Here is a 110,470-nt window from a genome sequence, read left to right on the forward strand (position 1 = left end):
AGAGAAACCCAAAATCCGAAATATAGAAACTTTATACTGGTCACGGTGACTATGTTGGTGCCTTCCTGACCACGGTTTAAGGACTAATAGTACTAATTTCAAAACTATAAGAACTAAAAACGATCAAAGTTTCGAATAAGAACTAAAATCAAAATCGTGTGATACTGAAAAGATGAAAAACATATTTAACCCTTTAAAATATTTAACTCTGTTAAAAATTGTTTTTGTTAATATATTCTTTAATTTTTTATGATTTCATTTGTTTATAAAATCATAAATGAAATACTTATTTTATCTAAAATTATTTAATAAATCATTGATTACTTAAAAAGATAATAATAAAAACATTAATAAAAAGATAAAAATAAACAAAATTAAAACATAATAATGTGAATGATACCTCAAGAGGATTAAAAGAATTTTCATTTGAATTGTATTTTTATTTTTTTATTTTATTTTATTTTTCATAAATTGACCAACCAGATCAATTGGTATTAGGTGTTGTGTCAGGCTTTACATTGGTCCAATAAAAATTTAAAAGAACAGCATAACAAAGTGAACTAAAAGTAACAACAAAAGTAAAACATAAGATAAAATGTGGTGGTAGAAACATAGAGTTGGCTCGCAGAGGATAATTATTAGATAGATTTATTTGGGAAACCTATGGTTGATTCCAGAAACTTGGGTTGGGTTGGGGGCAAAGGATAAGATTGATGTATGCTATTTATGAACAGTAAGTGACTGTACATATTTCTGTAAAAAATTTGACTATACATAATAATGTGAAGTGGATTATACTATGTGTAGTCATACTCTTCCCAGTAGCAATTGTTTCAATATTAGCTGGCTGGCTATGCTTAAATATTCTATGATTCCTCTATTCCAAATCAGTGCAAACTAGGTGAATTTCTTGACATTTTAGAATTCATTGCCACCTAACATTCAATGGGTGATTCTTTGCTCTGAATTTTTAATATAATATACGCAAGTAATTCAGTTTATTTTTAGTATAATAAAAAAGAGTTACAATTTTTATATAAAAATATTAATTTCATTATTTCTATTTATAATGTGAGAGTTGTTACTTATATTGGATAATGCTTTGCATTTATGCATGCCCAACCTTATGACATGATTATACAACCAAGAAAGGATGTGATTGTTATCTATGTTATTCTATAGGAGGATGATGCTCTTCATGTTCTGTCTGCCCAAGTTTTCTGATGTTAATCTAGTTGCTGCCTCACACCTTTTATTATTTATTTTTTGTTTTGTTTTCTGAATTTAAGATCTCAATGGTTTTATTTTTTTCAAAATGAATTGTATATTTACTTTAATTTTTATTTAATAAACACATGTGAAAATTAAAATTATTAAAATTACTAAAAACTAAATACCTACTCAATCATATTATCTATAATGAAATTTAAACAAAATTAGTAAAATTAAAATTATTATTACATTAATATAACTTTTTAATTATATTAAAAAAGAAATATATTAATAATTATTATATTGAATTGACTATTTATCTTCTAATATATAATAAGACTCTTTTTAGATAACTCTTTTGTAAAATAAATTGGTAATTTCTAATACATCTTGATTTTTAAATAAGTTAAATGAGATTTCTATATAAAATTTAAACAGAGTTTTTCTCTCTGATGTGATTTTTTATTACTGTACTTTCTTTTAATTTGTTATAAGTTTGTGCAAAGTTGTTCATATTATAAAGGTAAAATAATTGTAAAAGAATAATTATATATATATATATATATATATATATATATATACTAAAAATAAAGTAAAAACTAAAAGAAGGTAATATTAAATGAACCGTATAATTTTTTTTATCTGTTTTCTTACAAAATTACATTTGTAGTGAGTGAACTTCTTAAATATTACATGGAAAACCAATTCTAATCATTAATAAAGATAAAAAAAAATATTAGCTAATCTTTTCTCATGATAAATTTGATCTGTTCATGGTTATGAAGCTAGTTTGAAATGAAAAGAATTTAAATAAAATAACTCTAAGTAATTAAAATAAATGAAACCATGCAATAAGAGTATTAAAGGAAGTGTCACTCAAGTTTAGAAAAGTAAAATCAGAGTTCTGCAGAAGTTGAAGAACTTACAGTTAAATCTTCTGGGTGGTTTCCATATATTCAATAGATTACTACTATAGCTGTGACACAGTTAAACTGGCACATGTTTTGTGCTTGTGCCTTTATTTAGAAAAACAGCCTATATATATATATATATATATATATATATATATATATATATATATATATACTTCACAGACATAGTTTCATAAGTTTCATACAGAGGAAACAACTAACTGAAAAAACAAAAACCTTAATGCAAAAGGTTGTATCAATTAGTCTATTTCGGGATAAGGATATTTTGTTGCATGTATTATTGCTGGTTCAAACGAGAGGCTATGCTTAAGAACACAGCCTCTTCGCAGGGAATGGTGAGACCACCCATGGGATGGCAAAAACCAAACTTCTCTTCAGCTTGTCTGAGCAATTCTTGAAATAAAGGCTCGTTCAAGAACAACACTGGTATCAAGAACCTCTTCATTTTCTCTCCAACATACACAGCAAGATACCCTTTTGGGACTTCTGCATCCTTGCAAGAGAATGTTTGGCTTCCACTAAATGATGATCGTCTTATACCTGGTAAGCGAAAACCCATTGTTTTCTGTTTCTGAGCTCACTGATGTGCAGAATGATATCAAACAAGTATAGTATTATGCTTATTTCTTATGCTTCAGCATTAGAATGATCTGTGCTGTTTGTCAATCAAATGAAGGGTATATATAGGTGTAGGAAATCCTATATTTACCGTGTAATTGGTGGTGAATGAATTATGATAAACGTGTTCAGTGGGAGACAATGTTCATCATAACAAGGTGTTGGGATGAAAAATTTCGTGACAGATGACATGAGATATGAGAAAATATGTCCACTTCTTAGAAAGTAAGCATAGGAAAGAGACATGTAATGGCGTTCTTCACATGTTTCAAAAAGTATGTTACTGAAGGCATAAAATATTTTGTACACTTGTAATATGTATGGCTAGCACTTCAGATACTTATTTTACTGTCTCTGAAATATAGACCACACAATATTCCATATATAAAATGTTAAATAAATAAATGTTGAGATTGTAAATCAAGGAGAATGACATTTCTAATGAATACTATTTACTTAATTCAACATTTACGGGAAAGTTCCATTTGACTATGCTGTTACCTACTCTCTACACATTATATGGTTTTGTATAGAAATGAAATGCTATAATTATGGAAACTTGTGAAGCGTGATTACTGTTGTGGCTTTGAAGTAGTTAATGTTTGAATATTGACTATGGCTGCTAGGAACTTGAAATAAAGACTACTGATGAAGGCTGATTCAAAATCAGAAGCTTCTGCTTTCTGACAACTAGCTATATTTTGACGACAAGTCCATGTGAAGGGCATGGGGAGTCCTTGTGATTTTAGTTTCAAGTCTTCATCATCACCCAAACTCTTGTATAAAGGTGATTTCATAAGCTCAGGTCAAACATTATCATCACTTTGTTTTCTGATTTTTCATATTGAGCTTGAGCTAATTGTGTCTGCAATGAATGCTCAGTCTAAGGTTCTAAAACTGTTTAATTTTATATTTTCAATATTTAATGATATTCATATTAGAATTTGAGAATTTAACTTTTGAAAACTTGTATAACACATATTCATGTAATATCTTTATGTTTTCATGCTTCTTCTCAAGTTCAAAACAATTTGGTGGGATTATATGGCATGGAAAGTGCAACGGAGATACTCAACTCTAATAGTTCAGTGCTAAAATTTGAGAACGTTGTTTATTACTAAACCCCTTTCATCACACGTTGATGATAGTTGAACATTCATTGGTTGGAGTTTCTAAAAAAGTTTGGGTATTATACACCTAGTCCTAAAAATAAGGACATGCTCATCAACTTTCTGCAAGTTCTAGTAAATTCTTCACTTGTCTTTGGGTTTCTAGAAAAGATATTAGATTCATATATTTCCAAAGTTAGTAGGGAAGCATGTGTTAGTGTTCTATAGAAATAAAACAGGTTAGTTGTTGATGTAATTAGGGTTTGTTTTTTTGAGATGATTTACTGTATAAAGAAATTCTAAAAATAAAATATGATAATCAAATTTAATGCATATTGTTGTCATATTTTTCTCTTAAAATAATTTCCTTCTAAAACTACCACTCTAATTTTTTTATTCATTTACTATTTTTTTTCTATACTCAAGCTGCATAATAATTTTACTCAAAATATCGCATCATTTAACACCTAATAAAATTAAATCTTAGCGCTCTCAACCATATATAATTTAGTTTTAATATATCAAAATGAAAACATGTTCACTCCATTCAAAAAATTTATATACTATAAATTCAAATTATCTATTTACATCTCTATATTTGGCATGAAGTTTGTGTGTCTTCGAGCTCGCACAGTACTATTCAACTTATTAGTTGAATAATTTTTTCACAAAACACGCAATTCACATTAATGATTATTATTATATCATCTACTATTATAGTTATAATAATAATAATAATAATATTATTATTATTAATAACAAGAGGGAGAGTACTTATTAGAGGGTATGTATAGAATCAGAGAAAAGAAAACTAGTAACCAAATAAAAATAAATAAATTTGTTATCTTATTTAATAACCACCCATAGGATGATAGAAACCAAATTCCTCCTCAGCATGACTAAGCAATTATTAAAATAAAGGCGCTCATTCAAGAAAGATACAGGAATCTATTCGTTTTCTCTCCAACATATCTGTTATCTTGCAAGATGATGGTTGGATTGAGCTAAATGGATTACTTGACAATTCTTAGTGAGAGACTGTTAAATTAGATTGTCGATCTTGAAGGTTTTTGTGATGGTCGACTTGAGATATTACAATAAACGCTACTCCTTTCGAGGTGTATTGCCTATGAAGAATCCTGAAATTGGGTGTTTCACATGTTTCATATAGGAGGGAACCTCTTTAAATGGCACAGTCCTAAACTAGCACCTATATCACCTAAGATATGTCTCTTTATAAATTTGGCACATCTTTTCTTATATTACTATGAAAAAAATATGAAGCAATTCCATGTAGTAAGCCCCTATAATCATGACAATTCAAGGGTTGTGCAATGCTGACTTAGAACCTCTCGAAAAGATATGTTTGAATCTTTGAGTATATAAGCTCAATTGCTCTTCTTGTACTTACTTCATCGAGCACGATGGAAACCTTTGAATACATGGTCTTAGTTAATCATTCGTTAATTAAGCAATAAATTAAGAACTAGAGATTTATTTGAAGAAATTTTGGTAACCTCTATGATATACAATGGGTTGTAGATCTGACATTGATTAGGAATAATATTGCTTAAGAAAGGCCATAATTCTGGAAACATGTCTGCACACGAAAGGTTTAGTGTGCTGTTCCTTTTGTCGAGTCCACTCTTGGTAGTATTAAATGTTTGAATGTTGAGTGGCTGCTAGGAGAGCTTGAAACCGAAGGCAGCCATTGCTTTGCTTAAATATTGTGAAATGGCTCTATTCAGAATCAGACCACGTTTTTTTCTCACAACTATCTATACTTTCTATCGACAAGTTCATGTGAGATGGCTACCCAACCCAACTCTTCGAACTATTCTTTTATTTCACTGATTTCTATTCAATGGATTTTCAATTCTACAATGGTATATTTTAGTGCTCTATTACATAAATATTGTATATTTTGCTTTCTATCTTACATTATTTCTCACTGGACCATAGAAATTTAAAGCAGAAAACTAGTCCTAATTGGACAAAGTATCGTAAACCTGACTCTATTAGTTGATTTGTTCACTATCTGTTTTGACTAGTTAATTCCATGTCCATATTATGTCTCTAAATGAAAGGGAATTTGCTTATTTGTCCAGTCACACTTTGCTAGTAGTAAATGCATTTTGTCATTTGAACACAAGGGTATTTATGATGATTCAAGGAATGCTAGCTGGCTGATGGAATACCTGAACTCATTGGTCACTGCTGGTTTCATATTCTAAGACCACTCTTTTCAATTCAAAATATATAGAATGTGCTTTCTCACTACTATTTTGAGGCGACAAACCGTGTGAAGTGAACAGGAAGTCCTTGTGAGTATCTTTTTCACTGTCAGCTCTTTCAAAGCTTCACAAATAACATTTATTGTTCACTAGGACATTATTCTATGGTTGGATCAATTATTATACCCTTTGTCCATTTTGACTTCAATATGTTCAGGTAAAGACGTGTTAAAAATTTTCACGTAAGTTTTATTCCCCGGTAGCTGTCCAGTTATTTGCACTTAAGCACCTAAATATCTGCTATTAGTTTCTGCCAGCTTTGTTAGAAGACTTGTTCTGCAGTTAAAACGGTTTTCTAACACTGTATATGCAACACATTGTAACTTAATAAGGTTTTGTGCTTCTGAAAGAGAAAAACATGTAAGAAACATATGTTCTTGAATTTTTCATTCTAATAAACAATCTTTGCAACAATTTCCTAAGAAGAGAATGAAACAAATTCTTTACAAGTCTTAAAAGAAGCCTGCTGTACACAATCTCACTAATCTGTGTCAGTCCTCTCTATACTTTGAGCTTTAGAGCCCATTCAAGCTAGATATAACATGCAAAAAAACATCTTCTGTGCAAGGAATTGTAAGACCACCCATCGGATTATTGTATCCAAATTCTTCCTCTGCTTGACTCAGCAAGTCTTGAAATGAAGGTTGGTTCAAGTATGACATGGGGATCACAAACCGTTTCATTCTCTCTCCTACATACACTGCAAAATACCCCTTTGCCATGTTTACAGCTTTTGAAGATGATTGGCTACCAGTAAATGAAGCCCTTCTAATTGCAGGGAAACGGAAACCCATTTCAAATGTCTCAAAGAGCAAGCTAAAATTCACAAATACTACAAGAATGTAGCTAAGTTTTGCGGTGAGTTTGCAAATGAGTTGAGTTGGTTGTGAAGAAAGACAATATATTTATACATTTTAGGTTTTCTTCAAATTTGTGTCCTGGAGAAATGATAAAAAGATGGGGTCCATGAGATGAGAGATCAAATGGTGATGTCTCACATGCCTCTATGAATTATGAACAAGTTCATTAAGAGTGAAAACCACAACTTCAGAATCAATGGCTTATACAGGACTCCAACCAACGTTAAATAAAATATGTTTAGGTCTAACGTTTGTTCAATTTTACTGTCTTTGTAGACATGCAGCAGACATGTCACGTGTTTTCTTCATACTGACAATGCAACTCAATTCTAAGATATAGATTGCTGATAAAACCTCTCTTGGTGACGCGTTCTACGGTAGTTGATAAGAATGGATCATAATTATTAGGATCCAGCATGGAATCTTTATCCAGAGCTCAATCACTGTTTGTTTGACATGCAAATTTTATGTACATAAAATCAAAGCAGAATGGTACATGATTGGAACCACAAGGCTTAAATATACACTACTGTCCTTAATAAAACTAGTCTTTTCATGAAAGTCTGGCAACAACTGTACTTTAATTTTCTATTAATTTTAATCTCAATAATATGTAATAACTTGTACTGATAATGGTTGTTTCATTTGTTTTTGCATGAAAGAATTGATTAGCTAATAGCAATTTAATTCATGAACGACTATGAAAGACCCGATGGTTTTTCCTAACACAGCTAACTTCAATTTTGAGGTCCAGATGAAGAAATGACAGTCAATTTCTGCAGTGTATCATATTTATAAGATAATCATACGGTTGATGAACGGGCTAATCTGAATGAGCACTTGATTTCATCCTATGGAAATATACTTTATTATTGTGATCAACATAAACTACTATATCACTTGTTTGCCCAGAAGCATCACTATGATGTTATTGATTGAGGCTGAATTTTAGGTGCAGATAGAATGAGAAGAACCACAAATTTAAGAGGATATTTTTTTTATGGTGCAGAGTAAACAACGGACGAAAGATGATAGAAAAGTCTACCCAGTGGCTAAGGCTGTCTCAGATAAATTAGGGTTCTCAGTTTTGCTCGTGGACAATATGACACTGCCAATATAACCACTATATTAGGTCAGGTATTGTCAGTATCTTTATGCTCTCAAATTATAAGCAAGTTTATACGCGTATAAGATTTAAATTGAATATACAATATAAAAGTACTTAAAATATTTAAATTGAATGAGATCTAACAGAAGCAAAAATATGATAACCATCTCTTTTCATTACTTTCTGGTTAAAATCTTTCCACTCTTAGTGGAAGAGGTAAAGAAAACAAAAATGAAAAATCCTCCTGTACAATTTTTCTCTCATCTACTCTAGTAAGTCTCCTTTAGCATGAACTATAGCCCATTGAAGCTAGAAGTGACATTCAGGAACACATCCTCCGTACAAGGAATTGTGAGACCACCCGTTGGATGAGAATATCCAAATTCTTCTTCTGATTGACTCAGTAGATCCTGAAAAGTAGGCTGGTTCAAGAATGATATAGGAATCACAAACCGCCTTTTGTTATCTCCAACATAGACTGCAAAAAAACCTTTTGGGATTTCAGCTCCCTTGGATGCTCGTTTAATACCAGGTAAACGGAAACCCATGATGTCTTTTTGATTCAAACTCCGAAGTAAGAACGATGATAGAAAACTTGTAGAGAAAAGTATATCGTAATTCTTGGGAGAGAAATTGGGTTGTGTTGTTGTGATGAAGTGGTTAGTATATATATATATAGATGAAGTAAGGTTTGGTGGGTACTATTTGTTGTTATAATGAAGGTGTGGATGGGCCATTTGATGTGTTAAGGTGGGATACAAAGAAACAAGGGTTCAAAAGAGATCACATGGTATTGTCTTAGAGGCCTTAGTCAAGGATGGTGATTGCTTGTCAGATTGATCAATTCAACTGGGTCCAATATTCTTAAGGTTGTGCTGACATGAGGACCACTTCAAGATGAACATGTTGGAGAACCTATCACTTCTGTAATATATCGTATTTTCTGCATTTTAACTGTTTCGATCATGCCTCCAAAAGAGTGTCTATCAAGTCGCATTATATCAGATGTCAAAAGAAATAAATTCAATTTAAGTGTTGTACATGGAAACAAGATGATTATACGAAAATGTTGGTGTCAAAATGAAAGAAAATTAAGAGAATGTTTCAAAATTTAAATCACAATATATAGAATTATTTTACAACAGTTAAAAAAAGAAAATTTTAAGTTTAATTTAATTTTATAAAATCGAAGTTTACACTCACTCATATCTTAAATTAAACTTATCTTCAATCAATATAAAAACTTCATTTTAAAATAATTCTTTTATAATAAATAATTATTTGTATTAAAACAGCTCTACATAAGCCCCAATATGAAGAAATTAAGCCCCAATATGAAGAAAATAAGCCCCAATAATTACCTCACATTTATTAGAGTTGAGTCTCTCACTGAACTTGTGAGAATCAAATTTTCCAAGAATTTGTTCAGAACTGAGATGCCATACATATTCCAAGTGTACAAAATATTTCTATCCATACATATTACAAGTGTACAGAATATTCTATGCCTTCTGGGGCATACTTTTGAAATATGTGGAGTAATAAATATTTTAAAAATACTTTATTAATAATGTAAATATAATCTAAGTATTTTTTAATTTAATACACTAATATATATATATATATATATATATATATATATATATATGAAAAAGCGTGTCTACACTTGGATTTTAAACTAGTTCCTGATATAAACAATTTATTAAATCTTTTATTCAGAGCTAGCATAAGTATGTAAGCATTTTTTAAATATCTATAAATAATAAATTTTCAAAATTAGTAATTAAAAGAATAAAATTATATAAACAAAAAAGTATATATAGTTACAGATAAAATAAATTTTAGTTATTAAAATAAAAAATATTTTAAGTAATATTGTGTAAAAAATACTGTAAAAAATTATTTAAATTTGAAAAATAGTTAAAGAATAAATAATTATTTTATAATGAATAAATATTTGTATTAAAAAACAATTGCTTTTCAAGGTCGCTACAGCTTTGCCTTTTCCAGCAGCAGCAAGCCTTTGCCTTTTCCATGAGTCATTTTGCAGTCACCACAAAATTCTAAACCTTGATGCATAATTTTCACTTGATCAAAGCTGTCATAGAGCTCACATTTTATCCAAATATATTTTGCAATGCAATTTGCCCATCAATGTACATGTATGAATGCAGAGATAAATTTTCCAAAGGAAAATGAACATGCACGTCTGAATACGAAAATCAGGGTTTGATAATTTCCAAATCAGTTTTTCACTAAAGGGATTGCTTCAAAACTTCAGCACAATTTGTGAAAAACAATGATCATCATCTAGATTCGTAAAGAGAGTTCATTTCGTGGTAATGGATCACATGTTCTGCTTGAGCGAACCCTGAATGAGAAAGACGTGATTTGAAGATGATGAAGCCATGGGTTCTGATACTACTATTGTGGAGGTTCAATATACACATATCTCTATATGTATAAAATATTGTCCGTTTTGGTTAAGCTCTCTCGGATTTATTTTTGGTATTACTCTAAAATGTTTTTTATTGACGAAGTTATCTATGTGTATATAAACTCATGTTCAACTCTTTCTTTCATCTTATGTGCCACTTTGTTTTTACCCTAACAAAACAACCTCGATGAGTTCAATTGCAAACGAGGGTTTGAAAACTTGAATGCAGTTAACTAAAGGATGGGGTTTAGAAGTTGAGAGGGTGAACAGATTTGTTAATTTGTTTTTCATATTAAAATAGATACATTGATTAAATTAATGTAATATTTTAGTTAAATCAATATAATTATTTATATTTATATAAAACAATATATCAATTTGAATATAAATACTACATAATCATTAAAAAAATCTTATAAAATCTTCACAAATATCACCGATCTTCTCGTAATACGAAGAATCAATCCAATAATAATTTGGGTGGTGCTCCCTCCACCACCACACCTTTCTCCCTCCACCTCCCCAATTTTTTTTAATTCCAATTATATCCTTAAATTAAATTTTTTTATTTTTATTATTTTAATTTATTCCAAACCTAGTTCTCCTACTTTACTCCCTGCACTCAATCTTTCCATCTCTCAATTTCGTTTAACAATTTGTCTTCTGTTTTACTTTACAACTCCATTTGTCTTCTCCGTTTCACTTCTCCTCATACGATTCTTTCTTCTTCATTTTCCTTACATTATTAAAATACATTAAAAATATATTAAAAAATAATAAATCAAAACATTTAAATTAAATTATTAAAATATTTCCAAAATAAAGAATAAACTAATAAAATAAATCCTAAAATTAAAAACGTAACTCGGAGTCCGTTTAAGGAAAGAACTGATGTCAACATCTGTTTATGGAAAGAACGGATGTCAACATCCGTTTAAGGAAAGAATGGATGTCAACATCCGTTTAAGGAAAAAAACGGATGTCAACATCCGTTTAAGGAAAAAACGGATGTCGACATCCGTTTTTTCCTTAAACGGATGTTGACATTCGTTTTTTTCCTTAAACGGATGTTGACATCCGTTCTTTCATTAAACGGATGTTGACATCCGTTGAAGGATGTCACCGTTTAAAAGTTAGGTTTTTTATTTTAGGGTTTTATTTGAAGGTTTATTCGAAAACACACCTTAAGGAAGCAACACACGCACTGCACCACTCCACACACTGCACCACGAGAGCGACACTGCATCACGAGAGCGACACTGCACCACGAGAGGGAGACTACTTGATAATTCTTTCTACTACCACCAACCTTTACAACTTGTAGTATCTCACTGCGACAACAGAAAGAGATGAAAAAAAATAATGTTAAAATAAAAGAAAAATATTTTACTCATGTAGGAGGAACTAAAATAGGTTATTAGTGGAATAGGTTGTGAATGGGTAAAATTAAAAAAATTAACCCTAAAAATAAAATTTTATTTAAGGATAAAATAGTAAAGGGGAAGTGGAGGAAGAAAGGTGTGGTGGTGGAGGGAGCAACACCCTAATAATTTTACCATAAAAATGACAATTTTAATTCTGAACCCAAACAAACAAATTCCAGAAAACCAAAAGCAAGAATAAGAATTAAGCATGATAGTCCAGACTATAGATGATAAATATAATATCCATCTCTTATTCCTAAATATTTCCATATTTAATGCCAAATTATAAAAAAAAAATCCACATCTCAATATTTGATATTAATATTCTTCTTATATGGCTGTATTAAAAAGGTAAAGTGTTATTTTATTCTTTCTCTGATCTTTAATTTTTGAAACTACAATACTTTGGCCACCAAATAAAACAACTATTTACCACTTTATTTCAATATACAGCAGTAAATATTAATAGTTTAGTTTAAAATATGGAAAAAGATATTAAAATATTAATATAGTTAATTGTTTAAACGTCTCATCTTGGCGGGAAGCAACGTCTCATTTTAGCGGGAAACAAAGTTGCGTACGCAATAAAAACACTTTTTCCGCGAAAACAAAGCCTGTGTACATTGTAATTTTTCATTTCACTGTCACAAATCAATAATCATCAAACACCATGAAGAAACGCAATCTCCAAAGCTCCAAGGTCCAATCGCCAAACCCCGTTCAGTTCAGCTCCAAGACGCCGGAGAAACTGTCGCAACGGAACCGCACCTGCGGCGTCGCGCTCTCCGTCGCAGATATAAAAGAAGTAGGCAAGGGTTTGCAGAATCGGAAGCGACATTGTGAAACGACGTCGTCACCGCCGCCAAGCAAGAGTGTGAGGAGGCAGATCTTACAGTGGTCTTCTCCGAGTAAATCCAAGAGTACTAACGATGATCCCTACAAGCTTCCCGAAAAGTGTACATTTTAATTTTTTTAAATTCCGATAATTTAAAAATATACATGTTGATTATAGTTGCGAGTTTCATGGTTTGTTTGCAGATATGAAATTTTGGATCAGTTCTTTGATCGCTTGGACACTTTAATTTCAATGTTTCGTCTGAAAGGGAAGACGCCGTCTTTTATGGAAATCAGTCATAGAATTGAATCTTTAACAGACAGGTACCGATCGATTAGGTTTTTTTTCTTTTAATCAATAGCAATGTTTGATCTTTTATCTGTACATGAAATGCTAGATTAAGCTTTGTGTTTCTGTACTCCGTGGTCAGATCTCAATCCCACCCATACACTCCAAAAAATATTACATGTGAAGATACTAATTTCTTATATAATCACTTGGTATTCTCTTACTGAGTGTACTAACCTAATTTGAGTATTCTAAAATCAATAACAAATGCTATCTCACCCACCGGAAGAAGGTCATACTTTAAATGTTTTGATCTAGGTCTCATCCTGCACTATCTTTACGGGAGTAGTGTTCAATAAGGGAATTGTGTATTTCTTTTTTGTTTATGAGGTTTACTCACGGCCATCTAGCGCAGTTGAAATTTATATTGCCTGATGCTATTGTTCTGAAGAAGTTTCTAGTGCATGATGAACGGACCAGTTGTATGAAGCAGGATATTCACATTTCTTTAGCTCCTGAGGCGGTAGAGTCTGATGTGAAGATGCCTCCTCAACGTGGGAGAGTGTCATTGAGGAAGTTGTTTTACGCACGACTTAGAGAATTTTGGGAATCTCATCCTGAGGTGGGTCACATTAATTCCATCTAGAATAGCTGTTTAATAAGATTTACTGTCAAGCATTTCGTATTACTGATTCAATTTTGCCTTGATTTTATTCCTCTGAGCATTACTCTATGGCTGTCTAGTTTTGTTCATGATTGTGATGGTTATCATGCAAAATTACTATAGGTGTGCAATCCTATGACATGCGAATGGAAAAGTCCTGTGCTCCGTTGGGAAAATCACGGTTCATAAATTTGGATATTTTTCAATGAATCAGTCTAATTTTTGCAATGAGCAACTTTTATCTCAATCAGAATAATTTCTTTTGAGTGAATCCAGATTATTTTTTAATAATGGGCAATTACTACCTCAATCAGAATAATTACTTTGTAATATCTCAATCAGAATTATTATGCATTTTATTTGGTCTGAAATATACTTTTATGTGTAGGGTGATGAAATTCCAGAAGGAACTTTACCGGAGCCATTCAATCGCCCAAAGAATGTCAATATTTTAGACACGTCGGAAACTCGTCTCCCAACAAAATTATCACTCTGCATGCGCTATAATGACATTGTCAATAATGTAGAGTCTGCTAGCATAGATGCAAATATGTCTGCACCTGTAGAGACATCAATTGAATTGCCTAATGAGCGTCTGGCAGCAGCTTCTCACATTGCCCCATTCTTTAGAGCAAGATTTTCTTTGAAACTTCAACAAAATTTAGCAGATACTGTACAGCAAATTTCTCAAGTAGATTCAGTACAACCCTCCCCAGCTGAGTGGGCTTCACAAGCAGCTAGCAGTGAAAATTATTCAAGAATATGTGCCTCTCTGGAATCATCCAGTGCTCCAGCTCCCACTTCTACTCCAAGCAAAACCGTCGACTACACAGAAAACGAAGATGCTTCTTCTCTCGAGAGGATTGATGCCATGTCAACTCCCGCTAAACTTGTTTCTACTCCAATTAGGTTGATGAGTGCCACACCTGCCTTGCGTTCACCCGAAAGATATCTTATGAGTCCTGATGACCACCCAACCAATTCTTTGAACAAGTTAGCTAGGCGGCCAACTCGCTCAAGATCATTGAGATTTGACAGCCCAGTGAAGAATGAGGAGGTTGTGAATGAAGACAATGCCGGTGGATTACCAATTGATGATGATGTTTTTGACATCCTCCCAGGAAAACTTGTCCAATCGGTATGCCTTTTCTTTTAACAATGTGCTACTTTTATTTATTTGTTTATTTGGTATTATTGGATCCTATGGTTTTAAATTTCTTATTGAAGAGTGTCTATTAAGTCAGTTTATCAGATGTCAAAGAATTTTTTTTTAATTCAATTAAAGTGTTGTACATGGAAGCATGATGATTATAGAAAAATGTGGGTGTCAAAATGAAAGAAAATTGAGAGAATGTTTCAAAATTTAAATTTAAATCAGGGATATAGAATCATTCTTTTCTGTGGCTCCAGAATTAGCTAGTGTTCATGCCTTATATTATATTTTCATGCATAATGTAATTTGTGCTCAGTCACAAATAAGCACGTACTTTTTTATTCTTCCTCTTGACTTTCCTCTAAACTTGAATGTTCAATTTGGCTTTGATTGATTAATTTCTTCAACTCAAACTACAATTAAAAAGAAGTATAGATTAAAAAAATTAATTCAAAATGAAACATAATATTATTGTTGTGAACACATAGAATATCTCTTGTTATAATTCTGTTAATCTTCTTGGAACATTTATGGTCGTTTTGTTCTGATTAATTCATGTACTAAGAACAACAGAATATAATTTCAAACAAAAAATTCTATTTTAATTATATTATTTTGGCTTAAATAAAATTTAGGTCCCCAATACATGATTAATTTTGTTGAGTACCCAATAAAATTGTAAGTCTTCATTGTTTCCTAAGTCAGTTCTATCTATTGGTTTAAGAAGTTGAACACCAAAGGCTAACAGTAGCAACGTGAAATAAGATGGGATATGCTCTGGTTAAATTTAGTGCATAATTCAATACCTACATCTTTTTCTAGACAATAGACATATTGACAACGATACTCAATCCTAGCATATATTGCTGACACCCTCGTGTCGACAAATTAAAAGGTAGTTGATAACAATGGATCAGAATATTAGGTGCCATGGAACCTTTATCAAGAGTTTGATCACTGGTCACTGACCTAAAGATTTTATTTGTAAGATCAGAGCTCATTAGTACATAATCTGTCGACAATTTGAATTGTTAATTTAGTTGGTTATTTATTTTTAAGCTGCATGATTTTAGTTTTTTCAAGAAAAGTCTAGCAACAACTTCCCTTCCATTTTCCACTAAACATTATACAAAAATTGTAACTTCGGGTGTTCATCATTTTCATTTCGTGTCAGAATAATTTGCTAAAAGAACTTTAATTTACGAACAAACTAGATTTCAGCGTCTTGTGTTTTAGGCAAAATATTAAAGGAGAACAAGCGAACTTGAACAATCTTTAACAAAAGTTATTTTTATTTCTCAATCGGTGATTTTGTTTTTTTAGTTCAGAACTTCAATTTTGAAGTCCAGATCAATTATGAGAATCAATTAATACTTTTCCAGTAAATTACTTTGGTAGAGGCTTATCTGTCACTTGTTGGCCCCAAAAACAACTAACAAACCATGTGATGATTCTGATTGATTGGGACAGTGCATATAACAATGACACTTAGGAAAGGAGGCTAAATTTTAGGTGCAGAAAGAATGGTAAGAGCCACAAAATTAAAAAGATATTCGTTCCCCAAGGCTTAGAAAACCAGGAATAAGATTAACCACATATTATAGAAGAATCTGGCTAAAGGCTAAGGTTGGTTGAGGATTGATATGTTAGTTTTGCGCATGAACCACATATTATTATAGAAGAATTAATGCTCTTAAATCAGATGCTAATACAGATTAACTTAGAATTCAATAATTAAATGAGATATAACAAAAATTAATGTTGTAATAATCTCTTTTATTAACTATATCATTGACACCTCCACTATCCACTCTGGAATGGCAAAGGGAAAAAAATAGTATGTACTATAAAAGATCCAGTCTTGAAGAATAACTGTAGTACGCAATATATTAAAATTGGCGCAAGGTTTAGGTTTGTCCTTGCATGTATTAAAAGATTAGTTTACAGGATAGCAAAAGGATGTTGTACAAAATTGCCTCAACTATGTTGTTAGGATTAGGATCTTTAGTAGCGTGAACTATAATCTGTTCAAGCGAGAAGCTATATCCAAGAACATATCTTCCTTTCAGGGAATCGTGAGATCACCCAAAGGATGATACTAATCGAATTCCTCTTCCGCTTGGCTCAGCAATTCTTGAAATAAAGGCTCCTTCAAGAAGGACACTGGAATCAAGAACCGCTTCGATTTTACTCCGATATACACTGCAAGATAGCCTCTTGGAACTTCCAGCACCTTGCAAGAAGATTCTTTGCTTTCACTAAATGATTATTGTCTAATATCCGGTAAGCGAAAACCCATTGTTTTAATGATTGCTTCACCTGCTGATGGAAAAAATGATTTCTATGTAGTAGATTGAAGCAGTCACCTTTAGTTCTAATGCTTCAGTACGAGAATGATTTATGTTGCTTATGAAACCAGTGAAGGGTATATATAGAGGGTGTAAAGTTTTTCCCTAACTTATTGGATGGTAAAAATGCGCTTTGGTGGGAGACAAGTTCCTTAAATATCACATTTTATTGTCTTGAAGGCTTTCAATGGAGGATTACATAATGACACACAATTACACGCCCCACCATTTAGAATATAGGCCTACCAAAGGATCCGGTGATGACCTACTGCTTCACTTGTTTCAGACAACTCTAAAACATATCAAATCTTTTGTTCTTTCATAGGGAAACTGATAGTTGTTGGTACTTGAAATTCCACCTATAAAAGATGAAATTTACTTTGAAGCTGTTACATGATTGTGATTGGAGACAACTTTTCTAATGGCATTATCCTGACTTTTTTTTTTCATTTTTCTATTAGATTTGTCGTAGTATTCTCAAAGTGTTATTGTCTCGCCACATAGCTTCACCATTGACTAATCACCAATGTACAAACACGTGCCAGAGTGGTTAATATATCTTAAAATAATATATAATAGGTTATATCAACATTTAAATTCATGGTACAAATTCTTAAATTAAAAGAAATTAAATATAGTTTATTCAGTTAACGGGACGTTAAATTTTAAAAATTTGGATGTATTTATTTGAAGTTAGTAATTTCAAGTAGTTAACTATATAGAAGAAAAAACTCAAACTATCCATTTTTACAATTTCATAAATTCAAAAAATATTTTGCATTTACTTTTGCTGGCTCATGAATGTATCACTTGTTATGATATAATCCTCTTGGTTGACAAATGGAAGGGCTTCCTGCTGGACTGTCTTGAAAAAACTGCAATTACGCAAAACTAGTGATGAGTAATCTAGTCAATGATTCAATATTTAAAATTAGCGATAGTGTACAATTCTGCTCTGATCTTGCAGGTATAAAATATACAGGTCATAACGACTAATGATCAAGCTATTAATGTTGTTCTGAGTATATTGTCTTAAGATTTTCTTTGAAGATGACAGAATAATTAGTCGAACTCTAATTCATGAGCGGTACCAAACTAGCTTTAGGGTCTTCCTAGGAAATATTTAATGAATAAGTTAATGGAGAACACGAAAGGTTATGTGTACTGTAACTTCTGTTAATGATAGTAAGCTAACATGAGGTAAATAATATTTTTAAATTAATCATACAGTTAATAAAGGTTCAAATAAGTAGGTGAAAAGAGATATTGATGGACGGGACATGGATAGGAAAGAAGGAAACAAGCCGTGGATGAAAAATCAGTTGCTGCTATATTCAATTTATTTGGATCAGGATTTTTCTACTTTTCATTTATCAATGTTGTGAACTGTAAATTACTTTACAGAGGATCACCACTACAGTTTGTCCCAGAAGCAACAAACAGGTCATGTGATAATGCTGATTGATTGGGACAATGCAAAGCAATGACCTTTGAAATTGAGATTGATTTTAAGGTGTATGTAGAATGGGTAGAACCACTAGATTAGGAAGATATTTGATCTATTGTACCAAGAAAAATCCAGGAATCGGGTGAACCAAATAATTTAGAAGAATCTAGCAAATAGCAGGTTCAGGAAAGATATATGTCGATGTTCCAAGTTTTGCTCATGAACATATATAGGTAATTAATACAATAGTTCTGCAATTATGACAGTTTATTAGATTATACATCAATAACTCAAATAATAGAATTCAAAAAAGATATAACAAAAGTTAAAATGTTGAATAAATCTCTTTTCATTACTTTCTGGTTAACATCTTTCCGCTCCTTGTGGAAAAGGTAAAGAACAAAAATGAAAAATTAAAAGAAATTTCCCCCTGTACAATTTTTTTTTCCTAATCTACTCTGGTAAGTCTTCTCTAGCATGAGTTATAGCCCATTCAAGCGAGAAGTGACATTCAGGAACACATCCTCCTTACAAGGAATTGTGAGACCACCCGTTGGATGAGAATATCCAAATTCTTCTTCTGATTGACTCAGTAAATCCTGAAAAGTAGGTTGGTTCAAGTATGATATAGGAATCAGAAACCGCCTCATGTTATCTCCAACATAGACTGCAAGAAAACCTTTTGGTGGGATTTCAGCCCCCTTAGATGCTCGTTTAATAACAGGTAAACGGAAACCCATTGTGTTGTTTCAGTTGACAGAAAACTGATGTAGAAGAAGGAATGCACAAACTTTGATTCTTTCGAGAGAAGTTGAGTTGTGTTGCTTGTGAATATAAGTGGCTAATAATATATACATATAGACGACTCAGGTTTTGTGGATAATATTTGGCGCAAAAGTTAGAAGTGGACGAGCCCTTTGATGTGTTCATGTGTAGGAGACAAACAGACACGGGTCATAAGAGATGACATGATAGTTTTAGAGACTACAGAGAAACTCAGACGTGTGCCCTACATTTCTTGGAGATGTGCCAACATGATGACTACTTCAAAAATGAAAGGGACGTTACATGTTGGAGAACCTATCAATTATGTAGCCATGGTAAACTGTAATTTGTAATTGCATAGTTTAGACAAAGCTTCAGACAATCACCAAATGAAAATTATATGGAAGTATTCTTATAGATATTGTTTCTAATTTGTGTAGTTGTCCTCTATAATGCTACTCAGTTCACTTTTTCAATAATTTCATTTATTCTTTAACATGTTACCGTTAAAAGATTTGAAGCCTTTAAACATGAGACATCCTAATTAATTATGTTAATGTTATTTATATAAAATTAATTATTCATATTATTTTACAGTTAAAGTTTTCCTTTTTTTATCTTTTTAAAATTTTACTTAAAATACTTGCTTTTACAAAGGGAAATAAAAAGTTTTATTGTCTAGTGCTTCTAAGGGGAGACTAGCAGGTGATTGTGATAACATTTCAATAAGTAAAACATGTGATACCATACCCTTCTATGAATGGTATACTGTGCTTGTTGTCTAGGGTTTCCTTTCATTGCATGCTTTATTGCAATAACTTTGATGACAAGTCCATATGAAGAGCACAAGTCCTTTTTGAATAGTCTCTTTCAAACATTAATAAGTGACTAAAGATATGTTGTTATAATATGTGATCAGTGATTTTTCTTTTTCATTTCATTTCTTTTCATATATGTGAAATTGGATATATGTGTGTATATATATAATTTGAAGGTAATTTAAGAAAAAATATTTATTATATATGCTAACAAGAATATTAAATTAATTAATATGAGCATAATTATACAGCGGTATACTAAATTTGCACTAATACATATAACACCAACTCCAGAATGACACAGGCTTGTGTTTCTGCATGCACATATATATTTGAGTTAACAAAGGGAGAAAATTTATAATTTACAGAGAATTCAGTTAGGTCTCAGAATGTTTTTCCCCCGTTTGAGAGAAATGGACAAAAGTATGATGAAAAAATCAAGAAAAGAAAAGAAAAGCCTGCTGTACAAAGTTGTCTCAACTATCTGTTGTAGGATTAGAATCCTTTGCCACAAGAATTATAGTTTTTTTCAAGCGAGAAGCTGTATCTAAAAACTCATTCCCTGCAGGGACTTGTGAGACCACCCATTAGATGTGAGTAACCGAACTCCTCTTCAGCATGGCTAAGCAATTCTTAAAAGAAAGGCTAGTTCAAGAATGGCACGGGAATCAAGAATCTCTTCATTTTCTTTCCAATACACTGCAAGATACCCTTTTGCGACTTCCACTACTTTGTAAAAAGACAACGAAGATCTTTTAATACCTGAATGAATGCAAAAACCCATTGCTTTTTTGCTTCTTTGCACTATAAATGAATGACTGAATGTTTCAAAGAAGTAGAAGAAGAAAGCAGTGAAATTGAATTCTGATCCTTACGTGTGAGAATAAATTATGTTGCTTATGATCCGAGTGAAAGCGTACATAGAGAGTGGGATTGTGAATGAGTTGTCTGATGAGAGATTTAACAGTAGGCAGGGTTCATTAAAGATCACACGGTGTTGCCTTGAAGGCTTTCATTGAGGGTTACATAATATGTGCGAATTACATGTCCCACCATTTGAAGTATGAGCCTAAGAAAGAGAGTTGTCATGACTTGCTTCACTTGTTTCAGACACATCTAAACATATCAAATGTGTTCTTGCTTTTGCAATGGTACTTGAAATTCAAAATATAAACCTAGAAATGTACTTGGAAGCTGTTACATCATTATGTTTGGAGGTACCCTCTTTAAATGACCCTATTCTAACTATTACTTGTAAAAGACGAACAGGGACTGTGGTTGTGAAATGTACCATAGTATATTTTTCTGGACCTTTAAAAGCTTGCACAGAAGGGTTTGCATTTTGCAAGCCAATATTTTGGAATATGGAACTTTGATGATGTCGGTTGCATAAGATAGGGGCAAAAAAATATTAGTTCCAGTAGTCTTTGCGAGGTTGAGGGTGACAGGTATAAAGAAAGACGTTATATTAGCATGGTATATTTCGTAATTAAAGAACATCTTACTTTTTTTTTTATCAATAAAGAATAAATGAATAGATTATTCTAGCCCTTTAACAAAAAATGTAAATGTTAGTATCTACATAAGATGTGCAAAGATCTAAAAAGAGAAGCTGCTTAAAATAAAAGCTTCCCTAATTACAAGTAATTTATCATTTGTTGACAATTTATTCTAACCTAATATTTGTCCCTTCGGAATGGTCTTCGTTCTCCATAGCGTTTTTAAAATGCACTACACATTTCCAAGCCTAAGTTTTGTTGTGTAGGTTTAATATATACACATATACATAGATCTCCGTACTGGTAAAATATTTTATATGTATATAAACTTATGTTTATTTCTTATTTTATCAGACGTGGGATTTGTTTGTACCGAACATGTTTTTCTGTAAAAATGTTATAGGTTTGACTTTACCATGAAAACTCTATTATCATCTTCCTTCCAAACCCAGGTATCTGGGCTTCCTTTCTTCAACGTGTGGCCATTTATACATTGAAAAAGTGATAGCTCCTGAGATTGTTCCCAATCACACCTAGTTCTCCTTCATGTTAGATTCCACATCCAGGTCTTGTCCTCCCAATCCCTACCACCCTTAAAGTTCTATCTTTACAGTTAGAGATCATGTAAAGCCTAAGAAACCCTTACCCATTTATCCTCCCTTCTTACTTTTAGTACATTGTATTTATGTGACTGACATTTTTTTACGTGTTGCGTGAAAGTCTTCAAGGTATCGGCTCAGCCAAAAATTGGCATACTACTACAACATGGCTGAAAATCCAGCGGCAACTAATTGATTTGATCAAATCCAAGAGAAAATTAGACTGCTGCATGGACCTCAAGACTACAATAGGACTACTATTTTTGCCAAGTGCATGAATTCAACACTAAGAAAGAGAAGGAATTTTCAGTTGATCAATAGTACATATGAAAGATGGGATGCATTCTTTGTAAGGGAGAGAGTCACAGCACTGGCGACTCTGCTAAAGTGTAAGCCCTGCTATAAAGTTTTTGTTGACGGAGAAAATAAGGTTAAATCAAAATAAATACTTCATTAGTAGCTTCAACAAAAAATAACCATTTTTTTTTAAATAATTGATACTCGAAACAAAAGTTAATTATATACCAAATACTTATTTGATACAAATTTTTTAAATAAATCCCAATATATACCTCTAAAATAGTCATCATTTAAGCTCGTAGGAAGCAGGAAATTGCAGTTGTAAACATAGCTCTAATACTCCTCCAAAAATGCCATGCATATTTGAATACACGGTTTTTTATTACTGTTTATTTGGGTAGATATGCAACTGAAAAGAGCCAAAATTTGTTTGTTTCTAACAATACAATAAAAACAGTATAACCAAAATAAAAGTTCAGCTGAAAGAAAGCAATATCATAATTTATGTGAAGAAAAAGCCTCTGATAATCTTGTATTCATAGAATTCTGTTACAGTATGTATATCTTTCCGGGAGAACAAAATTGAAAGATGAAAAAAGTATATACATGTTTAAATTTTGTCATTTCTACAGAAACAATTAGTTGATTCTTATTGAGACTTGAGTATGAAATCTGTCTATCGCCTGTGCAAGCGAGAAGTGACTTGAAGGAAGACATCTTCTCTGCAAGGAAGTGTGAGGCCACCCATTGGATGATCAAATCCAAATTCTTGTTCAGCTTGACTCAGCAACTCTTGGAAAGAAGGTTGGTTCAAGTATGATATGGGAACCACAAAACGCTTCTTCTGGTTTTCTCCTACATACACTGCTACACTGCCCTTTGGGATGTTCACACGCCTTTGAAACCCACGGAAGCCGAAACCCATTATGCCTGATTCTTATTTGTTGTGAAAACAGTGATTTCAAAGGAACTGAATAGAAAGTGTTTGATAGAGAACGCTTAGACTTGAATTGCTTGGGACTAACCATGAGCAAATGCATATATATATATATAGCTAAGGAGAAAACTTTGTCATAGATTTGGTACAGAAATTATTCATGAATGGGGTCTGGTTGGAGACATTGGCATAAAGGGTCACATGGTTCTGTGTTAAACATCTTTGTCAAATATCTATAAACATCTCAGATTAATGGCCTCATGATGTTCATGAAGAGGCAAGGGCCAAATGGGGTCTAGTGAGGGACATCAGCATGAAAAATCAGATGATTCTTTCTTAAACGTCTCTACCAAACATCAACAGACAGCCAACACCATTTCCATTTGAAACCTAATGCCAGTCTGAAAATTTTAATGTCATGATTCGAGACATGTCTACAACATCTTAAATGTTCACTGTGTTGATTTGTCTCCCTACCAGAATCCTTCATATAAGGTTTAGAATGTTCATCAGACAAGGAGTTATGGGTGCTATTCATATAATCCTAAAAACCACCTAACGATTCCTCCCAAGACCTCCAGAACAAAGTGAGACACAAAAATCCCAAAGTCATACTTGAATTCTACTTTATTAATTCATCAAGCAATTAGAAATCATAAAAAATGAAATTAAAAAATAATACAAAAAGTATTTAATATTTTAAGAATTTTTTACTTTTAATAATTTATTAAATAACCAAGTTATTAAAAAGTATAAAAAAATAAAATTAAGAATGAAAAAAAATTAAATAAACACGAGTAAAATAAACTAAATATAAAATCATTAAAAAGGAATTTAAACTTTAGACATAATGAACGTTTTAGATTGATGATAATAATTTGTTAGATAATAAATAATAGAGTTGAAATATAATTTTTTTTACAGTAAATCAATCTAAAAACAAATTAAATTAATAAAATAATAACAATCATTTAGACAGACAGTTTTTAACATGAAAGTGTAAACAATTTGTTAGTAAATATATATTACTTTTTTAAATAATATTAATTAAAAATATATATTTTTACGAATTTAATTTTATTAAATAAACAAATAATTAAAATTAAATAAAAAAGTATAAAATTATTAGTATTTTTAATGTAAGTTATTTTTAGTAATTTATTAAATTACTAAATAATTAAAATTTATATAATGATAAAATTAAGAATGAATATATATATATATATATATATATATATATAAGTGTATTTCCTTTTTTAGGAAAAATCAATTTTAATAAACAAAATAAATATAAAGATAACTCCTTCGTAATAGAAAGTGAAATGACTAAGGAACAAACATTTAGAACTTTTGACAACAAGTAATCATAAGCATCTTCTTTTTCTTATATTATAATAAAAAAATAGATAATTGATAATTGATTAAATTAATGTAATATTTTATTTAAATTAATATAATTATTTATTAAATTTATATACATAAATTTTAATATAAATACTACATAATCATTAAAAAAATCTTATAAAACCTCACAAATATCAACAATATTCTCATAATACGAAGAACCAATCCAATAATAACTTTACCACAAAAATTACAATTTTAATTCTGAATCCAAACAAACAAATTCCAGAAAACCGAAAGCAAGAATTATAATTAAGCATGATAGTCCTTGAAATGAAGAACGTGATAAGAACTAACTATATTAATATTTTAATATATTTTTCTATTTTATAAATTAAACTATTAATATTTACTGTTGCATATTAAAATAAAGTGGTAAATAATTGTTTTATTTGATGGTGGCCAAAGTATCGTAGTTCAAAAATTAAAGATCAGTGAAAGAATAAAATAACACTTTACCTTTTTAATACAACCATATAATTAAGAAGAATATTAACATCAAATATTGAGATGTCCATTTCTTTTATAGTTTGGCATTAAATATGGAAATATATAGGAATAAGAGATGGATATTATATTTATCATCTTTTTTAAAAATTAAAATTCATTTCCATTTCCACTTTATTGTTTAAATGTTTTTTTCCCTAGTTTTAAAAGCCTGAGTAGTAGGGGGCAAGCAACGTCTCTTTTTGGCGGGAAGCAACGTCTCTTTTTTGCGGGAAGCAACGTTGCGCACGTAATAAGAGAGTTTTTCTGCGATAACAACGCCTGAGTTTTTCATTTCACTTTCACAAATCACTAATCATCAAGCACCATGAAGAAAAGCAATCTCCGAAGCGCCAAAGTCCAATCGCCAAACCACGTTCAATTAAGTTCCAAGACGCCGGAGAAAATGTCGCAACGGAACCGCAACCGCGGCGTCGCACTCTCCGTCACAGACATAAAAAAAGTTGGCAAGGGTTTGCAGGATCGGAAGGGACGCGGTGAAACGACGTCGGCACGGCCGCAAAGCAAGAATGTGAGGAGGCAGATCTTACAGCGGTCTTCTTCTCCGAGTAAATCCAAGAGTACTGACGATGATCCCTCCAAGCTTCCCGAAAAGTAATTGACATTTTTATTTTTTTAATTCCTGATAATTTAAAAAATGTATACTGATTATAGTTGTGAGTTTCATGGTTTGTTTGCAGATATGAAATTTTGGATCAGTTCTTCGATCGCTTGGACACTTTAATTTCAATGTTCCGTCTGAAAGGGAAAACGCCATCTTTTACGGAAATCAGTTCTAGAATTGAATCTTTAACAGACAGGTAGCGATCGATTAGGTTATTTTTCTTTCAATCAATAGCAATGTTTGATCTTTTATTTGTACATAAAATGCTCGTTAAAGCTTGCTGTTTCTACACTACAAAAATTATTACATGTGAAGATATTAATTTCTTATGTAATAACTTGGTATTGAGTGTACTAACCTAATTTGACTATTCTAAAATCAATAACAAATCCTATCTCACCTTCAGCAAGAAACTCATACTTTAAATGTTTTGATCTAGGTCTCATCCTGCACTATATATACCGGAGTAGTGTTCAATAACGGAATTGTGTATTTTTTTTTTTGTTTGCTTAGGAGGTTTACTCACGGCCATCTAGCGCAGTTGAAATTTATCTTGCCTGATGCTATTGTTCTGAAGAAGTTTCTAGTGCATGATGAACGGACCTGTTGCATGAAGCCGGATATTCACATTTCTTTAGCCCCTGAGGCTGTAGAGTCTGATTCGAAGATGCCCCCTGATCAACGTGGGATAGTGTCGTTGAAGAAGTTGTTTCACGCACGGCTTAGAGAATTTTGGGACTCTCATCCTGAGGTGGGTCACATTAATTCCATCTAGAATAACTGTTTAATAAGATTACTGTCAAGCATTTCGTATTACAGATTATTCAATTTCGCCTTGATTTTTATTTCTCCTTGATTTTTATTTCTCCAAGCATTAGTATCTGGCTGTCTAGTTTTGTTCATGATTGTGATTGTTATTATGCAAAATTACTATAAGTGTGCAATCCTATGATATGCGAATGGAATAGTCCTGTGCTCCGTTGGGAAAATCACGGTTCATAAATTAGTATTATTTTTAATGAATCCAATCTGATTTTTGTAATGAGCAATTACTATCTCAATCAAAATAATTACTTCTGACCGAATCCAGATTATTCTTTTAATAATGGACAATTACTACCTCAATCAGAATTTACTTTGTAATATCTCAATCAGAGTTATTCTATGCATTTTATTTGGTCTGAAATATACTTCTATGTGTAGGGTGATGAAATTCCAGAAGCAACTTTGCCAGAGCCATTCAATGGCCCAAAGAAAGTCAATATTTTAGACAAGTTGGAAACTCGTCTCCCAACAAAATTATCACTCTGCATGCGCTATAATGACATTCTCAATAATGTAGAGTCTGCTAGCATAGATGAAAAGATGTCTACCCCTGTAGAGACATCAATTGAATTGCCTAATGAGCATCTGGCAGCAGCTTCTCACATTGCTCCATCCTTTAGAGCAAGTTTTTCTTTGAAATTTAAACAAGATTTAGCAGATACTGTACAGCAAATTTCTCAAGTAGATTCAGTACAACCCTCCCCTGCTAAGTCGGCTTCACAAGCAAGCAGTGAAAATTGTTCAACAATATGTTCCTCTCTGGAATCATCCAGTGCTCCCGCTCCCACCTCCACTCCAAGGAAAACCGTCGACTACACAGAAAACGAAGATGCTTCTCCCAAGAGGATTGATGCCATGTCAACTCCAGCTAAACTTGTTTCTACTCCAATTAGGTTGATGAGTGCCACACCTGCCTTGCGTTCACCCAAAAGATATCTTATGAGCCCAGATGACCACCCAACCAGTTCTTCGAACAAGTTAGCTAGGCGGCCACCTCGCTCAAGATCATTGAGATTTGACACCCCAGTGAAGAATGATGAGGTTGTGAATGAAGGCAGTGCCGGTGGATTACCAATAGATGATGATATTTTTGAGATCCTCCCAGGAAAACTTATCCAATCGGTATGCATTTTCTTTTAACATTGTGCTACTTTTATTTATTTATTTATTTGGTAATAATGGATCCTGTGGTTTTAAATTTCTTATTGAAAGTGGACTAAATAAACATTGCTATGCCCGTTAGTTCCCTTTTTCTTGTTGTCCCTTGAACTAGAACTAAAGTATTTTTCACCAGTGACTAGGTATGAATGCTGTGTATAATCAGCCTCACTTTTATTAGTTTGCCCACTTATATTAGTTTGCCCATTTATATTAGTTTTCGCAATTAATGCATTTCAATAATATTGGGTCGAATATCTGTTTAGGTTTACTTTGACCCTTTGGATTAATGTGATCAACATTTACTGTGCCTCTTGCAGATTAGAGAAAAGGAAAGAATGGCAATGGAGGAAAGAGACCCAGCTATCACTCAAGCAAAGAAACGGAAAAAAATTATAGCTAACCTCCCTAAGCTCTTTGACATGATTCGCCTCTTGCTTCGACAGCGGAATTGTATTACTAAAATGGAGCTTGTAAGCAAGATAATCTCAAGCCACAGTGATATTGTTGACATAAGTAAGGCACTTTTATGTTGAAAGGATTTCCAATTTTATAGTTTTTCTTTACACTAACTAAAGCTTTTCTGGTTCGTATTTGTAGGTGAAATTGAAGAGCAGCTAGATTTGTTGCAAGAACTAGCACCGGAATGGATTTCTGAGAAGCAGGTCTCTAGTGGGGATTTGCTCTTATTGTGAGTTCCTTTGGTTTAGGCTCTTTCTTTTAACCATTTGTTTGCCTTGCCTTTTCCTTTGTTTTTGACTTTATGGCATATGTCTTTTGTAGCATAAACAAAATGTTGAACCCTGAAACCATTCGAGCATCTCTTGAAGAAGCGGCATAGTTGAGCAAGAAGACAAATTAATTGAAAGTACCTATGCATGTGTGTATTAAGGTCAATGCTGTGTTGAAAAATCCACAGGTGGTCGTCGTGTTTATTTTTTGACTAGCTAGCTTAGGCTTTAGATGTCTAATATATAATATTTTTGGTAGATGAGGCTGTGATTTTGTAAATGGTGAGATCGATGGAAACAAACATTTAATTGTCTAAGATATAATGCATCATAATTTAAGGTGTCATGTTAAAGAACTATGCATCATGTTAAAATAACTGTATAAAAGAATAACTGCACATTAAAATTCCATCATTTTAATATCTATTCTTTTTTAATGTTAATAATAAATTTTGCGGAAAGTATTCAGATAGAAATATTATATATAAAAACCAAGAGTTCTTTAAATAAAATGAAACTAGTAATTAAATAAAGTAAAAAAAATGAATTATCTAAAAAATAAGAATTTAGAAGATTGAACATTCTAAATTAATAGGCTTCTTTATATAATAAAAATAAGCAATAAATAAAAATACAAAATATTCTATAAATTAAAATTTTTAAATAATTTAATTTGATGAAATTAAAATTTACGGTTGGTTTGGTGATATAAGTGAAATTAATACCAATTAATTTAAATATTAAAAGAGAAAATAAAAATAAGCAATAAATAAAAATACAAAATATTCTTAAAATTAAAATTTTTAAATAATTTAATTTGATAAAATTAAAATTTGCGGTTGGTTTGGTGATACAAGCGAAGTTAATACCAATTAATTTAAATATTAAAAGAGAAAATAAAAAATTATATAGAAAAGTAAAGGTTCTTCAAAACAAACATGAAACAAAAGATCAAAGATATTGTATGTGACAAGTTAATGCAGGAATTTTTTAACAAATCAAAACTTAATTAGAACAAAAATACCAATCAGAACAAATTTATTTTCATCCTTATGATTATTTAATTATTACTACTATTAGATTGTATTATTTAGAACAAAATTATTCGCAATTAAATTAATACTGCTGATAAAAAAACTACTATTGTTTCTAAGAAAACATTAATTTCATTTAGTATTTTAATACTGCTGATAAAAAAACTACTATTGTTTCCATTATAATCAGATAAGATTTTACAACTTGTCGTACTTAATTTCCTTAAGATTTTAGAAAAATGTTTCTTTTATACTAAAGACACTAGTTGATAACCTAATTTTAGGACAATTTTGATTATTAAAAAAAGTTAATTTTAACTTTTGTATTTATAAAGAAAAACAGAGATTGAAGAGTAAAATAATAAATAAAGTGTGCATAAAAAAATGTTGGAGGTCAAAGTAACAGTATCCAAGATTTTATTCGGTGTGAAGTTTTGAAATGGCCTAAAGTTGATTAAAGTTCAACTTATGAGATATGAACCTTTTTTTATTTTAGTCTTTTTGCAATTAGTACGTTGAAGACTGTAATCGTACTGATGCAATGAGAGTAAGCTATATAGCAATTTAGTTTGGATGCTAAATTATGTGGACGAAAATATTTCTTATATTTAATTTATTTGAAAAAAGATATTAGTATCACACTAAAAAAAAGAAAAAAAAATGAGAATGTGATTAATAAATCATATATTCTTATAATTAAGAACTCAAAAAAAAAACTTTAATAAAGAAAAAACTCAATTTTTTTTATCAAAATTCATATAATTTTCATCGCAGTACAAGTGTATTATATAATATTTGTAAAATAAATTAGACAATACTCTCTTCATTCTACATTAATTCTTCCACTTTTTTAATTTTTATCATATAAATTATTATTTTTTATATTTAATTAAAAAATTAAAAATATAAAGAAAATTTAAATTACATTAATCCTTGAAGATCATATGACAAATTGAAAGAATAATAAAATTGAGTCTCATGAACATGTTTACATCATGTTAAAAACCCAATATTTTATTCATATTAAAAATTTAAAGCCTGTATTTTATATTTAATTAACCCTATTGAATCATGTCAATCGAACTCTTATCTAACCAAGAAAAAAATGAGTGTTGACAAAAAAATTAGAGGTAAATAATAGGGAAAAGAAAATATAGAAAAAAAAACTAGTAGATAACTTTTAAATTTCGAAAATAAGCAAGGGAAATTGAAAAGTTAGATAAAATGGTTTTGAAAATGATTTCTTACATTATCATAATAACAAAAATAAAAGTTAATTTTTCTGATTATTATTAAAATAAAAAGTGTTATTAAATTTATGAAAAATATATTCTCAAAAAACAATTATAAAAAAGGATACAAAATCTAAAGAATAAGATCATATAATTGATAAAGATAAAATCAGTAATAAAACCTGTCACTAAAAAAGTAATTATCAAACAATTATTAGAAATAATTATCATTATTAATAGATATAGATATTTTATTTTAAAATTTAAGTTCCAAAACAACTCGATACCAATGTATTTGAACTAAATTGAAGTATACTTTTAAATTTTAACTCAGAGATATGTGTATGGAAGACATAACAATAAAGTTCATTAAATAATACATATTTAAAAAACGAGAAACAATTTTAATATTATTTAATCCTTATTTCTAAATTTAGTACATAAGCGGACCATAAGAATATATTTATAAGAAAATGTGCTAAAATATTTATCTATACTAAAAAGGCTATAATATTAGTTATGTTTGGATGGCTATGACATTGGACAGATTTTACAGTGCTCGAGGATTAAAATATAACAAGACGGCAAACATGTACTGGTGCAATGCAAACAATATTTCAATATTAAGCTGCTAACTGCATAATTGAATATAAAACTTTAATCGAATTCAATTATCATAAATACATAATTTAATTTTTAAAAAGATATAAATTTCATTTACTGGTTAAAATCATTAGTGTTTTTATTACAACTATGCAAAATCTGTTTAATCATCAGCATCCTTAATATAATACACAAGAACACGATAACTAGAAAGAAAAGCTGCAACATTGAACAAGCAGCATATAAATGACAGAAAATGAATTTGGTTGATTCTGAGAAACAGTCAATACATATATATATATATAATCAAACTGTATATACAATGAAATACATCTTACGACGTATTTGTGAAACGAGTGAAGTTAGTATATGAAAAGCAGTGAAAAGCAGGGAAATATGTTTCAGGAACGTAATTGAGAGGTGAGAGAGATGAAAGCCTCTTCTTTGCAAGGGATGGTGAGACCTCCCATTGGATGATTGTAGCCAAACTCTTCCTGCGCTCGGTTCAGCAGATCAAGAAACGAAGGATGGTTCAAGTAAGATATTGGAACCACGAACCTCTTCTTTTGAGCCTCTCCCACATACACTGCAACGTGACCCTTTGGAACGTTGGAATGGTTTCTGTCATGCAGATGCTGCTGCCACTTGAATATCCTGTTCGCATGAAGAGCCATAAATATTGGCAGACGAATTCCCATAACTCTGATATCTGATGCCTACAAGAAGATCTTCAAGTGAAGATTTTGGAGTGATTTTGGAGTGAGGGGGACTTCAGTTTCTGTGTATATATATAGTGATGGTTTAGAGTGTTGCAGCAGAGAGTGGGAAGCCATACATTTCCAGAAAGGATGATCAGAGAAAGATGAGTGCAAATTGCTAGTTGGAGAATGCTGCCACAAGATGAAGGGCCCCACTTCATCAAATTCCACAAAACTCTCACATGCCACAACACAAAACTGCTAAGCTCACCACTGTCTTCAAAACAGCGTGCCGTACACTGAAAACAACATACTGAGTTCACAAAAACTTAGGAACACTCGCTGTAATTTATATTAAATGTGCAACATAATCACACATCCGTACTACCACACACACACACACACACACACATATATATATATATATATATATATAAGCTTTTACTCCATTTTGTTCAGAGCTATATATAATATAGTAGAATTGCTCAGCATATCAACGGTCAACAACCACATGATCTTGATAAGTATCTGTGAAATGAAATTATCAACCATCCATGTATATCATATATATTATATTCAAATTGATTATCATAGAAAGTAAACCAAGTTTACTGGGACGCCATACCAGCAAGATTATCAATACTCTAGGAAAAAAATATCATGAGTGAACTTTACAGTAAGAAAAAAAGATATTAATAAAGGAAATTATCAGTATAACAAACTGAAGAGTAACTTTAATATCATTTCTAACTGGAACGTGATTTCTGACCAATTGAAAGTGGAACTGTGAATAAAATATATAATTACAATTTGGCAATGATTAAGAAGTGGAACATATAATTTAAAAGTTGTCCTTTTTCATTAATGATAAGAAAATCAGCATCGATACGTGTGAATATATGCAGAGTGCATGCATGTGGGTGTGGGTCTCTCAATTATGCAGAGAATGGAGAAGAATGATCATAATAATGTTATTGACTGCAAATGAGTTAACAACCAGCAATTATGTCAATGTTAGAACTCAGAAATACCTTCGATCATGAGATTCCTTTTCGATATTAGTTTTCAATCAGAAGCACAACCTTAGGGCAACACTATTCACTTGATAGCATTTCACATTGCATGATGTTTTCGATGGGAAATAGGTACTTCCAGAAATCACGTAACCAGTTCTCTTATATTACTTCTTTTTTTTTTTTGTATTTGAAGGTGAAATTGGAATCTAATTTTCTTGTAAAATTTTGCTACAGTTACCTTTAATATTTAAATATTTCCGGTGATCTCAGATTGTGCAAGCTCCTTAATATCTTGAAAAGTTCATGGAATGTTTTTCTTTGAAGTGGTTGGCTTTTGATATTAACATTGACGTTAGTTTAAGGGAAGATTTATAAAATGAAGAAGAGAATGTCATTATTGATGCAAATCATCAATAATAGAATATTAATAAAATTTATTATAGGAAGTTATTGAGGTTATAATTTGTACTCTATAAACATTGGAGGATCAAATGCCTTTATTTTAAAAATCATTGAAGGATTCATTACAAGTTAATTTGATAAATTAAAATGTAAGAAAAAAATAATGCAAATAAAATTAAAGATTGAACAAAATTTTAAGATTTTCTAAAATAGAGACCAAGATTACTCATTGTTTTTATTTATTTGAAAATAAAAAAGAATACAATCATATTACAGCTTTAAAAAATATCCTGCACATTTGTTTTTTTAAATAGAAAGTATTAGAATCTTCAGTTTTGATTCAATCTTTAATTATACACATTTTACTTCTTTTATCTGAAAATAACACTTTAGGTCATTCTTATAATAAACTCTAACTGAATATCCTTTAATGAAATCCTTTCGTATGAAAGAAAGGAATCTGGAAGTTTGCTCACCTCCAATTTACCAAGTTTTTAAGTTTTTATTAAATTATTTCTTATACTAGAGTCAATTAAAATATATTATTAATAAATAATAATAATAATAAAAATAAATTATAAAAATACTTTATTAAAAATGTAATAAATATAATCCAAATCTTTTTTTTGCTTTCACTCATAAATATTATGATATTTATTTATTTTTTCATTTTAACATAACTTTTTTAAAAATTTCATGTGAATCTAATAAGATAATTCTTATGTTTTCATTTAGCTAAATAAATGTTTTAAAACTAAGTCTTAAAGTAAGTACCAACCAATGTTTCTAAATGAATTGATCTAAACTTAAAAGATAAATTACTAAAATTAAATTTAGAGAGATAAATAACTTAAATAATATTGAAAACAAGACAAAGCAAAATACAATATAATTTTGATTTGTTTGCTTAAAATATAAGCTTATGAATGGTTCAAAAAAGAGATATAAAGGACCAAGATTTTTGGTGCCAACATTGGTTTAAACAATGAATGTTTTGATTGCGTTGTTGATTAAGTTTGGAAAGTCCTTCTATCTCAAGCTAAAATTGTTTGTCTTATAGTTTCTATTTGTAAGTTTGTATATATGTTGTATTTATTTGTGAAGTATCTCGTATATTAAAACAGAAGCAAGATGTATTTATACTCACCAAGTGCTTCTTCAAGAAGTGTATACATACAGACAAACGTATGGTCATCAGGACAATTAGGTAATGTATACTTAGGACACACTTCCCAATGTCTAACTATATTTTTCATCATTTTAAAACTGCATATTTCTCTTTTAAAATATTTATATTCAAATAAATAAACTACAAAGACCAACTTGTCTACCTAGCTACCATTTTCAACTATTTGAACTTTTATAGATTTCGAAAGTTGGATTTAAGAAAAAACAGAAGTTGGTTTTATTGATAAATAAAATAACATGCGATAAAATTCTAATATGTAAAATTATAAAATATTCTATAAAAGATTATTTGAAATATCTTTATCCTAGTACTTTTTTTTTTAAAATTAGAAGTATTAACCGTATTATATAAGTGTTAGATAATATATGACACTTTTAAAAAGACGTCTTATAAATATACAATGAGACACAAAATATTAACATCACTCTTAATTCATCATCATCTAGATTCATAAAAAAATTCATATGGAAAATGAACCTAAGGCTTTGTTTACTTGAATGGATTTGAAAGAGAGTAATTGAGTGAATTTGAGAGGATTTGAAGATAAATTTTGTTGTTGTTTATTTGAGTGAATCTGGAGGTAAATGAGAGTCGATTTGGAAGTAAATTTTTTTAATCTGACATATCAATCAAATCTTACGCTAATTCTCACAAATGTTGCTTCCAAATTCACTCTCATTTACCTTCAAATTTACTCAAATAGACAACAACCCAAATCCATTAAAGTGAACAAAGGGTAAATGAGAAAGAGATGATTTGAAGATGATGAAGAAAATGATTTTCTGTTTGTTGAAAATCCCACATCCACTATAAATAAGATCAATTTATAATATATAAATAGGTGCAACCCTCACATTACAAGCTAGTTTTATGAGAGTTGAGTTAAACTTAAAGTTCACTTGAATATATTGTTTCACGGTTTTGTGAGGATTGAGTTAAGTTTAAAAATTCATTTCTTGACATTGCTTAACTAGACGAATTCAAATGCACTTGAAGGTTTATCAAAAATAAGAATAAGCACGGGAGTCCATAAATATAATCTCGATCTCTTATTCCTGAATATTTCCATATTTAATGAGAAATTATAAAAAACATCAGCATCTCAATATTTGATGTTAATATTCTTATAACTTTTGAACTAGATACTTTGGGCATCATCCAAATAAAACAACTATTTACCACTTTATTTTAATATACGTTATTTTGTCTCATTTTGGCGGGAAGCAAAGTTGCGCAATAAAAAACAGTTTTTCCCCGAAAACAAAGCCTGAGTGCGTGCATAGTAATTTTTCATTTCACTGTCACAAATCACTCATCATCAAACACCATGAAGCTCCAAGGTCCAATCGCCAAACCCCGTTCAGTTCAGTTCCAAGACGCCGGAGGAACTGTTGCAACGGAACCGCACCTGCGGCGTCGCGCTCTCCGTCGCAGATATAAAAGAAGTAGGCAAGGGTTTGCAGGATCGGAAGCGACGTTGTGAAACGGCGTCGTCACCGCCGCCAAGCAAGAGTGTGAGGAGGCAGATCTTGCAGTGGTCTTCTTCTCCGAGTAAATCCAAGAGTACTGACGATGATCCTTACAAGCTTCCGGAAAGGTAATATACATTTTACTTTTTTTAATTTCCGATAATTTAAAAAATATATGTTGATTATTGTTGTGAGTTTCATGGTTTGTTTGCAGGTATGAAATTTTGGATCAGTTCTTGGATCGCTTGAACAGTTAATTTCATTGTTTCGTCTGAAAGGGAAAGACGCCATCTTTTATGGAAATCAGTCATAGAATTGAATCTTTAACAGACAGGTACCCATCCATTAGGTTCTTTTTCTTTTAATCAATAGCAATGTTTGATCTTTTATCTGTACATGAAATGCTAGTTTATGCGTTGTGTTTCTATACTCCATGGTCAGATCTCAAACAAAGCAAAATAAAGTATATTTTTTATTTGTTGGCTTAAAATGTAAGCTTATGAATGGTTCAAAAGAGAGATATAAACAATGAATGTCTTGATTGCGTCGTTGAATGTTGGGATCATAGTTTCTTTGATTAAGTTTGGAGAGTCTTCTATCTCAAGCTAAAATTGTTTGTCTTATTGTTTCTATTTATAGTTCGTATATATGTTGTATTTATTTATGAAGTATCTCGTATCTTAAAACAGAGGCAAGAGGTATTATACTCACCAATTGCTTCTTCAAGAAGTGTATACATACCGTCAAACTTATGGTCTATCAAGACAACAGGTAATGTATACTTCAGGACACAGTTCCCAATGTCTAATTGTATTTTTCATCATTTTAAAACTACACATTTCTCTTTTAAAATATTTATATTCAAATAAATAAACTACAAAGACCAACGTGTCTACCTAGCTACCATTTTCAATTATTTGAAGGAACATAGATTTCGAAAGTTGGATTTAACAAAAATAGAAGTCGGTTTTATTAATAAATAAAATAAAATGCTATAAAATTCTAATCTGAAAAAATAAAAAATATTAGTTATACTAAGAATTTATATTAATAACATTATCTAAATAAGGGTATTTATTAGCTTGGTTATGATTGAATTTTATCAAATCTATAATAATTAGATTGGACATAGTTTTCCTTATGATTTTAAATTTGATCCAACTCAAATATATATATATATATATATATATATATATATATTTTAAATTATATTAACAAATAGAAGTGTTTTAGTTGAAGGACTAGCTAATATATATTTAAATTATATGAAATACAAATATCAATTTTAAATTTAAAAGATAAAAGTTTAATTTACTTTAACATTTAGAAATGATTTAATCTTAAAATCTCTTAGTAATAATAGGAGTATGTTAAATTTTTTCATAGTTATTATTGTATCCGTTTAATATTGTATTAAATAAAGAAGTAAATATTTTAGAAATATAATGTATATTTTAGAAATATGTGGTCGCTGGAAGAGTAATTCTGATCTCATTTTTTTCAATCTGATCCTTAAATCCTAAAACGCTGTTGAAACACAAATATTGACTGTTGGGGGAGGGGAAGGTTGTTCTTTGGAAATAGAGCTTTATATATATATATATATATATATATATATATATATATATATATATATATATATATATATATATATATATATATATATTTTGTATTTGGTATTTGGTATTTTGTTGGGAACCTTTATATTTTGTATTTGGTTCTGAATTTCTTTTTTCAAAAATTTAGTTCTTTAATATAAATATTCATAACCTTTTCTTGAATTTCTTTACTCAATTTTGAACCCTTAATTTTTTAATTACATATAATTTCATTCCATTCCCTTTATTCTTATAAAAGAAAGTCACAAACATCACGCAGTTCCCCTCCCACAATCAATGTATCATGTCAGAGTAAAAAAAAAACATAGATGATTGATTTGAAAATCAAACAAACAAACTATAATTAAAATTAAAAAAATACTTGATATATTGATTAAGAAATGATTATTGTTTTATAGAATGAAAAATAAAATTAAAATTAATTATTATACTTTCTAAATTCTAGTAACTGTGTTGAAAAATAAAAATTTGTAAAGGAGGGAGTAATTGACAGATTTATTATTGTACAACCTAAGATTTAAAAAAGCAGAGATATTTCTTTGGCCTCTTCATGGGTATCCTGAGAAACAGCATGTGACTAAAACTAACTATAACTGTTCAGATAAGATGTACAAAGTTCAACTACCATCACACAATTCAATTACTTTATTTCGTTCGTTATATATCTTTCTCACATTTATATATAGAAGAATTAATTATAAATACATATACTTTTATTTATTTTTTCTTCCATCACAATCCACCCAACATTATTCTATAAGGAAGTGAAGAAATGAAAATCATAAATCACAGTGAAAAGGAAATGAAGTGTTACACCGACGCTTATCTGAAACGGATGAGATGCTGACCACTTCAATATTTGGCCCAAAATCAGGATCTACATTGTGGAATTAGAAAACTCCGACATGTTTCTACTTTCTTCCTCTTTAATTTCATACCTAAAAATATCATTCCTTTATGGACAAGTTTTGAAAGTGTTTGTGTTTTTTTTTTCTTGTTTACATAAAATGCCAAATATAATAGACGTAAAAAGTTTTCTTTATTATAGTGATATATACAAAAGAAAAGAGAAAATTGTTTGAATAAAGTAATATTTTGGAACACCAATTATGAAGTTCAGATTCTTTGTTGAGTTTTTTTGTGTTGTATTCGAGAATTAAAAGTACATTGATGTTGGGATTGAGAATAATCTAAATGTAAATATAGTTTTATATTAGATAAAAATGACAAATTAAATATTATATAAGAAAAAAATAATAATAAATCAATATTTACCTTTTTTTTGTTAAAAATAGTGTCAATTCTTTGTGTGAATTGAGTTGTAATTGCATGTATCTATATTTTTTCTAACAAATTCTCTTACATGAAAAACCTACTAGTGATATTAGAACTAATAGACGCATGAAAGAATCACAGAAAGAAAAACCAACACATATTCAATAATGCCATAGAAGTGACTAATAATGAATAATAACACATATCAAATTATTTTTTAAATATCAATTTATTTATATTCAATATATTCAAAATATAACTTATATTTATCAAATAAACTATTATTAACAAAATTAATTAATAATCACTTAATAGATAAAATCATTAGTGCAAGTAAAGATTTAGACACTGATTATTTTAATAATTATATTTTGGTTCTTTAACGAAAATATATTCACGAGAGGTAAAAGATGTAAGACTTTAAATTTAGTTCATAATTGAAGTATATTTTTTATTTTATCTTTCGATTCTTTCTTCAATCGAAACCTATTTCTATTTATTTTTTAAATATTGTTTTAATTTTTTTTATCCTCACCTTTCTAGCATTTTTCTTTCTAGAATCACTACTATTGCACCCCTATCAATCAATAAATAGAGTCACCAACAAACAAAGTCACCACCACCCTTCTTATTCTCATATTAACTAAAAGGCATTAAAAAAAATACTTTTATTAGGAAGAAAAAATTATGAAACAGAATAAAAACACAAGACGAAAGTACAAACCTCTCACTACTTTCAAAATTGAAAGGAAAAGAAGGCTATAGTGGCAACATAAAGACAATTCGCATTGTCGACGAGGAAGGTAAGGGAAGAGAGTACATGAATGGTAGCGAAAACGATAATCTGATTTGCGTTTGACGAGGAAGAAAGGAGAAGGATGACTCCTATAGTGGAAGAGTGATACACCGACGCTAATGAAAAAACTTTGATAAAGATATAAAATTTGTAATATTTTAACACTAATATACAAATGAGGCTTGATTATTTAAAGAATTAAAACTCATAATTGTGTAAATACTTTTAAAAATACTATTAGTGATATTTTTAAAATTATTTGCTAAACTAGGTTTTTTATTCTTTATAATTATGAAAAAAAAATTCAAAAATGTCATCATATTTTAAAAGCCTTAGTTTTTCTTTAAAAATTTATAATAAACATATTATTTAGTTACATAAACATTAGTGAATATATTATTTAGTTACATAAACTTTACAACACCTAATATGATTATGACATTAATAAAAAGATTGCTATACATGCCTATATTAAATTTGAAAGACTACTTCAATCCACTATTTTAGTATCATATTTACTTTTGTACACATTATTTTCTTATTCACTCAATAATTTAAGTATTATTCACAAATAAACATTATGCACTGATGTACTTATTTCTCGTTATTTTCAACAAATTATTCGTTAACTAGAAAATCGAAATTTTACCTCACTAATATTTCAGTTTAAACACATTCAATTTCTATTAAAAACTATTTTATCATTAGTATAACTTTTAAAATAAACACTTTAAAAATTATTAAATTTATTAGCAGTGTAAAATTGTTACATTATCAATGTGTGAATTTCCTTTTTTACACATTAATTTATAAAAAAATATATTTTAACACCCATAAGTTTTTTACTGTTTATTTGACAATATCATTTTTTATTTTTTACTTTTATTTTTAAAAATACAAAAATTTACTTTTTATAATTATTTTATCCTTATATTATATATGGAATGAATATAAAAGTATCTCAGGTTACCATTAATTTATTGGACTCAAGTTACACACACAAAATGAAGAAAGAATATATAAAATCACATCAAATAAGAACTAAAAGTACGAAGAATTTCATTAGGAGAGAGGAGGAAAAGGGACAAAGCAGGTCTGCTTGGTGGTGGATGAAATAACTTTCCAATTGCTAAAACAAACAGGACCAACATTTTTTGAGCACATGTTGTGTTTGCTCTTTTTCTCTTACATGTTTATATGTGATATATGGTCAAGATTTACATGTATATACTTTGTCCAGGGAGCCACGTGTGGGGTTCACACTTCACACCATTGCTGACTGATACAATAATGACCTTCTTCCTTTCCTTCCTCCTGCTCTTCCACTGCGTTCAAACTCATTAATAAACCAGTCACAGGCCAAAGGGTGTTACCGTATTAGTGTTACTTCTCTTTAGAGGTGAAGGGTAGAATGGCGAGTAAGTCAGGGAGCAGCAAGCGGAAAAATGGTGCGAAGGGACAGATTGTGGATGGTTCAAAGATTATGGAGTTGGTTGGAAATGAACAAGTTTTCAGCAACTTTGTGGACAATAAGTTTGACGAGTTGGATAAGGACAGAGATGGGAAACTCTCCATGAAGGAGCTTGAACCTGCTGTTGCTGACATCGGTGCTGGACTTGGTTTGCCTGCTCAAGGCACTAGTCCTGATTCAGATCACATCTATTATGAGGTCTTCTCTTTTTTCTATTTCTTGCCCAATAATCCCTACTTTTTTTTTTCCTTTTTGGGTTTTTGTCTTCTTTCGAAAATATCTTGGACTGGAGTCTTGGAAATATTGTTGTGTTATGTTGGGTGGGGGTTAAACATGAAAGGAAATATTCATACATGTCTTTATCTGAAAGAAATTACTCATGAATGAAACAATTCTGTCAATTGTTTATGATTCCCACTTAGAAAACAAGTTGTAAGACTCGAATCGGTTGCTTCAAAGTGTCTAACTTGCTACCAAGATTGATGTTGTATGGGGCTGCTTGGCTTTTTTTTTCACTTTTTTGCATTGGCTTACACTTTGGCAGTATTTCGTGTGCAGATTATTATAATTCTGACCATGACAATACTATCATGATGACTAAGAAAAAGTAGTTAATTTATCACCCATAATAAAATACTCACTACCGTCATCTAATTTGTTTGAGTTCCCATGTCTTGTGGTTTTCCCTTTATTAATTTTATTTATATCTGTAGCTGTGCCTCCTTTTCAGAAATGTACCTGTTTAGTGCTTCAGATGTTGATGAGGAAACAGTCTGTGTCTGAACTAGGGATAAAAAAAGTCTTCAGTGACATTTCTTAAAATTATTGTTAATGTGGTGCTTGCTTTCTAGAATAAGTTCTCAAAATTGACTTCTAGCTGGCCCCAGAAGTTTCATAATCCATGAACCATGTTACCTTGGTAGGTCCAGTGGAAATCTTCCTTATCTGCTGCAATTACTTGCCTTACTCTATTTTGCTTTTAATTTTCTCCCTGGAGGCGGAATCTGGTGGCGTATCTAGTGGAAGAAACAGTGTTAAGCTGGCAATGTAGCAGCTAATATATGTTAAACTGTATGTTAAACCAGACTTGATCCTAGACCCTCCTATTGAAGAACTGTAAATTGTTATTTTATACTAGACTTTAGAGAGTCAAAAAGTTAATCTATTGTTGAAGTTTATGATTTGGAGTAGCAAAAAGTTAATCTGTTATTATAGTTAATGATGAACTCCTGGGACCCAACTCAAAATGCTAGTGCCAGCTCCAATGCTCCACATGTGCACAAAAAAGGGTGTTCCTTTAATAGCATGCTTTGGGAAAAAGCAAATACCTTGCCTAATTACTTTGCTAAATATGAAAAAATTTAGAGTACAAGAAAGAAAAGAAGCAATATGATTCTAAACTTATGACGTGATATCAATCAATGTGGATTTACCGGTGGGCTTTTCTGTTGCTTATTTTCCTTCATTTCTATTTGTTATGAAATATGAAGTACTATTATCATGCTAGCACTATATACTGCCCAGCAAAATTTACCCATTGGGCTGTAATTGTTCCCAGAGATTGATTCACTTTTGTGCCACATAGGTAAACCAAGATGTGTATCTGCATTCATTATCTTTATCTGAAGAAGAGTTTGATTTGTCACTACATTTTCATTATAAGTCCTCAAGGTGCTTTCACAATTTCTACATGTACTACCCAAATTTCCATGCTTTAATTTGTAGAAATAATGGAACAATACTACATGAATGGAAAATTCTATTGACTTTTGTATAGGTCTTGAATGAGTTCACCCATGGCAACCAAGAAAAAGTAAGCAAGATGGAGTTCAAAGAAGTTCTCTCAGACATTCTTTTGGGCATGGCTGCTGGACTAAAGCGAGACCCTATTGTTATACTCCGCATGGAAGGGGAAGATCTACTTGAGTTTGTGAATGGTCCAAGTTATGAAGCAGAAATGGCATCCATTTTCTCTCAGATTGAGTCCCCTAGTGGATCACTTCGTGACCATGTAATTGAAGCTTTTGGGAGACTCACTGTTGATCATGGAATTCCTCCCACGTCAGATTCTTGGGTAGATGCTGCAACTACTCTGTCCTTGAATGGTGTTTCTTGAACACAATTAAGTACTTGTTTTTGAAACTAAAGCTTTGTGTATCAAAACTTGATTATTTAGAGATATGTCTCAAAGTTCTTTATTTTCCTTACCCTCCTGACTTACAATTTTTCATCAAGGTTTTCAACAACATTGTGGATCCAGCTCTGTCTCAAGCTGGGCCTGCTTTGGACAAAACTGCTTCTCAGGAGACATTTTTGGAAGAATTTAAGAGAGTGGCATTCAGTGTGGCTGATTTTCTTAAAGAGAAACCTGTCATTGTTGCCCACAGCGAAAACACATTTGATGGACGAGGCGTTAAGAGATTTTTATCCAACAAGTTTGAACTAGAAAGGGTTTATTTCTATTGTGATTCATTGCAATATCTTTCTTGCTTTGAATTTACTCATCCATACATGAAATTCATCGATCTGTCGCATGATGCAGACATTGAACTTGGCTTTAGAGAATCTGTCAAAAGATCGCAATGGAAAAATATCAAAGGACAATCTGCGGGTGGCACTGGATCTGGTGTCTCCATCTGCTGGTTTGCCTCCAGTTGGTGCAATTGAAGAGGTATATTCCAAAATGCATGCAGACAAAATCATCCTCTTTCGTACTTACTTTGGGTTCATCTATTTGGCAGTTGCTTTTACTCTATTGAATTCTGTATGCTGCTAGATAGTGAGTTTTGTTGAAGAACTAAACTTGGCTGAAATTATAGGATAGATTAAGACATTTTCTATTGAAATGTTGGCATGAGTCATTACAATGGTAGTGTTATTAAAGAGATAGACACATTTGTTTATAAATTGACACTGCTGCAGTTTATTTTATTATACTCAATGGAAGCTCAAAAGTTTTAGTTGGCATGAACCAGTGCCACTACTAGTTTTTATTTTTCCTTTTGGGTTATGCCAGCATATCATGACATAGAATGATATCTTATCAATGTTCATTGCATTTTCTTGAGCCAAAGATTAAAAAGCGGCGTGTTTGATTTGACAGATGGATAAAGTTATTGTTGAAGCCTTTAAGATGGTGAATGCCGATGACACAAACACGGTTACAGAAGAAGAATTCAAGAAAAGTTTAACTGAAATATTGGGGGGTATCATGTTGAAGTTAGAGGGCAATCCCATATCTGTTTCTTCAAACTCAGTCGTGCATGAGCCTTTAGGCTCATCTTCTACACTCTTGCAGCCATCTTCTGGTGAGACAGCATAGTTGTCTCAAGTTTATCACCAGTAAAGAAACTAAGTTCAATCATTTTTCTCATTGATGCAAATTATTACTGGGCATAGTCTCTTTTTAAGAGTCACTTTGTATGCTGTATTATTTATGGATATGAAAATGATAGAATTTCATGAAAAAAAAACGAAACCTCTCAATTATCCTTTGCCGGGCGTGTTTATCACTTCAGTTGTAATGTAGATAAACGTCTTGCTGGCCATTGATGGCAACATAAACAGAGACTTAATATAATAACATGACATGTATTTTTCAAAGTAGTCTATCAAACCAGTAGTTGAAAGATTATTGGATGAATAGAATTAAGGAATAGTTGTAAATAAAAAATAATATGAATTATATTTCTAAATAAAGTAATGTATTACTCCCATAGATTAATATTCCAAAATTCATCAATAATTTATTATCACATAAAAATTTGCATGCATTATTTTTTATTGGACTTTTTGTTGTTTTTACGTATATCAACAATAGCAGGCAAAAAGGTTGTGGAAATTTGAATGTGCCGGCAAGAAGATGCCTTAAGTATGCCTTCACAAAAGCATGTATGTATTCATTTTGTAATTTTTTTTTATGAGAAACTGGAGCAAACGGTATATATATCTTTGAATTGGTTTATCACTTGATACCTTAGCCGATAAAAATAGAGTCTGGCTTGTGAAAAGGTAATTATTTGTAAAGCAAGATTGAAAAATTAGATGGTTGAAAGCATGTAATTGTTGAAAGGAAGTGGTAGGGATGGCAAAATTTGGTGGGCCGACTTAAAATTTTCAATTTGTCAATCTAGTTTCGTTTGACCCGTCAAAGTAGTGGGTCAGATGCGAAGTGGGTTAGTCCGGTTTTTTTTTAATAAAAATTAAAATTAAAAAATTGATTTTTATGTATTATATTATTAATTATAATGTAATAATTTAACGTGTAAAAATAATAATTTATATACATCTATATATAATTAAAAAAATTAAAAAGAGTCACAGAAGTGAGTAAACCTGATTCAATTTATTTTTAGTCAAAATAAGGTGCTGACTCATTTTAGGTAATGATGTAGCATTACATAGCTGTTGGGACATAATTGGATAATGGATAGTGTAGATGCGTAAAAATCTATGGTTTCATGACAGTACTTGAGCTAATACAGTTATCAGTTAAGATAAATAGACGAATCACAATCCTTTCTTACATTAAATATATGTCCTTTCACACATTCGGCAACTAACGAACAAAGACAAGAAGCCATGCCTCACGACACAGCAAGGCAATTCAATGAAGTTCGATATATCGTGTTTTATATTTATTTTGAAATGTAAAACATTACATCACAAACATTACTTCACAGACTCAAGACAAGGGACAAACAAAAATTCGTGGTCTACCTACTTCTCAGACATGGAATGAAAATGTTCACTGTAAGTTTGCATCCACTTTCAGGTGGAAAAGTTGGAGACAAAAAGAAAAAGGAAAAAGGATGAGTTTGTGAGGTTAAATTAGATTTAAATTCTATTATCTTAATATACATTGTTTAATTCCCTTTAGTATTTTATTGTAGGTATTCCTTTAAAGGGATCAGGTTTACTTGATTTTCTCCCATGATGTGGTACTAAAGGAAGACAGGTAGCACATCCTAGGAAGGAACAAACAATACATAAAGCTGTCTCATGAGAGATGAAAGGTCCTTTCACAAAGTCTTGGTATTTTTGTTGGATTTATTTATAATCTGCTCAAAATATTATTGTGTAGCTTAGCATATTTAGTATTTAAGTGGAATATATGAATGGTGTCTGTAATGCTGTTCAAATTCAGGATTTGTCTAGTCGTAAAAAGTAGCTGATATTTCCAATGACATCTTGTTTGATATTAGTACTGTATAATAGGAAGCAACACAACGGGTTTCTCTAGATTGATAAACAACATATTAAATAAAGCCACCCAAACCTACCTATTTTCAACGCTAACAAAATGGTGCTCCTTGTTCCTACGCTGAAGTGGATAGTCCTTTTTGCTCTCTTCATTTTTTCAGGCAATGCACTTCTCCTTTATCTGTCGCTTCTCTTCTGTTTTCACTACATGATGCTATGCTCTTGCCTTTATAGCCGCCTTTTCTTCTGATTTGCTCACTTAGCTTTCAATATTCTCTGCAGACTGCTTCGATCCGTTGGATTCGACTGGGAACATTTCCGTAACTTTTGACATTTACCAACGTACAGATGATGGATATCTGGTAAGTACAATTACACAGTTACCTGGAACTTGAGAAATATCATACAAAATTTCCAATCAACTTGGCAATCGATCCACTTTATACTATAGGCCATATATCCGGTGGTTAGCAAATTACACTGAATAGAAGCATTTGAAGCTTATTTTTCTGACACCAACTAGTTGATTAAGTTCTACCGTTTTGTTGCATAGAATATGAAATAATGAAGCGCACGATTAGAATCTTGTTTTGTTGTTGAAATCAGAACTAGAATCGAGCTTGGAATGTGTTGTGCAGGCAAGGGTGACGCTTCAGAACTACCATCAATATAGGCATGTGGAGAAACCAGGGTGGAAGCTAGGGTGGAAATGGGCTAAGAATGAAGTGATATGGTCAATGAGTGGTGCCATAGCAACTGACAGAGGGAATTGCTCGTCTTACAGCGGCTCTCAGATGCCGCATTCCTGCAAGAATGATCCCATCATAGTTGATCTCTCTCCGGAGGTCTCGAACAACAGGTCAGAGCATTGTTGCCGTGGTGGCCTCCTCTCTGCCTGGTCTATTGATCCTTTCAATGCATTCTCTTCATTTGAACTTGAAGTGCGCAACGTGGGAGATAACCCACTTGGACAAGCACCTAACAATCTTACATTGATGGCCCCAGGTCCTGGTTACACTTGTAGCCCCCTTCTTGACACTGATCCCTCAGTGTCCTCAGATTTTGGGGGACTAAGACAAGTTCCTGTTCTCAGTAAGTTAATCTTCTTTTGCCATGTAATATTCTCATTCTCCTGCAACAAATGCTCTTTTCTTAGTCACACACAATCATACATAATCATAATCATAATCATATCAAGCAAGGATTAGATTTAGAGTTTGATTTCCTAACAGACCTGCACAGTAAATGTAAAGAGACTTTTAATGACTACAAAACTCAACAATCTAGTGTGACAATCTGTGATTTGAATTTAGATGACAGTAAATGATTAGTTCCTTAGCACACATTTGAATTTTGCACTTCAGGAACTTGGAAGTCAACATGTGCATACTCCAGTTTCTTAGCAAACGCATTACCGGTATGCTGTGTTTCCCTCTCATCATTTTACAACCCCATCGTCACATCTTGCCGAGATTGCAGTTGCGGATGCAGAGAAGCAGATAAAAGTACAGCGTCTTGCATAAGGTTTATTTCTATTGCTCATGTTTCTGTGGATGCCGTTACTTTCATTCCCTCTCCCTATTCATTTGTGTGCTCATATAACCAGGCCTGATTCCTTGTCACGGTCCAATGAGGACAACACGATTGAAATTGTTGAATGCACCGACCACATGTGCCCCGTTCGAGTCCATTGGCATTTCAAGAACAACTATATGAACCAATGGAGGGTGAAGCTTACAATTTCTAACTACAATTACAACAAAAACTACTCTAACTGGAACTTGCTGGTCCAACATCCTGGTTTCACTCAAAAAACATCAACCTACAGTTTCAACAGCACTAAACTTCCCACCCTCGGAATCCAAGGTACTGTCTTCATCATGATCATACCTTAAATTTGTACTTGAACTATTAGATTTTATGTAGCCCATCATCATTTTCTGAAAGAAATCTTAAATGTGTGGCAGATGGAGTTTCCCTGTTTTGGGGAATAGATTATTACAACAATGAGCTGTTGCATTCTGATAAGGCTAAAGTGGGTATTGTGACAACAGAAATACTATTGGATAAAGATCCAAATTCTTTCACAATAAGTAATGGATGGGCATTTCCTAGAAGAATATATTTCAACGGTGACAACTGCGAAATGCCTTTACCTGACAGTTTTCCCATGCTGCCAAATCGTAGCTCTACTCTTGCCCCTACTTATTGTGGTTTTACTCTCTTGTTTATCCTTTTGTTTCTTCCCCTATTACTCCTTTAGATTTTAACATACCTCATTTCTTCAGAATGTTTTGTTTTTTCTTTACATACATTTATATCAGACTGAAAATAGTAAGTCCATGGGGACCAAAAATTGGAAAACTCCCTTACCATATATTACCAGAAATAAGTGGACATTTTAAATAAATATTCAAAAATAAATAAATAATAAATAATTTAATATCTATTTATAAATAAGTTAAATGTAGATGTCATATCTGTATATATATGAATATCTATTAAATCACATTCATATTTCGTCTCTAGACAGTCACTTCTTTATTTTTTTTATAATAAAATAAAACTAACACCATATTTAGCTTTTAAATACTACTTATATTAATAAATAACGTTTATCTCTTACATTTTTTAATAAAAATAATAATAGCTTCTTTATTTTATTTAAAAATATTATATTGATTAAAGCTTAAATAAAGAATTATAAAATTTTAAAATATAAAATTTAAAGAATATATTCTATAAGAATAGATATTATATTCATAAAATAAAGAAAATAAGTATATCGTATTATTAAAAATAGGGAGAAATGAATATCGCTTATAAAAATATTTAAGAATTATAATAAATATTATTTTGTTAAAAACCTATACGATTAAATATTTAATTTAAATTGTAGGAAATGTTATTCAGTATAAATTTATGGAAGGTAAATGAAATTTCTCCATCGAATGTTATCACCCAATTATTATTTATCCAGCTTTGAATTCATGATTTCATATTTTCTAAATATTTATACTCTTTAACTGATACATAATATTAAAAAAAAAAAGTAGCGTTCCTAACACTACAATTACTCCTATCTTTTGAACTTCTATTATAAGATGTAAAATACCTCGGTTTCTAACACATATACTATAGTTAGTATGTTGTATGATAAATTAAGGACAAAAACTAAAATTAAAATTATAAGACTCAATTATTCGGAAGAAATATGGTTTTAAAGTAGAAGAAATGTGAAATTATCTTTTAAAAAAATGTTTATAAACATATTCAAACTAACTTATTCATTATTTATTTATTTAAACTTCTAACTAAACTTTTTTTTAATTAAGGTTCTCGATTGAATCGTCATCTATTTTACAATCGGACAAGAGAGAAGAAAATGGCAAATGAATTAAAATGTGCCTATACATTTTTTAATATAATAAGTTATTATTTTGTCTATAGTAAATTTTGTATTTTTTTTTAAATGTGAATATTTTACATTCTATTTATTGGAATCAATTGAAGAATAAAAATGTACTACTAATATGATTGAGCAAATATGTTGGTCGTACGAATTGAAAAATAGGAATTTAAGTTGATTTTAACTTTAGCAAATAAGTGTATATTAAGTTTAAAGTCATTTATAATTTTATCTTATTTTTTGTCGAGATTATTGAACATAATTGATTTTATTTATAATGTCAAAAAATTTATTGATTGAATGTATATATATTCGTCTCGTTCTCGTATTTATCTGGTACTCATTTTTATTTTAAATTATTCAAACATATTTAATTTATTAGATAATATAAAAAATTAATATTAACTTTTAATTGGTTTTTTTTTTCGTAACTTATTTTTAAGATATATATATATATATATATCTGATTATTTTTTATAATTATTTAATTTTTATCTAATTATTATTTATTATTTTTATTTTATACATAGCTATTTTTTATTTCTTAACATTTGATATTGAAGAAAAAAATTAATATATTTTGACATGGAATAGTTAATATTATCATGTGTTTTTTTTAGAAAATTTTACTTTTTTTGTAAAGAAAATAGTTAATATTTGGAATATTAGATGGACAAACACAAGGACGGTATAAGCATACCTCTTTCCTACATAGACGAACGTCAAACAAAATTTTCATATCCAATTAATATATAAAAAACAACATTTACTTTGAAAATGAAATAGTTATTACATGTGAATTAAAGTACACAAAATAAAAATATTGATAATAAAATAGTAAAGTATCTAAACAAAAAAAAACATTTTAAACACTTAATAAAAAAATCGTTTAATAAAAAGTTGATTAAATGTATATATATATATATATATATATATATATATATATATATATATATATATATATATATATATATATATATATATATATATATATATATTATATATAAAATAGCAATTGGCCGGTGATAGAAAATAGTGTAATAGCGCGATAATAGGACTAAGAATCAGCAGCAAAAGAAACAGAGGAAGAAGGCATGGCCGGTGAACCCAAACCTCATATCCGACCCTTATCAAACATCGTCATCGTCGTTGGTAACTTACACGCCGCTGTATGTTATGCTTTGTAGTGTTTTTGTTTTGATGGTGTTAATGTTAATGATGTATTCAATGGAATGAACAACAGCTATGGAGACGGAAGCACTTCCCATCGTCAACAGATTCCGGCTCACTCACCACCCTCACTCCTCGTCAGTATCTCTCTCTTCTCTCTCTGTTTACACAATAACTAGTATTAATTATATAATAATTACTTGTTAAAATATTATTAGTTTAGTCATAGCAGTGTTAGTAATCTGTTTTTATTAAATAAATTGTCAATTTATAATTTTAAGGATTATTTTATTAGTTTTATTAATTTTAAAACTAACTTGATTAATGATTAGAATTTCAAGGAAAATTCACTCTTTTGCTATCTCTTTCTTAGTAGTTTATCACACAAGTTTTATTTTATTTTTTATTTTTTATTTTATTTTGGTCAACCTTCAGCGTAAAAGAAATAGAGCATTGATGCTATGCTGCTTACAGATCTTAGAATTTCCATGGTGTAGTTTTTTTAATTAGTTATCTATTTGTTTTTTTACTGAGGAGATTGAAGCAAAGGGGACCTTTGCTTTTCATGTATTTACACATGATTGAAGTGTATTTCAACTCACAATGGTGCAGGTTTCCAGAAAGGGTTCCTTGGGTCCGTTATCTTGGGACATACAAGGATCTTAGTATAAACTTGATTTGGCCTGGAAAAGATCCAGCTACAGGTAAGATGTTTAAAATTATCACTAGTTAATTTCCTATCCGATTCTGTTGGAGATTCTACTTTGATCGTTGATATAATTAAATTGTCACTATTTTTATTTTATGATTTTGTAACCAAGGTATGTTTAAATATAAATTCTAACATTGTATAAGAATCTATTTTAACAGCTGTTTAAATTTATCTTATCATTAGCTATTGGACCGTTATTAAGTATAGTGAGTCCTACAAACTTCACACTTCAGGCACGAAATCATCTGTTAGAGAGCCCACAGTTTTATTAGGTCTGTAAGAATTAATTAGGTTTAAACTCCAATTATAAGAGATTCATGTTCTTCTAAGTATGGGCAAAATTTGTGATGGGTCACCGTTGTTAATTAGGTTAATGCTGTATTGAGTAAAGTGATAAGCTTGGGAGAATGAACGAGTTTCTGTTCCAATCAAAACCATGACCAAACAATAGAAAAAAGAATAACAGGGTTTCTGCGGAGTTTTGTCTAGATTAGACTTTCTTTGTTTCCTCATTGTGTTACATGGGTGGTAGTTTCTTAGAACAACTATAACATGACCCCATCTACATAAAGAGAGAAAGTGGCAATTTTGTTTTGCCTGCTACTTTGATTTGACGAGTCTTGATCCATTACTTTCAGGGGTTGATAGCATAGGCACAATACCATCTGCTCTTGTAACATATGCTGCTATTCAAGCATTACAACCGGACTTGATCATCAATGCAGGCACTACTGGTGGCTTCAAGGTTGGCACTGTCTTCTCTCATGGCAATAGTGTTAGACTAGTCGGATTACTAGTTTTGAACTCCCAAATCTCCATGTTACATTTTTTGCATCTCTTCCTGGGTTAGCTTGTTTTGATCCTCTATCTGTGAAATTATTGACCTATTCATTTTTGCAATAGTTTATCGTAAGATGTGGTACAATGTTTTTCCTTCTTTATCCACACCGGTGGCGAAGTTGATGTAATTGTTTTGAATATGACCCTGTAATCTATGTTAAATACTGTTTCATATATTTTTCTATATCTTTTTTGTGATGAATAAACTTATAACATAAGTGTTTTATGGTAAAAATCAATTAATCTAATGCATTATTTGTAAATGGTCATTGATTCTATGTCTCACAATTTTATGTATAAATTGTTCTGTAATCAAGAAATTGATTGCTAAAATTTATGACTGTGTGGATGGACAATATGACTGTGGCATGTTGATGACAGACTTATTTTCTACCAGCATGTGCAGTTGTTGTACTTCCCACCCCATTGGTGTACATGATTCAAATATTAACTCTCAGTAAATCAAAATCTTATGATGATTATACCAGTTGTTAACATTATTATGATTCAGCTATATGCATGTGTGTGCACATGAACATATTTTTTTAAATAGTGTTTATTGTTGAATGCTTTCAGGCCAAAGGAGCTAGTATTGGGGATATTTTTATTATATCAGATTGTGCTTTTCATGACAGAAGAATCCCAATACCTGTAAGTGTAATTCCTCTTGATAGTTCTCGATTGTTGTTTTTTACACTCTTCTCTGTTTGGAAGTGCAGTTGGCTGTGTCAAGTTTTTATTTAAGAAAGCAATTAATGGAATAATCTATGGTGATGTTAGTGTTTTGGTACTACGTATGTGTTGGGGGAGAAGGTGTGAAGGGTTAAGAAAATACATCCTTTCTCTTGTTTTGGTTTTGTTCTATCTATGTGGGATGCTTGTCTCTGTTCTAACTTGTATTTCTTCTTTATTTCCAATAATATTATTTAAACTAGGAAAAAGAATTATAGTTAAATGATTTCAGCATGATATACCTCTTATGCTTTATTTTACCCATTGATCACAAAGAAAAATTTGAGTAACGGTTGAAAATCTTACATCATCGATTAGAAATAAGATCAATTTCCAAGATTTAAGTAGAGACAATCACCACCTTACAAGCTAATTTGGTAAGGTTCAGTTAGACTTAAACTGGCTTTCTAATAGGACACTAGATCCTATCCTAGTGAAGTTTGTAGAACCTATGGTGTTATTCACTTCTTACCACTCACAAATATTTCATCAGTTATATGAGTTGTACATGCCTTGATTGGAAAGATGTGTGTTGAAAATCCTACGTCTACTAAAGATAAGATCAAATTACAGTATCTATATCTATATATAAAGAGGATATATCTTTTTTGTGTACACAAGTTTTATTTCCATTTTACACTTTATAATATAATTATTAAATGATTTTTTTTAAAATATAATTGTTAATTGATTTTTTAGAAGTAATCGCTATTTTGAAATATTTTGTATAAAACTGTTACATGTTTCTCTTTTTTCTATTTTGTTTCTTTATTATATTGTAATTTCTACCACTAATATTAAGTTATTTATTACTACTCTCATTATTTTTCTCTTATATATTAACTTAATCAATTCACATATATTATTAACTTAAAATACAATACAAATATTTAAAAGATGCGGACACACAGGCGTGATAACGTTTGTGTTTACGCTATAGTATAAATAGAGACAATATTACAAGTTGGTTTCGTAAAGACAATTTAGGCTTAAACTCACTTCTTAATAATAAGTATGATAGCTGACCTATCGATATCATTTGTGCAATTACTATATACCAAATTATGTCAAGTTAGGTTTTAAAGGCTTATAGTGTGTTAGGTAATCAAGAGGATTACGTACTATTTTTCTCTTAAAGTTTTCAATTGTCGGTTAGGAATCTTATGAACAACAGTTTGGCTAGAGACTTAGAGTTACTTATTTCAATAATTATTGGTCGATACTAGTGGACTTTAAATTTTAAAGCTTCTGTTGAGATATTTCATTTGTGAGATGAATGCTAAATAGATGTACAGGTTTATATTTTAATAACCCTTTCTGGGGTTGAGGGGTGAACAAGAACAAAGCTGCTCCGTGCTCACAATGTAGTGAGTAAGAAGTTTTTTCTGTAAACATTAATATATATAGACATGAAATGTCTTGCAGGGTTTTGATCTGTATGGAGTTGGTTTACGTAAAGCCTTTGATACACCGAACCTTACAAAGGAGCTGAATCTAAAGGTGAGTAATATTTGATAAAATGTATACGCTTCTGCTGAAAACAAAACTCTCCATAATCAAAACACAAAATTAACAGCTAATCTTATTCAAAATTCATATTTCCAACCCAAATCCCTCGATATCACAAAATATTGTCATCTGAATCATTTGCCATCTGTTAACCAGATTACCTGGATTGAAGAGATGCAAATGCCATCTTGTGAAGTTTGTGCATTCGAGCACAAAAGTTATCTTCCTATTTTTATGATTGTCTTGGCTTGACACTTTGGAGTTCATTTTGGATTAGATTCTTACTGATAATAATATGCGTATGATTAGACAATCAAGGACTAATTTTGAAGCCAACATATAATAATCTGCGTAAGAGAAATGTTAGGAATGCATTCTTCTATACATTATTTTGAATACACTTTTTTTGTTGACTAAAATTAATTGGAAATCACAAAAATCACAATAAGTTTCAAGCCCCATAAGAGTGTGTTAGAAGATGTATATTAATGAGTGATTTGCTAACACTCGTCATGTGCCAAAAACTGTCTAATCCATTTTTTTTTATTTGCTTCCATCTATGCTGATAAATTGAAGATTTACATGTTTAATTCATTTTCAGTCAGTCTAATATGCAATCAGGGAACGAAGAAAGCAAACCATTTTATGCCAATGCAAAAAAAATTGTCTAGCATCTTCCAAGTTGTTGGCCTTTACTTTGTTCAGGTCATTAATACATTTATCTCTTGCTGTTTATACTTTATGTTTATGTTTCTTCTTGAGGCAAGGTGGTGCAATCTTGGCATAGTTTGAATGGATCCGGTTTTTCCTTTATTACCATTAGTGTAAGATGAGGTTACAAATGCATTGCTGCCTTTGCATTTATCTTGCAAGTGAATAAACAGCTTTAACCTATATAATAATAGTAGTCTTCACACCAGATGAATATCATACTCTGGAGCATGGATATGTTTCATAATCCATTTTACAGTTGAAGATCAAGTACATGAACATGTGCCTTGATTTGCTTCACTATGTATTTGTTGCCCAATTCTATAGTTGTTTTATTACTTATGTAAAACTTGAACTTTAAACGACATTTGCGCATATTTTCAGGTGGGTAGATTGTCTACTGGTGACTCTCTAGACATGGCACTGCAGGATGAATCATTAATCAAGGCAAATGATGCCACAGTTATAGATATGGAGGTAAACTGATTGGGACATTCCACTCATCTATTGGGAATTACACGAATCCACATATCCACAAATAACATGTGTCATTAAATAAATCCCCATTTAAGTATCAGAGGACTGAATAACTAACTAGTAATTGTTCTGATCTTTCAACCGTGTAATATAGGCTTAACTCCCAGTTTCAACATTTTCTTCCAGGGAGCAGCTATTGCTTATGTTGCTGACCTTCTGAAAGTTCCTGCAATTTTTGTAAAAGCTGTAACTAATATCGTTGATGGTGACAAACCGATTGTAGAAGAATTCCTGGAGAATTTGGCAGCAGTAGCTGATGCACTTGACCCTGCTGTTGAACAAGTTGTTAAATTTATTAATGGAAAATCCGTATCTGAACTTTGACAAGCAAATTTCACCTTCCAAGTCCTTGTATATTCAATTATGGTAGGCTCCAGCTAGAACACTATCATTATTGATTTGGAATTTGTTTGAAACTTAAGAAAAATTAAACCCAGTATAAACTGAAGATATTGCAAACCTTCCTCCTTTCTCTCTTTCGTACTATTCTGGCCTTGCTGGCTGTACAAGTTCTCAGTCAAAATTTGTGGCATTCACAGCAAACATGTACACGAACCAAGTTTGGGAAAAATAACAAACTATATAGAGAATAATCATTGCTTCATGACAAACAAAAGTAAAGTTATATTTAATGGAGCTCTGATCAAGCCCAACAAAATCGAAATTATTCAAAAACTTATTTACTATTTAGGTTTAAATTGCAGGATATGATTATATTTATCCAAAATCAGGGAATAACGAACTTTAGTGATATTTGTAAAATAAATTCTTTTTTCTAGAATTAATCCTACTAATATCAACTTGGCCTAAAGTTTTGGATGATTTACATAACATCCTTCACTTTAAATATCATAATGAAATATAATACTTGTAAATATATTATACTGGTATTTTATGTGTTACAATGTATATAATTAAAATTAAAATTTATAAATTCTATATATCGATTACATTATAATAAATTAATACCAATCCTTCAAGAGAGTTATTATAATTAAAAAAATATGCTATAGAAGAAAAATATTCTTCATCAAAATTTGTGAAAAAAATATAAACTAACATTGATTTAAAATAAATAAAAAATTACTTAAATTATATAAGAACTTATACACATTAATTTATGAATAAACTATTTTTAGTTTATGGAAAAGTTAATTTCAATTTTCCTTCTTCTGAAATTCAATAAAATAAAAGTTTATCCACAAACACACATACCTGTTATATCTATTATATATTATATATGAAATGGTAATTATATTAATTGGATAAAACTACTTTGGAACGCACAATAATTATTTTTTAATTAGTTATTATATTAATTGGGCAACAATACTTTGGAACTCAAAAAAATTATTTTTTTATTAGTTAACAATATAAACTATTTATGGCGTGGATCTATTACATTTTCTTATAATTTAGTGAATATATTTTTTAGTCTTTTTGCAAATTTTCAAATATAATTTTTAGTTCCCCCAAAATTTTATATTATTTAACAGTTTACAATAATAATTATATAATAATAATAATATATTATTATTATTATTAGACGTTAATTATAAACACTCTAATCCAGAAATTAAGAAATTAGACAAGTGATCAATAGGTTGAATTTGGCACTACCCAAGTTAAAGAAAAAATGAAAGAGTATTTGAAAAATTTACTGCCAAAGTATAACATATATATATATTATTATATTATTACATGTGGAAACCGAGATAGAGAAAGAAGAGAAAAGTAGTACGAATCTGCAACAAATAGTCATGGCTGCGCTTGGGGACCAATCAGAAGCTCCTCCTCCTCCTCCTGACCAGCAAGCCATGGCTTCCCAGAACAAACCCATTTCTAACATCGTCATCATCATTGGTACTCTACGATCTTATGTTATGTTATCTTCCATTTTGTCTTCTATTTGATCGTCCTATTGTTAAATGTTGTATCAAATGAATAACAGCTATGCAGACGGAGGCACTTCCCATCGTCAACAGGTTCCAGCTCACCGAGGAACCTAATTCTCCGTATGTATCTCTCTTTCTCTCTTTTATTTTCTTAGGTTTTAATTTAAGACTACTTATTCCAATTAGTTAATCACTTCCCCCCCCCCCGGCTAACCTTGCTTGAAATGAAATATTGTATCTTGTTATGTTGTTTACAAATTAATTTTTATTTTCATGCAGCATCTTAGAATTTCTTGGACTAGCTTTTGTTTTTGTTTTTCAATTAATTATTGATTTATTTGTTACTGAGGGTTTGAAATAAAGTGGACCTTTACATTTCACTTATTTACACTGATTGAAGTGTCTGTCTGTGGAATGGTACAGGTTTCCACAAGGAGTTCCCTGGGTCCGTTATCGTGGGACATACAAAAATCTCAATGTAAGCTTGATCTGGCCTGGAAAAGATCCTGTTTTAGGTAAGGATGTTGGTCTTTTTCAATTTGATTGGTTGGAAGAAATGTAATGAGATGGGAATAATGAATGGGTTGCTATGAAGCTTTTCCCAATCCAAACCTCTAGGAACAAATATAAAAACATGATTTCTGCCCGCTTTTATGAAGCCTGGATTTTGTTTCTTGAATATGTTACATGGGCAGTAGTTTGAATGTCTGTCTGTATAACTATAACATGCCTCCATTCCATGTTTTTAAGAAACATAAAGAAAGCGGCAATTTTGTTTTGACTGCTAGTTTTCTTTTTGGCAGAGTTCTGATCTATTTCTTTCAGGGGTTGATAGCGTAGGCACAATATCATCTGCTCTTGTAACATATGCCGCTATACAAACGTTACAACCAGACTTGATCATCAATGCAGGAACTGCTGGTGGCTTCAAGGTAAGCACTTTTTTCCCCTGAGCAATAGCCTTAGGATAGCTGATTTTCTAGTTTTGTACCCCCCAAAAATGGCTGTACCTTAAAAAATGTGCTGTTTGATGTAGCTTTGGTGGTAACCTTAGGGTAGCCTTAGGGTAGCCTTAGGGTACATTGTGCTATTTGCTGGTCTCTTCCTTGTTTAGCTAGCTTTGATCCTCCTTCCTGTGGAATTGTAGTCATATTCATTTTCAACATACGAATTAACTATCTGTTGCAATGTTTTCCCTTTTCTACATGCCCTCTTGGTGTAATTGATATAACTGTTTTATTCATCCTGTAATCTATGTTAAATAATTTTTTTTGTCGTCTAAAAAATATTTTTATAACTTTCAATAAGTGATCAAACAAAGTTAAACTAAAACATTATTTGCAAACAATGATAGCCATTGATTGTGCTTTATAATTTTATATAGAAATTGTTTAGTAATCAAGAAATGGATTAAACTAAAATGTATGATTATTTTAAGTGGCTTGACTGACCATATGATTGCAATCTATTGATGACAAGATTGTGTTTACCTGTCTGTGCAATTGTTTGACATACCACGATTGATGTACATATAACAAATAGTAACTCTTCATACTAAATTAAAATGTTATAACGATAGAGTATGTAGCTAAACATATTATGTTGCAGTCACAGATAAATGGATTTGTATATGCATGAGCATATTTTTCTAAGTAGTGTTCATTACTGGATGCTTTCAGGCCAAAGGAGCTAGTATTGGCGATGTGTTCATTGTATCAGATTGTGCCTTTCACGACAGAAGAATACCCATACCCGTAAGTGTTTTGTTATTCCTCTTGGTAGCTCTTGATTGCTTTGTCTTTGCCCCCTTCTCTACTTGAAGTATGTTTGACCGTGTCAACTTGATATTTAAGACTGCAATGCATATAATATCTATTGTTTTGTTGTGGTGGTGTTTTTTTACTATGTACCGGAGGAAAAATGGGGAAAGAGGATAAGAAAAGTATCATTTATTTAGTTTGGACTTATTTCTATCTTCTTAGGATTTGGTTCATTTTACATGCGCTCTTCTTTAATTCCAATAATGTTCTATCTACCATAAAGCATTATATACTCATCTTGCTCTAGTTCATATTTAACCATCAGAGAAAAACTAGGGAAAGAGTAACGTGGTTGACCTATCAATATCGTTAATTTTGACTTATTAACATATCGGGTTAAATGCTATGTTTTCTTTTACAATTTTCAGTTGTTCCAGTTAAGAATCTTGCATAGAAACTATTGGCCGAGAGTTACCATAACATATTTTAATATTTTTCATTGATAATTGAGAATTAATTTTTAATTCATTGATACTTTGTTTCATGCTTGCAATGTAGTGAGGTAGAAGTTTAGACATCAGCATCTATAATATGTTTGATATCTTTTGCAGGTTTTTGATCTGTACGGTGTTGGTTTACGTAAAGCCGTTGAAGCACCCAACCTTGTAAGGGAGCTTAATCTAAAGGTGAGTGTTATTTGCTAATATGTATTTTGCTCCTGAAAAGAAAACATTTTATTTAAAATTCGCATTGCCAACAATTACCTTGATATCACAAAATGTTGTCATCCCAAATTCTGAGATAGATTTCATTTGTTAACCAGATTACCTAGATTGAAGAACTGCCCTGCTAATTTTTGTGAAGTTTGTACCTTTGATCACACTAATTGTCATGATTTTTAGGATTGTCTTGGCTTGATGGTTTGACTAGGAGTACATTTGAGATTAGTCACTCCTGCTGATATCTTGGATGTAAGATGTATGTTTAGCCTAGTTTATGAATTGGTATGCCTAGTATTTCTTTCTGATAAAGTAGAGATTTACATGTGTTTTCTATCAAACAATGTCAAGCTATGAATAATTAATCATAGATGAATGGAAAATCCATAAAGCCTTTTTTTTATGACAATCTAAGAAATGTTAAGTTTCCAGGTTGTTGACCATTACTTTTGTCTAGTTATTAATGTATTTATCTCTCTGTTATTGCTTATTACCTTTATGTGTTCTTTAGAGGCCAGGCACTACAATTTTGGCATAGTTTTGGAGTTTGGACCCATACCCTATACAGTATACTGAATGGAATATTTGTCTTGAATATTGGTGTATGAGGAGGTTACAAATGTATTGCTGGTTTGCATTGAAAATCTTGCAAATAAATAAATTGCTTTAACTTCGATCATAATAATAGTAGATCACTTGCACACAAAATAAAACATCCTAGACAGAAGAAAGGTGATGTTCCATTTTACAGTTCAAACAGATGAAAAATGTCCTTTGGTTTGTTTCCTGGTGTTATTGTGGTCGGTTCTTTTGTTTAGATAAATTGTGCGGAACTTAAACCCAATTAAAATCTATTCATATTTCAGGTGGCTAAATTGTCAACTGGCGACTCTTTAGATATGTCACAGCAGGATGAATCATCCATCATTGCAAATGATGCCACACTTAAAGATATGGAGGTAACCAGATAAATTCGGTTACTCTAGACTGTGGGATTTTCTGTTAATCTATGAGGAATGGCATGAATCTACATTTTCACAAATCACGCCTTATTACATAAAATAAACCCCCGCTTAAATTGCAGAGAACTGAATGATAACTAATAGTAGTTTTTCCATTGTTGGATATTGGCTTTAACTCCCCGTTTCAACTTTTGCTCCAGGGAGCAGCTATTGCTTATGTTGCTGAACTTCTGAAAGTTCCTGCAGTTTTTGTAAAAGCTGTGACTGATATCATTGATGGTGACAAACCAACTGCAGAAGAATTCCTGCAAAATTTAGCAGCTGTAACTGCTAAACTTGACCTGGCAGTTGAAAAGGTTATCAATTTTATTAATGGAAAGTGCATAGCTGAACTTTGACAACCCAATTTCAGATTGAGTTTTGTTATAAGCAATGTTGCTCGGTGGGCTCCAATTGTACACTACCATCATTGATTGGGAATTTGTGATATTTAAGAAAAAAAAATACAAACTTATAAATTGAAGACATTGCTGCCCCACCTCTTTCCTCTCTTTTGTACCTGTTTCTGTTCTGACCTTGCAGGCTGTCTAAGTTGTCTGGCAAAGATTGTGGCAATCATTGTAAACACGTACGATGATATATACTTCTAAGTGAACCACTTAAAGGAATATGTTTGATTATTGTCTCAAATTTTCCATGATGATGAAATGATTGAGTAGCTTGATTTTAATAATGAAGTGTCCTATTTTATGGTTGCCCTCGTATGTTTGGGATATGAATTTGCCATTATGGCCTATGAATATTCGTTGTTCAGGCCTGAGGCAATCCAAATAGCCTTATTTCTTATACAAACACGTAAGCTCATGAAATTCAGACAGTAAATAAGGACATCGTGTTAAAATATCTGATCTCGTGTTAAGGAATTGATTATAGTTTTAAAATTAATATTGAGACAAAATAACTTTTAGTAGCTTATGAATTGAAAATAGATTTAAAGTTTTACTACAAACGTACCTTTTAAAACAAAATATTTAAACATAAATTACCTAAAATCAAATTTGTAAAAGCTTACCTAAAAGGCTATCTACATGTTTTGTTTAACTTATTTAATCTTATTCTATTTAAATTATTTTAATGCAAGTAAGTTGTTGTTTCTTCCAATTCTAAGCGCTACCAAATTTATATTAAAATTATATTGAATGCAGTACCATAACCATAAGATATTTGGACCATGTTAATTAATGTAACATGAATTTTCATAATTTTTTTGAAGTTCCAAAAGGTTGAAAGTATTAATAAAAAGTTATCAAAATGTGTGTTTTATAAAATTATTGTATCTGATCAAAAGTTATAAACATCTTAAAAATAATACCTCATAGTATAATCTTAGAGTAATGCTAAATTATCTATTTAACTATAACTGTCCAGTCTTCAGACTTAACAAAGACGTTATTCCCTAACTCTTAAGACCACCTTTAAGAAATTATTTTGAGATTTTGCACTATTTTTAAGTGAGTCCCTTAATGTCACGTAATGTACAAGATCTCGTAAGATTCCATGCAATTTTTTCTCTAACAGTATATGTGACTTTAAGATTTTAGGTAACTTGGTGTAGGTCCAACAAATTATTTATATTTACTATTTATTGTTTAAATAAATTTTAATTATCGAAAAATCAAATATCCAATTAAGAATATTAATACTTGGTTCCAATTAATAAATTTAATTATTTGTGCGTAATATAGTTACAAATCTCCGTATTTCTTGTATTGATTTTCATATATATTTGATTGTCCTTCATAACTTCGTATTGTTATTTATCTCTTGTATCTCTATAATTTAAAAACAACACGAGTCTATTTTTTCATTAAAATACAAATATTAAAAGAAATAAGAAATAGTCCATAACAAATCATGCTCTACATGGGCTTTTTTAGAGGAATGCAAAACCTAGTTACAGAGATTTTAGTTTAATATTTTTGCATTCTTGTAAAAAATATTCAAGTAAAACCTTAAAAAATATCATTACCTAAATGTTATGGAAAAAACAATCCCTTCAAAGTTCAAAGAACTTTATGACTACTCCTTCACCCTCATTGGCTCAAGTCAAGCAGTTAACAAAGCTTAACGCAGAAATGTTCTGTCAACAACTGAATTTCAAGACCTAAGCAAATAGACATATCATCATGTGTTATAGCATTTCCAACTACAAATAATGTCCCTTCGGCATAAATATCTAGTTTTCCATTAACATCTAACTTTATAAAGAACCAGATTCTTCCAAGGAGCCAAACTCTTCCAAACTACAAATATTGCTTGCTTTAAGTTCATGTAAATGCAAGTATGCAGTGAAGTGAATCGTGAATCACACCACTCCAGAAGGTAGGCGGAGAACAAGCTGTCCCCCGAAAACACTGCAATAAATTATATATCATAAGGAACAGAATCAAGCTAAAAAAGGTCAAAATAGAAAAGAGACCTATATGATGCACTCAACCAACCTTTGAACATAATAATAACAGAAATCTGCTAAGATAAATGTCTGGACAATTTCTGAAATAAGCACCATTGACGGCCATAATCCATACCCCAAGGCAACCAACAAATGTCCACGACTATCCAACACCTGTTACAAACAAGAAATGGTAACTTGGTAGGAGACTAGCAATTGGCAAATCCCCAAAGCTGCCACTAAAGTACTGTGCTAATAACAGCAAATTAATAACCTGCTAGCAAAGAAATTGTATTGAATTTAAAAGATAAAACATACAAACAATAAAAAGAAATCAGATACAGCCAGAATACATGGTCCTAGAAAACTTAATACATTATAAGAAAGCTGGTTAGTATGCCAATCCAGAAAATGCTCATCTTAGTGATAAGAGACACCAGGACATGCCAGCAAACAAGTGGCAACAGAATTTGAAAATGGCTCATACAGCTGACTGATGCATTCACAAGTTTGGACGAACTAATCATCATACCTGAAGAACCCAATGAGCACAACTCAAGAATCTCGCCACGCCCAGGGCAAATACATAGTGTGCCGTGAATGGCTCAACAATCTGAAAGCATAAAAGGAAATAATAAAGAAGGAAATAGTAGAATTATATAACGTAATAACATGTATGATGCATGTTGTTACATACTTTGGTGTTCTGCATGACTCGCAGTTGGGGCAGTACCGACACAGCTTCAAGATATACACAGAATGCCCAGAAAATCCTGTTCAATAAATGATGTGAAGTTGATGGATGAATAAACAAGGCTAACACAGCACAGGGTATCGCCTGCATTCAATTTCAAAAATAGAACAGGTAATGCACAAGTATATATAACATTTTAAGTTGAGTAAAACAAAAACAATGTAGAAGAAGCTTATAATTTTGAAGTGAAAGGAGTGTGGGGGAGATTACCACATGGTATATAGCAAAATTGTCTTTATCGTTCATGTAACTAGATCTCAATTTAAAACGAATCATGTATATAACCCACACTGTTGTAGCAAAAGTAGCCAAATCAAGAAGGGTGTGTATATCATATTCCATGACAAAACTGCAGTACAGCCTAACAGCTAAAAACAGAGCTGTCAATTCCTGGGATTTGAGTGATAATCCTGCACATCACAAGGAATATATATATGAAAAAAAAAACTGAATAGTGTTTCTTCTTTTCATGCAACAATACAAGCAAATGAAATCAGTCAAACAATGGCATTAATGATCCAATGGGAACGTTCTGAACCAAACAAAAACTCGATGCCATAGGTAGGTAGGTCACATTAAGTTAAATATTAATGCATGGCGCAGAGGAATTCGAAATTTTGAAAAGGAAATTGCAGACATATTAAATAAAAATGTAAAGAAATTGGGATTTAATAATTTTATCTTGAAAGATTACGGGACTAGTCGTTAACAGAAAAAGAAAGGAAATTAAAGAAAGTGGAAAGAAGGGATAAGTAACCGGCACAAGTTTTTTCTTTGATGAGCTTGTAGATGAGAACAGAGATTCCAAGAGAATGAACAGCCTCGGCGGCGACGAAAAGATTGTCGTGGTCGTGAACGATGATGCGAAGAAGGACGAGAGCCGTCATGCCTAACAAGACGGCGATTAAAGCCTTCGCCTTTGGTGGTTGCCGCCGCATCCATGTGATGATTGCGTGGATCGTTTTCTTCCCACCCCTCATGATCCCTTCTTTTTCCCTTTCGCCCTCGCTTTCTCGTTCCTCCGATTCAATTAATTTGTTCAATTGTTTATTATTTGAATTGAATTGTGTTCCTTCCTAATTGAACTGGTTGCATGCGTTTCCTTCCCCAAATTCTGAATTAGGGCACAATTCAATCGACTCCAACGTCAGCTTCAACTTTGAGTCGCTGCAATTCCCCACCCAAACTGCCACCCGTTTTACGATCACAGACATAATATAACACTGTTGCTATTATTTATCTTAATTATTTTAGAATATTACATTTGTAATTCAACGTTTGTGGTACGTTCTTAATGAATACTACCACACGTTCCCTTAAGCTACAAAAGTTAAAATAAGACAATGATCATAAATTTTGAAGTATTATCTTTTGCTTAATATATACTTCAATATTTTCCTAAAATGTACTACGAATATATCGTATCATACTTTATATAAATTTGTGTTTGCGAATTATAAAGTTCCTGTTCATGATTGATAAAAAAACACTTTCTTGTTGCTGTTTGATTTGATTTGAACTGTATTAAAAATTCTAATCAAATAGAATCAAGTTAGTCAGATTTTATTTAATTTAAAACTTTAATCTCGGTTAACTTTATTTTTCATATTCTTTAATAAATTACATAATTTTATCATTAAAATCGTAAAATAATTTTAATAGAAAATGTAACATTATAATAGATATATTAATTGGGTTCTTCGATGTTAGAATTAAAATTTGAACCAAACTATTCGAAAAAATAAACAAACTAAATAAAACCAATAAGTTGTAGTTTTGATAAATTTTTAAATATTCTTTTGGATTAATTCAATTTTAAAATCTCTCAATTTATAATTTATATTATCGGATGTCTAGCGTGTATCTCTTAGGCCTTGTTCACTTGAGTGGATTTGAGGGAGAGTAATTGAGGGGATTTGAAAATAAATTTTTTTGTTGATTATTTGAGTGAATTTGGAGGTAAATGAGATTGGATTTGGAAGTAAATTTTTTTAATCTGTCACGTCAATCAAATCCTAGACTAATTCTCACAAACTTTACTTCTAAATTCATTCTCACTTACCTCCAACTTAACTCAAATAAACAACAAAAAAATTTATTTTCAAATCCTCTCAAATCTCTTCAATTACTCTCTCTCAAATCCACTCAAGTGAACAAGGCCTTAATCTAATTTAATTACTTTTCTTTGGACTAGTTGAGTTGTTGAATTGAGTTTTTTTTTAATGTGTGTAATTGTATTTGGATTTCATAACAAACAAATACACACACGAGTTTCAAATTAAAAAAAAAAAACACGACTCAATTATATAATAAAAATATCAATTGGATGATAATTTCACTATAAAAAGTTGTTTAACGTTTTATTATATGAATATGATATAAATATTTGATACCTCGTGTGATGTTAAGTTCATACAAAAAAATTTATTTGTCTTTCTTCTTTAAATCTCATTCACCAAGTAGCGAGACAAATTTATGACTATTGTTTTGAGTTGTTAGAATTTTGGAAACTATTATTTATGTACCTTACAAATATATTGTGTGTTGGATTATTAGTCATGTTGGTTTATTTTTTTCAATGTAGTAAATTATAATTGAATTGGGTAACAATTTTATTCAAATCAATAAAGTATAGCTCGATTCAGAAAAAAGATAAATATCTAATCAATCATTAAGTATCTACTAATTTTGTCATAAAAAGATAATTATGTATTATATAGGTGTTGTTTTAGGAATGTTATGAGCATATATTTTATACATCAAATATAACAAGAAATGTGTTTCAATCAGCTACTGCATTACTTTTTTTATTAAAATCTTATTTAAACAAATTTATGGTTACTGGTTTAGTTTTTTAGTGTTTTAAAAATTATTGTTTAGTTGTGTTACAAGCATTACTGCTCTAGTGTAAGAAACATTAAAATATTTTTTTTCTTTTAAGTTAAAGAAGTGAAAATATTTTTTAACTACTATACTAAACCATCTAATCTGAGTTACTGTTGAGTTAGGTTATTACAAAGGTAAGTTTAATTAGTTAGTGTCGTCAATAGTTTTGTTTATTATGGTTTTTTCTTTAAAAGTTGTCTTAAATATAAAATAAATAAATAAAAATATTGAAACTGCGTTTAATCTTATTTCTAAACCATGTATTTAATCTCAATTCCTAATTCATATAAGAAAATTTAGTTTGATAGGAATAATTGGATTTGAAATTAAACTGAATCACTTAACCTTGGTTGATAAAGTTTAATAGAAAAATGTATGATAACAAATGGTAAATTCTAGTAAATGATAAAATTCTAATCTTATTTGAGAAAATAAATTCCCTACACTCTGGATCAGCAATATTTGAGTAGGAGATTGTAGTCAGGTATAACTGTAAGAAATTGGCGTTAAGGTTTCGAGAGAAGGAACAGGAAAACACAAAAAATGTTACATAGAAAGCATCAATGTGGTGTTGTGTTTTCGGTGAGTGGTTAAAAAAGGATATGAAGACAAGTGAGTCTCACAAAGTCCATGAGTTTGATCTCTTGAGTAAAGGCTTGAGTTGTTTGTCTTCTTCGAGAGCCACAAGGCCTAGATGGGAAGGGTCATCGAGCATCATCCTAGCGGCCAAGTAGCCAGCAATGGACCAGGTCTGGAACTTACGGGCCTGCTTCCCAACGTATCTCCCCCACTTTCCATCGTAATATTCCGGCCAGTTGTCCTTCAGCAATTTATTCTCAGCTATTTGAAGGGCACGTCTTGCAATCTGGGGTCTCCCTGTCTTTATCGACGCAGCAGACAGAAGCCACAACAGAACTATAACCACAACAAATTAATCACTTTACCTTTTCTTAATTCAAATCACTCATGTTAAACCAAACATGTCAGAGTGTCGTACGAGAATGAATACCTGGCCATGACCCCCCGTTATGGTAACTCCATCTAGTATTTTTTGGGTCACACCCTGTTATGATCATCCATTCATGGTTGTCTAGAGCTGGATAACACACTTTCACAGGCATCTCCCCGATCAATTCCTCCCACCGTGATTCTATGAGATCCATGATTGCGGTTGACTGCTCCGGAGTTGCCATGCACGACAAAATTGCAACGCAGTTGCCGAGGCAAAACCACCGGAAATCCATCCTAGCTGGGCTCACATTCCCAACAAAGTATCCACCAAGGTGCGGCATGAAATCGAACACCCAATCTGGCAAAGATTCTGGAATAACATTGAACTTGTTCACTGCAGTATGTGAGTACTCTTCTGTTTTGTAGCGGTATACATCATTGAGTTGCTTCAAATCCAACCAGAAGTGGCTCCTCATGTGATAGCTTAAGGCGTGCAGCCTTTTTACAATTCGCTCCATGAACTCTTTCCCTTCGGCATCTGGCTTAAGCAATTGCAAGGCACATCTTAGAGCCATGAAGAACAATGCTTGAATTTCTATTGGATACCCATAAACACCCTGAAATCATATACAAATTTTAAGGAAATGGACAAACGGTTGGTTTCGAAGACAGCAGATTAGGCACGAATGAGGGTGTCATAAACATCGGAAAACTCACCATTCTGCGATCAATCATGCAGCATCCATCAGCACATAGTAAAGTTGGAAACGTGTCAAACCCCTCTGACAGACATAGACTCAGGATCAAGCGCATACCCTTTTGACATTCAGGTTGTTCGGCCAGTGAAGAGTCTCCCGTAGACTTTGTGTATGCCCGAAGTAGTATGATCCACCAAAATCCAGAATCAACAGGAGCGACCCTTCCTATCGCACTTTCACCAAAATCTGCTATAAGGGTTTCGTGGTTTCTGACGGGATCATGGAATACTTTAAAACTAGCAGGCATCACCCCTTCTGCTAGATGGAATCTGTCAATCTTTTTCTCCCACGATTGAAGGCGAAGGGTCTTTAAAATAAAATTTTTAACAATGTCCGGTTCACCATGCATCAGAAAAGCCAAAGCACTAGGGACAAAGTCTCTTACAAACACCTATGCACAAATACGGTAATACCTTAGATTTGAGCAAAGGAAAACATTAAAATGGGGAGACAGGGAAAGAGAATGTATAATGATCGAAACCACTGACTGACCACCATGAAAAGTAAGTAAAAACCAAAATGACGAAAAAGACTAAGACTAAGCTGTAGTATAAAAAGAAAACATGGCCTACAAGTGTAGCCAAAATTAAAGTACGTGATGAACTTGTGCCTATTTTCCCTATCCCCATAAACAGAGAAAAAAAAAGACACAGAAGAAACAGAAATATCGAGGATATGACAAGGTCTTGCTACCTGATCATAATTAAGTTGCTCATCAGAATTATCCAAAGCAGCAATTGTACCAACTGGCTGGCCACGAAAATATACCAAGGAACGCCTCAGAGCTTCCCAAGCTTCTGATGTTAATGAATGTGAATCCCATGGCACTGATCTTGGAGTATTGATGCCAGACTTTGACAGAGGGGAATGTATATGATCAACATGTTCTGCCAGGCGAGATGTGATATCAATTTTTGAGATCAAATGACGTGGAGAAAAGCCTACGGATAGTTCACTCAGTGATCTTTCATCACATGATCTCTGTCTGTCTATATTCAAAGCCGCCCTGGGCCTATCTATTGCTTTTGAGAAATGAAATTCCTCCTTTTCTGCCACACTAGCCGGTGCCTCTGAACTCTTTAAACTTCCTTTGTGAGACCCTTCTTTCGGAATGGAAGACATCTTCCAAAATCTTAGCACTTGCAACAGTCTTGCTCAAAATTCTGCTCAAGTAAGTATGTTGACATAAAATTAACATAGAAGTACCACACCCTCGAACTGCTAAATTCCTCGTTTCTCATAATTCATAAGTCAAAGGCATATAATTCCAAACTTGTACACCATTCTCTTAATCCGATATTCAAAATGATTTGAGTTCAGACATACAGGTTCCCAAAAATGATACTACATGAAGATTATAAACACCGATCTACAAGTGATTAACTTTGAAAATACCATCACACTATTCAATTCAAGCGGTTTGTTGTTACCAAAAATAAGTAAAAAATAATAATAATAATAATCAAGTGGTTTTAACTTCATTTATAGATTCCCAACTTTCCAACTCCAGATCGCTCTATCAAAGGCACGAATTATTTAACTATTTTTTTATTAATTCTAGAAAGAGTCACTTCTTAATTAACTAGCAGGTCAAAATTCTCCCAGATGCTAACTGAAAAGTCTCATATACAATTTGACAATCGCAAAAAAGATAACCACAAAGAGCAAACAAGACAAGCCAACAACAAAAAAGAAGGAAAAACATATAAAAGAAAGGGGGTAACCGGTGATGAAAGTCAAGAAACACGTATAACCGGTGATGCATAAGAAGCAGCATTGTAAAATCTTCAAGGTTGTAGAACATTATCAGAAAAAACTAGCACGGTGCAATCAAACCAATTAAGGATCACAAAACTTTCAAGATTTGCGTTTACGCATCATGCTCATCCCAAAACAATAGATTCATGCAAGCTAAAAAAATGTGACAAAGAGGGATGATAATGGCTGAATGGGTCAAATAAGAAAATTATTTAAAACTGCAAAGAATTAAAGAAGAGAAAAACTAACCCCCCACAAGTTTGGAGATATTATTTTATTTTTTTTCTCTGGGTTTACAGTGTAAAGTTGTAGAGAAAGAAGAGAAGAAGTTGAAGCACGTGAAAGAAAAAGGTCCTTTCTTTCTTCGTTTCTTTCTTTCCCTGCGTGATTGTGATTTGTGAAGGAAACGACGAGTGAATGAGTCTATCTATGATATGAAAAGATGCATCATGGGACATTTGGGTTTCCACGGAGGGGCTGATATTGTGGTGCTACGTCGGATCTTAGTATTCCCCATTTTCTCTTACCATCATTCTCACTCACCCACAAACTCACGTTCAACCTTCAACATTCACATCGCTTTCTATTTTTCATTTATTAGATTAATCGTACGTCAATATCTCTTTCCTCCACCTATTTTATTAATAAATTTTATTTGTCTTTTTATTTTTTTTCTCGTTACATTATATTATTTATTATATTTATATCTCTCCTTTAAGTATTATAGTTTAATAAATTACATAATATATATTCCAATAGAAGGTTTTTAAATACTGTATATAGTTGAAAACTTGGAATTCAACAAAAAAATCACATGACAGAAGAAACGACATGCACAGAATCTCATTTTACTTTAAATATAAAACAAAATAGAGAATATCATGTGTGTTATAGAGTTTTTTTTCACAGAATCTCATTATTTTATTAAGGATAGGATTACATCTCATTTTACAACATATTACAAGAACAAAATGATTATAATAAATAAATTTTGGTAATTTTTTATAAAAGAAATAAAAATAAAAGATGATAATATTAAATAAATATAAAAATTATGTGGGTATTAAAATATTATTTTTCTACTTTATTATATGTAATAATTTTCCAACGGTATGTCGTACCAACATGGAAAGATAGCCAACTTTAACCGTGAAAACATTTTTAACTTTCTATAACTATAAAGGCGTTAAATACGGTAATTAATAGTGCCTACAAAATTTATAACCATAACAAGACAAAGTTATCTATCCATAACATAAACTTAAGTCGAAATCACATAAATAAAAAGATTGAAAACATATAAAATGCGAAAAAATAATTCTTTATTAAACTTCAAAACAGACATTTCATGAATATGGCTCTCTCTCTAAATTAGTTTAATTTTCTATATTAACGGTAAAATCTAGCCCTTTAAGAATCATACTTAATTACATAGAATGTTATCAACCTACAATTAAAATCAAGTAAGATAGAACAAGTCACGCCTCTCTCTTTTTTTTCAGAATTTAAATTTATATTGTATGGAAAGAGTTGTTAAAAAAAAAAATTTACCGACATTAATGTGGTATATATATTTGAGTCTCGTGAGAATTTTGGCAAAAAGTTTTTCTTTTTTTTTTTACTTTTTTTACTACTACGCTAACGTTTATATTTACAAATTATCACAAATTTGTTAAATAGAAAAATATAAAAAATAGTCTTACTATTGGAATTATTACTACCTACGTAGGAAACATCTAAATTATTATCTGCATTAAAGGCATGTCTACAATAATTTAATATGCTAAATAATATATACAAAAGAGTCCTTGTATTCATCAAGCTATAAAGTCTATGTGATAAAAAAAAATGTCAATGCAAGTAGTGTCTTGAGTTTTATTAATGAAAGTTTTTGTAGTATCGTTTTCTTTATTTTCATTGGTCTATGTGCTAAAAGTAAAAGTGAGCAATGTGTTTAAATGTAATCTGTCCATAATTTGAATATTATTAGGTTATCAGCCTTGAATGCTTGAGTGTAGGAGTTGTAATCCATACATGATAACGACTTCTGATATTAAAACAAGAATAAGAAGTTTGATATATTTGGATCTTGGAATTAGGTTTTATCTTCCCGTAGTAAGTAAATTTTTTCTTAAATGTAATAAAAAAATTTCTTTCATGTAACATGCATCTCCATTATAATTGCGATCATATATTATAATTGAATTCATTTATAATATGCAATGTTAAATATCTTTGGCTTGAACTACCATTGCCAATATAATTGGTTTTTCTATTGTCTCTGCTACTAATATCTCCAAAAATTCACAGAAAAGAAAATTAAGCTTTGATACCAAATTAAAAAATAAAATTCATTCTTTCATTCATATATTTTTATAAACACAGATAATTTAATTTTATAATATTTTACTCTTATAAATCAAAACTAAATTAATTTTTCCTTATAACTCTGGACTACTATTCATATATTTAATTTAATTAATAAACTATTTTTATCTCAATAAAAAAGTACAATTGATTATACTTAATTAATTTAATTGATTGTAAATGTTTTATTATTAAAAGAGGATTAAATGTATATCAACCCGAATGAAATAATATAGAAAATAAGATTCATTATACATTCATACTATAATTCTATATCGTTGCATTACTTTTTTTCGAAATGTTATCAAAAACTTTTTTAAACCAGTAGAAATTGTTCAGAAACCGTCCAACCATATATATCTCTCACTCAAAAAACCTAAGAAAAAAAAGAATTAAGTGTTTTATCTGACATGTCCTTCGTTCTAGAGGTCACATAGGCTATTTCAAAAGTAATAGAAGGTATTCATAAGTTAAAAACAATTGTTACATCTTTCTAAATATATTTTTCATTTAACCCATTACATTATTTTCTCAAGACTTGTCAATTAATTTATCACTATCCAAATATTATCTAAATAAAACTCTATAATGTGCGTAGAATTTGTAATATAAATTTAATTATGAAAATCATCTTAAACGCACATTCAAATCCAGTTACAAAAATTAAAAAATACAATAATGAAAACACATAAACAAATACTGAAAATTGCTAATAAGAAAATTACAAAAGAATCTTTGGTTTGGGAGGGAAAAGGTGCTCCCGTACCCAACTTTTAAGTATTAATAGAGGGATGATACAGTTTCCATTGACCTGGACAAAACAAAAGATCTTTTGTAACACACGAGTCGTAAGGTTTGAATACTTCTCCCAAAGACACTGATTTAGTTATTTCCAACAAATGTGATAGTACAATATTTCACATGATGGACTGCCAGAATCTTTAGTAGGATTTCAGGGATGAAACTTCAAATGACCATTCATGTCTGCCACAACATCACAAACGACTGATTAATTTCTGTGCTAAAATCGAACCAGTATATATTCAATCTTTTTTTATACATACTGTTCATAAATTCAGGATTTTTATACAAAAATGAGACGATGACTAAAAACACGACAAAATCATGGGTCTTTGGTATCTTGTTTAGGAAATTACATATATTAAAGAAATGTTGAATATATACATAGAAAGTAGTGTCGGTAAGACATGCTCTTGTTGTCGCTTTTGAGTGCTGGCAAGTCTCTGGAACTGAGAATCACTTTTCACAATAATCATTTTATATTTCTCCCACGCTTATCAGGTCGTACATGGTCTTAGTTTTCCATAATAAAATATCTACCTCACAGGGAAGATGATAAGGATCACATTACAGTGCGGTTTAAAGCCAAAATGAAAACGGAATTCCTTTTCATGATAAAATGGGTTGTCCCTGTAACAAAGTCCAATTTCCAAAAGTTACTTGAATTAAACACTGGCACAGAAACGATGAAGTTGACCCCACATGATGGTGCATGTTTTAACCATTATTGCTGAATGTGATGGCTTACTAGAAAAAGTGGTGAGAGCAACAATCATCCAACTATCTAAAGTTGTGAGGTGGGTATTAGTCTGGATGTGATGATGAGTGGTTGTTCTATAAAAATGTATAGGAGCAAGGCTTTTCCTTGCTATCATCTGCTTGATTCAGCTAAGAATCTCTGAAATTTTTCCAGAGGATGGGTTACTACTGCTATAAACGCAGGAGTTGTAGCACTCATACATCAGATGTTATTGTGATGTTGGCCGTGGCCTTGATGCTCCTCTGCATACCGTGGCTCTTCACGCGTGAACAAGTGGTGGTGGTTGAAGAAAAGAAGACGAATTGGTCAGCTTTGATCACGCCAATACTGGTACTGTTCATCCTGCTTTTGCTGTCACTGATTGGATCTCCAAGGAGGGTTTATGCAAAGCCAACGTGCTATAGGTGTAAGCATGTCTGTTACTGTTACTGCTAGTGTCATTCCAACACCTGCTCCATCCATCATTGCTATTGTCTTCTCTGTTCTATGATTATTCCATATATCATTCCCATTGTGTTGGAATACTATCGTACCATCATAAATTATATATAGTTTCTTACAAGAACTAAAAGGGAGAATCCCAGTTGTGCTAATAATTTAAATGTAATTATTATAATTCAGTTGAAAATTATATTTTTTTTCTTTTTATTATAGTCTAGAATTTAAGATTTAGGATTATAATTTCGAGATCAAAATTACAAATGTTGGGCTGTTGGAAAAAAATTAACTATAATTAATTTGTTGAAATAATTCAATTGCTTAAAGGGGAAGAAAAAGAAGAGAAAAGGAGAAGAAAGGAAAAATTAGGGTTAAATGACGTGAAATGAAATGTGGGTGAGTTCAACCTGACTTATTACCTAATTTTGTCCCCACCAGCTCAATTATTTTCTGCAACCACCATACAGGAACTACTTTAGTTTTTGGTTTGTTTCATCTAATTCACAAAATTAATGGTTAGAAATAAGATTTGGCAGACTAGTTCATTAATCGATTTACTTTAAATAATCAATCCGTAATTCGTGATTTTTTTATAAACTTTTAATACATATTTTTATATGTAATATGCATAATTCTTAGGTTAAACGAGAAGGTTGATCCATTTATGCAATGAATTTTGTGAAACAAATACAATTTATAAAAACTAAAGTCCTTTTAAAATAAGGATTATATAAATAATTTTTCATAGTAAAAATTTATGCGTTTTTCTTTTTTTTTTTTTTTCAAATGGCGTTTCTTCGAATACTCTAACTCTATATCTAAGAGAAGAATATAAATTAATGAAAGATAATTAATCATGTGACTTGATATGATAAATTATATATGTTCATACACTAACATAATATTAATTAATTTTTAAATGGTGTTTACATATGAAATAATAATAATAGCAATAATATTTGCAGATACATAATAATAATAATATTTGTATTGACTTTCTCAAAACAATTTATGAAACATTTGTGATTTTTCTTTTTTAATATTCAAATGTTCTCTATGATAAATATAACGTTGTGTTCGGATGAAAGGAATTTTTTGTTTACGCGAATTAGGGAAGATGGATTTACGAAAAAATTGTGTTCGTTTGTGTTGATATGCAACGATAAAAAAGCGATGATTTGCACAAATTTCACTCTTCAGACCATCTCTCCATTTCGAAAGGATTTTTACTGATTTATGAGTAAATGACTTATATGCCTTGTATCATTATTAAAAATTTCAAGACAATGTGCAATCCTGCATAATATAAAAAAACGATAATATTAACGTTTGAAAGTGTATTGAATTCTTAAGTGCAGTGTTGGATTCCACTGAAGCGCTTTTTGTGTCAAATATAAGACATAACTACTTATTTTAAAATTATATTAAGAAAAAATAACTTTATTTAATTAAATAAACAATATTATTTTAAAGTATAGGTTTTCTATTTAAACTTTTATCATCAAAATAAAAGTATATTTTAATTTTTTAATCTTAAAATTATACTAAGCTAAAATATGGTATTGTTTAAATAATTATTAATTTTTTTACATTTTAAAAATAATTTTATTAATTATTTTTAATTTTTTACTTTTTATAAACATGTTTTACAATTAAATATAACATTAACAAATATCATTTTATATTACTTTAATAACTAGGGACATTTTGGTAATCTTTAATTTCTATCAATTAAACAAATTTTTTAAATCTGTCACATCAATCAAATCTTACACTAATTCTCACAAACTTTAGTCTCAAATCCACTCTCAATTATCCACAAATCCACTAAAAAAACAACAAAAATATTGCCCTCAAATCCACTCAAATCCATTCAAATCATCTCTCCCAAATCATCTCCCCCAAATCACCTCAAAACAACAAAGTCTAAGGCTGTGTTCTTTTGGGTAAATATAAATTACTATGTTAATTAAAAATTAGAAACAAGTTGCAACAGTGGAGGGAATAAAAAACTTTGTTTCACTTACCTGCATAAAAAAATGATAAAATAAACATAGATAACATATTACATACATAACGTTTATTTTTATTTATGGTAATAATAAATATATAAAAAGTTATCTATAAATTTATGTATTTCATTATAATTTGAAATTTTAAAGTCATCAAATTTAAAATAAAATCATTTATATTTATACCTATATATACATAAAAAAAATCTAATATCTATATTTGTGTTCTAATTTTACTCTTTGAATAAAAGTTTTGTAAAATTAAAATAATTCTTTTATCAATTTTACCTTTAAGTAATTGTTTTTTAAAATTTAATAAATTTTTTATTTAACTTTTTTAAACTTAATAATTATTTTAATTATAAAACTACCTATAATGTAATAAAAATTATTTGCAGTGAAATTATAAAAAAAATTATATTTAATTTTATAATAATAATATAAACAATAGCAATAATAATTTTATTATTTTTTATTATTATAAAAAAATAAAAGCATATGCATAGTGTATGTATTTTCACTAGTGTATATAAATAAAATAGAATTAAATACAAACATTAATTTAGTATTTGATTAATGTTATTAATGTAATTTGATATTTTCATATAGTATTAGTTAATATATTTATCAAATATTATATCATTAAATTGACTAAAATATAATTTCATTGTTAAAATATATTCATTTTACGTTTTGTTTCCACAATTTTGTTTTCTTTCCTATAAATTTACTTTTTTTATTTTTTCTTTGTTATTTTCATTTAAAATCTTTTAAAAATTAGTGAATATATAATATACTGATATGATTGTGAGGGATATAGAGATATGTTGCAGCTGAGAATTGGAATACTATACTTTTTTACTTGTGTTGTGGGATAACCTATCGCATTCACTGTTTAGTGACTCAGAATTAACTAACATTCACTATGCAAACCTACCATATCAAATACACTAAATTAAGTAGATACTTGTAGAAAAAATCATTTAAAATTTTATATATATATATAAACCCCTAGTGTTTCTATATGTTTTAAGAGACAAACATAATATTAATAAAAGAGGTTACGTAAAAATGAATTAAAGAGTGATTAGTATGTAAAGTTAATTGAGATCCATTTCACATATAAAAGTTATGTTTATATTTTATTTTTATTTACAATAACAGTACAATTATAGTGAGTGAGACCTCCTTTTATATTAATGTGTGATTCTTATTTAAAAATTTAAATTTTAAAATAAAATTAATTGCACTCTAAAAATATGTAAAACTAAATTAATATAAACACTAGAGTTTAACTAATTGAAAAAAAATAACATAAATACAAATACACTAACACCTATGCTTTCAATACTAAAGAATAATAAACCAAATACAAACTCACTACTCATGAACATTATATAATGATGTTAATTTATTTTTAACCACTTATATATTAAAATAAAACACACTTACACACGTTAGATTAATAGTCCAATTAGAATTTATTAGAAACATAACTTGTTTTCCTTTTTCTGATAGGTAGCTTTGACATGATAACTACACGTGTCTTAATTTCAGTGGTGGGGATACCCTCCTAAATGGTAATGAATTGGGCAACAACCAGGTACGCATTCACAACGTAAACTACCACTTCAAAAGGCAATTTATTAAAAAAAACAATACTTTCACACAAGTATCTTTTTTTTTACATTTATTTGAAATTGTCGTTCATTATTTTTTTTTCTTTTTTTATAAATATAAAATTCACTTATACTATTTTGTCTTTATAAATAATCGTATCATTATTTAAAAAAAAAATCTAAAACTTTGTTTTACAGTACACTCTACTCTTCTTTAGAATGTCCTACCTAGCTCTGTACTAACTCTAATCTTTGACTCTCATTTTAAATGGGTGACACTCACACAAATCACACACTGCCAAATCATTCAGTACCAACTTTATTTCCCAAACAATCTTCTTCACGTTTAGCTATATAAATCAAGAAATAAAATAGAACAAAAACTCATCAATTCAACAGCACAAATTCTCACTTGTAATGGCATATGGTAGAAGCAGAGCCTCCTCTGTTTTGGACGGTTTCACTCTCAACCCCGTTCCATACCCCGTTTTACTAATCTTAGCACTCATCCTCTTGTTCCTGGCCATTTCATGGTATTTCTCCTATGAAGAAGTGGTTGAAGCTGCAGAAGAACAACTGGGGTGGATGCTTTTAGCCACACCGCTGCTGCTAATACTCATGGTTCGTTGGTTATCGTCTGTGGATACTTCAGAATGGTTCTTTTTCAACTCCTCGCCATGGGAGAGAAGAAGGACCACGCACAACTTTCCATCAGAGGGTACCTCTCCTTGGGGTGTTGCCGCTTTCATCCTCCTGGTTCTCGTGCTTCTGCACTATCAGTCCACTTTTCTTGATTCCTGGTTTGGTTGATTTTGTTTCGTTTCTGTTCAGAGTTTCTCTGTTTCTCTACACTTTATTTTCTCTGTTTTTGTTTCACTTTATTATTTGTTAAGCGTAAAGGTTGATGCTATAGCCTGATTATTATTGTATATATATATATAAGTAGATGAATAGATGATGGTGCTCTATGAACATGAATTGCGTTGAGGTGCTTGGTAAAGATGATGATGGTGGTAAACTTGCACAGAAAAAAAAAACATTTTTTTTATCTATTTCCATTTAAAAAAAAGATAAATTAAAAAAAAAAACAGTATTGGTCTAATCTAAAGAACGGTTTCATTTCATACTTGCGTTACTTGAGATACTTACTATTGGTGGTCAAAACTCGTTCCAGTATTTCTGCTGAAAAGATGCGGAAGAAACGAAATGTTGTTCATTTGTCTATTTAGTTTTTGAAATAAAGTACTTGGGCATCATTAGTTTCTTGAGAATACATATTATATTGTTCTCCATTTGAGTGTAGGAAAACTTTGTCTTTACATTCCTCAGACAATCTGCGTTTTTTAAGTATTTTAAAGAGTCACTCCTCCATGGCCAGTCAACATACGACATTGGAGAATGGAAACAATAAAACGAAAATGACAAACCCTCTTTTAAATATTTTATTCTTAAGTAACTTTGATCGTTGTTTAAATTAGCCATTTTCCCCAAAGGTAACCGCAGCCAGGGGTTACATATTAAAAGGAGTTACAAGTATATATAAGATATAAAATATAGAAAACATAAATGTGAAGTTTTGTATTTATTATTCAGTAATTACATAAAGAATGAAAATTATATTACCGTTGGAGTCATGGTCTGAATGCGTTAAAGTTGAAGGTTGCGGCAGTAGTAGAATATGAAACGATGAAGAATATTAGGAGGAGAGGTAACAAGAAGAGGAACAACTGAAAGCTGATGGCTGTGCTATGAAGCTGAGCCGTGTAGTCTTTGTAACGGGAGAAGGACAACAAGCCAATGACAATACAAAATATTGTGAGCAAATGGCCTGAAAGACCAGAACCATTGGTCATGGTTCCACCCAATTTCCATTCTGGACCCCTTCTTTTAGGGAAGAACATTTTCTCACCACACCAAGAAGCGCATGCACAAACCAGGACTCTCTCAAAACAAGCACAAACCCTGCTTGGGTTATATAGCTTCGATGTTTCTGTAATCAGGTTGGGTTTGGCATATTCTTTGAGTTTAACCAACATAGAAGTTTACGGTGGTACAAGTATTTACAACTAGCTTGGCAAGGTATCTGTGTGAAGGATTGGAGGTCTTCAACACGCATTCCAAGATACAAACATCGACGAGATCAATTTAAAAAATATGTTATTATAAATGAGTTTTCTTATATATTTTGTAAGTGCATTTGACTCTTTTCTCCAACTTAATATTAAAAAATTTCATTATGTATTTAAACAATCACTTATATGTATATTTTTAGAATTAAAAAAATGATTTAAGTATATGTTATTGTAAATGAGAATAGACTTTGTTTACTATATTCCATATGTGTATATATATTTTCTTATAAACACTCGATATTCTATTATGGTTTTGAATTGAAATATGAAATCTATATGCAGATGTTAAGCTTGAGTTAGATTAGAATAATCAAATATAACTACAGTTAAGTAAGATAACGACAATTAAATAAGATTGTGTTTGGAAATATAATAATATTATATCTTTTTCTCTTGCAAAGCGTTTAGGATTAGATGTTCAAGTTCAATTATTTATTATTGTATTTAGTTATTACTAGTCCAAATATTTGTCTTCATGTTATTCTTTATCTTTAGTGGGATATGTTAGGAGATTATTTACAGAAAGGACTCCGACAATTGAAGTTATTAATGCATATTAAATGTTATTACTTATTTCTTTATTATCTCAAATTTGAGTTTTGAATTAATAACAACCTAATTAGTATTAGAGATGTCAACCTAATGTGTGGTCATATTTGTCATATAACTGATCATTTGGACCGTTTGTTCAAGATTGACTAAAGAGATAAATTAAATTTATTTACCAACTTTAATACATTGATAAATAACACTATAATGAAAAATAAAAAACAATTAATGAAATTTATCTACCAACTTTAATACATTGGTAAGTAACATTATAATAAAAAAAATAAAATAATTAGTGATGTAAACTAACAATCTACGGTTAAAGTGAAATTGAAATTTGACTTGTTTAAATAAAATGTGAATTTTGAACCTTTTAATAGAAAAAGGGATATAACTGAATACATATAGAAGAATCGTGATTAATTAGTGAGAATCACAAATCTTAAAAATTATTGCTTGTAAAAATAATACTATATTTAGTTTTATTACATAATACTTGATCATTGAATTGGATAATAAAGTTGACACTCCATCATTAAATTATTGATTAACAAAGTGTGGATAAAACGTTGTATCGCAATTTTTGCAAAACAGTTCCTTTCCTCACTAAGACCAACAGCTTAATTAACTGGTTTGTCTCAGTATTCAATGGCATCGTAACCATTACAGTGTTTATGTAATATTGTGGCAGAAAAAGTATAGCTAGCACCTCCACAGTTCCAGTGTTTTAGGTTTTTCTTCAATTAAATCCATGTGGCGGTTCACATGGTTTAAACCGACCACAGTTAAAGATTAACCAATGTAGTCTGTTGGCATAAGTTTTCGTAACACATGCATGTGTGGTCATATGTTGGTTTATCTTAACTCTATTAAATGTACAAGTCAATGGAAGATACAGAAAGTATTCATTTTTTTCTTCTAGATCATGAACATGTTGTAATAGTGAAAATTAGACTATTTGATCTTTAATACAATTATAGTATTTTAAATGGTATTTCTATAATTGTATTTTTTTATAAAATGAAATATAAAAAATAAGTAAAATCCTTATACAAATTCGTGATCTTTTAAATTTTTGAAACTCTGGTTAAACTGTAATAGATTACATGTCACATTATTAGCAGAGCTCCTGAACATTGTAAAGTAACATAGCCAAATTATCTAGTTGTAAAAGAAATATACTAGTGGTAAGTGATTTATTGGAGCTATTTGGTAGGTTGAGACAGATATTCATAAAGATGCATTAAGCATTTGGTTGAGGGCCGATGCATCAATGATAAATAAAGCCATTTTTAATGTAATTTCACAGTCAGTAAGCCATCCATTCGTTATAAATTAAGCTCTCCAATCTCAATCTGCTTCATCCTTTCATCTCTTCCAACTCTGCCTTATTCTTTCATCTGCTGTTCTTTGTTTCCATTTCCAATGCAAATTTTCATCCACCTCCAAGGTCCACTAGTCTGCTTCTGTCTGTTGTCTGTGTTTTTTGTGGTGAGAAGCTCCAGCAATGAATACCACAGGACGGTCCAGGTAGTTGGCCAAGGAGAATGCTCAGACTGCAGCCATAACAACATTAAGACTAATCACGCTTTCTCAGGTAGCTTGTCTTATAATATATCAGTATATGCTTAGTATAATAGCAATGATATATATATATTTATATATTCACAAATCCATTTAACCATATAACTCTGTTTAATTCTTCAACCATTCATTCATATATTATACAATAAACTATTGGTTTTTACCTTTTATTTATGCTACTAGCTATTACGAAGCCTAATTCTATAATATAAGAATCCTGTGCATTACCTGTGTAGGACTACGTGTAGCGGTAAACTGTAAGTCACCTCATGGACACTACAGCACGAGAGGGGTGGGTGCCCTTGATGAACATGGAAACTTCAAAGTATCCCTTCCACAGGACATGGTAGAAGATGGTGAGCTAAAAGAAGATTGCTACGCTCAGCTGCATAGTGCATCAGCCGAACCATGCCCTTCGCATGGAAACTCAAAAATTGTGACTGAGTCAGTATCGGAAGATACACACACCCTTAAGCCTGCTGCTGGAAAACTCAGATTCTCATCAGCTATGTGCACTTCAGCCTTCTTCTGGCATTTCTTCAAACACCCTGAGTTCCCCTTCCCTCCCAAAGATGACCACCCAATAGACCCTCTTCCTCCTCCTGTGCGGCCAGTCCATAAGGAACCTCTTCCTCCAACACCAACATATAAGAAACCTCCTACTAATTCTCCATCTCCGGTTACCAAGAAGCCATACCCGCCAAAGGAAAAGACACCTTCTTCTCCCACTCCCATTTATAGGCCTCTTCCTCCTACCACTCCCATTTCTGATCCCTCTCCTACTACGCCGCCATTTTTCAAATCATTTCCTCCTTTCCCATTCAACAAGAAGCCGTGCCCACCTCTAATTCCCAACATGGAACCTCCAAACTACTTTCAACACCCATGGTTCGGAAATTGGCCCCCTTCTCATTCATAGGCCACTGATCATTGCACTAGCTTGGAGTTGATTTTTTGTGTTAGCAATGACGTTGGGATTGATTATTTTCAAATAAAATCCATGTCCGTGGATGGAGAAAGAGAGCAGAGAATAACAAATGATTGAGCAATGTTGTCTGAGAATGTTTTGGTTTGTTGATGAATTTGAATGTGATGAGTTAATTAATAAGTAAAGATTTCTGTTTTAATTAATCTTGTAAAAGTGCTTCTAAAATAATTCTTTATGATTATTTGCGGTGGCAGAGTGTAATTTTTCAGATGCTGGATTAGCTAGCTATGTTTGTCATCGTTTAAGATAGGGTCATACAAAACGATAGAGTGAATAAAAAAATAATAAAAAAAAGCAAGAATAAAAAATTAGATTGTTTAGATGATTGAAGAAAGAGTGGATAAAAGATGAAAACAAAGTTCAAATTTTATAAATCTACGTGATTGATCTTAAAAAAAATGAAAAGAGGGTTAAAACTTTATAAAATGAATGTGATTGATAAAAAAGGAAAATGATACTTGAATAACCATTTTTGACAACATTTAGACACGCGCACACGTGTCAAAATCTGAGTGGTCCATTTTCATTTAATTTTTCCAACTGGACCACTCAGATTTTGACACGTGTGCGCGTGTCTAAATGTTGTCAAAAATGATTGTTCAAGTGTCATTTTCCGATAAAAAAATATGGTGGTTGATTATAGTTTATAATTATTATTTTTTCATGCTTTTAATTTAGATAATAATAGCTATTTTTTCTTCTTTTGAACTTAATATTTTCTCTCTTCTTATCACATAATTTAATATTGCAGTGTTTATTTTAATATAATATTTTCTTTGATTATAAAATTTAATTACTTGAATAATTTCACTATTCACTCTTTAAATTTATTTACTTTTATAAAAAAAATTATCTTTATATAATAAAAACCAAATTAAATAAATGAATTTAGGCATTCAATATGTTATTATTGAAATATTTACTACTTTCTTAATTAACTGTCTTTTTGTGATATTAGAATAATTTTCTATTTCATCAATAGCATAATTCATTTTGCGTTATTTGTATCTTAAAGAAAAAAATTGAAAATTCCTTCTGCACCCTTTTTTCTACTTCATGCACCGTGAATAATGATAACATGAAATTGCCTCTCATTAAGGGATTTTTTGCGGTTTGCCCATTTTGTAATATATTTTCTGATCTAGAAAATATATTTTGGATTGTATAATTGGAATACGATAAAATTATTGCACTTTGGAATATAATTCTCAATTCGAAAATATCTTTTGGATCGAACCATCTAGAATACGTTTTTTTTTATTGTATTCCATATTAATATATTTCTGAATTTAGAAATACATATGTAATCTGAAACATATTTAAAAAATATATATTATTTTTCTACTAAAAAAATATGAAATCTGATTAGCTAAAAGCACTATGTCCCTTTTCTTGTTTTCCAGGGTTCTTGTATCTTCTGCTCTTGCGACCTCCTAAATTCCCATAAGCTTTTATCATCGTATATGAAAAAATTGCTGATTTTTGGCATAAAGTAATTTAAATATACTGATATTAAAAAGTATTTATTTGGAAAAAAAGAAGGTGCCTGGTCTATGAGTGGGAGAAAGGAAGGGAGAAATAAGATGGATCCGATCTTAACTGTAGTGAGATCACCTATTCAGAGGGAGCCACGTGTCCAAATAGAACAGCATCGCACTATTTATACTTCTTCCCCTTCCCTAACCCAGTAAGTCACTTTTAATCTCTCTCAATTCAATTGCAACGCAACAATGCCCAACCCTAAGGTCTTCTTCGACATGACCATCGGAGGCCAACCCGCCGGCCGCATAGTCATGGAGCTCTTCGCGGACACCACTCCCCGAACCGCCGAGAACTTCCGCGCCCTCTGCACCGGCGAGAAGGGAGTAGGCCGCAGCGGCAAGCCCCTCCACTACAAGGGATCCGCCTTCCACCGCGTCATCCCCAACTTCATGTGCCAGGGCGGAGACTTCACCGCCGGGAACGGCACCGGTGGTGAGTCCATTTACGGCTCGAAGTTTGCGGACGAAAACTTCATCAAGAAGCACACAGGTCCAGGCATTCTATCGATGGCGAACGCGGGACCGGGCACGAATGGATCTCAGTTCTTCATCTGCACCGTTAAGACGGAGTGGCTGGACGGGAAGCACGTGGTGTTCGGGGAGGTGGTGGAGGGCCTTGACGTGGTGAAGGACATCGAGAAGGTGGGATCCAGCTCCGGCAAGACCGCCAAGCCCGTCGTCGTCGCTGACTGTGGGCAACTCTCCTAATGCTCATGCAAACGGTGTCGTTTTACTGCTTTCTCTTATTTTATTTTAGTCTGTTGGAGTTGAGTGATTTGAGGTATTTCTGTTAGGGTTGCCACGGCGGAGTATTTCTTCCGATCATAAAACTCATGCTACTGCTGTGCTACGTTAAATAAAGTTAGGTTTAATAATTTTTTAATCTTTAATTCCTACTTCTTTTTTGCTTTTTCAACGTAATTTTCGGCTTTCTTTAATATTTTATTCGTTACTATTTAATCTCCACGCTACTTATACAATCTATAACAGTAATAAATTATTGTTCAACGTTTACAATTTTTATTAATATACGTAGTTTTCACTTAATGAAATCATTTCCATTTTTTTTTGCTAAATACTAAACAAAGCAATAACTCTTCATTCCTATATTAGGACATAAACAATATTTTAAAACACTGGTTTTATCTTCTACAGAAAATCATTGATTATTTTTTATTTTGTTGTCATGGAACACAGAACAACATTTAAAATTTTTGGATTTACCAGCTTTGTGTTTGTATTTTAGTAAGGTATTGTTTTGAAACGTTTTAAAACGTAAAAATTGAATTTCAATGAAAAATATTTCATAATTTCAATTATATCAATAAAATTAATTTAGTTTTAAATATAATAATTTGATGCAAAAATTGCAATATTATTTTAAATAAATAATAAATAATATAACTTAAAAAAACATATGTAGAATTATATTATAATTTTATAATCTGGTTTGATCTAAATTAGTCTAAACTTTTAAATAAGAGAGGAAACTTATTAATTTAATGATCTTTGATTTAATTTAGATTACCAAGTGTTTTGTTGATTAGATTTATTTTGTATGAATTTTAGACTATTCTGTTGAACCAAATCACAATATAAATTATGCCTCTTGCAACAGATATAATTAGAGAGTTTTTTAGTGTATGTCAGAGACTTAGATTACATATGTGTTTTGTTTGTAAATTCTCAATTTTAGATAAACAAGGTATTTTAATTTAAATATAAAATGAAGCAAATATTAAACTAGTTTTTGGAGTTATTGAATGAAATATATTTATGGAAAAATATTTTTTAAGAAAAAAACAATACAACACTCACGCACGTATTATATATAAACTGTGGTAAGTCTGGATTAATTTATTATTTTAGTTATGTTTTCGGTTTGTATAATCTGGATGCATTCAATTCATGACTTCGATAAATATAATCTAATCAAATTCATTTTTTGTGTGAATTAGATTAGATGGGTAACTAGATCGAGTTGAGTTTTATTTATATCTAACCATAATTGGATTGAGCAAAGAGTTAATGAATATTAAATTTAATGAATCCGATTCTACGATAAATGTATAATAAAAAAATTATTTATCTAATTATATCATAAAAAAATGTATATTACATTATATATATATATATATATATATATATATATATATATATATATATATATATATATATATATATATGTTATAAACATTGCAATTATCTAATAATCATTAACAAAAACATTAAAAACTGTTTGTAAAATATTTTTCTTAAAAATAAATATTTTTTAAATTACGTATTTGATCTAACTTAACCCAATTATAATTAGGTTGTTAAATTAAAAAGATAAATTAGATTCAATCCGATTATATTCAATTATATTAGATTAAATTAAATTAAACCGGACAACTTGAACCCCTCCTTTATTGGGTTGTCATTTTGAGCTACACTTATTATAATTGTTCCATCATGTCAATTCTGATCTATAAAATATAATGGTTCCATCGTGTTGCCATCATTATCCTTTGCTGTTACCACCAATTCATGTATTAGATTATATAATTTAAAATATTTTCCACGAAAAAAATAAAAAACTTTTCCATTGCACAATCCAGAAATCATCTATGAAAGATAAAGCGATAGTTTCTGGATATGGGGTGCATAAAGAAAGCCACATTGGGCTTGGTTGGGGTTAGAATTGGGCTATAATAAGAGCTTCTTTGGATTTGGGTATATCGGTAGCTGTACTCGGCGTGCATAGAGTTGTGTACGTAAAAGAAGACGTTAAATGAGGAGGTTTCCTTCGAAGTCGTAATATTAATAGCACCGTCATGCATGGTTTCCTCTGTCTGTATTTCCTCCAAACGTGAAACTATCATGTTATTTAAATTCATTGGAGCAGTTAAAATTGACTATTTTCAGTTACTTACGATGATGGAATAATTAATTTAAACATAAATACATTGCAGGATGAATGAAGGCATACATTGTCGCGAAGCAGAGCATGACGCGGGAAGCTTCCCAAGAGGAAATGATGAAAAAGTGGTGAGCCCCTTTGATCAGAAGAGAGTTCAAGTGAAGGGATAGCGACAGTGACAGTGACATTGATGGGGATTGCAGAGAACTCAAAGGGTTTGGTTCTGGCTGTCGCGTCGGGTGTGTTCATAGGGGCAAGCTTCATTTTGAAAAAGAAAGGTCTCAAGGAAGCTGCTACTAATGGCACTCGTGCAGGTCTTCATCCTTTTTAGAATTTTAATTTTGTTCATGCTCATTCTGATTGCTATGTATGCGTGAAATGTAAGTAATTTTACCTACAGGAGTTGGAGGCTATTCTTATCTCCTACAGCCTTTCTGGTGGGCTGGCATGGTTACAAGTATGATTGTTACTGTTACCATTCTTAAAGCTTTATCATGTTTTTATTTGGATATCCAAACTCACTGTTATTAATGGCAGTGTTTATTGGGGAGGTTGCTAATTTTGTGGCTTATATATATGCTCCTGCACTTCTCGTTACTCCCCTCGGCGCACTGAGTATAATTGTCAGGTATCAGTGCCTTAGATTTCTTGTCATCAATCTTAATGTTATTACGTTGTGACTTCCTCTTCAATCTCGCTCAATCCATATGTGCATTGGGTTAGTGCTGTTTTAGCCCACTTCTTGTTGAAGGAAAAGCTTCAGCAGATGGGGATTTTGGGTTGTGTGTTCTGCATCGTGGGTTCAGTTCTCATTGTTATCCATGCACCTCAAGAGCACGCTTTGAATTCTGTACAAGAAATATGGGATCTCGCCACTCAACCTTGTTCGTTTTCTTTCCATTTTCCTTATTTTTAGTTACTCTTGTATTATTAAGTTCATCTGTGGTCTGTAAGTGTCGATTCTCATAATCTCTATTTTGTTTCAACAGTATTTCTTGTTTATATGACGGTAACAGTGTCGGTAATTTTAGCCTTGATTTTGCATTTTGAGCCTCGCTATGGTCAGAAAAATATGCTGGTCTACTTGGGAATTTGTTCATTAATGGGCTCACTTACGGTACTTGTGTTTCACCGATCACTGTGATGCAAGCTTTATTTTTATATTGTAAAGCACAGACTGAGTATATGATGACTAAACTATTCAGGTTATGAGCACAAAAGCCATAGGAATTGCAATCAAGCTTACATTAGAAGGAATAAGTCAATTAACGTATCCTCAAACTTGGTTTTTTCTTACCGTGGCTGTCATATGTATCATCACACAGCTGAACTATCTGAACAAGGTGAGTCCTGGATAAAATGATGTCAACTCTCTTTTATAGCAACTTACATTTTTATAAAATTTTGTTTGCACCTAAAAAGTTAATTTGATTATGGAAATATTGCAACTCTATAGTACATGCTTTGGAAACTTCATGATGAGGCTCTAAAGTTTCTGGCAGTCAGAAACCTTTTCCCTCTAAATCTTTGGCAGATAACTTCGTGATAAGGCTATTTAACATTATTGGCAAGTGGTGACAGTACCTCATGCCATTTCCCAATGTCATATTTGTGGAAATTTCAGAGAATATGGTTGTTGCGTGCTTCACATTTTCATATTAGTTATATATCATTTTCTGCAAAATATATAATCAATCGAACCTCTCTTGACTAGTTAATTATATTTCAACAATCAGTCTCATGAATTTTATATTTTTGTGCATGAAAAATTGAGTTCTTGCACTTGATACAAACTTAATTGTACAGACAATTGAAATTAATGCTTACAAAAATGGTTCTATGTTAGTCTTTAGGCTCTTTTGTTCCGAAGATTTATTATTTCATTACCTAGTTACAGAGACAGGTTAACTGAATTCTAATGTTGTTTTTATCGTCATAATATTTCTTTGCATATCAGCCATCTAAAGTTTATCTTGGTTTCCTTGATCTGTTGACTAATCTTGTACATTTTTTCTATATGGAACTGTGTTTCAGGCACTGGATACGTTCAACACAGCCATTGTCTCTCCCGTACATTATGTCATGTTCACAACTCTGACTATTATTGCTAGTGTGATAATGTTTAAGGTATCATGACATTTTCATATTCTTTTGGATTCCTTCGGTGCTATATCGAACATCTTTTTTAAAAAAAAATTCTGTGCAGGATTGGTCTGATCAGAGTGCCAGCAGCATAGCCTCTGAAATATGTGGATTTATCATTGTCCTTTCAGGAACAATCTTATTGCATGCCACAAGAGAACAAGAACAACCTAACATGCGAGGTACAAGTTATGTTACTGTGAAGCAATTGCTCACACCCAATCGCTAATCATCAGTCTGTTTGTTGTTTGAAGTGTATGCATTACAGTTAGTTAACTTTAGATATTCGAGCCCAATTCCTGGAACAAAAGACTCATGGTTGTAGCTTCTATTTGCTACCTTATGAGTATCAATAATTCATCCATCCATGAACTCTCTTGGTAGCACAGGCAGAGTGATTTGGTTGCATGGTGTAAACCTGATCCGGTGATGTTTATTTTGCATTACTGTTTGGTGCAGGGTCCTTAACATGGTACATTGGTGAAGACTTGGTGAAGGGCATTGAAGATGAACGCCTGAACCTCATTATACACGGTTCAGATTATATTGAACAGTGATTTTTTCAATGTAAGAGAATGCAACGATGCAAAGGTCAACCAAGTGGGTGCATGATTTGGAGCATTTGCAACCTGTGTAGTTTAAAGAAATGTAGAAACTATCTTATACAATGTGTGATTTAAGCAAATCCTTTTCGAAATAAAATAAGGATTGCTGCCAGCCAGCCACATTGCAACACTGGATAACAATGCAGGAATTAAAATAGGTAATTTGAATTATAAAAACTGAAGAAGGAATTAAAGAGGAAGAGATATAATGATGGAGTGAAAGATGGTTGTTGGATTTTTTTGGCTCAAAAATAGATCCATCTATTTGCAGCACATAATGAATGAATGAATTTGAAGAGTAGTGTGGAAGTAATAAATCGAGGCTTTGACATGTGAAATTGTGGTTGGAAAGGAGAAAAAAATTTCTACAATTTGAAGCAGATACAGTTCACACTCACACACTAGGGAGCTTATTTTTCCGACACTTTGGACTCTCTTCATTAATTGTGGTGGCTACCTTCACGGCTCACTAAATACTCATCACTGCTATGCCAACGGCTATACAAATTATCATTACAACTTGTAATCAACATGTTTTGTAAGATACAGATTTTAAATTTATAATTCGGTCCCAGGATGTCATAATCTTGCACGTTTCCTTCCATAATTTCCGCTCCTGAGGGAACAGAACACCTCCACCCATCAATTAAATCTCTGAAGATTTGCGTCTTCGCTGTACTACATTACTTAGACTTAAATTCTCCTGTTCCATGGATATCGAGAAATTTATAATAAGAAAAATTATACTTTTCACATACATAATTTTTTTACATTCATTTATAATTGTTTTTGTTTGACTCTTGAAGTGAAGATTTTACCTGATCAGTCATAATAGTATCCTCTGCAAGAACAATTTTGCTCCGTAAATTCGTAAATATTTTTCTTTCATTGACAACGTTGATTTTTATTCTGATAAAAAGTTGATTTTCTGTGGCAAAAACCATTCTTAAAGTCCTCGGAATGGTGATTTATTACGGACATTAGCGTAACATGCTTATATACTGTGCATGGTTCTATTTTGATACTAGCTAGCGATCCACCATTAATGAATGTCGTATCGTACCACGCTACATGGTTTGAATCCCATTTGAAAAACGATATATGGTACAGCATTAAATGTAACAGTTGAGAGTTGGAACTCAGAAATGAGAGATCATTTACTGCTCTTTCACTTTTTTCCTCACTTTAATTCAACTATTTAAGTGTTCCTCGCACTCTGATCACACCATTCCATATCCATTTCTTTCTTCCTTGCTTTTTGCTTAGTGGGCTTCCATTCCAGCATTCATGGACTCACAAGGGAAGCTTTTCTTAGCAGCATTTGTCATTCTTGCAGCGGCCATTCATGAAACGCAGGCAGACACTATGGTCACTGGCACTGTCTTTTGTGACCAATGCAAAGACGGACAGAGATCCCTTTTCGATTATCCTCTCAATGGTGAGTCAGATCTAAGTCCTTCCACATTTTGTTCTTGTCTGTGTTGATGATTTAGTTTAAAGAATCACTATAGTCTCAAACTCTAATAAGAGAATACTTCTATTAGACTGATATTCAACCAAGTGCCATACATGATAATTTCATTAACTTTAGAATGGTTAAATATATTAAAAAGCTTCATAAGATTCATTTGTAATTCACAGTTCATGCCAAATTGTTTTGAGATTATATATCTACTCATATAATGATTTATATACAGCTGTGTTTTTGTATATCTAAATGTTGTCATCACATCATTTATTATTTGTTCTCTTTATTAAATTTGTGGAACAGAGTAATAAACCAAGTACATGTCTCTACTTTTTATCTCCCATGCTAACATCTTGTGAGGTGAAAGTTTTTTTTTGTTCCTGCTTCGGATAAAAAGCATGGACAAGTCAACCCTTTATTCTTTCAATAAATGAAGTTTGAAAATATTACAGGTGGCCAGCTGGTAATTTACATGTTCAATAAATAATGTGTAACCATAAATCTGATTACTTATAAAGATCAATATTCTTAAATTTCTTTTGCACCCTCTTGCTTGCTGCAGGTGCAAAAGTAACTCTGTCCTGTGTTGACAGTAATGGACAAATTATAATGTCAAGAGAAGAAACAACCAATTGGTTTGGAAGCTATACGATGAGGTTTGATGGTGCACCGGACTTGAGTGGCTGTTCTGCCCGTGTCTCAGGAAGTGGGCAAGGGTCAATGGGTTGTGGTGAAGGAGCTGGTCCTTCTCAAAATCCCAAACTCATGTTTAGGATGTTTGACATGGAGATGTATACGGTGGATTCTCTCCTTGCTCAGCCTTCACAGCCAATGCAGTACTGCTCGAGATCTTCCAACCCAGTGCCAGCACCAGTCACACCACCCAATTCTACTCCACATTTCAAGCTACCTCCACTACCAGAATTCCCTCCATTACCCTCACTACCACCGCTACCATCATTACCACCCCTACCACCAGTGATCTTTGCAGAAGCTTCGGCATGTCCATCAGAGTAAGTTTATTCTTGACTAAACAGGGTTAATCAGTTTAATGCAGTAGCTCATACCGATATTCATTAATACTTGTTGAAGCTAATTGAATCACCTGCCTATTCGATTAAAGCATGAGTAAACTTTCCATGTACGTATAGGTAGGACTAATGAAAACAACCCTCACCATGTGCCGATATGCATTTTTTAACGCAAATTTAAGTAGCAATGTCACTATTTAAGTCAAGAAAAGGGACATGGGAGAACTTAGCAAGCTCTACCTGTGTCTAATATACATTTATGTAGTCGTTCTGAAAAATCACAATCTTATACTACTTGTCAGTAACTAAGTTCAATTGGTTCCACGTACAAAATCAGGACTTTCACAAACAAGTTTGATTACAATATCCAAGGACATTGATAATTTTCTAAATTGTCTAAATTGTCAGGAAGTGGACAATGTCAGAATACAAATGCTACTGGAGGGGTGTGAACCGGGACACTAAAGTAGCAGTGGCTTTTGGAATGGTTGCGGCAAGGAGATATGGAACAGACATTACACTGTGGCATGGGTTGCAAGGGAAAGGAGATCCTTACAGGACACTTCTCAGAGAAGGGATCACTGCACTTCTTAACTCCTATAATAGCTTTCAATTCTCTTATCATCCTATTGGGGTGGTTCAACACATGAATTTGGCTTTGATGGGTTCAACCAGGAGAGTCCTTCTTACTGCTCTACACTTCAAGAGGGCCAATTCTGGTGCTGGGAATGTCACTTGCAAATTCACCACTTGCAATTAATTTATAGGCTTCTTCCTATATAGCGATCGAAAAGGATTGTTTTGAGGGAATAATCAGTTTTATTTCAAAGGTTCTCTTACAACTTTTGATAAAAACCTTCTTAACCCCCAAAAAAAAATTCAAAAATGCAGGATAGAAAATTGAATACTCTTCAATAGATTGTCTTAATCTTTATTCTATATATGCAGCTTGGTGTTGTATGGTTTTTTACCTGCATAGGCACTGGTAATGGGACGCATTTCTTTAGGATATTGTTACTACTTACAAGAATCTAAAAGCACCACTCGAGGAAAAACTGAACTAATGTATGAATTTAAGTACTTTGAACTGGGGTTCTTTCGGCCAGCACTGTTTGGATGAGAACTTCTCTAATCAATGAATAAACATGACATGCCTTTCCCAAGCAAATGCTATTTGTCAGTAAGTTTCTTTCCGTTTCTATTACCATAAAAGCATTAATCACATTCCTAATTGACTATTAATGATTCTGTGCTGTTAAATATTCTAATCAACATTTTATTAGAAACACCTAGCATTATAAAATATAAGATACATATTAAATATAAAATATTAAACACCTTGCGTAATTAAAATTACATATTTTTATTGGACCTACTAACTTTAGTTAATGATAAAAGTTTCAACTAATCAAGCTGCTTAAACATTTAAAATTTGAAAGAAGCTTTGCTTTAGGAATGAAAAAAACCGTAGCAACACCACATTCTTCTTAATTTTTACAAACTAGACTTCCTTCTCCAAAAACTAATAATAACTACACTTACTTCTCCAAAAGCTAATAACTACAATTCCTTCTTCAAAAGCTAATAACTACAATTCCTTTTTCAAAAGCTAATAATTCTAACTACAGTTTTTCTCCAAAAGTTAATAATTCTAAAAGCCTATTGACTAATTTTCTTATGATTTTGTCTGATTTAGTTACAATGTCATTCAGTTTTAATCAAAATAAATTCCACCTTTACGATTTATTTGCAAACCCATACCGCGTCATATTCCTCCATTTGTCCTTCAAATCAACCTGACAAAAATAATTAGATCAATATCAAATGCATAAATTAAAAAAGCAAGTATATATCAACAACTTCTTATCAATCTTACTTCCGTTCTCTCCTCAAATATATCTTGGTGAGCATTTAGGATTAACTTCCAATTTCCCTTGCCAAACCTTTACATGTGAAATAAATATAATGAGGTTGGGAAGTCGTATTCAAATGGTAATTAATTCTACTTATATTCTCAAATAAAGAAGAAGGGTATCACTGTTGCAATGGTAAAACAGCATATCAAGATAAAACTTGGGTAATCAAAATTCACAAATTTTTCTAGTTTAGAACAAGCACATACTTCTCTACGCCATTCTTAAGTGTCTCCTCTTCTAACTGACTCCACCTTTTTGCTTTTCTCCTCTTTGTAATGTCGGTTGGTTTATAAGTCTCTAATGGAGGAAGTTTTCTCCTCTTGGGACTAGGCAAATTGAATCTACTTACACCCTCCAGACCATCTATAGAATCCCACTGCAAAAGAGAATGAACACAATTACCTTTGATTGCACAGTTTAATTGCACATTTTTTGAAGACATTCAGAAAAGAATGAACAACATAAAAATTATAAAAGGAGAAAGAGGCGTTAAAGAAAGATATTGGATTGTCATCCCTATAAATAAACATTCAGTCTTTTCTAAAGAGTCAAAAGGAATCTGTCATCATAATAAGAAATTATAATAGAAAAAAAACACAATTACCTCATCAACACGTGCCGTACTATTCTTTTCCATCAAATTAGGCCTTTGTTCACAATTACTGGGGATAGAAGCTTGACCCTTTTCCACAGGATCAGCCTCATTATCATTTATATCTTGTGGACAAGATACATCTGCCTCTACAGTCTGCCTTGCATCCTCATTATCTTCCATAGTTGTTGTTAAAGTATCCTTAGCCAAGGCTTGCACCTCCCCAGAAATGCAATCCCCAACCTTTTCAACTTCAACCGTTGTTGGTAAAGAATTCTTAGCCATGTCTTGCAACTCCCCAGAAATACAATCCCTAACCTTTTCAACTTCAACAATTTTTGCTAAAGAATCCTTAGCCAACAGCTCCTCAGAAATGCAATCCCCAATCTTTTCAACTTCAATAGTTTTTGGTAAATGCAAATTCTCAGCTGCAACAATGCTACACTTCTGAACTTCTGTTGGACACCATGAAAATATCACCGAATTTAAATTCTAATTACTATGACCATAAAATCAAACCAATAACAGTTAGTATGTGTTTAAATTATAGGTATGACAAATAAGTTAGTAATTATGACACAGAACAATGTTATTCATCACATGACACATACTATCTTCTCAAAATATTAAATCAAAAAAATATCTCAGATGATAAAAAATGATTTGGGATGATTACAATTTAACGAAACAGACCTCCTTCTTGGTTTAGTTTGTGTTCAGTAGCTGCTAACGGAACAAAAGAAGAGTCCATAACGGTCCAGGCTTCCTCCAAAAAGGCCCTGAACTTTATGATGGCATCCCTTCTGGTATCTATGGAGGCCAACCGCTCCCTCACTTGTAAATCCAAAAGTGAAGTTTCAATGTCCTTTCTCCACTGCTCCAACTCCACTGAGAACAGAAGGCTCCCCTCTCTGGAACCGGAACCGATCATCTGCGGAATCCTAAGTTGCCATATCCTGTTCACGGCTCGGAGGTAGGGGGCATTGTGGTTGTAAAGATTCACTTGCAGATACTTGATTGTGCATTCCACCGCCACGGCGCAGTAGGCGGCACTCATGGTGGCAGTGACCGGAGAGGCATCGCAGCGAAAGACTTCCTCAAGGAGCTCGAGGGTTTTGAGAAGGGTTTCGGTGATAGAATGAGAAGAGAAGTCGTTTTGAAGAGTTTTGAGAAGAAAGATCTTCTTGATACGGAAATCAAGATCAGAAACAGAGATCATTCGAAGCACATCTTTTATTAGGTTATCTTTATTCTCTGTGTCTGGGCTCCGAAGAAGAAACTCCAACAGCCATTGTCCATGAGCATCCATACTCTCTGTCTGCTTTCGCTTTCCTCACTTCTTTCCCTCTCTTTCTTCTTAATTTCAATAGCACGGCTAATTTTATTTCTTTTATATAGAGAGAGAGAGATAATTATTTCGATTAATGTTTTATTAAATTAAATATTATTAAAACATATAATATTTAATCAGCCAAATATATTATCTATAAAAATATTCATTTTATTTTAGAAAAAAAAAATTATGTATGTCTAACAAAAGTGACTGTTAAATAAGTTATTATTATGTGTTAATTTATTAATAGTAGTAATCTGTATTATAAAAAATTAAAGTTATTATTAGAAAAACAAGGTTACATAAAATATCTTATTTTATGTGTTTAAAAGAGTTATAATACGAGCAATTGGTCGAGTGGTACAAGTTTTTATGCCTAAAACTGTTTTGAATTAATGAGAAAAAGAGTATCCATTTGGTCAATCATCCTTTTAAAAAGTACAAATTATGTTTTTTGATATCTGATAGGTATTAGTCCTCTTTAAAAGTAAAATTATGCTTGTGATATCTAATATAGTATTGGGCGGTGTTGTACGAGCATTGAGCATTAGATTCGTCTGGAAGCATTTCAGCTTCAAGTTGAGCACAAAAAGTGTCGCTGAGTGTTTAGGTTTGCTAATGCTTTGCGTTGAATGGTGGCGGGACACTAATGAATGTAATCTTTCACTACATGTTTAGAAGCATTTCGGCCCTAGATCGTTGAGCACCATAACAGTTGAGCATCAGAAATTGCATCTTTGAGCGCCTAGTTTTGCAAGAAAAATAACATTGAGCATGAATCCGTCCTTGAATCCACCTATTGCGAAAAGTTTGACACTACGCATCACTTATAGCACTAGTGTGTATTGGATTTATTTTCTTCTTTGCTTGTTTAAGATGAATTTATAAGAGATTTTATGGATGTTTATTATCATCATTGTGTTTGATTAATGTGGTAATATTGTTGTCGACATGTATGGTGAATTTAATATATGTCTTAAATATAAGATTTTACGATAGAGTATCTTATGATGTTCTAATAATTATTTACACTTAGATAGAATAAAATGTGTTATGTCCTAAATAGTATTTAACATGAGATTATATTCTATGAATAATGTTTGTAATTATTTAAAGCCAAATAGCATGTATTATACAAATTTCTTATTTGTTCAACTAATCAATGTTAAGATCTTTGATTTCTACGTGGTTGTCTCCATTTTTCGAAATTATTATGTATTTTTAAGATTTTCAAATCTGTTGTACAAATAGATTTTTGTTGCTAGTTCAATCATCAACAAAATTAACATCTCCTTGTTTATGTGATTTAGAAAATCTAAAATTAATGTAAATTAAAATTTTACTTAAAATATGAATAGTTGAACCATTTTATGTTTAACATTTCTATTTACAAATTCAAATTTATTTTAAAACCAATGATATTTGATAAATGGAGAAATAATAAGTACACAAACTACAAACAATGTAAATTTACGCTGAAATACACAAAGAATGAAACAAATACACAATAATTGACAAAAGACTTATTTTAATCTAATTTTTTTTCCTAACAAAGACTTATTTATTATTTAAAAAAACATGTCATAGTTTTTCTAAGTAAAAAGAATACATTAAGAGAGAGAGATAGTTTTCCTCGAGTTACAGTGTGAGAGAAAATGTTTTATAGTGAGTCCCAAAAAAACAAGTCATTTTCTTCTAAATTTTCCTTTCAAAATCAAAGGTAGAGATTTATTTATTTTTGTGATGTTTGGCTTTCACAAAATCTTACCTCACAAGTTTATTTTCTACAAACAAATACAAAGTATTGTTTATTGTTGGAAGGATTTGAAGTGAGTGCTACTTAAATAAATAATTAATTGGTAAAAATTTACCCTTGTTTCATATTTCCTGGGTAAGTAATTCTGGCATACTTTTAATAGTAAATTTTTTTCTTTAAAAATGTGTAATATTATTAAATCATATTGAAGTGAAAAACCTGTTATAAACTTACAAACTTATTCATGTGGTGGGTGCCAGTGAGGGCCAAAACACGCTTTAATGAAGGTGGAGAAGATACATGCCAAGGAATTATTGGCACCACGAAATCAATGGTTTACGACAAAAAAGCTGCCATAAGGATGTGAAGTTTGAGGTTTCAGTTTATTGTAAGAGCAACCTAGAAGATGATTTCTATGCTGTCCATGTGTCTAACTTATGTATGGACATATGGTCTCTTTCAACTGCTCCTTAATGTGTTGCAACAATTTCACAAATAAACTAAAAACAAAGATGAAGACAGCTTTGGATAAGACGATCATTACAAGTGGACCAATCAGAACACTCACCACCCATTTTCACTCCAAAACATGTTCTTAAGATATAAACCACATAAAATTTTACCAAGTCATCATATCATAATTTCATAACCTTTGTCCTATTCTCGACCCTTTTGGTTAATAATTGATTAAAAAAAATCCCATTCATCCAGACTTTCTTTTGTGTGACTTAAAATAACACCAAAACAAATTAAAATAATTGATTTTAATGCTCGTTGTTTTTCTTATAATTATCAAATTTACAATACAATTTATTGATAAATCCAACACGGAACCCAAAAAGTAAATGATCTTCAAAAACATTGTTAATATTTTTTATTATGCTTAATATTTGGACAAGAGTTTGTTGATGCGGTCACTCTAGTATTGTTGGTATGACATTTTTTATCTTGAGTATTATTTTTATACCACAATTTTGAAAACTATTTGTAAGACTCATCAAATTAATCTCACCTGATCAAAAATATTTTAAGATAGTATTATTAGTGACAATATTTTTATATATTATTAAATGGTTGTGTTTCATGATATTTTTTAATATTATATATTTACATAATATTTGATAAATTAGATAAAATATTTGTTGATAATAATTAATATTTTTTTATATTATCAATTTTATCATGAGTCACAAATCTAAAATTCTATAAATATATATAGTAATTCATTATGAAATGTATGTTATCTTTTATTCAAAGTGATCTAAACTTTTTTAATAACAATCTTTTACAAATAAATCTTATCTTATATTCTAACTATCAAGAATACATATAAGAACTTTTTAATCATCTTATATTTTGTCACACTTAAAATTTAGTAAAATCACTGCTTATAACTTGTATTACTAAATTTAGTTTAAATAGAAATTCAATATTTATTGTTTGTATTAATTATATATTGTTGAATTAATTAAATAAATTATTGTGCTGTAAATTTATATTAAAAAATCTTAGTGTATTTTTGGGATATATGACGTGACTAGTTTAATCCGAAAATTTTCAGATACATATGGTTTACAGAAAATTAAAATGTATAGTAGAAATGAATTACGTGGATGATTTTTTTATAATGCAAATCTAAGTGGATGTTAGCTTAAATGGGTGATCCATCTCCCTACCAACTTTGCCGACAGCTGTCAGAGTGTCCACTTCAGAAAGAAGAAGAAAACGTGTTTTCTGTATTTTATTCAAAAAATGATATTTATTACTTCATCTCGTGTAAAAAATAATTTTGTAATTTCAAACACTAAAATAATGTTTTTATTTTTTATTTTTTTTTAGTATAAGCTGCATAGCTTTTATCGTACTATATATAATCTTATCATAAATAAAACAACTCCTGCACACAGTATTTAAGGATTTTGATAACAAAATCTGAATTGCGAAATTGATAATCCAACTGTTTAATTAAGTAATTAAAAGTTATCAAAATAACTGTTTAATTAATTATTGGCCATAAAGCAGTTGCATCAAAATCTTTAATTACAAAAAAGAATGAGTACACAAGTCAGAACCTTTAAGGTGGTATTAACTTTATCTATATAGGTGATTATTATTTTTGAAGGACAAATGGTTGAGAACATAGTAGTGACCAAAAACATCAAACTAAATTTCTATTTAGAAAAAAGCTACTAACGAAAAACAGAGGTGCATGTAAGAACAAAGGAGTAACGAAAAACAGAGGTGCATGTAAGAACAAAGGAATTTCGGAAACAACAAAAACTTATTTTTACCGGTAGGGAAAACAACCTGGTTGTAGTTTTGTTTTGCAGAGTTTATATATATACGGTCATCACCTAACGTGGTTAGTTGAGTATAGTGGTGAAGAAGCAAGTGGGGCTAGGCAAAGGTGTGTCAAGAAACGAAGATAAAAGTTGTGTGGTGGTTGTTGCGGTGGGTGGCAGTGCAGTGAATATGGGTTCTCAGGTGTCTAAGCAGATGGAACGGAGAAAGACAATTCACACAGAGAAGAAAGTTCTCTCCGATCTGAAAACGTCCGGAGAAGAGTACCCTGGCTCTGAGTACCGTCCTCAAGACAGGAAAAACTGGATGTCTGGTCTGAACCCAGAGAAACTACGCATCAACCAGATCGTGTGGCCGGGGACGCACGACTCTGCCACCAACAAAATCGGCATCCCCCTCGTCACTCGCCCTTTCGCCCAGTGTCAATCGCTCTCCATATACCGGCAGTTGGTCCTTGGTACCCGCGTCCTTGACATTCGGGTCGAAGAAAACCGTCGCATCTGCCATGGCATCCTGGTCACCTACAGCGTGGACGTGGTCCTGAACGACGTGAAGAAGTTCCTGTCTGAGACACAGTCCGAGGTGATCATCCTGGAGATCAGAACAGAGTACGGGCACGAGGACCCACCCGAATTCGATAAGTACTTGGAGGAGCAGTTGGGGGAGTTTCTGATCCCTCAGGACGAGGGCGTTTTCGGGAAGACCATAGCGGAGGTGTTGCCGAGGAGAGTTATTTGCGTGTGGAAGCCCAGAAAATCGGCCCAGCCCAAAGCAGGGAGTCCTCTGTGGAGTGCGGGCTTTCTGAAGGATAATTGGGTGAACACGGATCTCCCTTCCACGAAGTTCGACGCTAATTTAAAGCACTTGACTGAGCACCCAGGCGTGACGTCGCGCAAGTACTTCTACAGGGTGGAGAACACCGTTACGCCGGTGGCCGATAACCCTGTTCTGTGCGTGAAACCCGTTACACGACGGATTCATGGGTACGCCAGGCTCTTCATCGCTCAGTGCTTCGCTAAAGGCATCGCTGATAGGCTTCAGGTTCTCTCCACCGATTTCATCGAGGAGGATTTTGTTGATGCCTGCGTCGGACTCACTCATGCAAGGGTCGAAGGCAAAGCCTGAACTCACCTGTTTCATGCCTGTCAGTCATGCTTTTCTTTCTCGATTTCTTTTTTATTTTATCTGTACATTATTATATATAGTTTCATCAATCTGCTCTTGTCCTGTGAATAGATTCGATTCTGAATTGTGAACTGTGAATTGTGAGGATGTTTTCCAGAATGTCTGTCAGACGCGTGTGCAAAATAAATCGAAATTATAACTGAAAAACAGTTTCTTACAGGTCTTTCATTCTGTCATCCAATTATCAAATATGTTATATAATTGTACCGTTTCTTTTTCAAAACTTTAGACAAAATATTCTCACCTGATACGAACTTTGAAACGAATTACACACTGACTCAAACAAACACATAAATAAATATATATACATATACATAAATGTACATATACATACGTATATATGTATATACATGTATACATATACATGTATAGATATACATATACATAAATGTATATATACATACATGTATATATACATACATATATATATACATGTATACATATACGTGTATATATATATATATATATACATATACATGTATATGTGTACATATACATGTATATGTGTACATATACATGTATATGTGTACATATACATGTATATGTGTACATATATATGTACATGTATGTATATATATATATATATATATATATATATGTATATGTACATATATATATATATGTATATATATATATAGACAAAAATACCCTTATATCTTTCTTCTCAATCTTTACTCACCTCTTTCATTCCTCTCAATCCTTTATCTTTCATCTCTCTCACTCCAACCTTTTCTCTGTTATCCTAATGTAGTCCAAATTAAAAAAATCAGAAACACTTGCCGTTAAACAATTTGTCTTTGTAAAGAGTTGAGTTATTGACATATTCACTTTCAGGCAAAGGTTCATTCAACATCTCTTCAATTTCACCATCTTCACTAACCTCTCTAATTTCATCATCTGCATATATTGAACCATCATCTCTAAAAAAACTCTCTATGCCAATTACCAATCTTATCGGATGTCATTATGCTACCCTTAACCTTAAAACTTAGAATCCATGATATATAAGGATATTTTTATCTACTAAAACCCGGTACACATTGTTAAAATGTACCAACTGAAAAACAGGCGAAGGCGCTTTTATCAAGTAAAAGCACAAGTTACTTTTATAGATTTTTTAAATTCAAGTTTTGAAAGAGACCGTTTCGTATATACTAACTGTTATTTAATCTAGTAGTGGGTGTATATGAAAAACTGCTTGTGTAATTTGTGATTCATGGAGTACTCGTCTTTTTTATTTTGAAATCTGATGTAAGATGATGAATTTTTTAAGCATTCAATGGTTATTATTCTTGTTCAAGGGGTAGAGAATCTCCCGTTAGACCATTTGTGAATATGAATTTGTGTTTGTCCTCATTAAAATGAATATTCTTTCTTTATTTTCCTTCTCCTTTTTAGTTCTTAAGAGATTAATGAAAAATCATTTCCAAAAGATTTTTTTATGTGCTAGATACATTAATTTTTTTAAAATTAAATTACGTAGGTTAAGTTATAACTTCATTGTAATTTGGGTTGTTATATTTTTAAGTATAAGAAGGTGTATTTTAACTATTAATTATAATTTTTAAGTTAGTGATAAACGCTTCATCTAATAATTAATGTTAATAATTAACGTTTGAACTAACAATTAATACAAGAATCATGAATTTGATTCACAATATTCTTATTGTTGGAGAGAGATGACTACATATTACATAAAATATCTCAAAGGTTTATACTAAGTGGACAAAATCACACTTGAGACTCAGAAAACAATTGTGAATCATGATATTTAATTAAAAAGAATTATGATTTGTCATTCCACCCTTAATGTCAACAAAACAAAGACGAACATGTTTCCTATTTCATGGTCCAAAATTTGGATCCATCCTGAGAGATATTCCAAACCATCTTAATTTTCACAGCAAAATATTGATTTTAGGAGAAGCAAAATTGTGGTACAGAGCAACATGTTTGATGAAACTTTATTTGACATCACATTCGATTAGGTCGGTAGGTTACTGAATGGAACCATGTTGTCTTTCTCAAATTTTTTTCTTATACGTTTGTAGCTTAGTATGTTGCCAACAAGGTTAAGCTTCCAAGAAGGATAATGGACAGGAATTGGCTTTTAAAGTTTGAAATGGACAGGAGATTATAACTAATTTTGGACCAAAATAGTTTCTGAGCAGTGGGCCTACAGGGGGTTTCTTCCTGCATCTACATTATTTTCTTCCTACACCCCATTGTTTTCTTTCTACACCTCTAAATTTGTTCTTGCTTTCCATTTTGTAATTATATATATTTATTAAATATTTTAATTTATTTACATCTTCTTACTCCGTCTCATGCAATCAATCGAAACCCCTTTCACAGCCATTCACCGAGGTAAGGTTTTTTATTTGAAGTTGTACTGGTGGGTGTGGGTTTTCCGGCGTGGTGGTTTGAGGTTGGGGTGCATGTAAGAAAATCTGGATTACTTAATTTATTTGAAGTTTCTGTTAACTGGAATATGAAATCTGGTTCGGATCTCAGGATGCGGGAATGAAAACTAGATTACGTAATCCGGAACGTAGTGAATCGGATACAAAGCGTTGAGTGTATTGACCAAACTTCATAATCCGGTGTGTGTTGTGAGATAAACCGTTATGAATTAGTTATTATGTAGTTGATGAATGAAGATGTTATTTGACTGGTGGAGAATGTAGATTGTTGGTAGTAATATGACATTGTTGATCAAGTTTTTGCTAATAATTTTTTTTTCTTTATATTTGTTCCAGAAACATTCATATGCAATTTTGTATATATTCTTATATTTAAGGTTAGAATCCAATCAAAGAACAAAGGTGCATCACTAATAAAAGTATAGTCTCATTGTAAAACTATTGAACACATTAAAATTTTATTTCAACTAATAGAAATATAGATGAATATTGTATTATATGATTAGTCATATCTTTATGATGGACCACCATACAATTATATCTTGTTGATGGATCAAACGGTCATCAATCCATAATGTGACTTGTTAAATGACTTAAGTTACTATAAAATTAACACTAACATTAATTGAGTAAGTTTAATATAAAAACTATGAATATATATTTAAGATAAATAATTATATTTATTATTCATTAGTTGTTCTAAGTGTCTAATAAATAATAACTTTGATATCAAAATACTTCTTTATAAATAATCTTTCAACGGGATCTAACGGAGTAAAAAGCGTATGTTGATAAAAACAAATACTTGGACATATAAAACCTAAAAAACCTATACTAGTGCAGAAAGAGCTTTAGACGTCTGTTATTTTGGGTTTTTAACGTCAGATCCCGATCCGACGTCTTTATGAGTGACCTCAATGGGATGTCGGACTCTACAGGTCCGACATCTTTATAGATGTCGGACATGCATTAACCGACGTCTAAGGACATTATAGACGTCAGACATGACATTAATCGACGTTTACTGCAACTCGTCTCTTTGGGTAGCGTAGTAGCACCTTCTTCCTTTGCTAGTTTTGTCATAGAAAAGGTTGCGTCTTTTGGACCTCTTATGGCATTTCAACCGAAAACCGAATCTGGGTCCTTGCTTAGTTCCATTCCAACCGGCAATGAAAACGAATACGGTGACATGAGAACAAGGCAAGGACCCAGGTTCGGTTTTGGGTTGAAATGCTATAAGACATCCAAAAGACGCAAACTTTTCTTACGAGGAAACTAGCAAAGGGAAAATGTGCTACTATGCTACCAAAAGACATCAGAAAAACTGCATCAAAACACAACGAAAACTCATTTTAGTCGGTTCAAATAGAAGATAATCCATCAAAGACTAATTTAATAGGAGTAAAAGTAAGTTTAAACGGTTCAAAAGAAACAAAAACGCACCTGGAAATGAATTGTCGCGAAGAGAAAAGGCGAGAAGGAAGACGATGAAGTACGCGTAACCGCGGGTTCGATTTCTGATTTAACAGCAAACAAGACGTCGGACACAGAGGGCACCGACGTCTATTCTCGCCTAGACGTCGGAGCCCTCACTAATATGACGTCCAAAACAACTTTTCACCTACCCTGTCAGGTCATTTAGACGTCGGATGCGGGATCAGACTTCTATATGGCGGAAAAAAAGAACTTTTCATCTACCTGTCAGACATATACACGTCTGTTAGGAGGGACACCGACGTCTATAATCGTATATAGACATCGGGATGGCGGGATCGGACGTTTATATAGCGGAAAAAATAATTTTTCATCTACCTGTCAGACACATAGACATCTGTTAGGAAGGACACCGACGTCTATAACTTATTTATGAACATGTCGCCGGTCAATAATTTACGTTGATTATTTTGTGGTCCGACGTTTACTAGGTAACGTTAAAGGTCATTTCTGTAATTTTATCTACCCTATTACCGAAACATATACCAAAAAGGTTTTGCTTTTGGATTCTTGAAGTACTCCTAAATATAATTGGGTGATGCAACATTTACCTAAATATGATGCAATTTGATGCAAGGGACCAGCACGTGCTCAAAACAATGATAGACAACCTAGTTGATTCATCCTTAAGTTATATACAGATTAGTTGATTCTGACGAACGGAAGCAAACAAAAAAAAACAACAATTTTTTATATAAAAGAAGACTTTATAGGGAGAGACAGGAGGGGAATGGATTGAAATGGACTTATGCAATTTAATTAAAACCATTGACGTTTTATCCACGCATGCAGATAATGCTATTTTTTATATCATTTTAAATTTATAATAAATTATTTTTTAATATATGACTTGTAATTTAGATTTGTAATGAATACTTTAAGTAATGTAAAGTCATTTTTAATCACTTAATAAAAATATTGAAATTTAATTCTTTTAATATAACAAAAAAAAACAGAGTGGATTGAAAATATAAAAAAATAACATCAGGAGGATGAATAAAATGAACTAAAAAACTATCAATTAACCGCATTATATTGAATAAAAAAAATTGAAATACTTACAATAAAAAATTCAATTGTATTATTTTATAGTTTACTTTTAGAAAACTAAACATTTAAAGTTATAGTTGAGTTAATTCATTAACTCAAAATTAATTCATTTTATATTTTATATTTGTTTGAGAGTTTCTAAAGTTGTAGCTTAGTTTGATTACTACCAATTAGACCAAACTTTAGTTAGGGCTGACTCGACTGAATTTTCTCGATTTTTGTCCGGAACTGATTTTCTAAATTTAGTTGATTTTTGACAAAGGTAAACTCAATCAAATTTCATTTAAAACTAATTCGATCGAGTTTCGACTGAGTCAAATTCAGTTCATTTAAGGTACATAACAATTCAATTTAGTTTATATTATAGATCAATGCTATTTGATAAAATAAAAGATAGTTCAATTCATGAATTCAATTCAAATAGACTAGGTTTTTGTTTAGTACAGTTTTTAATAGTGCAGCCAATACAATTCATTTTGTCTAACTCTAACTAAAACTATTAAATGAACATGAAAAAGAGATACAACATTCTCCTCTCATTACTATAAAATTTTAGCAATGAAATATTTATTTACTTATATTTAGTTTAGAAATGGCACATAATTATTATTATTTTTTTAAAATTCTTATCTTAAAATGTACAATGTATTAAACGATTATCTTTCTTCCATTCCTTGTCTAGAAGACGAGTGATATAACAAATTAGATTTAAAACTTCAAGATTTTTGTAATTTCTAAGAGAACTCTTTAATTAATAACTTTCTACAACTTCAAGTAGCTAATCCACAACCATGTGAAAATGTCGTCAACGATTTTCATCATTCAGAGCATAAAGAATTGGCTCTAATAATACGATATGTAATTAATATATCGTTCCATGAAGAGAGTGTGTGCATGAAAATCACTCACTTAATATAAAAATATTTTATGTATGGCTAGAGTTAGAAGTAGATGAATAACCTCAAACTTATAAGATTTAAGTTAATGTAGTGAATTATAGACAGATCTTAATGGTGACAGGAGAGGCATTGACCCCAAATATTTTTAAAATTTATATACAATTTACAATATTTTTTTAAAACTTTAATTTATTTTTAATATATTTTATATATTTGATGTTTATATATAAAGATTTGAACATCTCAATATGTGTTGAAGACCCGAAAATGACTTTGGTTAAAAAGATTGAAAAATATTAAATACAAGTCATACTCAATTTCAACATGTAATCTATGTAGTAATAGTTTATTTACTTACACCTGAGATAGTTTATTTACTTACACCTGAGATTTATGCACTTCAAAGGGTGTAACTAAATTAATGTAATAATTAAAGGAATTAATTAAATAAATAAATAAAAATCAGGATTATACACCCGAATAAAATAAAAATAAAAATAAGTAACTTTTGAGATTAAAATAATAATCCAATATAAATAAGAAGTTCAAAAAGAATAGAAATCCTGATTCAGAATGTTCTGACTTGATTTCTCTTGATCTCTCTTGTTAACAAAAGTTGACTTTGCCATAAATGCTACAAAGATTAAGATGAAATATTTGCTTTAGAATGTTAGTACGCAACTCTGTTGCAATGAAAGAAAATGAAAAATAGATGAAATAATGAACATCTAAATATCAAGTGCAACAGTACGTTTTTTGAAAAATACTTTTCAATTTGTTTTTAATTTTACTTTAAGTAACAGTTTTTAAATTAAAATAATTATTTTATCAATTTTACCATTTAAACTATTAGATAAATACTAAATTTTCTTAAAAAAAATAATCAAATCTTACAACATCTTTAACAATCCCCTAATGAGTTTGAATCTCACTGTAATACACTCTAAACTACTTAAATATTCAGATACTAACCTTTTATATGAATAATAGTTTTAAATTAATCTTTCAACCATTCTTATACTTATTGGAGTCCTGTCAAATAATGAAATTATTAATCAAGTTTATCGATAACAATATATAAATGCAATATAGTAATAGATATATTATAAATAAAATAAATTATAGTTATTGAAGTAATAAATATTATAAATAATTGTGTAAATAAATTTTTGTTATGAGTAATTA

At 31.2% G+C, this 110,470-nt stretch overlaps 21 protein-coding genes and 1 pseudogene across 27 annotated transcripts; 12 read left to right on the forward strand and 10 right to left on the reverse strand.

The window, feature by feature from the left end:
- Window positions 1–2,304: 2,304 nt before the first annotated feature.
- LOC124837319 (auxin-induced protein 15A-like) lies at window positions 2,305–2,784 on the reverse strand. The gene has a single exon (XM_047312647.2). The coding sequence runs from the start codon at window positions 2,701–2,703 to the stop codon at window positions 2,422–2,424; it is 282 nt and encodes a 93-aa protein (XP_047168603.2). The 5' UTR covers window positions 2,704–2,784; the 3' UTR covers window positions 2,305–2,421.
- A 3,808-nt stretch (window positions 2,785–6,592) lies between these two features.
- LOC124841956 (auxin-induced protein 6B-like) lies at window positions 6,593–7,022 on the reverse strand. Its single transcript, XM_088107487.1, has one exon. The coding sequence runs from the start codon at window positions 6,957–6,959 to the stop codon at window positions 6,681–6,683; it is 279 nt and encodes a 92-aa protein (XP_087963613.1). The 5' UTR covers window positions 6,960–7,022; the 3' UTR covers window positions 6,593–6,680.
- Window positions 7,023–8,288: 1,266 nt separating this feature from the next.
- Window positions 8,289–8,798, reverse strand: LOC148204315 (auxin-induced protein 15A-like). The gene has a single exon (XM_088108077.1). The coding sequence runs from the start codon at window positions 8,679–8,681 to the stop codon at window positions 8,427–8,429; it is 255 nt and encodes an 84-aa protein (XP_087964203.1). The 5' UTR covers window positions 8,682–8,798; the 3' UTR covers window positions 8,289–8,426.
- Window positions 8,799–12,634: 3,836 nt separating this feature from the next.
- Window positions 12,635–21,436, forward strand: LOC124837287 (CDT1-like protein a, chloroplastic). Its single transcript, XM_047312613.2, has 5 exons — window positions 12,635–12,948; window positions 13,033–13,167; window positions 13,508–13,739; window positions 14,170–14,919; window positions 20,881–21,436. The coding sequence occupies exons 1-5, from the start codon at window positions 12,665–12,667 to the stop codon at window positions 20,911–20,913; spliced, it is 1,434 nt and encodes a 477-aa protein (XP_047168569.2). The 5' UTR covers window positions 12,635–12,664; the 3' UTR covers window positions 20,914–21,436.
- On the reverse strand, window positions 16,796–17,718 carry LOC148204316 (auxin-induced protein X10A-like; annotated as a pseudogene).
- Window positions 19,061–19,554, reverse strand: LOC124837306 (auxin-induced protein 15A-like). The gene has a single exon (XM_088107489.1). The coding sequence runs from the start codon at window positions 19,467–19,469 to the stop codon at window positions 19,212–19,214; it is 258 nt and encodes an 85-aa protein (XP_087963615.1). The 5' UTR covers window positions 19,470–19,554; the 3' UTR covers window positions 19,061–19,211.
- Window positions 21,437–23,211: 1,775 nt separating the features above from the next.
- Window positions 23,212–23,837, reverse strand: LOC124837299 (auxin-responsive protein SAUR23-like). Its single transcript, XM_047312626.2, has one exon. It carries the CDS (start codon window positions 23,633–23,635, stop codon window positions 23,387–23,389), a length of 249 nt encoding a protein of 82 aa, XP_047168582.1. The 5' UTR covers window positions 23,636–23,837; the 3' UTR covers window positions 23,212–23,386.
- A 1,977-nt stretch (window positions 23,838–25,814) lies between these two features.
- On the forward strand, window positions 25,815–29,251 carry LOC124837297 (CDT1-like protein a, chloroplastic). Its single transcript, XM_047312624.2, has 7 exons — window positions 25,815–26,152; window positions 26,239–26,358; window positions 26,676–26,913; window positions 27,366–28,109; window positions 28,466–28,661; window positions 28,746–28,836; window positions 28,929–29,251. The coding sequence occupies exons 1-7, from the start codon at window positions 25,866–25,868 to the stop codon at window positions 28,984–28,986; spliced, it is 1,734 nt and encodes a 577-aa protein (XP_047168580.1). The 5' UTR covers window positions 25,815–25,865; the 3' UTR covers window positions 28,987–29,251.
- Window positions 29,252–32,003: 2,752 nt separating this feature from the next.
- LOC124837298 (auxin-responsive protein SAUR21-like) lies at window positions 32,004–32,732 on the reverse strand. Its single transcript, XM_047312625.2, has one exon. It carries the CDS (start codon window positions 32,441–32,443, stop codon window positions 32,147–32,149), a length of 297 nt encoding a protein of 98 aa, XP_047168581.1. The 5' UTR covers window positions 32,444–32,732; the 3' UTR covers window positions 32,004–32,146.
- An 8,535-nt stretch (window positions 32,733–41,267) lies between these two features.
- On the forward strand, window positions 41,268–45,175 carry LOC124837307 (uncharacterized). 2 transcript variants are annotated; one of them, XM_047312635.2, is made up of 5 exons: window positions 41,268–41,878; window positions 43,458–43,754; window positions 43,916–44,131; window positions 44,223–44,351; window positions 44,784–45,175. In XM_047312635.2, exons 1-5 carry the CDS (start codon window positions 41,621–41,623, stop codon window positions 45,000–45,002), a joined length of 1,119 nt encoding a protein of 372 aa, XP_047168591.1. In that variant the 5' UTR covers window positions 41,268–41,620; the 3' UTR covers window positions 45,003–45,175. The 2 variants fall into 2 exon arrangements, with proteins under 2 accessions (XP_047168591.1, XP_087963616.1); XM_088107490.1 differs by lacking the exon at window positions 41,268–41,878 and adding an exon at window positions 41,985–43,351.
- A 1,695-nt stretch (window positions 45,176–46,870) lies between these two features.
- Window positions 46,871–49,240, forward strand: LOC124837303 (COBRA-like protein 2). The gene is made up of 5 exons (XM_047312632.2): window positions 46,871–47,244; window positions 47,521–47,974; window positions 48,247–48,406; window positions 48,489–48,748; window positions 48,850–49,240. The coding sequence occupies exons 2-5, from the start codon at window positions 47,620–47,622 to the stop codon at window positions 49,143–49,145; spliced, it is 1,071 nt and encodes a 356-aa protein (XP_047168588.1). The 5' UTR covers window positions 46,871–47,244; window positions 47,521–47,619; the 3' UTR covers window positions 49,146–49,240.
- A 2,068-nt stretch (window positions 49,241–51,308) lies between these two features.
- LOC124837300 (5'-methylthioadenosine nucleosidase-like) lies at window positions 51,309–56,950 on the forward strand. Of its 4 annotated transcripts, none has more exons than XM_088107491.1 (9): window positions 51,309–51,443; window positions 51,535–51,598; window positions 52,074–52,165; window positions 52,812–52,918; window positions 53,590–53,664; window positions 55,171–55,245; window positions 55,876–55,959; window positions 56,350–56,442; window positions 56,629–56,950. In XM_088107491.1, exons 1-9 carry the CDS (start codon window positions 51,386–51,388, stop codon window positions 56,824–56,826), a joined length of 846 nt encoding a protein of 281 aa, XP_087963617.1. In that variant the 5' UTR covers window positions 51,309–51,385; the 3' UTR covers window positions 56,827–56,950. The 4 variants fall into 4 exon arrangements, with proteins under 4 accessions (XP_087963617.1, XP_087963619.1, XP_047168583.1 ...); XM_088107493.1 differs by having other exon boundaries at window positions 56,597–56,735; XM_088107492.1 differs by having other exon boundaries at window positions 51,320–51,460.
- Window positions 56,951–58,213: 1,263 nt separating this feature from the next.
- LOC124837308 (5'-methylthioadenosine/S-adenosylhomocysteine nucleosidase-like) lies at window positions 58,214–62,528 on the forward strand. The gene is made up of 8 exons (XM_047312637.2): window positions 58,214–58,365; window positions 58,454–58,517; window positions 58,821–58,912; window positions 59,223–59,329; window positions 60,077–60,151; window positions 60,769–60,843; window positions 61,743–61,835; window positions 62,039–62,528. The coding sequence occupies exons 1-8, from the start codon at window positions 58,263–58,265 to the stop codon at window positions 62,234–62,236; spliced, it is 807 nt and encodes a 268-aa protein (XP_047168593.1). The 5' UTR covers window positions 58,214–58,262; the 3' UTR covers window positions 62,237–62,528.
- A 1,309-nt stretch (window positions 62,529–63,837) lies between these two features.
- Window positions 63,838–66,251, reverse strand: LOC124837312 (uncharacterized). Its single transcript, XM_047312639.2, has 6 exons — window positions 65,802–66,251; window positions 65,255–65,454; window positions 64,988–65,128; window positions 64,823–64,903; window positions 64,340–64,464; window positions 63,838–64,252 (listed from the first exon to the last, which is right to left on the reverse strand). Exons 1-6 carry the CDS (start codon window positions 66,022–66,024, stop codon window positions 64,204–64,206), a joined length of 819 nt encoding a protein of 272 aa, XP_047168595.1. The 5' UTR covers window positions 66,025–66,251; the 3' UTR covers window positions 63,838–64,203.
- A 2,072-nt stretch (window positions 66,252–68,323) lies between these two features.
- On the reverse strand, window positions 68,324–71,943 carry LOC124837302 (putative alkaline/neutral invertase F). Of its 2 annotated transcripts, none has more exons than XM_047312630.2 (5): window positions 71,647–71,943; window positions 70,333–70,802; window positions 69,599–70,030; window positions 68,940–69,498; window positions 68,324–68,845 (listed from the first exon to the last, which is right to left on the reverse strand). In XM_047312630.2, the coding sequence occupies exons 2-5, from the start codon at window positions 70,759–70,761 to the stop codon at window positions 68,550–68,552; spliced, it is 1,716 nt and encodes a 571-aa protein (XP_047168586.1). In that variant the 5' UTR covers window positions 70,762–70,802; window positions 71,647–71,943; the 3' UTR covers window positions 68,324–68,549. The 2 variants fall into 2 exon arrangements, with proteins under 2 accessions (XP_047168586.1, XP_087963620.1); XM_088107494.1 differs by lacking the exon at window positions 71,647–71,943 and adding an exon at window positions 71,364–71,629.
- Window positions 71,944–79,531: 7,588 nt separating this feature from the next.
- LOC124837291 (uncharacterized) lies at window positions 79,532–80,347 on the forward strand. Its single transcript, XM_047312617.2, has one exon. It carries the CDS (start codon window positions 79,812–79,814, stop codon window positions 80,202–80,204), a length of 393 nt encoding a protein of 130 aa, XP_047168573.1. The 5' UTR covers window positions 79,532–79,811; the 3' UTR covers window positions 80,205–80,347.
- Window positions 80,348–83,139: 2,792 nt separating this feature from the next.
- Window positions 83,140–84,774, forward strand: LOC124837288 (proline-rich protein 4-like). The gene is made up of 2 exons (XM_047312614.2): window positions 83,140–83,672; window positions 83,896–84,774. Exons 1-2 carry the CDS (start codon window positions 83,501–83,503, stop codon window positions 84,576–84,578), a joined length of 855 nt encoding a protein of 284 aa, XP_047168570.1. The 5' UTR covers window positions 83,140–83,500; the 3' UTR covers window positions 84,579–84,774.
- Window positions 84,775–86,291: 1,517 nt separating this feature from the next.
- On the forward strand, window positions 86,292–87,078 carry ROC3 (rotamase CYP 3). The gene has a single exon (XM_047312615.2). It carries the CDS (start codon window positions 86,378–86,380, stop codon window positions 86,894–86,896), a length of 519 nt encoding a protein of 172 aa, XP_047168571.2. The 5' UTR covers window positions 86,292–86,377; the 3' UTR covers window positions 86,897–87,078.
- A 2,050-nt stretch (window positions 87,079–89,128) lies between these two features.
- On the forward strand, window positions 89,129–91,967 carry LOC124837301 (putative magnesium transporter NIPA6). Its single transcript, XM_047312629.2, has 9 exons — window positions 89,129–89,404; window positions 89,491–89,547; window positions 89,628–89,718; window positions 89,814–89,974; window positions 90,080–90,207; window positions 90,296–90,433; window positions 91,125–91,217; window positions 91,297–91,414; window positions 91,692–91,967. The coding sequence occupies exons 1-9, from the start codon at window positions 89,281–89,283 to the stop codon at window positions 91,787–91,789; spliced, it is 1,008 nt and encodes a 335-aa protein (XP_047168585.1). The 5' UTR covers window positions 89,129–89,280; the 3' UTR covers window positions 91,790–91,967.
- Window positions 91,968–93,052: 1,085 nt separating this feature from the next.
- LOC124837305 (Pollen Ole e 1 allergen and extensin family protein) lies at window positions 93,053–95,459 on the forward strand. Its single transcript, XM_047312634.2, has 3 exons — window positions 93,053–93,275; window positions 93,868–94,318; window positions 94,745–95,459. The coding sequence occupies exons 1-3, from the start codon at window positions 93,125–93,127 to the stop codon at window positions 95,094–95,096; spliced, it is 954 nt and encodes a 317-aa protein (XP_047168590.1). The 5' UTR covers window positions 93,053–93,124; the 3' UTR covers window positions 95,097–95,459.
- Window positions 95,460–95,683: 224 nt separating this feature from the next.
- On the reverse strand, window positions 95,684–98,197 carry LOC124837304 (uncharacterized). Of its 2 annotated transcripts, XM_047312633.2 has the most exons (5): window positions 97,538–98,197; window positions 96,857–97,299; window positions 96,459–96,628; window positions 96,213–96,279; window positions 95,684–96,132 (listed from the first exon to the last, which is right to left on the reverse strand). In XM_047312633.2, exons 1-5 carry the CDS (start codon window positions 98,151–98,153, stop codon window positions 96,073–96,075), a joined length of 1,356 nt encoding a protein of 451 aa, XP_047168589.1. In that variant the 5' UTR covers window positions 98,154–98,197; the 3' UTR covers window positions 95,684–96,072. The 2 variants fall into 2 exon arrangements, with proteins under 2 accessions (XP_047168589.1, XP_087963621.1); XM_088107495.1 differs by lacking the exon at window positions 96,213–96,279.
- A 3,970-nt stretch (window positions 98,198–102,167) lies between these two features.
- On the forward strand, window positions 102,168–103,578 carry LOC124837286 (uncharacterized). Its single transcript, XM_047312610.2, has one exon. It carries the CDS (start codon window positions 102,406–102,408, stop codon window positions 103,357–103,359), a length of 954 nt encoding a protein of 317 aa, XP_047168566.1. The 5' UTR covers window positions 102,168–102,405; the 3' UTR covers window positions 103,360–103,578.
- Window positions 103,579–110,470: the final 6,892 nt, after the last annotated feature.

Source organism: Vigna umbellata, chromosome 2 (genome assembly GCF_029865625.1).
Source record: "Vigna umbellata cultivar VRB3 chromosome 2, Vumbellata_1.0, whole genome shotgun sequence".
NCBI classification, from domain to species: domain Eukaryota; kingdom Viridiplantae; phylum Streptophyta; class Magnoliopsida; order Fabales; family Fabaceae; genus Vigna; species Vigna umbellata.

What these genes read in the sequence shown, in the direction of transcription:
- LOC124837286 (XM_047312610.2), top strand. Translation starts at nt 102,406, where the DNA reads ATGGGTTCTCAGGTGTCTAAGCAGATGGAACGGAGAAAGACAATTCAC.
- LOC148204315 (XM_088108077.1), bottom strand. Translation starts at nt 8,681, where the DNA reads ATGGGTTTCCGTTTACCTGGTATTAAACGAGCATCCAAGGGAGCTGAA.
- LOC124837312 (XM_047312639.2), bottom strand. Translation starts at nt 66,024, where the DNA reads ATGAGGGGTGGGAAGAAAACGATCCACGCAATCATCACATGGATGCGG. An exon ending in CAAAGAAAAAACTTGTGCCG is followed by an intron (nt 65,455 to 65,801) that starts GTTACTTATCCC and finishes TGTGATGTGCAG; the next exon opens with GATTATCACTCAAATCCCAG. An exon ending in TGTTATTATTATGTTCAAAG is followed by an intron (nt 64,253 to 64,339) that starts GTTGGTTGAGTG and finishes AATTTATTGCAG; the next exon opens with TGTTTTCGGGGGACAGCTTG.
- LOC124837308 (XM_047312637.2), top strand. Translation starts at nt 58,263, where the DNA reads ATGGCTGCGCTTGGGGACCAATCAGAAGCTCCTCCTCCTCCTCCTGAC. An exon ending in TAAGGGAGCTTAATCTAAAG is followed by an intron (nt 60,844 to 61,742) that starts GTGAGTGTTATT and finishes TTCATATTTCAG; the next exon opens with GTGGCTAAATTGTCAACTGG. An exon ending in CCACACTTAAAGATATGGAG is followed by an intron (nt 61,836 to 62,038) that starts GTAACCAGATAA and finishes CTTTTGCTCCAG; the next exon opens with GGAGCAGCTATTGCTTATGT.
- LOC124837301 (XM_047312629.2), top strand. Translation starts at nt 89,281, where the DNA reads ATGGGGATTGCAGAGAACTCAAAGGGTTTGGTTCTGGCTGTCGCGTCG. An exon ending in GTGGGCTGGCATGGTTACAA is followed by an intron (nt 89,548 to 89,627) that starts GTATGATTGTTA and finishes TATTAATGGCAG; the next exon opens with TGTTTATTGGGGAGGTTGCT. An exon ending in CTAGTGTGATAATGTTTAAG is followed by an intron (nt 91,218 to 91,296) that starts GTATCATGACAT and finishes AATTCTGTGCAG; the next exon opens with GATTGGTCTGATCAGAGTGC.
- LOC124837297 (XM_047312624.2), top strand. Translation starts at nt 25,866, where the DNA reads ATGAAGAAAAGCAATCTCCGAAGCGCCAAAGTCCAATCGCCAAACCAC. An exon ending in TTTGGGACTCTCATCCTGAG is followed by an intron (nt 26,914 to 27,365) that starts GTGGGTCACATT and finishes TTCTATGTGTAG; the next exon opens with GGTGATGAAATTCCAGAAGC. An exon ending in CAGGAAAACTTATCCAATCG is followed by an intron (nt 28,110 to 28,465) that starts GTATGCATTTTC and finishes TGCCTCTTGCAG; the next exon opens with ATTAGAGAAAAGGAAAGAAT.
- LOC124837302 (XM_047312630.2), bottom strand. Translation starts at nt 70,761, where the DNA reads ATGTCTTCCATTCCGAAAGAAGGGTCTCACAAAGGAAGTTTAAAGAGT. An exon ending in GCATGATTGATCGCAGAATG is followed by an intron (nt 69,499 to 69,598) that starts GTGAGTTTTCCG and finishes ATATGATTTCAG; the next exon opens with GGTGTTTATGGGTATCCAAT. An exon ending in TAACGGGGGGTCATGGCCAG is followed by an intron (nt 68,846 to 68,939) that starts GTATTCATTCTC and finishes TTGTGGTTATAG; the next exon opens with TTCTGTTGTGGCTTCTGTCT.
- LOC124837291 (XM_047312617.2), top strand. Translation starts at nt 79,812, where the DNA reads ATGGCATATGGTAGAAGCAGAGCCTCCTCTGTTTTGGACGGTTTCACT.
- LOC124837305 (XM_047312634.2), top strand. Translation starts at nt 93,125, where the DNA reads ATGGACTCACAAGGGAAGCTTTTCTTAGCAGCATTTGTCATTCTTGCA. An exon ending in TTTCGATTATCCTCTCAATG is followed by an intron (nt 93,276 to 93,867) that starts GTGAGTCAGATC and finishes TGCTTGCTGCAG; the next exon opens with GTGCAAAAGTAACTCTGTCC. An exon ending in GCTTCGGCATGTCCATCAGA is followed by an intron (nt 94,319 to 94,744) that starts GTAAGTTTATTC and finishes CTAAATTGTCAG; the next exon opens with GAAGTGGACAATGTCAGAAT.
- LOC124837319 (XM_047312647.2), bottom strand. Translation starts at nt 2,703, where the DNA reads ATGGGTTTTCGCTTACCAGGTATAAGACGATCATCATTTAGTGGAAGC.
- LOC124837306 (XM_088107489.1), bottom strand. Translation starts at nt 19,469, where the DNA reads ATGGGTTTCCGTTTACCTGTTATTAAACGAGCATCTAAGGGGGCTGAA.
- LOC124837287 (XM_047312613.2), top strand. Translation starts at nt 12,665, where the DNA reads ATGAAGAAACGCAATCTCCAAAGCTCCAAGGTCCAATCGCCAAACCCC. An exon ending in TTTGGGAATCTCATCCTGAG is followed by an intron (nt 13,740 to 14,169) that starts GTGGGTCACATT and finishes TTTTATGTGTAG; the next exon opens with GGTGATGAAATTCCAGAAGG. An exon ending in CAGGAAAACTTGTCCAATCG is followed by an intron (nt 14,920 to 20,880) that starts GTATGCCTTTTC and finishes CATTCCCTGCAG; the next exon opens with GGACTTGTGAGACCACCCAT.
- ROC3 (XM_047312615.2), top strand. Translation starts at nt 86,378, where the DNA reads ATGCCCAACCCTAAGGTCTTCTTCGACATGACCATCGGAGGCCAACCC.
- LOC124837298 (XM_047312625.2), bottom strand. Translation starts at nt 32,443, where the DNA reads ATGGGAATTCGTCTGCCAATATTTATGGCTCTTCATGCGAACAGGATA.
- LOC124837307 (XM_047312635.2), top strand. Translation starts at nt 41,621, where the DNA reads ATGGCGAGTAAGTCAGGGAGCAGCAAGCGGAAAAATGGTGCGAAGGGA. An exon ending in CTCCCACGTCAGATTCTTGG is followed by an intron (nt 43,755 to 43,915) that starts GTAGATGCTGCA and finishes TTTTTCATCAAG; the next exon opens with GTTTTCAACAACATTGTGGA. An exon ending in CAGTTGGTGCAATTGAAGAG is followed by an intron (nt 44,352 to 44,783) that starts GTATATTCCAAA and finishes TTGATTTGACAG; the next exon opens with ATGGATAAAGTTATTGTTGA.
- LOC124837288 (XM_047312614.2), top strand. Translation starts at nt 83,501, where the DNA reads ATGCAAATTTTCATCCACCTCCAAGGTCCACTAGTCTGCTTCTGTCTG. An exon ending in GACTAATCACGCTTTCTCAG is followed by an intron (nt 83,673 to 83,895) that starts GTAGCTTGTCTT and finishes TTACCTGTGTAG; the next exon opens with GACTACGTGTAGCGGTAAAC.
- LOC124841956 (XM_088107487.1), bottom strand. Translation starts at nt 6,959, where the DNA reads ATGGGTTTCCGTTTCCCTGCAATTAGAAGGGCTTCATTTACTGGTAGC.
- LOC124837304 (XM_047312633.2), bottom strand. Translation starts at nt 98,153, where the DNA reads ATGGATGCTCATGGACAATGGCTGTTGGAGTTTCTTCTTCGGAGCCCA. An exon ending in CTTAAGAATGGCGTAGAGAA is followed by an intron (nt 96,280 to 96,458) that starts GTATGTGCTTGT and finishes TCACATGTAAAG; the next exon opens with GTTTGGCAAGGGAAATTGGA. An exon ending in TATTTGAGGAGAGAACGGAA is followed by an intron (nt 96,133 to 96,212) that starts GTAAGATTGATA and finishes TATTTTTGTCAG; the next exon opens with GTTGATTTGAAGGACAAATG.
- LOC124837300 (XM_088107491.1), top strand. Translation starts at nt 51,386, where the DNA reads ATGGCCGGTGAACCCAAACCTCATATCCGACCCTTATCAAACATCGTC. An exon ending in TGGAAAAGATCCAGCTACAG is followed by an intron (nt 52,166 to 52,811) that starts GTAAGATGTTTA and finishes CATTACTTTCAG; the next exon opens with GGGTTGATAGCATAGGCACA. An exon ending in ACAGAAGAATCCCAATACCT is followed by an intron (nt 53,665 to 55,170) that starts GTAAGTGTAATT and finishes AATGTCTTGCAG; the next exon opens with GGTTTTGATCTGTATGGAGT.
- LOC124837299 (XM_047312626.2), bottom strand. Translation starts at nt 23,635, where the DNA reads ATGGGTTTCGGCTTCCGTGGGTTTCAAAGGCGTGTGAACATCCCAAAG.
- LOC124837303 (XM_047312632.2), top strand. Translation starts at nt 47,620, where the DNA reads ATGAGTGGTGCCATAGCAACTGACAGAGGGAATTGCTCGTCTTACAGC. An exon ending in AGTACAGCGTCTTGCATAAG is followed by an intron (nt 48,407 to 48,488) that starts GTTTATTTCTAT and finishes TCATATAACCAG; the next exon opens with GCCTGATTCCTTGTCACGGT. An exon ending in TCCCACCCTCGGAATCCAAG is followed by an intron (nt 48,749 to 48,849) that starts GTACTGTCTTCA and finishes AATGTGTGGCAG; the next exon opens with ATGGAGTTTCCCTGTTTTGG.